Genomic DNA, 144,179 nt, shown 5'->3' on the forward strand with positions numbered 1-144,179 from the left:
TCCTGCATTTTGTCAATACCTGAACATGTACTAAACGGAAAATTTCTGCAATGTCGGTAAGAAATCGCCGATGGGTCAGTGAGAAATCATCGATTGGCAAGTGAAAAATTCCTGATCGATCAATAAGAAATCGCTGATAGGCAAAAAAGAAATCGCCGATTTGGCAGAATGAGATCGATCGCTCTTTACCAAGTAAGAGGGTGGAGAGAATAATGCGCTGTCAGCGTTACATGCTGTCCTGAACCTGCGCTCCCGCTACTCTATACATTATCTTGACCCTCCCACACACTTCTATTAATATACAAGTCAGGGAGCCACCAACGGTTATGTATAGAGTTAGGGTTAGTACGTTGGGGATCCACCCGACCCCCTGCTAACCCTCCAACAGGCAACGAGAGTAGTCTCCCTTCCATCATGGCGCACTAAGCAAGAGTAATCTCCCTTCCATCATGGCGCACTAAGCAAGAGTAATTTCCCTTCCATCATGGCGCACTAAGCAAGAGTAATCTCCCTTCCATCATGGCGCACTAAGCAAAGCTTTGCTTCAACCAGAGACGTCTATGCTTCAACCGAGAGTCTCAGTGAACAGTTCTTCACAATTTTATCACACATGAGTTGATAGACGATTGCTTCTTTAGCGCTGGATGTATAAGTGTTAATAATAAGGCCTCGAAACAAGTTCTTTATCTTTCAAAAAAATTGAGCTGCACATGGTATGTATCAAACATTTTACAGATTTATGGCCTAACGTCTATGAGCCATTTAAAGCACGGTTCCTTAGCATCAACAGCACCAGAACAATCAAAGAGCATGACCCTTACACAGGCAGAGATGAGAGGAGATGATATTAAGGATATGCAATAAAATATCATCGGCAGCAGTGCCTATTTTCTATCATGCATATGTCATTCGTGCATTGAAGCTGTAAAAGACATAGAAGAAGGCTTGGTTTTTATTCCGGTGTCGTGAGCTCCAGGAGTTGCCTTCTCACAGTGCGCAGGCGCAGGGGTCAACAGATGCGCATGCGCAGACAAGGCAATTTGTGGGTTTGATATTCCGTGAGATGAGAACGTGTTCGAGCTGAGGAATTGCCCATGTGTTAGGACAGAATATGTCTTGAATTTAACAACATTGTCAAGTGTGGTAGACTCGCGGATCGAGGACGTGTTGTGATGCAGCTCAATAACAAATCAGCCCTACAAAAATAAGAAGGTAAGTTACATTTTAATTGTTATTCGTGGCTTAGTCGATCGGTTTCTTTGTAAATGTTCGTCTGCTATTTTTTTAGGTATCATCACGAACTTGTGTCCCCGGTTTATTTTGTACTCGTCGCTTAGTCGGTTTCTTCGTAGTGTTCCGTCTGTTATTTGTTTTTCTAGGATTGTATTCGTGGCGTTATATAGTATTATAGCGTGCTAATTAATATAGTGCACACAGGCTTATTTTTAATTCATGTGAACGAAACGTGTAATGTGCTATTGACGTTTAGCGATGATGAACGACCGATCGTTTATAGAAGTCCGTGACTGAATCAAGCAAAGTGATTCAGTCGTTTTGACTACTTAGGTTTCATTCTTTATTTCCGCACTACACAGTAAGCACAGTTACAAGATGTAATAAAATACTTAAGTTTATGAACATGTACTGCATAGTTTAATATGCACACAAACCTTTCCAGATGATGACAAAATGTCACATGATTTGGGTTTTTAAAAGAATGGTTGTAAATAAGCAAAAAGTAGACATGGACAGAAAAGCATGAAGCAGGATTTTAAACTGGACATCATTACCAACTAATTCAAAGTAGTATGTTTGCAATAATTAACAAGTTGACACATTTATATTTGAAGGCATTATAATCAACCACTTTGAATGTAAAATAAAAGTGTTACAATAATAATAAAATTTAATTTTGCTACTATTACCTTGTTTTTCTTCTTATGTTGATGTCAATATTAAGATTTATGCATCAGTCAGTCAATAAGTAATGCTTTAGCATATCACGAATAAATATTTAGTGTTTTCATGCACAGTGTGATCACCACGATTTTATTTTTCAGTGCAGATCTCCAGAGATGGGAGCTAATTTCCAAAAATTGGGTGCACAAGATTTGCAATATAGTACAGTGGAGCAGAAAGAGGGATATCACAATATGGTAAACAGTGTAAAATGCGAATGATGTCAACTGCTGCATTTTTTTCTACCAGCAAATGACAATTGAGCTGATTTCACAATGAGGAATAAATATGCTGTTAGTTTAAATTGTAAATTTATGTTTTTTATCATGTATGACAGTACTGTATTTCTCTGATTGCTTCCAACCCACACAACATGGATTGCCAGCCAAACAACTGCACATAGAATAAACCCGGCCCCCCTCGCTCATGTGATACATCATCACATTAAGTCAAATGAGAATTAAGAAACATCAAGGGTTTTGCCACACATTTCTGTAAAATACACACAGGTTTCATTGTTTTCATTTAACTTCTACTGTTCATGCTGTTATATAAGTGACTTAGTACCCAGATTATGACCCTAGAGTTTTGGGTAAAGCACTGTACCAGTGTACATTCATTATTACTCAATAAATCTTAGTTGTCCTTAATGTATAAGGTGAATGTCCATGAAAAATTTGTTGTTTGCACATGCACTTAAAATGGACACTTACAACACCTACACTTGCAAATGAATATTTGCCTTACATTTACATATTTATATATAAGCACACACACATACACACACCATCCCCTTACATGTACACATGCAGGCACCCTCACAAAAAATGTTAATACCATATAATTATGAACCCTTATGCTTCATATTGAGATGGGTGTAGCTGCAAACATAAAGAACATATGGCTATTCAGATTGTTCATACCAGTGCATAGCTCCTCACTGTGTTACATTGTCCCAGTGTGCAGTGACTATTGTTATTAATAATCTATTTAACTGTAAAAAATTTGATGACCAGTGTAAAAATGATTTACCACTTTACTATATTCACAATCTAAATGCTTATAAATTCCAGCCATTATTAACTTTAAAGAAATCAAAAGACCCTCAGCATATTAGCGAAAGTTGTGAAGATATTACTAAGGATGGTGAACCAGATAAATGAATAAAATGTATATGTGAGATATTGTACATTGCAATGGATGGGAGTGTGTACCCCTTGGAGGGTGAATAAATAATAAAGAATACAGAATGTATGTGAGAGGAAGAGAGAGAGAGAGCAAAGGTGTGTTTATCCTGTTTGAGTATGCTTTTATTACATATGCAGGTATGAGGCTGGAGGAAGGAAAGAATGAGTGCTACAAAAAATTAGTTGGGATTTTTTTTATATATATAAGCTGTCTGCATGTAGGTTTGGTTAAAGCTCTGTGCTTTGAGCTAAAGATTTGCATTGTCATCAAGATCCTAGTGTGAATGACTTGGGGAAAACATGCATTTGCAAGTACTCTTGTACTAAGGCTTTATTGCATGTGCACATTACTTTCAAACATGACTGTCCACGGCAAAGGATTTTATTATAATTAGAAGTCAATGGTTTCTTGCCCTTTTATGTGGAAAGTCTTCTTTTTGTAATTTATCATTACATTGGACCATGTGTGCAATTTTACAATTCATGAATATACACCTTTCATATTATACCGATTGAAATGTTTTTGTCGTTTACGGTCAGTTTGTGGAGCACTTTTACTAAGTTAGGTTTTATTTCAACTGATAAGATAGCATAGTATTATGTGGAAATAGTAATCACGGTCTTGTAATCAGTGCGTTGAGGCGTGATGTCTCATTTGCATTGGGGCATTTTATTACATACAATCCACACATGCAGACATAATTATTAATGTATTGCATACTAATGGGGAATGAACATTCAACACTCATTGGTAAATTATTGCACTCTGTGCTACACTTGTACATGATACAAAAAACATCATTTCACTTCCATTTCTTTATTGAATAAACTCACACATCACACTGTGCTTAAATTGCCAAATAAGTCCATGTACACAGCGCAGTCCTATGCAAACAGAAGATCCATCTGAAACAATGAACCATTATGTTAACAAAACCATACCCACATCACATAAGGAAATTGTCTGACATAAATGTAGTAGAAGTACATACACCACTTACACTATTGTATTAATGAAAACAAAAAAGAAAATTTATTTACATCCACACGTGTGTGTGTGTGTGGTCATAATATTATAGTGTATGGCAACCCACACTGGAAATTCAGCACTGCATAAGCAACATGCTATAACCCACAAACAATTAGAAGTGCTTATGCAGCAAATCATTCAACTGGGAAACACAAAGAAAAGAAATGAAAAAAACAACACTTCACAAATGTATTACTTCTGAAACTTTTTGTGCAAAAAATCTTATTATGTCTACCTTTCTTTGGGGAGGAAACAACAGAATCAAGAAATCAGTAGTCTGTAAACCCTATGGGCTTAAAAATGTGTGACATTTACTCCTTTCTATAACAATGAAACCTAGAGGGTTAAAAAGAATCGAGCAAGACAACACCTCAGCAAAGATTCTCCTGACTATTCATTCCATACTTAAAAACATAACAAACATTTTGGCCAAGTATGCAAATAGTATTATGCAGAGTTCAAATCTCTTTTGGGAAGATGTGGCTAAGCAATATTAAAAAATATTTAATGTTTTTCAAAAACTAACATTTGATGTCGTGCAATGAAAAAGCAATGATGAAATATTAGACTTCCTATGCTTGGTTCGTTAAGAACTGACAAGTAATAATATTTCTTATACTATATTTGTGACAGATTAGATCATAAATAGAATACTTGCCTTCCAGCACATAGTGCAACCACTAACACAATGAGAGCTGATCCCGGCACTGCGACTTCCTCAAGGACATGACAGCCATATAGATATCAGCTTGCCCAACTGGTGATTCATCACTAGCCGCACTATTCCTGGCGTCTTTTCAAAAGATCGCCCTTCTGAAAGTCTCACGACCCTTACTATGTCGCCATCCCTGTGACTGACAACCTATGCTCATCATGCATGTGAAATGTCCACAATGATGGAGCAGAAGATAAAGCCACCCATAAAGTGGCAGTGGCATCTTATAGATGGAGAAACCATGTCCATCTCTGCTGCAGGAAGAGTGCCTTGCTTCAGCTTCAAAGCAGAAACAGCAGTTCCTTTCCACCTTTGGAAGGAACCCTAGGCTGTCTCTATCTTCAAAGACAGCAGGACAGCCCTTGAAGTACTTGACAGATCCTTGTTCTGTCATCCTAGTCTCAGAGTCTCTACAGTCAGCAACAGCAAAAACTGTTATTCAGTGGATCTTGGTAGATGTTTTCGTTACAGGCAATGAGTTTTGTACTGGACTTTGGTATTGTTAAAGAAGTGGGAAGTCTATCATAGTAATGTTTTCATAGAATTATTCACAGTTGTGTGCATTTTTATGGCATTTAGTTGGGTTTTTTATTAATAGTAAATTAAATTATTATAAATAGTATATCTGTTTCTTCAAAATGTGTATACTTAAAAATTTGTGTTAACCACAAGGAGAGTGTATCACCAGACACTGGGAAGCACCAGGAAGAAGAATCATTCAAAGAAAGTGGCAGAAGACACAGCACAAGTGATGTACCTCAAAGGGAGCATCACCACCAAAAAGAGGACCTCCACCTGGTCTTCGCATTTTCTCTCCTGTGGACAGTGATGACCTGGAAGTCGAAACAGTCCTTAGTGATGGTAAACTAGGTTATAGATTTTGTTATCAAACAGACATTATTGACAATCACCTGCATAGATCACAACATTGACCCAGCATAGATTAACATTAAATGTTAACATTAAATAATCACAACAGGAAGCCTGCATGGATTAGCATCTAACAATTTACAACATTGATACACAATACATTGCCATCTAATAATTATGACAAATCCAGCATAGATTAGTATCAAATAATCACAGCATTGATGCAAAAGAGATTACCATCAAAGAATCACAACATTGATCCAGTATAGATTAGCATCTAATAATCACAACATCAATCGAGTCTAAATAGATATGTATTCTTTATTGACTGGCTTAAAACATGACTAAATATACATGTATATTTTATTGATGGGCTTAAAACTGTCTAAATCTATATATATGCATACTTTATTGACTGGCTTGTCAAAATAATAAAGCTATTATTTGGACATAAATAAAGCTATTGATTTTGGACATCACTAGGCTGTCTACTTTCCTTGAGGGGTTTGATTATTACTCAGTAAAGGCCCACAGCTCCACCTGTTACTAAGTGCCACCTTGGAGCTGTCATTTCTGCAAAACAATACATTTTCTGCATTCCATGTGCAATGTATTTATATGCAAGAGCATACTATGCACAATAAATAAAAGATAACAAAAGAATAAATGTTGTTACATTTATAAAATAAAGGTTATTCAGTAAAATCATCTTTAGCCTTAATAATGACCTTGATGCAGTTTCCGAAGTAACTTTATGACTGAATCAGGTGGTTCTCATTCATGCTTGCATAATGTGGGTGACAGCAGCCTTCAGCAAGTCATTGATACTATTGGGCTAGGGTTGGTTTACCTTTCAACACTGTTCAAGACTAAGTAGTCCACAGGATTCAGAACTGGAACACTAGGAGGCCACATGTTAGGGGTCACATGATCATAAGTATTCTACACCAGTCACTCCTGGGCTACATGGGTTGTGTGGGAACAAGTAGTCTTACTACAATGTGTACAGCCTCCTCATAGCCTTAAAGCCATCAGGGAAGAAGTGGGATGACAGTCATTGCTCATGACTCCCATGACTATCAAATATGATTGGAACTTGGGGTGCATATCTGTAAGGACGACTGGAACTTGGGCAGACATAACTGTGGGTCTTGGTTGAAATTATTTTAATCATAGGAAAAACAAGACCTGGCCAGGCTCCTTGGGGTACTTGAGCTTATTCAGTAACTGCACTCTCAGGATCACATGGTTCTATTGAATTAAGACTGGATTGTCAGATTGGAAGTTGCCATGCTGAGGCTAGAAAAAGAGATAGATGGTTAAGTTTGGGCATTTATGGCTCATTGAAGTTGTTTTCTTAAACACCTGTGCACCCTGTATAATGGCATGTGCTTGTGTTGTTGTGCATAGATGGAGACATAATTTGTTACTTGAGAGTTCATTTTTTACAGTTGTAATTTTTGATGTTGTTTTACCTCACTTTCCTGTTCTTTGGGTTTGGTTTTGTTCAGGACGTGGTCACGCACATTACATGGGCTTTGTCTAGATCTCGTTCCACTGATCATTTGATGTGACCTCCAAAATCAACCAGTCACCTTTTTCGGTAAGAAACTTCATGCTATGTGCATGTCTATATAGTAACCAAAGACTTCATCAAAGGCTGTCTTTAGGACACAGCTTAAGTCTGACTTCTCAGCTTCTTTCTCAGGAGACTTATATTATATAAGGCCAGTTGTCAGGTTAGGTTAGGTTCTCAAAATTTTTTGCTGGTGAGAAAACAATTTTCTTAACTTATTCAGTATTTTCTATACTTAACACCACCTTCTTGTTAATTTGTATAATATAAAACACAGGTACTGTACTATATGTTCACCTTATTATACAGCTTGTTAACTTGTATCAGTAAGACATAGCAACTGAATGTACCTTATTCACTTGTGTTAGTTATTTATTGTACCTTGTTTATTTGCATTAGGACTGACTATACCTTGTCAACTTTTATTAGTCAGATACAGACTGGTTGTATCTTTTTTTTAATTTTGTATTGCAGCGCTTGCTATTCTAGCCTTTGACTGTTAACTTTTATTATTTGTAAACAGACTGGTTATATCTTCTTTTTAGTTTTATATTGTAGTGCTTGTTATTGCAGCCTTCCACCGTCATGACAAACCTGAGCAGGGGTAATGTCCAGACCACCACTCCATCCATATATCCAAGTAAGGCTGCTGCTTGTATCTTACACAGGGCTTCTGCTAAGGCTAAATTCATTGGGTCCCAGGGACCCTTCTTCAGATTTTAAGGGGTCCCTGTTCTTCGCCCAAATTGGAAGAGGACCCCATTGACGAAAATTGAAGGGGTCCTCGAACTTTTAATGCGTACTGTACGCAATTTTTGCGTAAGCAGAAGCCCTGTTACATTCAAACCTCAGTATTTGAAGCTGCAGTAACAAATTGCTGTTAGAAAAAAAATCAAGGTTTAAATATCCATCCCATTACTGGAACCACTAGATCCCACTATAAGAGAATGGTAAACAAATTGCATCTACAGAATAAAATTTTGAATAAATATGATGTTCAAGCAGATCGAAAGTCACCACAAAGGCATCATCTGCATCGCTTGCCTAAACAAAATCATGGCATTTTCCTGAATAACCAAACTTTCTTCTATTTGGTAATTAATCATAAACTAATTGCTTATTATTGTCTTTCGCTTCATGCTGGTATTGTTCATAGGTGCTGAAGTCTTAGTGAGTAAATATATATTAGAGAAAGAGGGTCTGCATGTGTCAGGTATGCTGGAACAAAGTAGGAATAATTCCCATAAAAATAATGAAATATGGCTCTTGTTATCAGTATGTTTGTTACCAAAACAGTTTCTGGAACAAGGTACATTCTGGTATTGAGTTTCAACTGTTATATATATATTCAAGACTTGGGAGAGGGGCAGGCTGCCAGCACAAACTGTACAGTGCTTGTCACCATGACGAGGTGGGGGGTGCAGGCTTTCACCTTAACTGAACAGTGTTGTCACCAAGACAAGATGATTATAGTCTGTGGGTTGAGATGTTGCTTTGTGGCATCTCACAGATTGTCTTCACACAGCTTCACTGCTGGCAGTATAAAACAACAACCGATTTTCTCTGCATTACATCATTATGGCTGATTTTATCTGCCCAAGGACCATGTTTAGTGGGATTCCTCTCAGCACAACAGATGAGAATTTCAGAGGGCGTGACTGTCAAGGTGTTTCTACTGCAAGCAAAGATAGCAGCAAAGTATTTTATGGTCTTGTTTTACCTCCTTTCAAAAAGAATAGGAACAGCGACATGATGAGAAGTGTGGGAATGTCACACATTTATGTAACTGGACACTATCTTCAATGGGAGAATGCTGGATATATTGAAATTGTTCTTACACCAGTTTACCAGTTGAATCATTTTGTATACCTGCTCAAAAGTGATTGGGGATTGCCCTGAGTCACCTTCAGACACTGTCTAACAGGCATACACTTCTGAAAGTTTCTGCAATTCTACATGACAGGCATATCCTGTCAAAAGAGTTTCATCAGCTTCCATTCATTCTGTGCACCATCCTGCAGAACCATTAAGTTGAGGCTGTCCTTCATTGTTTTGGCCATGTGAATAAAGATAGATCATATACAAGCCTCAATCATGATTGTTTGGTGTAGCAGATGTGAATGTGTTATGGTATTGATGGTTTTTAGTGTTTTGTTTTGATGGGATATTGCGACAAAGGGCATATCTTGATAAAACACAAACAGAAGAAGCTATTAATAGAAGTGTTGTACATAAATACTGCATCAGTTTACTTGATTTCTGCAAGCCTGTAAGTTTATGCAAGGAGACCACTTAAATGTTTTCAGAACGTAGATTACAATTCAGCTCTCACACACCGCTGAGAAGATTGGCAGTACCATATGAGATCAACTACCCCCTTTCATATAGTAGACAGCAGCAAGGTCAATCTCCATGTACCACTTGTCAGTGCTGACTGAAACCAACAGAAGCATATTATTTAAAATGTACAAAATTTTTCAACCTGCAACTTCTGCAAAAAAAAAACAACCCAAAAAACAAAGGCCATAGTAGAGTGCAAACTGTTGGTTCTAAAATCAGGTTGAGAGGTAGACTAGCAGACTTAGCAGAATGACATTTATGCAGCAAAACAAATCTGAAAAATTTTTGGATTGGAACTAAGAGGTTGTAGAAGGGAAGATCTTCTTGTTCCTATTCACCCCAGTGGAGCATAGAGCTGGGCATCCCTTTCCAGTTGGTACCATGTCATGCAAGCTGCCTCTGCCTCACTGTGGACTGATCTCCTGCATATCTCTCTGTCAGTTCAGTTAGGCCTTTCGCCCTTCCTGGTGCATAGGCCATCGACTACAGTCCTCCAACGCCTCCTGTCCTTGATGACAGTCTCACTCATTTAAAGGTGTACTTTTCATCATGTTTAGTTTATTTTCAGCTCTAACAATCCACCAGATGGCGGCACAAGGGGAGGTAGTCATACTGCAACAAGAATTACATGATGGTAAGATTTACAAAACATTGGATACATTTAGATCGGGTTATTAAGGTGTGGGATGGAGTGGGGGTGTAGTAGGAAATCAAAGAGGAAAGACATTTGATAGAACCACAAGTTCATCAAATTCACATCAAATTCAGTTTTGTGCAATGGTGTCACCTGCACTCTACAGTGCCTTTCAGACGAGGAATATAAATAAAATCAAAACACAGACAACAATTTAAAATTTAAAAATATAATATAATTTAAAATCAAAAGAGAAACACAACAAAACAATTCTAATATCCACCCCACAGTTCGAACACACGTTTCTTCCTAAGTTCCAAAAGTATTCAATCTTCTTGCCGACAGTACAGTTCCTCACAAAGTCTCACTTGAAACAGTACAATGTTTTCGCTTCTAGCATACACCATATATCCACGTGAAAAGTACACAAAGTTTCCACTTCTTGAAGTTATATCCAACTCAGCGCTGGTCAGGAACCCCAGGCGGATACGAAGAATAGGAACAAACAGAAAACACAAAAGAAATCCAAAAGAAAACCTGGAGAGAAAAAACAAAACCATTCTTTAGATAAATGCAGATTCAAACATATTCATAAAATATACACAAATATATCACACTCATCCAATACAGAAATACACATTCACTAAAAAATCAACAAAGATTCACACTCACCTCAACAGGTTCAATGTTAACAAAATACAAACAAATCTGGTAACTTCAAGTCGGTTCAGGACTTGTAAAATACAATACAAATCTGTTCAGGATTTGTACTCAGGTCTACAACAACACCCAGTCCGTCAAGACTGGTTACAAAAACCATCCATCCGGACGCACTGACAGAGCGACTGTTCCTTCTCCCGCCCGTCAAGGAAAAACCCCAATCACCTACACACATCCAAAACACTACCACACTCTTTCCTTTGTTCGAACTAAGAACAAAACAATCTTTCTTTTGTTCTATCAACAAAACAACCTATCAACACAAACTTAACACGCCTCAGGCTGTTGACACTAACAGCCCCAGTGATAGCTGTCTTTACCACCTCACCCAGACAATTACTTTTCCTAATTAAAAAAAAACACATTTTAAAAAAATACATCGCAGGAGGTTTGTGACAAATGGTGTCTGTGGAGTCTCCTAGGCTTCATTCTTTTACAGATGCCTAACAGTGGTAATAAAAGTATTTTAAGTGGTTGTGATTTTTCTGTTTATAGAAATGTTCTAACTGCCCATATATTGATGTGTATAGGCTTTGTTGCTGAAGGTTATGGATATACAAATGTTCTGCCAGTATATAGAGCAGTTTAGATTATTATATCGAAAGCTGTGTGACTGAAGCTAATGGCAAGCATTTTTGACAGGAATGACAGCTCCAGGAGGTAACTTTTTTTAAAACAGCTTTAAAATCAACTTGTTTCTACAGGAATTGACATCAACAGTGTTGACGAAAATGTCTCACGGCTCTGCACTGGGCCTGTGCCAATGGTCATGCTGGCCACCGTTGAATTTCTGGTGAAGAACGGTGCAGACATTTCTTTAGGAGGAAATCAGGGCGAAACACCGTTACTGCTGGCTTCATGCTATGGTTTCTGTGAAATTGTCAAGTTTCTCTTGACCATGGGAATTGATGTCAACTATGCAGATGAGGTGTTGTTTGCATGCTGCATTCAATTTTTTCTTTCACACATTTTTGGCTGAGAAATTTCTTTTGCATATTTTCTAAAACAGTCATTTCATTGTCTTCTATGATGTTTTTTATCAACTGAGCTAAGAGCTGAAGACAGTCACTTGACTAACTCAGATGGGGTGTGTTAAGAGGCCGCTTTAAAAAACCACCAAACCTTTTGGGCTGTGCTGACCACCTTGTTGGTCCTGATAGCAGTGTTAGGCTGTGCTGACCACTTTGTTGGGATGTACTGACAACTCTCAGACTGTACTGACCACTGGGTCAGGCTGTAATGACTGCAGTGACTACAGAGAAACACACGAGTGATGCAGAGACAACCTATGCACAAACAAGAGAGTGGTGTAGACTGACAACAAACAGCAGATAGAACTTACCATGTGAAATTCATAATAAGTGAATTAACTGTAGGCCATCTAGATCTTTTCTTGATGTGAAACAAGTAGTGATATTAAGTCCCTGCAAACAAAAAGTGGAGCATAGGGCCGCAACCACACCCCGCCATCGGACCCGGTTCTGGGCATCCCTTTCCAGTTGGGACGAGAAGATGGGTCGGTGAGCTTGCTTCCCGAGGGCTTTTGCCAGCACACATCATAAGCCCTTTCAAAGAGGGATCTTCCTGTCCAAGCTCTAGTTGTGCAGTTAATGTGTTTGCGTTTTCTGTGGCTTTTTTTCATTTTACAGGGTGGGGTTGCTAGCCCCATGACCAACCCTCCTTTATCCGGGCTTGGGAGTGGCAGGTTACCCGGGTGGTTTCCAGGCGGAGTTATTATACATGTATAGTTTAATATTTTGATGTTTTATACCCATCAAATGCATATCTTACAGTAAACCAGTAAAATGACATCTTTTAATAAATACCAATGTTTCATTAACTTGGATTTATATTGGAAAATACATGGGTCAATGTTCCTCTAACATTGTGTGTCCATCATAGAGTGGAGGCACAGCCCTTATTTATGCAGCCTACAACAACCATGCAGCCTGTATTACATCTTTGCTAGAGTTTGGGGCAGACCTTACAGCAACTAATGAGGATCAGCTTACGGCCTTTGATCTCTCTGTAGCCCAAGGCAACAGGGCAGGTAAGTTGTACTGTCAGATTATGGAGGTTGAGTTCCAGCCTTACCTCCAAGGATTAAGGCAAGCATTACTTTTCTTGTAGCGTAAGAAATTTCCTATTTACTGGACTTCTAATCAGGAGATTATCTTGATGTCTTCCTATATGTAGTGCATAAAGGAACATAAAGATGGACAACAATGATGAGGCATAAAAGACAGTGAAGACATAGAGGTAACATTAATGACAAAGAGTTAGAAAGTAATAAAGGGACATCAAAAGGACAGACCAGTCAAGAGAAAGAAGAGTGAGAACAGGATAGTTGCAGTAAACTGTGTTTATAACTAGTGCTTAGGTATGAGATGCGTTTTTAATTCTTATATCAAAGACTCAACTGTGAGCAAATGCTAGACATAAAAAAGAATGAGTTCCACTACTTTCAGGACCAGAGTTAACAAGATGGGGACTGTATGTTATTGTTTGAGGCAATATAACTATCAAGCTGGTGATTGTGTGTTATTGTTTTCGTTCATGCGCTAGTCAAACAAAGCCCAAAGTTATCTAGTTGGGATATAGGGGAAGAAAAGCTAGAGAAATAGGCAGAAACATGCTTTGAAAGAAATGAAAGCAGAATGCCAACAATTTGTACTGACTGCCAGCAGGAACAGGCAGTTGCAACTGAATGCAAAAACAAAAAGGGCAGTTTGCTGGCACTTGTTGAGTCTTCTTAGCTGCTGACAAGATACAAAAAGCTCAAAGTAAAAATGTTCGCGTTGTCTTTGGTAAGTGCATAGGTAACCATTATACACTAGGGCGATGCGTCATTCAATGAATTGTAACAGATCAACATGCACATTGGGGTTTTGTACTATTGGCTATGCTGTAATGAGACATGAACGGCGAGAACACAAACTCCACCAACTTACCTCTCCAGTTTTTCGAGGTGGTATTATGCCATGTGCTTTCTGTGCAAGCGATGGAGTCTCCTGCATTTTAACATGTTCGCAGCACTGACAGCCTGCAAGCAGATGGGCGAAAAACTGGAGAGATTTCAAAAACAGTTTCTCCACTTGCGATGCCACATGGGCAAACTTGGAGTAAAAGAAGAGCCCAGCAAGGCGCCTACGATGATCTGATGCGGGACTGAGTGCTGAGGATTCAGACTATTACAGCAACTTTGTGAGAATGGATCCGCAGCAATTTCAGATGCTACTTGCAAGTATAGAGCCGTACATCGCAAAGCAGACTACAAATATGCGCAATCTCACCTGGCGAAAAGCTTTGGTTTTATTTTACGCATTTCCCTTGAAAATGTGTTTTGGAGGCTGGCTACCTTTGCTTGGATATGGGCAACTACAACATATAGTAGTACAATCTTATTAAATAAATAACCAGCTGCCCAAATTAATGTTGTGCGTCTCATTTGTGATTACTGTTGAATACACGGCTCTGCATTTGATGTGTTGAATGTTGTGCTTTATGATGTACCTTTAATTTTTTTATGAAAACAATTAGATAAATTTAGTTTTCCAGTCATGTCAAAATCTGTTTATATTCAGCAGATTGTAATTTCAGTAGCTGATTTTAATTTTTTTAATAACAACAACCAAAAACAATAATAGTCACATTGTGCGCACACGGTCCATATCAGCTGATTATTTATTATAATTCCTTGCATTGACACTCATTTCACAATAAACAGTTACAGAACTAGCATGCCAAGGAAAAACTTGGAGTTAAATGATACAGCGATCATCGTTTAAAATAAGAGCATACCTGTGCACTCGATCCCTGTAGTTGACGAGAAAAACATTTGTATGAAAACCCAAAGACTCATTTTCAACTGTCTGTTGCGATATTGTGTTCTCCGAGGCTCCCACAATTCCTGATGGCTTTGAAATAGTTCAGTTAAATAGCGGGTATTTTCATTATTTAAATTTCTAAGCAAGCCTGTGGCTTTGGTGGCAATTTTAAAAAACCTTCCTCCAAAATAGCACAAACACAAGGAAGTACGGTTTGCGGAGTATGGCACATGGCAAACGCAAAAACCAAAATGTTAGTAAATCCTATTAAGATATTTAAGAAATTAGTGTTTTATGCAATGTGTAAAATTATCCAGCGTCAAAAACACTATTATCAAAAGTAGCAAAATATTTATGATGCAGTAATATATGCTCTATACTAAACTCAACAAATGTGATTGTAAAACCACTACATTAGTACACAAACAAGTATTAAAGTTAAATTAACAATTGTTCAATGAAGGATGTTGATCTGTGACATTCATTTTCTACCTTCATGTGTTGCAACAGCACAACAGGCTATTGAGCGTTTTATGCTGAGTACAATAGAAGGACCTGCTCCACAGTGAACAAGACTTCCAGCATATGATGGGCCACACAACATGTGATCCTGTCTACAACACATGGTTACATGATCAAGACTACAATGCTCAGGTCTGCCTGCATATGAGCTCCATCATATGATGCGCTGGCCATCATTTCCACAGTAAACAAGTGATCCGCAGTATATAAAACTCCTGATAACTAAGAGTACAGGCCAAGTACTACACACTGCTTGCAGAGTAACCCAACTGGCAGTCAATATGTCAAGGTCGAAACAGTGGTCCACAAAAAAAACTATTCTGTATTCACTGCATCAAGAGAGGGACGAGATTTTTTTGCAGTGTTAGAGGGTTAATTTGTAGTCAGATCTAGTGAGAAGGCAGACATCCACATGCCGGTTGTTGCCTAAAATCGATGCGATTCTAGTGATAGAGCATTAAAAATTAATACAAAACAGAACTGCAAAGAATAGCTATCAGTAGGGCCAGTTAAGTGCAAGTGGTTCACCATGTATAAAGCACAGCATGTGGAAAGCTTCAGCACCTACACCTTTTGCTCCAAGAAGGCTGGGGACTTCACGTTGGAGGGCATTGTCCTTGAACTCCGACTGGCATATTGACACACAGCCGACAGTATGTGTCATATGCTCTGCTCTATAGAGTAACAGTTTCAACTGAATGTAAAAATAACTAAAGAGGGGTAAAAAGTGCAGAAAGATGATAATAGTGATGCAGTAAATATCTGTAAACAATTTCTTTAGCAATGTCATGAATGTTTATTGCATTGTAAGAGAATACATAGAAATGTACAGATGTGTCAGAGCTATAGTCTTTTCTTCCTTTCTGAAAAATACTCAGCATCTCTAACCCATTTCGATAGAGCTGGCACAAAATTCATAGACCAATCTACATGGTAAAGGACTAGGTAGAAATATCTTGTTGCTGCTATGGGTAAATGCCTCCAGATTTGCTGCTTGTTGTCTTACATATAACTGATCACTGTCAGCATGCCATTGAGAGCAAGTTTCCACTGCAATAAACTAAAACTATTAGGAAGCACAGTTGTGTCGAGCATTGTCAGATCTGTTAAATGCACAATGAGGAGAGCATTGTGAGATCCATGCACTGTTGAAATGTAAAGTGAAATGCTAGCTGAAGGGAGAGAATCCTCTGAATGCATTTTAAGACCGAAAGGAAGAAATCATCGGTAAAATTAACATAAGTCATAGTCATAAGTAGTTTATTCAAGGGGCCATTGTCCTTTTTGGAGGGGGAGCAACAACAAAATAATACAAAACTTAACATGTAAAATTAACATGTAACTGTGTGCACATGTAATCTTTGCATTTGTGTGCTTGTGTCAATACAGTACTATTCATGTTAGCATGTAAAACACCCACCACCACCACCTCCTGAAAAAAGTTTAGCTTTAAGGGTTACCATTCAGGTTTGACCGTTTGTCAACTGTTTACTTTGAGTTTGTACATTGTCACATTGGCTTTTTTTTTAAAAATCACCATTCACTCACCTTTTACACATATGCCCAGGCACTTTTATTTTAATGAAACAGAATGGCAGATCTAGATGTACTTTATTAAGTTTGCAAAATCCTGATATATATCCCTCTTAGTTTGTGTGAGGAAAGTATATTCAGACAATGGTATTCAGTTATAATTCAGACAAGTAGCTTCCCCTATAAATTTAAAAAAAAAATCAAATAGCAAAATGTTGCAGCACGTTTTTACATTTTATACACAATGTCTTTGCGTGTAAAGTTTTTGTTTTGGGGGGGGGGGGGGGGGGCATGTCTAATTCCTTATGCTGAAAATTTTGCAAGTCTACTATAGGTCTGTCCATTATGCAAGCCAGTAATTTGGTAATTCAGTCTTTACAATTTACAAATCAACATTCTTACACGTATGCACTTATACACAGCATTAGCAGGGTCTGAACTCTCACTTTTCACATTGTATTACTATAATGTAGCCTGACTGCATTTCACAAGTAATTGGTTTAAATACAGGGTGTCCAAAAAGTCTCACCCGATTTTATAAGATAAACAAACATATGCTTTCAATGAATTTTATTGAACGATTAATGAGAACTACAAGCACAATGATAACTATGAATGAACCAAAGATGCAACAATGATAAAAATTAATACTAACGGAATGATTCAAATTGTTCTCCGTTATGTTCGATCCAAGAAACCAATCGTGATGCAACACTACGACAAACCTTTTGGCACAGTTCCACATCAATTGTGCCATATTTTTCGGCAATAACTCGGTGAATGTCAGAAAAATCTACATTCATTATCAATATAAAATCAGGCGAAACTTTTTGGACACCCTGTATTTAAAACTGCCTCAGTAATCGATGATTTTTTTTATTATTTCTATGATTAAATCTTATTTTGGAAACCGTATTTTTCTCCTATTGATAATAAAATCATGAAATAGTTTTTAAAAAGTAGCCATTTTTAAAATGGACTGTTAAAGATGGGATTTCCAATATTTTTCTTAGTAGGCTGCTCTGCCCACCCCTGTGCTAGAGGCAACATTCAATGTTGTTTGCCTGCTGCATGCAATGATTGCTCACAGCATGCATATCACATGACTCCATCATGAAAACAATCCATTTTCCCAAATCTAGGTGAAAACTGCCTTATTATCAAGATATAGGCCTACAAACATCAGAAAGGGGTAAAGAACATGGATGTCAGGATGGTGAAAGCATTGTGAACCTCGGGCAATGGGAGAACTGGGAACGTAAATTAATTCATAACATGTCATGATTTTTACCTTTCCTTGCAGTTTGATGTTTGTAGCCACAAGATAGAGGAACCAAATAAAGATCCTGTTGGAACATCTCTTCTTCATCAAAACATCACTTTTCTTGAATCTGACTTTGCAAAGGCTGTTTAGTTTTGCACCTAGTAATATTGACTCCAGTAACTTTCTTCTGAAGCTGAGTGGATGTCATGTTCTGTAACTATGCATATCTCTGTAGCGGGAGCTTGTTTAGGTCAGCGGGTACCGCTAACAGCACTTGGTCCCTCCACCCCTTCCCACCCCACGCATGGTCGCAGGAGACGGACAGCAACAGCAGGTGACATAGTGCCCAAGCTGTCCTACACAAATATTTGTTTGTTTGTTTATTGGTGTTTTATGCCATGCCAGCAACTAAGGCTATATCATGGCAATAAAAAAGTTTTTATGTTTAAAAGTTTCAGGGTAAATTTTCTCCAGTTATTTAACTTAAAATCAGACCACGGTAATAAGTTAACTAGATGTTAAAGAAACAGATATGGTGTAAAATGGGTGGTGGAGCCCAAAAAGGCCGCCAACAAAACAGAAATTACATAAGATATATTAGACTTAGATTTGGTGTAAAAGTCCTATTCTTTTTAAAAAACCAAAAATAGCTGCCGATGGGATGGACCTAAATAAAACATACAATGAATCCACTGTATAAAATTTTTGACGAATGGTCTGAAGCCCGGACAGTTCATGAGAAAGTGTACTACGTCAAGATGTCCCCCACACCAGGGGCAACCTGGTGGTTGTTCCCCTCGCAAGAGGTATCCTTGCGTGGCATATGTGTGTCCTGTCTTTAGTCTTGTTAGGACTACCTCCTCCCGCCTTGTGGTATGGCACAAAGGTGGGCGGTCAGAAAGACAGGGAAGAGTGGCGAATAATTTATTCTGACAGAGGGTGTTCCAGAGGTTTTGCCATAAAGTCAGTATGTAGGTTGTAAGTAAAGTTTTACAGTCAGATGAAATAAGGAACTGTATTTTACCAGGGGACTGACATGCAGCCTTAGCAGCCTGGTCTGCTCGACATTGCCTGGAATGCCAGAATGGCCAGGGCCCAGATAAAGACAATGTCCTTGTTTCGTTCGATAAGTGCTGCATGAATTTTATGAATCTTGACCACAAGGGGTGATCAGATTCATTTGAAATAAGAGCTTGGAGAGCAGAAAGAGAGTCTGAGATTATCAGAAAGTTGTGCTCCGAAGAGCGTGAGCATGCTGCAAGGCAAGTATGATAGCATAAAGTTCTGCTGTAAAGATAGAACTTTCGTCTGCCAATCGGACTGAAGCAGCCCGTTGTGGTTGGCAGGATGGAACTGCAGCCGCAGCGACTGGGCCACCACTTGGGATTTTGGAGCCATCTGTATAGATTGAACAGAATTGAGGATAATCAGAAATAAGTTACGAAAGTGTTGAAGATAGATGGGGGTCACTAGTGTCCCTTTTTTGAAAGTTGTAAGATCAAAGCGAATCTCAGGAACAGGGAGAATCCAAGGAGGAGTTGTTTGTAGAGGTAAAGGCTCTACCTGCTTGATATCTACTCCGGCAGCTTGAAGATGAGGTGCTACTCGGAGTGAAAGAGGCTTTTGCTCCTTGGTACGAATGGCATACAGGGCAGCACACTGAGGTCTGAAGACAGCACGATACGCAGGATTCCCAGGATGGGATTTTAAGCGACAGGCATACGATAGCATGAGTTTCAAACGACGGAGAGAAAGTGGAGGCTCACCAGCTTCTGCGTACAAACTTTGTACAGGAGTGGTGCGAAAGGCACCCAGACAGATGCGGAGCCCTTGATGATGAATTGGATCAAGAGTTTTAAGGTAGGACTCTCGAGCAGAGCCATAGATAATGGATCCGTAGTCTAGCTTTGAGCGGATCAGGGCACGGTAGAGACGTAGCAGAACCGTGCGATCCGCTCCCCAGCTGACATGGCCAACTACTCTAAGAATGTCCAAGGCTTTGATATGAGGTAGAAAAGACAGTTTACGGTCAAAGATGACCCCAAGAAATTTAACCTCTTGGACCACCTTGAGTATCGTGCCTTTGACAGTGATAGAAGGGTTTGGAAACATACCTCTCAGTTTGCAAAAGTGGATGCATACTGACTTCGTAGGAGAGAAATTGAAGCCGTTTTCTGTCACCCACTTTTGTACTGCATTTACGCACAGCTGAAGCCGGCGTTCGAGGCATGGAAGGGAGCGGCCTCGTATGCAGATAGCAAAGTCATCTACATACAAAGAGGCCTCTAAACCTGGACAGACTGATTTCAAGATTGAGTCGATTTTGATGTTGAAAAGAGTTGGAGAAAGAATGCTGCCCTGAGGGACGCCCATTTCCTGTTCTGAGGATCAGACAGTATAGACCTACTCTGACTTGAAAATGGCGGTTTGAAAGAAAATTCTCAATGAAGAGTGGCATACGACCCCGGAAGCCCAGGGCATGGAGGTCTAACAGAATACCCCGCTTCCAGGTAGTGTCGTATGCCTTCTCTAAATCAAAAAACACCCCTAGAACATGTTCTTTGCCGACAAAGCGTCCCTGACAAAGGTTTCAAAACGGACCAAATGGTCCAGGGTGCTGCGGCGTTTTCTGAAGCCACACTGCAGGTTGGAGAGGAGACTCTGAGATTCGAGGTACCAGGTAAGGCGAGCATTTACCATGCGTTCTAGAGTTTTACATAAACAACTAGTGAGAGCGATAGGGCGGTAAGAATTTGGATCAGAGGTATCCTTACCAGGTTTTGGAATGGGTATAACTACTGCCTCTCTCCACGAGGGGGGAAAACAGCCGGATACCCAAATAAAGTTGAAGATATCTAGAAGGAGAAGGAGAGAAGACTGTGGGAGATGTTTTAGTATCTGATAGGAAATATTGTCAGGACCCGGTGCAGAATCCTTGCACTTTTGAAGGGCCTGTTGTAGTTCGGAAAGAGAAAAGGTAGGTTGTACTTTTCGGAGTTGTCTGAAGAAAAGTCACAACCCGATGATTCTTGGACAGATTTTACGCGTTGAAAATCTGAAGAGTAGTGTGAAGAGGAAGAATTATGAGCAAAGGTGGATGCTAAAGAATTTGCGACATCCTGTACCTCTGTGAGAATAGAGTCTCCAACCGCAGATGGCCTATTGACTCAGCCTGAAATCTTCCCTTTATCTTCCTTATGGCCGCCCACACCGCTTGAGAAGTGGTACGGGAGGATAATGAGGACACAAATCTCTGCCACGCAAGTTTCCTTGACTGTTTAAAAATATAACGGGTATGAGCTCGGGTACGTTTAAAATTTATTACATTTTCAGGAGTGGGTTGACGAAAGGCAAGACGCTGGGCTTTTTTCCGCGCGCGCTGAGCTACCCTACACTCCTCTGAAAACCAAGGCACCCTTGGTCGGTTATTTCGGTGCCTTAGTACCGGAATCGTTTCTGATGCAATTTTATTTAAACTTGTAGTGAAAACTTTAGCAGGGTGTAACGTCGGGTCTTTTCTAATGTTTTCAATCTCAAAATTAAAAAACGGGTTTCTGGTAAGGTGGGTGGAGCAGAGGGTCTGAAATTCAAGCCAGTCTGCCTTAGTTAAATTCCACCCGCCTTTGTGAAGGTTATCGTCCCGCTCCAGACCATTTGTAAAATGTAAAACAAGGGGAAAATGATCGCTGCCGCACAGGTCATCATGTACAGCCCAGTTAAAATCTAATAAAAGTGCTGGGCTGACCACTGACAAATCAATTGCTGACTCTGTGCTGTTGTGTGGACGGCAAAAGGTGTTTGAACCGTCATTCAGTATACAGAGATCATTTTCCATAAAAATGATCCCAACAACTCTCCTCTGGTGTCAGTCGAGGCCCCGCCCCACATGGGGTGGTGTCCATTAAAGTCACCCAAAGAAGGACGGGAGTAGGAAGTTGGGTTAAAGACTCTCAAGGTCCTGTCGGGATATCCGAGCTGATGGAGGTAGATAAAGACTGCATATAGTGATAGTTTTGCCCAGAGAAACTCGGGCAGCAACAGCTTGAAGATTAGTATTTAGTGGAACCTGGCTATATAAAAGGTTTGAACGAATAAAAAGAGCAGTCCCTCCTGAAGGTACGTCATTTGGTGAGTCTTGACGTAGAACTCGATAGCCTTTGAGGGAAAAAGAGTTTGTTTGAAGAAGATGAGTCTCTTGCAGAGCTATTACATCAAGAGAAAAGCGAGATGTTAGGCATCTGAGTTCTTCAAAGTTTGCTCGGATTCCTCGACAGTTCCATTGAAGGATTATAGACATGTGTTATCTGTGAGAAAGGGACGTAGATCGCCCCAAAGTAACTGAAGGAGAAGATCCAGGAGAGGGCAGGGGACGGCGGGAAGGAGAAGGCGACATTAAGCGTCGCTCATCCATATCCATCCCCTGCTCGCCAAGAGGAGTGAAGCGATTAAGAACTGGTATAGGTGCTGCTGTGGTGGTCCCGGGTGTAGTGGATTTTTCAGGTGATTTTTGTTTTGTTTTGGTATTCTTGTCTGTCTGTGGTGTGATATTCTTGTTTTTTGGTTGTTTTGAATTGCGCGTTTGCTGTCTGACGGTGTTTCTGGTTGGTGAGGTGGAAGGCTTTGACTGTGATGCTTGTGTAGCTTGTGATGCTTGAGTTTTCTGTGTTGACTGGGCGCCACCACAGCTTGTAGGAGGAGGAGGAGGAGGAGGCAGCATAGATTGAGTTATAGTAACAGGGCCTTCTGAGGAGACCCAAGTCATGTCAGTCTGTATGGACACAGAGGTGGAAGGTCGCTTTATGACTGCTGCTGAATAAGATATGGAATTCGAAGTAGAAGGTGTTCCTGAGGAGCCACCCACTACGCGACGGCGGGCTTCAGCGTACGAGACGCCAGATTCCGCACGTACGCGCTGAATGGCTGCCTCTTCCTTCCACTTCAGGCAGTCTTTAGATGATGCGACGTGTGCTCCATCACAGTTTGCACATTTTGCGCTTGAAGAGCAATCAGCTGCCGCATGGCCGGTACCGCCGCAGCGAAAGCAGCGGGCCTGGGACCTGCAGAAGCTCGCCCCATGACCATAACGCTGGCAGTTGAAACAGCGCAAGGGAGATGGAATGAAGATTGAAACTTTTACCCGTAAGTACCCGACCTCAATGAAGTCGGGTATTTTGGGTAGACAGAAGGTTAGAAATAAGGTGTTTGTGGGAATAGATTTCCCGTCCCTCTTTAGTGTGACTCGTTGTACTGCTGAGACCCCCTGAGATGCCAATTCTGACCTGATGTCAGTCTCAGTCATCCCAGCAAGGTCCGGGCAACGAATGACCCCTTTCGAGGAGTTGAGGGATCGATGTGATGTAACTTTTATGGGGCGATCGACGAACTGTTTACCGTCCCATCGGCGAAGGGCTTCAGAAGCTTTTTGATTTGCGCACTGAACAAGGAATTGTCCAGAGCGCAAACGTTTTATAGTAGAAAAATTGTTGGAAATGTTTTTAAAACCTTTAGCTATGGCAAAAGGTGATAGAGACGAGAGAGGTCGGTCCTGCTCTGCGCCTTCTACCACCAAAAAACGGGGCCAGGCCCCCTCAATACTTTCTCTCACTTCCTCTTCACTATCAGAGGAATCATCTTCACGTATGCGTTTCCCCAGGTTAGATAATTTTTTGGCCATGATAAAAGGATTAACGTTTCGTTCCTTGTGCTCCCCACCCACCACGGAGTCCAACTAGGGGATGCGACCGAGCGGTACCACTAGGGTATTTCCAGCAGGGTCACACCAGGGCTACACAAGGAATATACTCTGGCCTTCCAGAAGCAAGACCAGATTGACCCCGGCCGCAGCCTTCTAGCAAAGCTAGGGCAATTCACGACCAGCCGCTTGATTGGTGTGGGCCACACCAACCCCCCGTCTAGGGGAAGTCCGGGCCAAAGAGGTGTGTTGGTATGATGGGCCGCAGCCCATCAGGGACCTCAACCTCCAGGATCCCATCCTCCCCCGACACGGGTCGCCCTGCACGGCAAACGCAGGGGACCTAAAGAAGGCCGCAGACAGGAAATGATGTTCGAAGAAAGATGTAATGGGAGAAGGAAAAACAGAAGAAGACCGGTGAAGTCAGAAGAAAGGAAGGGTAAAACTGTAGTATATGAGGGAGATGTTTACTTTGAAAAAGAGTAGAGATGAAAGGGCCAATGAAGCAAGAAAAAGAAAAGCCTGAGGAAAAGGGGTGGGCCAGCTTTGTCACCCAGCCAGAGAAAGGCTGGGTGTTCGCCCCCGGCACTAGAAGCCGGGCCCTTGGGGGCGTCCTGCACAAATAGCAGGTGACGTAGTGCCCAAGCTGTCCTGCACAAATAGCGGGTGACGTAGTGCCCAAGCTGTCCGGTACAAGTAGTCCATGGTGTAGTTGTGATACAGCAGCAGAGAGAGAACACATGAGAAGGTCCGGCGGAGTTGATGCACCGAAGACAAGACACTGAGAGAAAGTAAAGCAGGGTCTTTTGTAGACTCCAAGGTCGGCTGAGTTCGGGTGCGTAATGGATAAGGATAGGTAAAACAAAGAACACAACACGAGGTAAAAGACTAGACAACGCACTCGACTAACGAAAGCTAGAATTTTTAGTGGAAAATTCTCATTGGGAATTTCCGTCCTCTTCCCTGGAACAACAAAGAGGAACGGACTGATTTGGCGCTAAGCTAAGGTATAGAGTGTTAGCGAGGGGTCGGTCAGTCCGGCTACATCTCTTATTTTTTTTTTTTTTGCTTAGCTGTTCCTTACGTTACAGAGAACTACATCAAGCTTTGTGCAGTAATTAATTCACTGAGGTGGTACTGTACTAAATCAGCAAATAGTGACAACATAAACCATGGGAGACTAAGCTGCAGTTTACCTATTGCTATTACTCTGACAGAGTGATGACAAAGCTTTTCACAACTTCTGTAGGTAATACATCTTTTAATCACCATGCCATTCACACCAAACATTTCATTCACAAAAATTCACAAGGCTTCATGTGCCACAATCTTAAATGCATGACAAGATTGTGGCAACAAGTCAAAGGCATTGTGTGTCAAACTGGTCGTTAAGAAAATATCTGCAGCCCTGTCCTCATGTACATTTACCCCACTGGAAAGCGGCTCGCGTCACTCAACCATTCCCTCTAAGTAAAAGCACCCTGAGTACGCGAGCAGTACCATTTTGCCACAAGGTGCTTTGGTCCCACTGGAAAGCAGCTTGCGTCACTAAGCACCCTCTTTCCCCATCACAGGAAGCTATGTGCTAGGTTTCAGTAGACTAGGTAGGTTAGAATACAGTAGTTGCATGTTTAAATAAATCTATGTCTTTGAACTTATTTACCCGTGTGTGTCAGTCTGAACGAATGCTATCGTGTCATAGGTATGTCCTTGTCATGTGAATGAGGTAAACATGTACTACTGACCAAAAAAGATTTGTGTTGTCTGAGATTGTGACACAGCAGAGAATACACATGGGGTTGAAGGATGCACTGAAGAAAACACTTTTGTCTGGGAAAAGGCAGGGTCTATTGTGGATTCCAAGGCAGGCTGAGTGCGGGTGTGTAGTAAATGGGAAAAAAAAACACAACAGAAGGCATAGATTAGACAACGCACCAGACGAATGAGAGCCAGAAATTTTAGCAGAAAATTCTCCTCGGGAACTTCCGTCCCATTCCCTGGAACACCAAAGAGGAAGGGACTGATTTGGCGCTAGGGGCCGCAGTGTTAGCCTGAGCGAGGAACATCTTCAGTCCGGCTACAGTAGCAAGTGAGGAGAGGGGAACACACAAGATGCAATGTGGTGTTACAAATATTCAGAAACATTCTTACATAAAACATCAATGCTGCAAATAGGGCAGTTACGATGAAATGTACAATGCTGGGTCATTAGTATAGCAAAAAATATGACTTAACATTGTGCTGCCTGCAGCAACAGTCTGATCTGCAAAGGAGTTCACATTCTCAGGTAAAAGAAAAAACAACTTAATATCTCTACATAGCTGTTCTGTTTATTTTCTTTAGTCATTAAAAGCTAGACATGGTTACTGTAGGTAAAACTACTGATGGACATTGAAAGTTGTTATATTGCAGCTGATATATATACACCTGGTGCAAAAATGCATACAACCCACAAAATGATTGCCATCTTTCCAAGGCTGCATGAGATATTAAAGTCCAAATAGTGACCAAGCAGATCACATTCATGAGCACCTGTTCTTGACTTTGACATCCACTCTTGAAACAAGGTCTCCTCCCAGAACTCGGATATCATCTGCTATGGCTTCAAGGTTGAGTGTCAATGCAATGTCTGAAGACTCAGAAATTGCAGGCTTTCTGGCAGTCATATTAGGCACCTAGAGAAAAGCGACCACAGAAAACTGACATCTTAAGGAAGAATCACACTGCATGTTTCTGAACCAAAAATGATGGTCATCTAAGTGTAAGACATCAGAAAGGAATGCCACTGTCAACAAGGGCATTAACCCTGACACTTCCATTACAAAGTATTGCATATCTGCCTTCATTTATAACAGCCATGGAGCTTGAAATTCTAACTAAAGATGATTTTATTTGTTTTCCAACCAGACTGACTAGGCTGCTCGCCAGTACCTTGAATTCTTTCTCCTCCATTACTCCCGGTTTCCAGAGAATACCAATGACATCTCCCCCAAACTGATCATGAAATATCAGTCCCATCTCTCCATATGCAGACTGAAAAAATAAAGCCATGCAGTCTTTAAAACAAAAATACCACCAAACACTTTCAATAGTTGGATTACTGGGGATGAAAGCTGTAGAGACTGAAAAAGTGGCAAATTAACTGGTGCTGAGACAACTTGGACATGTTCCCTTATGTTTTCAAGATAAGCATTTCTAGAACATCAAAATTGAACCCCTTTTTTAACAGTCCATTCCAAAACCTGGCAAGGATCTTTTTGATCCAACCTCTTACCATCCTATTGCCCTCACTGGTTATTTATGCACAACTCTAGTTGCAATGCCACTGGGACACTTTAGTCCAAAGCAACCCTTCCCTGTCTTTCTGACCGCCTACCTTCGTGCCGCCCTGCGTGGCGGGAAGAGGTGGTCCTTACTAGACTAAGGTTAGGACACACCTATGCCATGCAAGGACATCTCTTATGAGGTGTACTACCACCAGTTTGTCCATAGTGTAAAGGTGTTTTTAATATGTTACATGTTTTGATTGTTTGTCCTGAGCTCTGAGTATCTGTTTCAATCATCACTTTACTTGCCTTATATCTGCTTGGCCTTTCTTATTTTATCCTGATTTTTTCTTTCTTTCTTTCTTTTTGTTTTGTTTCGGTTTTTTTTGTAATTTGAATTCACTGATAATTCCCACTCCTGACAATTCTAGACCTAGAGATTCACTCAGCTCATTAATTAAAACCTTTCTACTGTCTACTTTCTACTGTCCCTTCAGTTCAAAAATAAGAAAGAGATGTCTTCATCAAAATCTTCAGCTACTATAAAAGCTTGAATCACCCACCTTAAGCTCTTCTATCAAGAGGGATGCAGGATCAAAGTCCAGCATAGGCATGGTATCAGCATCTTGTTGCCTCTTGGACAGATATCTGTACTTCTGTTTCAGTGCTGAGATATTTTTCTCAGAATCAATAGCTTGATAATGGCGAGGCAAAAGCTCTTGACTCAAGTGTACAACAACATCATACCCTTCCAGTGGCGGCCGAAATATTACCTGGTGAACAAGACTTAGGTGAACATTCAAGCTTCTGAAACTGCTAGTCCTAGTGCCAGTGACAAAGGCAAAGTTTTCTCTACTTAGTGAAACTTGTCATGGAACTGACATAACAAAACTACTAAAATCTGACAACATTCAATGGCTCCATACAGCAGTCTTAACAACATTCAATGGCTCCATACAGCAGTCTTAACAACATGGTCATAGGCTCCTACCTTCCAGTCTGCCTGGCATTTTACCATCTGGTCCTGCAGTGTGGCCAGAGATGCTTGTGCTACCAAATGCAGACGATTGCTGATGACAGCAAGGGGAACTGGCCAGGCCTTTTCTGTAAAATTCTCCACTGAGAAACATGCAATGCCAAGTAAGATATAGCTGTATAGGCCAGATTACTTCTATTAGAAATAACACATCACTGCAGCTAGGCAAATACACTCTAATTCCAGCATGGTATGGAAACATATGTAGAAACACTTGTAGCACTCATAGAAACATAGTAACCCTTGTTGGTTTCCTAGGATAATGTTGCTTTTCTCCACCTTCCCCAACACCCCTACTGTCTCCTATGACCCAGCTAATTGTCACACAACAAAAAATAAACTCTGTATATTTTGTCACTAGACATAATACTATTGCAACAAAAATAATTGCTACACCCAAGTAGTTGTTAACCTTGACTATTGCATTTTTAAAAATCAGGCCTACTTACATCTGTAATCATCTCTGGACACAAGCCTAAGATAACGCAACAGTCCAGTAACTGGGGATCTGGAAAACAAATTATACAGACCACAATAAGACCTCTTCAAGTTTGATACTGCATTAAGGGAGAATGACAGGTAAATATCTGCCTTTCATGAAGGTACCAATGAAAAAACTGTGCATGAAGACTTCAATCTTTACACACCACTAAGGTATTGAGAGGTGCTAATGAACAAAATGGCTGGTCCTCTCCCACAGGTCTGTATTGGAGATCTTCTTGGGCCATCGGATGTTGAGGATGTGGCGCAGACATCTGTTGACGAATGTCTGTATCTTGTTGGTGATGGTGTTTGTCACCCGCCATGTCTCAGATCCATACAGAAGGACTGACTTTACATTTCTGTTAAAAATGTGGATTTTGGTGAGTAAAGATGAAGCCTTGGAGTTCCAGATAGGTTGTAGGGTGTGGAATGCAAACCTGGCTTTGTTTATTCGGCTTCTTATATCTTCATCTGTACCTTCATCTTTGTTGACTATGCTGCCAAAGTAGGTGAAACGGTCAGACTCTGTAATACATTCTCCATGTAGTTGGAGTGGGGCTTCTTGCTTGTTGTTGACCCGCATTACCTCTGTCTTCTTGATGTTGATGGTAACCCAGTCATTGCTGCTTCTTCTGCGAGCTGAGTGAGCTTTGTCTGTGCGAACTGCTGCTTGTGGGACAACAGGCTGATGTCATTCACAAAGTCGACATCCTCAAGTTGCCTGGCGAAGGTCCACTGAACGCCTGCACTGCTGTTAGAGGTTGTTCTTCTCATAATCCAGTCTATGACGATCAGGAAGATTGTCGGTGAGAGCATACAACCTTGCCTCACTGCGAAGGGGTCAGTCAGCTTTCCGTTGTGGAAGGCGAATTTCTACATGTTTTGCTTCCATAAAGCATCTTTGCACTGGTCAGCTGCTGACTCATCTTCCACAGGTCTCTCTCCTTCTAGAGATCTTTAACTTTATTTGGGTGTTCAGCTGTTTCTCTCCCTCGTGGAGAAAGGCAGTGATGGTGTCCATTCCAAAACCTGGCAAGGATCTTTTTGATCCAACCTCTTACCATCCTATTGCCCTCACTGGTTATTTATGCACAACTCTAGTTGCAATGCCACTGGGACACTTTAGTCCAAAGCAACCCTTCCCTGTCTTTCTGACCGCCTACCTTCGTGCCGCCCTGCGTGGCGGGAAGAGGTGGTCCTTACTAGACTAAGGTTAGGACACACCTATGCCATGCAAGGACATCTCTTATGAGGTGTACTACCACCAGTTTGTCCATGGTGTAAAGGTGTTTTTAATATGATACATGTTTTGATTGTTTGTCCTGAGCTCTGAGTATCTGCTGACAGTTTCTTAACTGCAAATTCTTTGTTTTCTCTGTTTAGGTCCATCCCATTGGCAGCAATCTTTACATTTTTAGTACTCTACCATAAGCTTTAAGATTTTTGTGTCCTGATAACTGTTGTCTCTTGTTTTTTTTTTTGTTTTTTTTTTGTTTGCTGGTGGCCTTTTTGGACCACAACGCCCCTTTTAACATTTTACAAATTCTTTTACATTATTGTTTACTTCTTGCATTCTTTTTTTTTTTTAAGAATGTTATGGCTATATCACTCGAGGATTTTTGTCCCTAAACATTTAAAGTAAGATTACTTTTTATCATCATGATATAGCCTAAGTTGCTGGCATGGTGCTAAATACAAACAAACAAGAGTCAAGACCTGCATAAGCTCTGAAACCTACTTAGCACATCAACAATTTTTACACAATGTGCAAAATATTACACTAAAATTGAAAGAAAGGTATAATTCTCCCCCAAACACAAACAAGAACATTATTTGCAAATATTTTGTAAAGCTTATTATTGATTTCACACCTTTTTTTATCAAATAGTGATAAAAAGGAAAACACAAGTACAATACAGACAGAATGCAATACAGTCCTTACTACATGTGCTCACTAAATAGTATTTTCTCTATAGAGAAGTAGACATGGGAGGTAAGTTTATCAACCCTGTAAGCTAGAAGTGACTAACATTGCAGAACTGCAGGTTAAGTTGAAGACCACACCAAAATTTCTCTCCAAAGAAAAAATCATGTTATTCTCATTATCATTACTAAAACAGGAGTGAGAGACAAACATAGCTTACACAGGTGGAGTGAAAGGCAGGGGCTGTGTATATAACTGTGCCACAGTCTTCTCCACAGTCAGTTCAGGTATGTGGCAAAGCAACAATTGAGCTGAGACCCACCGCTTCACCAAGCGTACAACAGCGCAGAAGGACTGGTGACTCTGCTGAATGCTATATGTAGATATAAAACAAAACGTCTGAGATGGCAAGGTGAATATTTAGGGTTGAGCTGGAACCAGGAAGAGTACATTAGAGAATGCATAAGACTGTAATGTAGTTACTATAGTTACCAACTTCCTTAACCCAATTACCTGAGGACAATATACATATACTTAAGGCCAGGTACCGGTCGAAAAAATTTTTTTGTTTCACAGAATAGCGAGGATTTTTTGTATCAGCTATTTAGCCCTTGAATGGTTTTACTGCACTCGTCACGCTATCAATTGCCATGGAAACAAGCCAAAACGGCACCCAAACAAGCATTTTAAAAAGCACAGCACTTCGTCAAATTTGTGAGTAGACTCAAAATTCTGTTTGAAATTGTTACCTAAAAGACAGATCTACATTTCCATGGGAAAAGAGTTTGCAAAATCAGCTTAGATTTTTTAATGAATTTTTTTGTAAAACACTTTTTGTAAAACATTTTATAGCCACCAAACTACTAAATATTTCTTTAAAAAGCCCCCATAGAAATGTTTAAATTTGTATGAAGAAAAACTCAACCAAATTGCAGGTCTATATCTCATGTCGATATAAAGTTTTGTCCTTTTGAAGTAAACAGTCTTTAACCAAAGCAAGAAACTGAGAAAACAAGGAAAGAAAAACTGAAAGCTTAGTACCTACTAAACTACTAAATTTTTTTAAAAAGCTCTCACTGAAATGTTTAAATATGGATAAAGAAAACTTCAACCCAATTTTAGGCCTGTATTAAATGTCAATATAAAGTTATAGGGATTTTAAGTAAACAAACTGTAACAAAAACAAGGAATGCAAAAAGCGAGAACAGAAAGTTGAAGCTTAGTGACTTTGTTTTATTTAAGCCTTTCATGTAATTTACCTGATGAATGAAAAATATAACCATCTTTCAATCTGTTACTACATATAACTTTAACATTACTAATAAAATTAATTATTTTATTCACTTTTAGAAAAGTCAACATGGTTGTGTTGTGTACCCAAATGTTGACTAGGCTTCAGAGAAGTACACAGTAATAAAAACAATGGTGTTTGCAAACATTGAGCAACACAGTTATAGGTTTAGTTAGTTATATAGAATGTTTGCAAGCATTGAGCTACACAGTTATAGGTTTAGTTAGATATACAGAAGTTCAGTGTCCACTAACTTCATGGTTTTTGCCATCTTTGGTCTTTTGCTATCTAACACTTAGTGATGCTGTCTCACATATTGCTTCCAATTTTTGTGAGCATCTACTGCAGTAGCAGCATTAGTAGGAAACACTCATCTTTCTTAGCCTTCAGTTGCAGGGTGATGGGATGAACATCAACATATGATCAACATATATATCTTTCATTAAAGAAATTATTTCAAAAGCTTATAGGGGAGTAAATGCATTCGTGAAATCTAGAGATACATCATTGAGTGCACCAGAATTTGTGCAGCTGCTCATGTCCTGTTCCTCTGTAAGCTAGGATTATTTTATGAATCACCTCTGTAGTCACATGGATTAAAGATGTTTCATTTTTGTGGCTAGGTGGTTCTTATTTTCTGTCAAAGATTTCTGGGAAAAGCACCAGCTGTCTGGCCTTTTAGGGAGCTGACAATGATGTGCTCTCTAGACACTGAATGGGTACAAACTTGACTAGATAGCAGTTTTCATTCTGTTTGTTAGGAGTGTTGCACATAATTGTCTTCACATTCTGTTTGTGACATTCGGTTTGAGTAGGACAATCCAGCCCCCACCCAACCTTTGTTATCTGTGCAAATGATGTAAAGCTCTGATTCCTTACATTGCAGACAAAGTACATAAATAACTAGCATTGCAAGTTCACTCAAATGTGTAAATGTTCACATCTTGTTGTGATTACTACCGAGATTTGCAGCAGAAATTAAAACTTCGCTTTATTTTCAGCTCGCTTACCACATGACTGATGGGGATTTCGACAGCAGAATTTAGTTCACTAACTTACTTTTTTTAGCTGCTACAACAATCCAAGAACGTCCACGTGGTTTTTATTGTTTCGCACGTGGTATTTTGAGAAGAAATGAGCGTCTGATAGGCACAATGAACATTTAATATTAACGTTAATGTCTCAGAAAGAAAATATCCCAGAACTAGCTTTGAGTTACTGTCGACATTTGTTTACATCCGGAAGCCATGACAGTTGCATTGTGGGATACCCGAACACTTCTGAAGCGTGTTTGTCTGACCTATAACCCTGTCTAGGTCGGCGTTGATGAATTCTGATTGGCTATATGCAAAGTATGTTTACGCATGCATCCATATAAGGAAATTTTCGACCCTTTGTGTCACCTAGAAAAGAGCTCAAATCGTAGCGTGGGACCTTCTATCAGCCTTGACCTAGCCTTTGTTTGAAAGGCAACTCAAAGAGCTTTCCAGCGGTATGCGATGTGACCCAGTTTCTCACTGTGTGGAGTGTGTTGCTATCTCCCAAACATTCTCTATTCTCACTAATTCTGCACCTTCAGGAAAAGTAAATAGGATAGAAGTAGGTGTTTTTATTGACGAAACAGACATATTTCTAGATTGTTTTAAGAAAAACTTCTTGATGAGTGAATAGAACAGACTTCGAACTTTCACAATATGCTATAATCTCAAAATGGCTAAAAAGTAAAATTTTATGACAATTTTATGGCTGGTGTTGTGGCCATAAAAACATAAATAATCTTAACACAGCAATGATAATGACAGGTTTGACACAAATGAAAAACAGCAGACAAATGAAGGTGGTCATAATATAGATGGCATGTACAAACATTACATACTCGCTAATTCTCTTCTTTCTCCCACTAACTCCACCGACCCGCTCTGTTCTCTCTTTCAATGTGTAGTAATGCTCACCCTTGAAGCCACCCTGTGAGATGAGGTAGTGTTGTAATTTCAGCCTCCAATGCTAGCGCTTCAGGTGTGTCTTCCATCCGTGACATGCCATCATGATTCTGCATTAGGCGTAGCACTCCAATTTCTCGTGTGAGTCCCAATTTCAAACGAAACACAAAGCCATCCTGAACGAAATAGTGGGTATACTTGGGATTAATTTTGGATCTTTTACAAGTGTAACTCATCTAAAAACATACAAGTAATAATAAAAGTATTTTGCTCCTGTTGTTTATGCATACATCATAAATAAAATCATCCCGCAAATTAACTCTGGAGATGCTGCAAGACCCAAATGTTGCAGATATCTTCAAGGATAACCTGAAGGCAAATTCACCAAACTGAACTTGGATCACTGTGATGTTGACACACTTGTTGGAGACATCAAAGAGACCAATAGCCCAATAACCAATAGCCTAAGAAGTATTAGGATGTCAAAGAAAAAACAACCCTGGGTCATGAAAAACATCCTAGATTTCTGTGACCAAAGGAGGGCCGTGAAGAGAGGAAAAGAAACCCAAAGAAGTTTTCAAATACAAAGAAGTAAATTGTGCCACTGGGAAAAGTATTAAGGCAGCCAGGGAAAATCAAATCAAAGGCCAAGTCCACACCATAGAGGGAAAGGCTCAGGGTGACAGCAACTACTAAAGCCCCTCACTAAGACAGGTCAACACAAGACCTCAGTGCCAAAGACTGTAATGGCTGCCTTGTCACAGAAAGCACATCTGTACTCAACCAATGGATTGAATGTTGTAAAGAACTGAAGAAAGATGCTGACATCCTTCAAAACAACCTACCAGTCCTGCAGTAAGAGATCAAAACAGCAGTATGCAGTCTGAAAGGAGGAGAGTCACCTGGAGCCAGCGATGTCTCAGCTAAGCTGAACAAGCAGGGTGGAAATAAAGCAACAAAATCCCTGACTGCTCTGTTCCAAAGAGTATGGGAATGCACAAAATGGTAAAAAAACAATAGATGCAGTGACTAGTTGTACCTTTTTCCATAAAAAAACAAAAACACACAAAAAACCCCGAAAAGCCAGTACTACAGAACAATAAGCCTAATTAGCCACCCAAGCAAAGTATGGCATGTGATGCAAAAATTATATATCAAAGAGGGTCTTCATTAGCTTTGCTCAATAAGCTGGATAACCAAACGGGAGCTTTCTTTTTACATGAGAGTTGAGATCCATCAGGGATGTCCTCATCACCTGTGCTATTTAATATCTTCGAGAATATCATGCACGAAACCCTAAATGACCACCACACTTCTGTTTCCATCAGTGAAAAGCAGTTTGTAACTTACACTTTGCAGACAACACTGATCTGATTACAGGCAATAATAATGAACTGCAAGACCTAACCAACAGACTTACAGTTCAAGTGCATTGACAAGAGTAAAGTTAAGGCCACTGGTGATGGCAGTATCTATGTAAATAGGTAACAGCTCAAAAAGGTAAGCAGCTTTAAAGGCCGATGTCTCGGTGGGCAATTTTTAAAATGGTTTCGTCCGTGCGAGGGAAGCTAGGAGTACACGTGGTGCTGACTTATACCAGCGGTCAATTTTCCCTTAATTGCTACCCTGGCCCCAAGGCAGGGTGGAGATCACAAGCAATAATCCGAGCAATAAAGCGTCTTTCTCAGCCGAGTACTTGGTGTTGGCTTTCAGAAAGCTGAAGTGAAACGGTTTGCAACTGAACATACTGTCAGGGTTAGGACCGACAATTGAATGTATTCTCTATAATTAAAATACAGAGAAAAATAAGGGAGAAAAAGATGAACAGCGGAAATGATGATGATGATGTCGATTTGTAATGCGCAGGTATCCATTCCGAAGAATGCTCATTGCGCAGAAAAAAAGAACAAATGAAGAACAAAAAAGTGAACAAATATATAAAACACCAGGAAAAGTAAAAAATGGACAGAAGTGTTTCCTGGTAGTTTAAGACTGGCTTGAAAGAAACAGATGGGTTTTCAGTTTCTTGCGGAACGTGGTTGGTGAGGTGATGGTGGAGAGTGACAATGGCAGAGCATTCCACAGCTTAGGTGCCGCGTGTGTGAAGGCCCTGACTCCAGTGCGCTTCTTGTTGGTGTCTTCCACTGCAGGGAGACAGAAGCGTGACTGGGAGCCTGAGCGCAGGCTACGTGACGGCTGGTACGGAGGAACTATTTCCTGCAAATAGTCAGGAGCAGTTTTAGACATGCAGGACTGAGCAATGGAAAGTACTTTGTGATCAATGCGCTTGTTCATTGAGAGCCAATGAAGGCTCTGTAGGATCGGGGTGATGTGCTCAGTGGACGACTTTGCACGGGTGACAATCCTGGCAGCTGTGTTTTGAACTCTTTGAAATGACACAAACACTAAGACAACTGAATTTTAAAACTTTATTTTTATTGCTTTCATCTGTCTTTATATCTTTGTTTACTCATATGGGATGATAATATAATATTCAATATTTTCAGTTTACTCCCCTGGTGACTAACAAAAAGTACATCTGTTTGGGTGCAATGTCTGTACCTTTACAAATGGGCAACAATTCACTCCTGTAACACGGAGGCTATTCACCATCTACAATAGCGGCCCCGCGGTCCATGTTTGTCTGTTGGTGAGTACGACAAGGTGAAGGACATTGTAGGTCACGTTCATGCACATTCAGTCTCGTGCACCTCTTGGCTCCAAGTGAAGATTTCAAAAATGAGTGGACATGTGCTGATCATCTTTGGTTGTCCTACCGGACATAATATCGTGTGTATTCTGTAACTAGTCTTCGCTAGGTCACAGTTATTCTGTAAGTGAAAGAATGTACCTTGCAGTACATCGGGGATTATCCGTATTCAACATACAAAATTTGCTTATTGTGCCAATTTGGGACGTGATTTTTGAGAAAACGGCTGCCACGGATCTGCAGTTGTTGACTTCTTGAAGCGCCAGTCTGTCGCATTCACTTCAAGCAGAACAGTTTCCTCTGACCAACAGGATCAGAGTGATGACAGATGCAAGGCACGCAGGTCGAAAAACTTCACATCACACTGATGATGTTACTCTGGTAGTATCGACCCTCAAGGTTCTAGATCTTCAGCACATCACCAAAGAGGATGATGCGTGCACCTAGCAGCACCAGGTAGTGGGTGCGAGAGGATGTATGAAAGTATGAATGCCTTAGATGCCATCACTCAAGAGGATGTTTTCAACCGTAACAAGGCAATTAAAAAGTTAGTGGAGGTACAGATGAAGATGTAAGAAGCCGAATAAACAAAGCCAGGCTTGCATTCCACACCTTACGACCTATCTAGAACTCAAAGGCTTTATCTTTACACACCAAGATCCGCGTCTTTAACAGAAATGTAAAGTCAGTCTTTCTGTATGGATCTGAGACAAGGCGAGTGACAAATGCCATCACCAACAAGATTCAGACATTCGTCAACAGATGTCTGTGCCACATCCTCAACATCAGATGGCCTGAGAAGATCTCCAATACAGACCTGTGACAGAGAACCAACCAAAAACCTGCCAGCCAAGACATCAAGATGCGGAAGTGAGGCTGAATCGGTCACACCTTGCGAAAGCCAGCCGACAGTTTAACAAGACAAGCTCTGAGCTGGAACCCACAGGGGAGGCGCAAGGTTGGGAGACCCAGACAGACGTGGAGGAGATCAGTCCACAGAGAGGCAGAGACAGCTGGCATGAAATGGTCCCAACTGGAAAGGGACGCCCAGAACCGGGTCTGACGGCGGGTGTGGTTGTCTAAACTGAAACAAACCAAACCAGAGCCAAACAAATAGCGATGTATATACAAGCTCTACCCTCTTGCTTCCAGCCTCGGATTTTATGATTAGTAGCTGCCACAGAAGTGCAGAGTGTGATAAGAAAATGGTGTAGAAAGGGCATCGAATTCATGAGATGGACATGACTGTCATTTTCCAGTTTGTTTTTTGGTATTTTATGCCATGCCAGCAACTAAGGCTACATCACGTTTCCAGATTCAGATTGCAAGAAACAAAGTATACATAACAACTAGAAAATAAAATAATAATACTTCAGTGTGAACACTAGCGTACATGCACGCCACACTCAAAACTTGGGTGGAATGCACACAAAGACCGGATGGACTGAGGGGAAAAAAATTGATTTTTGCTAATTTTGTACATTTAAGTTTTTGTAAAACTATCTCTTAATTTTTTTTGTTTAGTAATATTCTTTTTGAAAATAAATTCCTCCACTGGTAACTTGCTCCATCTGATTTCTTCACTGAAATGCATTAATTTATGAGCATATAGCAAAGGCAGCAAGACCTACCTTTAAAACATCAAGGTGTGTCGGAGAAACATCTACCATCAATTGATGACAAGCAGCAAGTATCTGCCCCAACTTCACATAGTACGCAGCTTTCAGCCGGCAAATGGCCTCTAAGTCCTCTGGCCATTTGCCACTTCCCTCCAACTTGCAGATCACTAAATTAAAAAAATAAGAATGTTTGTACAGCATGTGGCCAGGCCATCCAAGCTTCACATTAACAGGTTATGCTCATAGAATACAAGTGGTAAGGACAGTATGATCTCTCTCTATTGCTGAAAAAACACACACAAAAAGATGGTATGCACATCTAAATCGTGGAAAACACAGGAATTTGGCAGTGCTCTCTCTCTCTCTTTTATTGAAAACACACACACACATGGCATTCACATCTTAACCATAAACACCACAGGAATGTGACAAAAACAGAATTACTACAAGAGGTATTTCTAAAACAAGAACGTTTTTAATGCCCTCTTGAAATCTGAACAGGCTGAATGTTTATAAACAAGAACGGCAGAAAGTTGCGTAGTTTAGATCCAACATAAAAGAAGTGTCACTCGCCAAACTTTCTGGAGCAATTTTTGACAATAAGATAGAGCAGTCTGCCTCACAACGATTAAGTGTATGGATGGAGAGTAGACAATGAGTGTACTACACAAAATGGTAGGGACAAATGAGCACAGATGAAGTTTTGACATATTTAAGACAAGAAAAGATAATAAATAAAATAGATACAATATTACTATAAAAAAAGTGTATGTAAATATAAATATAGACTCATAGTAAGGCTAGAAGATAATAAACAAAAAATGAAAAACATTAAGACTCATCTGAAAGCCTATTCACTTATTTAAAAAAAAAAAAAAGCACAAAATAGTTCAAGGAATTGGAAAGAAAAGAAAGTAACCTGTCACTGAAGGAGTATACCAGGGAACCCATCTTGGATCTGAGGATTGTAATGACAGGCGTGTAAGGTCAGGAGGTGCTGGACAAGGTGGAAAGACCTGGAACACCAGGATATACACCTATGTACATTGCATGTGATGTGACAGCTATTCCTGGCCAGACAAGGCCACTCTAAAATCATACTTAATGCTACACACAATATGCTCACTGTAGTATATGTACACTGAATTTATTCAGGCAAGTTAGCAAAATGCACAAAGCATGGATGATGTGAAAAGTATACACTGCTTTTCAGTTTACCAACCTCAGTAAAGCGACACACAGGAGAAATGCCGGATACTGCATTGATTGACAAGGGGAGATTAGGCAATGTTCTCAACATCTGACCCAGCTCCTCTAAAGATTTGCGTAGATGATAATGCCATTCCTCCCCTGTCCCATAGTTGAAGTCAAATGTTGAAAGTTTTTTTTTCTCTGGCTCTGTGCTGCCTTGTCCTCTCTTAATAATGGCTACAACACAACGTGGGATGTACAGCACCCGCTCCACTTGATGTCCTACATGGTGGATCCATTTGGGGTTAATATCTGCATGCCTTTAGCACAAATAACAGCAGAGAATTATTAAAGGATCATGTTAGAAGATAATAACATCTAAGATAAAGCTAAGGAGTTATATGTAAAAATAAAATTAAAATGTTATCATCAATTCTCTTTCTTTTAGTCTTAGCCATTGTTTAATCATCAAAAGCTGACTCCATGACAGTAAGCTTATGCCTGGCATGCAAGGCACTCTAGTCGTCAGGTGAGCAATGGTTCTCAGACATCTGTAAAGGCGACAACAGGTCAGGGTTAGGACATGAAAGACATCAGACACTGCAGGTCCTATGTAGATTTAGATGAGCTGTGGATCAAGGAAGTGGGGGCTGCCATGGCCTGAGCCTGGACATTCTTGGTGTAAGACAGTAAGTGCACTCTCTGTGTAAAAGCCCTTGTGACTAAGTGCACTATCAGTGTACAAACTCTTGTAACAAAGTCAAGTGCATCAGAAGGGCCAACATGTGGGCAGTTATGACTGGCCATACTTCAGACTGTGTGAAGTATACGGTGGAACCTTGGTTAGAGAACGCTTTGGATAGCGAATATTTCGGATAACGAACTAAAATTTCGTTACAAATTTGTCTCGGATAGCGAACAAAATTTCGGATAACGAACAGCCATGTGAACCACGTGACCGACCAGCATGTCATCATTCGCGCTCGAGACACAGTTACGATCGGTCGTTCCTTATCTGTGAGCATCCTTCTTATTTAGTGATTTTTATGCTTTATTTTAATAAGATAATCCTCAATCATGGCTCCAAAGAAGATTAAGAGCAATAGTAGTGAGGTAATGACAAGGAAGCGGCCAACAATCGGCGTAATGAATCATACCAACTTAACTCTCAAGGACTTCTGGAAGAATCATTTCAACGCGAAATGGAGGGAATTGCAAATGTTTGTAGGAAATTCTTTCCCTAACAGTGCGATAAGCAATAGGAGCCTAAACATGTTCAATGATAATGTGATGTCGCATTACCCAAGAGATTTACAAAAAGGCAGAAGCAGCAGCACTGGACAAGTTTTTTTTTCAATCTCAAAGCGACAGAAAAAGGAAGTCACCCCTGATTTTACAAAGTCACGTGCTCATGGAGGGGGAATCCAAGTGGAAATTCCACCCCTTCCTCCCCACACCTCCATCCACACACACTGTCAAAACGGCAAGTTTTCTTATGTTTAAATGATTTTGTTAATGTTTTTATGTTATTTAACTCTATTTATATTGTATTATAACTGTTCTCATTAAAAACATACCTCCATAGCCTGTAACTTTCAAATATTAGCAAGTCAACAGGGGCTGGGAACCAATTAAATTTATTTCCTTTATTTATGGGAAAAATTGTTTCGGATAACAAACAACTTTCCAGAATGGATTGTGCTCGTTAACCGAGGTTCCTCTGTATTATACAAATAAAAGCGCAAGAAGGCCATGACAGGGGCAGTTATAACTGGCTATACTGCAGACATCATGAAGTATATTATACAAATACATCTTTAATGTATACTTCTGTTTACAAGAGAAAGTGTTTTTTGTTGGTAGCTCACGTAAGTTAAACAACATGCAGTCGCATCCCATACACCCATATAATTACTACTCTTAACCTCTCAGAGTACCCTACTGCAATCCGTACCAATTTCAGACGCTGTTTTGATACTGCTTCCCCGTCATAACCCCATCGTGTTATACCTTGCCAGAAAGCCCAGAGTCTGTATGTTCAACTTCTTTAAAGAACGAGTCAAATATTAAACAATCAAAAGATTTGTCTGCAAAAGTTTAGGAGTAAACAGACACGGTCGGCCATCTTGACGCTAATCTTTGAACCCGCTTTTCTCAAAATGGCTGCCATCGTAGTTTCACACTTCAAACATTTATAACTCACTCAATGTTAGGACTAGAACAACAACTTTTGTATGAAAAGAAAGTTCATAGCCTGTACTTTTTAAAAATATGCAAATTGGCAAATCTCAAATTTCCGACTTTAGACTCATTTCGTTGTGGAGGGTCACATATAGTGATGAAGGAATGTCTGTGAAGCAACACGGGAACCGTGTCTGCAAAGTGTTGGTTCTTTTCTTAGCAATGCACCAAGTCTTTCTGAAGCTCCTTTTACTTTCTACTGAAAGAAGTTTATGTTACGGCTTCTTAGTTTCAGTTTTTCAATGCCAAAGTCAGTGACAGCAATCTGCAACTACCAGAGAGAATTTAACATTATGTAGCAAATGGTAAGTGCTACTGGCAGTGTGTGTAGCACATTGCTAAAGAGAGCATAGCAAACTTCACTATCAGTGTCAATGTGAAAAAAGATCAGAAAAAATGGTGGAACTGGGTTATTAATGAAGCCTTTAGAGGCAGGCAAGTACTAACCCCGACTTCTATGAAAACACTGCTAGGGTACCAGGATGGAGGACGGTGCCTTGTTGATAATATATAATTATATATGGTTGAAAACAATGGATTCTAGTCTACTATCTTCTTCTTATGGTCACATCAACTGGTAAAATCCAAGGAGAAAAGGTTCAGCACACTAAGTCAAACCTAATATTAAGCAATTTATCTAAAAATCTTACTTTATTTCATTTCAGGACCTTGAGATTTGCTTGACAAAAATAAATCTAATTAAACAAAAAACAATGAATGGAAAATGTTATCGCTACTGACAGAGCTTAGCTAAATTGAATTAGAGAAAAAGAGTTAGTGCTCACTTGTGGAGAACATATGATACAATATGGTTACAGACAGCTCTCCTCTTCTTTAAAGATGTAGATGTAGCCCATTTTACTGCCTCTATGATGGAACTTCCATCTTTAAAACGTCGCAGTTCAGATTTTTCACCCCAAAACTGACGAAACTTGACAGCCTGAAACAACCAGAGAAAAATAAAATTAAAAACACAACTGAGGAAAATGGCGCTTGCAAAACTCAATGTGTTTTTTCTCTTGATGCGTTGGGTGAACTGGTAAAATAGGATTAAACGTTCTCCCTTTCTTTTTTTCATGCTCCCCAAAATATAGAAATATGACCCTAACCATCCATTTGGTGAGGGATGTAACAGTTTGGTTTACAAAAGTTAATTGACTGAAAATATAAGTATTCCTGACAAACTCAGAGATTTTAATAGTGAGAATGCTATGGACTACAATATTATGACCACAATCTGCGCCACCGCTTTCGTAAAAGCAAAGACATCATCAGGTAAAGACCACAAAGATGAAGACATCAGTTTTGTTTTAAAGGTCAAACTTGTAGCTCAGGACAGGATAGAATGGCTTGCCCCAAGGGAGCAAGGTGAGAAGTACATGCAGTGCTGGCTACCACTGTGGTCATTGCTCACTAACTGCTTCCATCTGGCCCAACAAGTACCCTCTCCTCCCTATGCCAGGTGAAATCCATTCTTTCCTGAAAGTTTGGCCTTTAAGTATTTCCTGTGCTTGCATCAGTTTTACATCACCTTTAGAAACCTTTGTCTTCATTATTTCAAGTGACCTAAACATGGTTTATGCTTATTTAGAAAAAGATTTAATTTTAAAACTTAGGTGAGCAAAAGTCTTTTGTTGTTTTCTTGTAATAAATCTTTATAAAACAGCTCAACTGAGTCAATTGATAAAGCAGAAAATCTTAGAAAACTTAAAATCTCCAAAATATGAACACTTTCCTAACGGTCCCTCTTAACCATACAAGTCGAGGAAAGTTTTCTATAAATGTCTTGTAAAAACTCTACCCAAATGGATGAAATGTTCTTTTATATCTGCCTGGTAAAACACCCATCCTCCTTCCCCACCCTGTTCATGCTCTTTTGTTGACTAGTCAACAACGCATTCAAAAATTTTATTACGATTAATATAGCCAAGAAGAAAGTATAAGAAAATTTTCTCCTTTGTCTCCCTTAATAAGCCAACAACAATGGCTATGATGCATGAGGCATAATTAGAATGTAACTTGATATATTTAGAACATAGCAAGCATATAGTGATAATGCATGAAAAATGTATTACAAGAAATGATTTTGTAAGTGCTGCAAGTGTCCTAAATGTGTACACTGTATGAACATGTACAATGCCCTGAATGTGCCCAATGTTCTGAATATGTACAACATACTCACAGTCTGGTTCCTTATTTTTAAGCAAGACTTTCTCCCCAAGCATTCAGAGGTCATAACAGCGTGGTGATGAAGCTAACCACAACAATAATGGAATCATAATGGAACAATAATAAAAAAGACAAAGATTATCCAGGTACAGAAGATGCTAAAGCTGCAATATCTCCTGACCTCTTCAGAACTGGCATTAGGCCCTCTGTCCACAATGTTCAGGGCCTTAGCCTCTCTCAGCAGGAGACCAAAGGTCAAGATAGAATCAGTAACAGCAGTGGGTGGGTCTTCAAACACAGACCACTGAAATAACAGGGGGAACTATTATTGCACATCATATAACAGATTAATAAAACAGCATGAAGACATCGGTAGTTTGAAAGACAGCTTAGTGTTTAAAAAAAAACCTAAGGAAACTTAGATAGCGAAGTTGAGCTATATACCTTTTATGCTTTGTAAATAAATTAGACCCCTCCCAGAAACATAACTAAAACTTGATTTAATCATATTCATCAAATGCACATTGAAATACAGCATCTGAGCTACCAATAATTTTCTCAACCCTATTCGGTCCTTATGCCACTAGAAACTGTCACAACTTCAGATGCACAACTGACAAAACACTTCATGAAACTTTAAGTCCTAGACTTTACTATTTAAATACTCACACATCACACAATAGGGGGGAGGAGACTTCAATAATTAAGCTTTCTAATATGGATTGTTGGTAAGCATGTGATATTTTGACATCTTTGGTTGTCAACTGTACATGGACACCCACCCTATGGTATACATAAATCACTGCATATCTGAAATATTGGCAGAATCAAATAGACTCAATACAGAAAGGATTTGATGACATTTTATCACACACACAAAGTAATAAGAGTGATGACACCAACCTCTGGTGGTGAGTGGGGCTGCACTTGCACTAACTCAACTCGCTCACCCAGACCCTTGGTCATGAGCTGAAGCAAAGTTGGGATGACTGCTAAGATCACATGATCGCCAAGATCAAGCATATGCTGGGAAAGTTGACACTTTTTGATAACAGCAGCCACAACTTCCTTGTTGCACTCCATGCTGTGGACAGTCACCAGGAACTTCTTAACAGCACAATGGTAAAACTGATTTGAGGATGTTGGTTGGTTTATTAACATCTGATAAATTGGTTGAACTTTATTATCTTGATGACATTTGTTCACCTGAACCACTGAGCTTTTGCCTAGGTCAAATTTTGATAATGTATCCAGGGAATATAACTGTGTATTAAGCGTTCAGGTTCTATCACCTTTTTGGCGAAATCTTATAGTTTATTGATATTCTCTTGTACTTTTTGTGACAGTTTACAATGGTTGCTTACTCCATTTTCTTGAAAATAAAAACACTAAGAAGAAATTTACAAGTAGCACCAGGCTGAAACATGGAATCCCACCGGCGATTCTTTGTGCTTTGTCGAGAGAAAGAAAACGTGCTGTCACATATTATCTGCACGTAGCAGAGAATGAGAAGCGACAAAGTTTTCTGAAACTTAGTTAAAAATAACTTCAGATTTACAACCTATCATGACATTATCAAACTAAACATATGTACATTATCATGATGATATTCCTTTAAAAATGGCAAAAAGGGGTTTTTAAAAAACAAAACCGCCATTTAAAAAATTTAAACAGATAAATATACTCAGAAACATTAAACGTAGCAATGAAGATTCCACATAGACGTGATGTGATAATATACTGCACTATATTAATTTCTGCACATTAAAGAAATAACGTAACTCAATAAAGCTGTTGTTTCAATGATTTTTTTTTTTTGGAAGGGGGGGGGGAGAGATTTTTGGAAAAATTATTGACTGTTGACTGTGGTTTAAAATAGATTTAAAAGAAAGTGTTGCAAAAGATTCAAATGCAGTCCACGGCATGTTTAAACGGTAACAGGTTACAGCCTATTTAGAACTGATTTAGAATGAAGTGCATGTTAGCAACCTAAAAAAAAAGATTCTTAAGTCTACAAAGTAAAAAATCCCAAACAAACTTGACTATGACGGGAAATTATGTTGGTGGATGCCAAGGCTTGCATGTGTGTAGGGAGCAAGAGTAATGGTATCCGCATCGTGCATCCAGTAACCTAAAAGTCTATGGATGTTGCTGTATATCATTGAGAAATTCTGGAAATACTATTCTGTCATGAACTCTAGGGGTAGGAGCAAGTGGAGATGGACTTGTTGAACTCCCAGCATGCATCACCCCAATAAACAACTTGAGGCAATTTGGTATATTAAAGAAAGTTATTAATCATCGAGAGGATTATGCAAACTATAAAATGATAGAGGAATAACAAAAGAACAGGTAAGTTTGCAAATGATCTAATTCCCTATCTTGCCCAGTTTCCTAGGGTGTTCCGTTAACACTAACTATACTCCTTACTACTAATCCAGATATCTAGTGAGTCAAATCTATTCTTAACTACCACACTCACAACACTGCAACAAACACTCACTCTGTACCATTCTCATACACATGCCACTTAGCTTGACCCAAGTGCCTTCGCTGTGTGAGGTGTTAGTCTTTGATGGACACACACAACTGTCACTTGTGATTTTGCACAATGGTTTTTCGCTGTGTGGAGGCCTCTCGACACACCGCAGAAGAACTGGTGTTCGTTGACCTTGGTCTTCTGTTGTCGGCTCTTCGAAGAGAGACATGTACGATGAAGAAGGTTGGGACAGATTCTCATACGAATCATCCCCATGCACCTTGTGCACCCTGGTTTCGTCACCAACAGGCCTCAAGTTTCTCCAAGTAGAAATCAGCACCGACTCTTGTGACCAGAGAAACTTTTTGCACTACACTGCCAGGAGTTGGTCGTAGTTCACAGGGACAAAAGTTACTCTTCTTTTAAGCTCAAGTTGAATGAGCGGGCTATCACTTTCTTGATCTATCCCTGCTCCATGTCTCATCTGACTGGAGTAGCTGACACACTTGGTGGCAAAGACTTGATTTGCAAAGTCCTTCCTACGCACACCCTTAAAGAATCTCTAGCGAAAAGCCCCAAAGTTGAATCCAGACCAAACATCAAAACTCCAGCACATGGCCTACATGTATTCAAATGGTCAGCCACACCACATGACACACCACTACAGCCAATCACACATCACAGCTAGTGTATGACACAGTTCCCAGCCTTCTCGTAATACGTCATGCAATCTGATGTCTAATTGTCTGGGTTATTCTTTTCTAGCTCACGTTGTGTCAACATTACCCTTTCTCTAACATAATCAAAGCAGGTATGTTTCGCTCTAAGGCTTGTCTGTTACTTGTTACTTGTCACAAGCGCCCTGCGGTCACATCTGGTCATACATTATGTGACCGTCATGACGTGAATGGTCTTTTAATTCGCGAACTTACGCTTGGAGCGATGACTGCTCTTACGTAACTGGCCGTAACGTCCTCTGTCAGTCGGTCAGTTTGCCTACGTGTCCGCTTGTCTTGTGAATAGAACAGACGTGCACACCCACACTATAGCTCTATCACCACTCTTTCGTGACATACTCTTTTTTAACAACTTCAAGTCGCAGTGATCTCCATTTACCAACTTGCTTCTGGACTCAATGTTCACACATTGAACACATTTCCAGTCATTTTTTTAAAGCTGGTCAGAGAAAGAAAATGATTTTTTTCATGTGTTGACGAAAGGGTGGGGGTGGGGTGGATAACAGGACCTAAATTATTCGCAAGATTTAGCGTTAGATGTTGATATTTTTTTTCTATTTGGGAATGGGAGAGGGAAGCAGAAGAGTTCATGGTTTTGGTGGAAAATCTCCAATCGACAGACAATTCTCAGGTCTGAGTAAATCCTACATTTTTCCACTCAGCGAAGACTCAGCGCGTCAACAATGGAGAACTAAGATATTACCAACAGTTGTTAAAAAGCTTATAAAACACTGCAATTGGTCATTGTGTGAGGTATTACCAGGTCTTACCACACACCATGCAAAATACTGTGATGAACATTTATCATAGATCCAAAAATCACATAAACTGGCGAGGACATCATGCTTCTCACAATAGCAATCAGCTAACAGTTGAGGACAAGATACACAGCAGCTAGCAATACCAACTAGCTACAATCAACTAATAATTTTGCTACAAAAAACACCTTAACTGGACTTATCACTTTTTGTTCAATTAAGATGACATTAACATGTTGACATTAACATTAACATGCAATCAAACCATCTTAACAAGCATCTAGCCACTACATAGCATGGCAGCTCCAAGATGACTTGTCAATAAAAACATAAATTGTTCTACCAATAAATGGAAATGAGAAATTGTACAAAGAGTCTTACTGGAAGATGGAGTCAAACTTTTGTACAAATGTGATGGGAGACATCAATAGAAGGTCAAAGGTATTGGTAAATTCACTGCTAAAACACTGGACAGCAATGACTGCTTCATGGCGTACCTGAGAACAGTACAAGCAAGTGAAAAGACAAAGCCTGCATTGTAAGTAACTGCTTCTTCCTCAAAATATAAATGTTTATTTTTAAGGGAAGCTTGACTAGTCTGAATGATTCAGGGTTACTGTGGCTGAGAAATTCTTTTTCCTGTCTTGTATGGAAACGAAAATAAACATTTCTAAATTATGGCATTTATCATCATTATCCTTACCACAAGCAACACTATCCTAACATATTTGTAGGGAAGACAACCTACCCTTTTATAGAAAGAACTGGTCATTCCCAGGCAGATGTTTGTGAATCCTGTTACATCCACAAAGACAATGTCAAATGTCTGCTGAAACTCTTCCATGGAAGGCTGTCCAGCTAGGCCTGTTTCTGAACACAGTGTCATGGGAATGTCTTCCCATGTGGACATACCTAGCAACAAATATTGCTGGTATCGATTACCTCATAGCAACAGACTGTAGGAGAAATATCTTGCATTCTATACCTAACACCACTGTGGATGTTGCTGCTGTCACGATTACCTAATAGCAACAGACTGTAGGACAACTGTAGTTGTATCTTGTATCTGGCACAAAAGGTTATGACATGTGATGCAAAAATTCAGCAATGAAGAAGCAACAGACTGTAGGAGAAATATCCTGCACCCTAACTCTTAACACTACTGTGGATGTCATCTAATAGACTGTAGGGCAAACTGTAGTACACTTGAACTTCTATGTCAAAGCTTCAAGGGAAAGATAAAAAAAAAAAAAATCAAGCCATGGAAGGTTTGAGTCAAAGAAGTTTGTCAAAAAACAAAAAACAAAACAAAAACAAAAAAGCAACAACAGTTTTTCACTGTGGACCTTTAATTTTAATCAAATGATTGTACCCAAGCACCCTACAGAAATGAGAACATGGAAGCACAGGGTCAATGGGGGAGGAATACACAATTTTACACTTTCCGACATATTTTCAAATGATTTCAACATGCTGACCGGCTAAAATAATTCAAGTTGTGGAAGTTTTTGGCTAGGCCGATTTGAGCTACGGAAGTTAAATATGCATTGCTTTAATGGGAAACCAACCAACTGTTGTTTTAACGACTTTTGTGCCCCCTTTCCCAGGAAGTTAAAGTCACTGCAAGTTCTATTTTCCCATTTATCACAAAATGGCACTCGCCTTAATGCATTTGTTGGCAACCATAATCAATCGCTAGATGACTTTTTTACTTTGACAGGGTACATTTTCCGCATGGTCAAAGTAAGGACAAATTTCAGTCACCACACATCCAAAGTCAAAGGCCTTTAACAACTAGGCCTGTTTTTTTTTTTTTATTAATCATCATAAAGCCCCAGAAGGTTGGTTATCAATATATATATATACAAACTGTATTTACATTTTAAAATCTTGTTAAAGCTCATGTTAAAACTTTTTTAAACTGACGAACCTGCTGGCTGTTCAGCAAATGTGAATTGTTTCCATTTTTATTTTCTGATATACTCGTGATGTACAGTATTTCTCTCTCTCTAAACCAGGTAGATTTGAACAAAAGTGTTGAGAATTCTTTACATAATCACTCAGGTCTGCATCTGTTATGTTGCATTGACTATGGCCTTCGGCACAGTTATGCTTTTGACCAAAATTGAAGATTTATTTATTTTTAAAAAGGATGATATTTAAATGTCATTAATTTCAGTACAGAACTATGAATAAAATTAACATTACAAAATAAAAATGATTTTTGTGTACTGTGTAGATATCCAGTCATGCTCTGTGTTTATAAGTGCATTAACAATTTATGATTTATCTGATCTGTTAGCAACATTAAGGTCTGTCTTCAATAAATCACTGTCAATGAAAGAAAACACAGGCAGTACTCACTGAGACTAGTAAGTGTGTGACGCAGGACCTGATAGCTGTTCATGCTGTGGTTAAGCACCTTCTGAGACAGCAGGTAACAGACGTACATAGTTGCTACAAAACCATTGAAGGAACCAAAACCCTGAAAGAAGCATAGGTAACTGTAGAAACGCTTAGCACTTTTTCTTCCAGTGGAACATTCGCAGTTACAAAAAACACTAATATGGAGCAGAGTTGTTGTAGGTTTGAGTTTTGTGGTAATACACACCAAAAACAGACACAGCTGTAACACTAGAGATGTTTGTGAAAAATCATGGCTCTTTTTGCCAAAGCTGCCTCAAGTGACAGTGTTGGGGCTAGACACAGACTTAAAAAAAAAAATTAACAGTACCGATTCAAACAGTACTGAAGCAAGAGTAATTAGTAACATTACTAATACCAATAGATCTGATTCCTATTTAGTTTTGCAAGAAGTACAAACATTTTACAGGATGGGTTTATGTCAGGGACTTCATTATTTATTTCTGTCCATAACAAAGATAGAAATTTTGGCTTGTTGGGAGATTGGGGGGATTAATGTTTTACACTGAGCCAGCAACTAAGGCTGGTATCATGGTAAGACAGCCAGCCCTATAAATAGACACTACATACAGAGAAAAAACAGTGTGCTTGAGATGAGAGCTGAACCCAGGACAGCCAACCCTCCTCACTGGTGACAGGCACAAACTCTTGCGCCACCAGACTGCCCTTGTTTGTTGGGAGTTTCCATAAGTAATAAACTACAACAAAAATAGCCACCCTCAATTACCTACACAGTTATACTCAAATTCAAACACCGAGTGACACTGACACCCACACTCAACCCACTCAGTTATGCTCACACTCAACCCCTCTGTGACACACTCACCCACTCAGTTATACTCGCGCTCTACTCCTCAGTGAGAACTGACAGGCACACCAAAAGTGTTACATAATATAGATAATTTGCCAGCTGAGTGCTTGGTAAGGAAATGGTGATGTGGCATGTGAGAGGGGTCTGTGGTGATGATGACATCTTTCAACCTCAACTCTGATGTATAGACCCCACGAATGGACTTTGTGGACAGATAAGGATCTTGCTAGTAATTTTGACTGCCTTTATCGAGCAAGTTTTGTCTTCGATAGGCAGAATGTCAAATCAGACAGAAACCGACGGAATGTTAAAATGCACTCGAACATGCTGCTTTATGTTGACTTTACAGTAACATTATCAATTAAGTACAAACTTAAGATGCATCTTTTCAGCATGATGACTTCACTGTGACCCTGAGTGTGTATAACGAGTGTCTGTAATTTACTTTGTGTATGAGTGGGTGTATGTTGTAGAAGTGCACGAGTCTGGTATATGCAAATATGGGTGCGTGGTTGTTAAAGATTTAGTCGTGCTATGAGCAAATCTTTGGAAATTTACTATATAAATCCTCATGATTATTATTAGCAATTACAGCACAAGTTCTGTCATGTTAGAGATTTCAATCTATTTAAATGTGTCATCATTCAGAATTAAGCAATGTTATTAAACTCCTACCTTATCCAGCTGTCTCTGGTACAGCCACATCTTAAACAGTGCAAGACCATCCTGAAGTGATGATGAATCACTAAGCTGTTGCGTTATGTATTCAGCATTAGTCTTGAAACATACATCCTGTAGGATGCTGGTGTTGTAATAAGGTGTAGGAGGCAGAGTATCCCCATAATCTGCTTACAAAATAATTTTTTAAAAAAAGAAAAATTATGAACTACATAATAAATATGTTCCTAAGGCACAATATTATAATCATTGAAAGCCTGTCAAATAGTACATAATAGGGTTTTCTCCTTTCTAAAAAAAAAAAAAAAAAAAAAATGCACACAGCTGTTATATTAGCAAAAAGGCCCGATCTTATTTTTCTGTCAATATCAGTGGTAAGGAAATAATGTAAAATAAATGACTAAGGGGAAAAAAACCAGACATTCTAATTCATTTTGTATAAATAAAACTCACTCTAGCAAAAGTAAGTCCTAATGTATTAGAGCAAGAGTCCTTTAGAACAACGAGAGCAAGCTGCAAGTTGAGTTTTGCCAGCGCTGACTATCAAAAACTCAACCAGCAGCCTCTTCACCATGGTGCACAACCTCACGCTAAAGCTTGACTCTCTTTGAGGCACTCCGAGCGATGGCCACCATGGACAACCTCACCCAAAGTCTGAGTCCCTTTAAGGAATGACAAGGAGCGCTGGCAGATTTTTATGTCTACCCACCAAACAGCAGGATGGAAAGGATGTTGTGGCTTGAAACTGCCAGCTCCAAGACCTGCGGGCCAAAATGGTAGATCAAGAAAGATACTACGGGGCACTGCAGTGGACTTGGCAGGAGAGAAACAGCTCAGTCACTGACCAAATACATGGACTCTCTGAAGGCAAAGTTACACAATTCATTTGCCCTCACAACCAAAGTGCCAGAGGGAAGCCAGAGAAAACAAAAGAAGGCTAATGACAGCAAGACCTGCAGAGCCATCCTTGAAGGCAGCAACTAGGTGCCCATATAGAGGCTGGCCTTTGATTGAAAACAAAAATTGACAGATAAATGGAAACAGCATGAGCATGTGTCTGTCATGGACAAGTCTGCAGAGTATGTGGTTTTAACCATTTAACATGTGAATTCAGACACTAGAGACTATGTCAGAAGGCTAAAGATTAAGGAAGGTATGAGAATTGTGTTCATCCAAGAGCCCTGGAGAACGGTAGGCTAGCTAATCAATCGGAGTTCCAATCATTGAGAAAGGAGACAACCATGATGATCAGTGGAGTTATTTTCCATGTCAACGCAACTCAAGTTTTCCCCTGATAGTCTTCATTACTATGGAAACTGTCAACAAAGGTATTCAATGTTAGATCAGTATGATATACATTATATTTTAAGTTAAATTTAGCTGCTACTAATTGCCCTCAGTGATAAATAAATTTATATCTTAATTTTAATGCCCTTAGCCACTCTGACAGAGATAATAAATAATAATGATAAAGGTATCATATTCAGTCAAATCTCGCTACTATGCCACCTACCGGGACCGAGCAAAAGTGGCATAGTAGCGAGAGTGGCATAATACCGAGGGTTCATAAAAACGGCTTTATTTGCTCAAGTTACCCGTCAGTCCAAAGCTCTCAAGAATAGTCTGCTGGCACTAGCTGTCTCCTCTCATTCTCCCCCTCGCCTCTTCTTCGTCCACCCCTCCCAACCACATCCACGCACCTGCATCTTGTCGCTAGTTGAACCCCTTTCGCTCTCCCTCTGTCATGGGGCTGTCACCCGGCCAGCGACCACCCTCCCATCGCCAGCCTCCACCCTCCCTATGTGTGTGTGCTATGTTCCATCCCACCTAACTGTGATGTCCCACACTATCGTATACATGTAATAATCGAACACTGCGCAGAATTTCACAACTCGTGCCTTTACAATAGTGGCATAGTAGCGAGAGGAGGTGGTGGCATAGTAAATTTATTTTGCATTGAATTTATAGTCGAGACTGAACAAAAGTGGTATAATACCGAGAGTGGCATAGTAGCGGGGTGGCATAGTAGCGAGGTTTGACTGTACAAGAGTCTATGAGACACACTTCCCACAAGAGTGTGTAATACAACAAGAAAAAAAAATCTATATTAAACCAGTAGCAATTTATTTAGAAAATCCTCACCTGCAAATAAACTTGACTCCTTAAGACCACTAGAAAACCAGCAAGGACGGATGTTGTTTTTGGACAGGTGAAATCGACCAGGTTTAAATGCCCCTTGCTCAGGAATTACATGAAGATGAATGACCACCAGGGCCTTGCTCCCTGAGACTGAATAAAAAAAATTTTTTTTTAATGCAAAACTCCTTACCAAAAAATTTCAAAAACTTATGACAAACATCAAGAAAACAGAAAAATTTGAAGTACGGTAATAAAACAGCAGCTTGCCAAGCCTGCTTACCAACCGCTAGTCACAGAGCCAAACTTCAAGTATGTCGTTTGAGATACTCAGTGAGTGACAGTAGCGGACGATAGAGTGCATGGATGCTGATCTGCTCATGTTAATATACAGATATATATATATAGGTCTCTCAAGGCAATGAAATAAAGCAAATATCTGGTACATAATTGTTTTCAACAATGGACTTAATTTGGCCAGATCTTCTAGTAAGATTGTAAAGTCCACATGCTACTCTCTGACAAAAACACCCTACCTGGCACATTGACCACAAGGATGGGATGAAAAGGATTTCCTGCTCTATAAGTCAGCTTGATGTCTGCTGCAACCTCTTTCAGATGTCCTGCCACAGCAGTTAAATACTGCAGTCGTTTATGAAGATATTGATGGTTCCGGTAGTCTTTGTTATAAATGTGCTTCTGTGAAGAAATCCACCACATAAAATAATCAAAAAGAACCAAATTTCAATCTCTCTAGCCAAAAAGTAAAGCAATTTTATCAGTTTATTTGGGTGTTCACATCGACAGCAACTTCAAATAATTTTGTCAAAGTAGGCATAGTAAGCAGAACTCTATGATGTGCAATGAACAGATTTTGTGTGTGTTTTGCTTGATTGCTAATTATTAGCTTATGTTAATGACCCCTTTGTGACATTTCATTAAAAAAAATTTCAACAGCACACTTGCAATATTGTTGAGCTCATCCTTTGGCATTCCTAAGTGACAACGATTAAAGTTACAATATGTTCACCTTGGGCATCACAAGAACCACATCTGCAGCCTTTGTAGGTTGAACACAGGCGTTGAGGGGAATGCTGCCACTTTGAAAAACATCTACTGGCAAAGGAAACTGAAAAATATTATATACAGTGGGGACTGCACTATGTGACCAAGAAAGAATTCAAGAACACACACTTTGTCTTTAGAATATATACACCACAGCAACTTTAAATAAATAGTATCCATTACAGGAAATGTTTCTGGGTAATAACACAAGTTAAGGGATCTGTAATTTTGTAAGAAACCAAAAAGAAAAATTCATAGCACTAACACTGCACAATATAAAGATTCAATCCAAGAATAGTGCACAGTTGCATCCATTTATCAATTCAGAGGAAGCTCATCTTTCCCTAAAATCCATCTATAAAGCATAAATAATAATATTACTAATAATACAATCGGTTAAAAAAAACTTGTACTATTTCAATTCTGCAGGACAATGTAAATAATTCAATTTTTATAAAAATACAAATATAACCTAACCCAATATGGCATTTAAGAGCTTAAAACAAAACCCTTCGATTACATAGGTCATATGTATGGCTGACCAGCATTCTGCTTTTCTTAACCTATTCTGAACACTCAAATAACATAATTTTTCCTTTCCACTACATTGACAAACAAACCTGCCTTATTAGCTTTCTTTTGTTTAGTTTATCATCTTTAATGTCTTATACTTAAGAAAAAAAACTCATAAAAAAATAGAAAGAATGCCTTTCTTAAAGTGATGTTTTTTATAGAGCACCTTATCCCACCAGCAAATGTAGATTCAAGGCACTTACACACGCTTAGCAGTAGGCATCAAATGCATTTCATAAAAAAATTCATTCACCATAATTTTAATAATAACTACTCAGTCTCACTTATGCATGCATATGCATGCCTGCGCACACACACAGAGTGGAGGAAACCTGGGTACCCACAGAAAACCACTGATGGTTAGCCCTGTAACCAGGTGTCATTCACAGTTGAGATACAAACCAACAACACCCAATTTTCACTGCTGTGGTGATGACAGGCTCTTGAGCTACTGTGCCACCAGTCACAGTTTCCTTGGAAGAAGATGATGATGATGATGATGATGATGATGATGATGATGATGATGATGATGATGATTTGAATTGTAATTGCATTTCCCTATGGATGTGGATGTGAGCTCAGTGAGCTGCAGACGAAAGACTACAAAAACCAGTACTCAACCATACAATAAACATAAGAGTCAGCAAACAGATTACACACTGACCACCAAAAAGTCATATAAATAAGAATAATAATAAAGTGTTGTGTTGATGAATTCAAGACATCTAAACTTCAAAAAAAAAAAGTAAAACAAAATTTAATTTATTCACTTGAAAAATTATGATATCAAAGTTATTTAAAACTGCAAGACAGTTCAAGCAAAAATAGCACAGCTACCTCAGTATCCTCAGCGGAAAGCTGTAGAAAAATGTTCTTGATTTTTTCAACAGCCTCCATCATCTGTGCATGTTGCTTCTTTTTCATGCGAACTTCAGCAAGTAATGCAGCCATCTGAGCTCAAACAAGAGTGAACAATAATCGTGTTTAAAGAACAGTGAAGTCTGGCAATAGGTCTCTTTATAAATGTTTATTTGAATTGCAGCAGTCAATTATGAAAAAAAGGCTTTGTGACAAATTTATCAAAGTGATTTTATTCAGTTAGCCAGACAAGCGATGGCATAGTTTTCTTTCTTCTTTTTTTAATTACAAAATACAGATGTAGGCTCTTTCAGAAGAATCAATCTTCTACAAGAGCACAAGCAGAAAAGCATGTTGCTTCCTTCTAATTAATGTATTCAGATGTGTTTCTCATAGTGCCTGAGATGGCTGTTTGCAGCTTCGCCAGTCAGTTCTCAAAGCAACAGTAAACAAGAAAGACACAAAATCATTTGGTCATCTATCACTATTTAAGTTAAAGGAAATTCACTCCACTGGCTTTATCGGAGGGTGCAAAATGGGGAATTAACAATCCAATATGAAATGGACTACAGTAGCAATCAACTTCTTTAAGCTGCAGCAGAATGCCATGGTTACCTGCATTTGACAGAGGTTTGTATGAGCATTTCTCCCAGCATTCTTTAACTCCCTCATTTCTTCAGCTGTTGGAACTTCTTTCTCATTTCCTTGCATCTTCTGAAAATAAAATAAAAAGAGCCCATTAGTTTTGGGGCTTGACAGACACGGCATAAAGAAAACAATGGCTATTAGCTTTCTAGAAAATTTTAAAAGAATGGTGACGGTAATCATCGATTGCTTTGAGGTGAGAGCAGAAATATCATCAAATTTTCAAACACACATTTTTTTACTACAAACATGAAAACACTATGAAATTTCTCATTGGTATGGCACAATAGTGCATGGTCACTTTCATTTTCAAGGCACGTGGAGGCAGGACCAGTGACAGACATAGAACAGAATAGTTTGCATGTTGGTGACTTTGTTTTGGTGGATTTAAGAAAGTGCAGGACTTAGGTGTGCAAAGGTTAAAACCCCAGCCTTTACAAGGGGCAAGAAACAACTGTTGGAATTTGAAGTGGAATCAAAAAGAATGCTAATGTTTGTATCATGATTCTGTATCCTCTGGATGACTCGCAGACGATTTTTTTCAATTAATTCTTAGAACAAGGCTATTTACAGAACAGCTTCCAGTTTTGCCATGTTTCAGTTTAATTATTAGAACGAGGCTGGTATGTACAAATCTTCCAGTTTAGTCACATTCATGGTTTAGGCTCACCGAGACTAGCAGCAGAGAAATTCGCAAGAGGCCGAGCATTGTCTTGGTATACAGTCAGCCATCCACCTATACACATCCATGGTTTGTATTCATGAGGAGCATGTGATTGGTACTACTACTAATCCTCTTCGTGCATCAGGTTGCACAAAAGGCCTCGACCAGAGTCCGCCACCAATGTCAATCGGCTGAAACCCGCTCTAGGTGACCCCATGTCCAGCCCTTTCCTTTCATCTGCCTTTCCACTGTTCTTATCCAAGTTTCCATTGGGCGGCCTCGTTTTCTTTAACCGTCTGGAGTCCATCATAGGGCGACTCTAGAGAGGTCTGCTGTCTGCTGGCGGAGCACATGTCCAATCCATCGCCAATGCCTTCGTTGAACCTGCGTGGTGATGGACTTGGTTTCAGGTTTTTGGTGGAGTTCTTCGTTGGTGATGGTATTTGGCCAAAAGATTTTAAGTATGCGCCTGAGCCATCTGTTTTGGAAGACTTCAAGCTTGTTACTGATGGTTTTGGTCATCTTCCAAGATTCTGATCCATAAAGGAGGGTGCTGATCACATTTGACTTGAAGATTCTCAGCTTGATCTTCTGGCTGATGTTTTTTGCCTTCCATGTGCTCCTGAGTGAGGCGAAGGCCAAATCTCCACCTCTGCATCCCTGGTGTTTGCTATTTTGGACCCAAGATAGGTGAAACTGTCAACTTCCTCAATCTCTTCTCCATTTAGTTTGATGCTGTCTTGGACTCTGGCGTTCACTCTCATACTTTTCGTTTTCCTTGCACTGACCTTCAAGCCAAGGTTTCCAGCTGTTTCTGAGAAGGCATTTGTTTTTTCCTGCATGTCTTGGTGGCGGTGTGACAACAGGGTAATGTTATCAGCAAAGTCCAAGTCTTCCAGCGTTGTTGTTGTTGTCATGTGATTGGTACAGTGAGGAAGAAATAAGCTATTTTGGATTCCACATTGTCATTAGCAAGTCTTGATGAAAATAATATGACAGCTTTAGACAAGGTGATGTTTGTCTACTGTGATCTAGTTAATTTGTGTCCTTCTGTTGTTTTGTCAGGTGAAGAAGCCAAGGTTGAAGTAACTGCAGTTCCTGTCTAATAGCAATGATCTCGAGAAAGAATTAAATATAGGAGGGGAAGACTCGTAATAAGGATGTGCTGTGCAATTTGCAGTTCGGAATAGTGCCCTGTTACAACGCCATTTGAATTTAAGTTATGATTTGACATTTGTTACTTTAATGGAGGTGATGTTTGTGCAATGTTTCACTCTTGTTTTTCATCCTGTTTTCACACATCTTTTAAACAGCAACCACGTTCACATCTTAATTTGTCATTTTAATGTAATAAATTTGCCTTAAGTCTTTAAGGTTTATGAGGTACGTTAACGTATTGTTGAAACAATTCTTGCATGTTATGCTAAGGAAACATGAAAAATGCATATATGCACACACTGCCAATGTGTACTAATAAAATAAATACAGCAAAACACCAAATCACCAAAACCCCCATTCTTATGTGCTTGTAACACAATAATAGCAGTACAAAATTCACAAGTGGATTGTTGATGTGGCACTGCAAAACAAAGCCAAAAACTATTTTTTACTTAAACATTTTTTAAACAGGTGAAAACTAGGAAAACAACTGTAATTGCACCAAAAAAACTTACAAAATAGGAAAAGTAAAGTAAAAAGATTAAAATGTTTTGAGTCAAGATATAACTATCGCTTTGGCTTAACCTTTTCTTGGTTTCTAAATTGAGGCCGTTTCTGCAGTCGGGACAAATTAAACCACTGGCCTTTAGGAACAGATCTGAGTCTTAGAAACTTGAAATGAAACCCTTAAATTCTTTCATAGTGTGGCTACTTTTGGCAAAAACAAGTTACTCCAAAATATCTTCATTTCTGATGCACAGCAAGTTGTTGTAGTCGATGGAAAATATAGGTGCTTCGGCAGTTAATGTGGGTCAGCACCGTCAATTGCAATTATTTAAGCTTTGTATCTATACAAATTTCGCTTGTACAGACTTTGTCTATATGACACTGATTGTTGTGGTACAGTTAAAGTGAATTTCTTGTCCCTACTGTCGAGAAAATAGTGCAAACACCTAGATTTATCAATGCTTAAAGCAATGGCGTGGAAGAATGTTTGCCCGCCAGCTAAGCCATGTCCCCTTATATTGTGTACCACGTGATATGCATCCTGCCGGAGCCTAATAGGAGCATTCTTGTTTTATTACAGATAATTAAAGAAAGAAATAGACTTACTAACTGCTTTAAGTAACCTTTATTTCTTACTGTAAACTCCACAAACAACAGATGGTGGGGATTACAAGCTGCATACGATAAAATATTTTTATTATCAAGCCTTTCAATGTTCTAGAATTTTAGAGTTAACAATGATTTGCATTTGATTAACTCACTGTAAATTATCACGTAATAATTCTGTATTATCTGTTACTGGAATAATATATTAGAGTATAATTTGCATAGACATGTCTCAAGAAGCAAACTGTTAAGCCACTATGTTCGTTATTTAACCAATTTGTAATATCCGTAAACCCACATCAAGCGTTGTAACATTCACTGAAGTTGATTTCGATGATAAAACGTGTATATTTGTAGTCTTTCATCTTCACAATATTGCTTTGATTTGTCGTCTAATCTCTCGTTTCACTATTTCGTTTAAATCATTTCATTTGCCTTAGTTGTGAGTTTAAATCTGCAGATTGCACTTCATCAAATATTAAATAAATCTTAATAATAATAATATTAATAAAGTTGATTTACAAAGCGCTTTTCCCCCACCAGCAACGCTCAAACAGATGTACAAAAAGAAAAAGAAAAGAAATGTAAATTATTATTACCTAAAGTTGTCTGACAGAACCTTTGCATTCCCTTCTCAGAAAGCCAGTGGTGTATGTATATAAATATGTGACATACTCGCCATTTCAATATAAACTCTGCTACGGTTGATAATAAGGTATGCATCATTACAGAATGTTTATATATCAAAAGATACCTGTCTAAATGCCATACTATAATAAGTCTTTTTAGATTCGTATACGTACCTTCTTTTTTCTTTTTTGTGATATCTCGTCATTCTTTTCAGTTGCTTTTCTTTTCTGAACAAATTTTGTCTCTGTTTTCTCACCCATGCTGTGTAAATGCTGTAATGGTAAATAAATTCAACATGTGCGTCGACCACGAGGCTCCCCAGACACGGGACACTACTCTTTCGTCTTTTCTAACTTCTCTCCCCTACGCCCATGCGGGTCGCTGGTCGAGCCGACCACGTCGTCTCTGCATGGTCTCTGGTGTAGCCACTTCGTCCACAACCCACACCTCTGCTGCATGTGTGTGCGGACGTTTCGCCGACGGACGTTTCGGAGCCGGACGTTTTGTCGACTGGACGTTTCGCCGCATTATGTCAGAGAGAGAGAGAGCTTACTTACTTCTCAAAGAATGAAAGTAACTACAGTGATACCTCGGTTCTCGAACATAATTCGTTCCGGGAGGACGGTCGAGAACCAATTAATTAATTGTTCGAGAACCGAAGCAATGAAACCCATAGGAAATAATGGAAACTGGATTAATTCGTTCCAAGCCCCAGAAAATGCCTATTTACTGGCCTAATTTGTATATAATATGTAGAAAACATGAGTCTCAACAAGAAATAAGAAATAAAAGTGTATTTATTAAAACAAACAAAAAAAATGTACTGTACAGTACAGTAAATTGTGTTTCATTTACTGTACCTGTACCAAACTTTATGGCAGGAGGGAATGAATGTGGAGGGAGGAGAGAAGAGGGATGGTTATTGTTTTGAAGGGGAGTCCTCTTCAATAAAAACAGAGGGTAACTGCTCTTCGGGTGTTTCTGTTCTCTGTATCTTTTGCTGAGGAGAATCAGAATCTTGCTCTGCAGTTGCTTGTCTGATTTCTTTACGGAAGAATTTGTCAATATTTTTCTGTTTTTTTCTCCTTTGCAAAATTTTGCGGAAAGTGGACATAACATTATCATTAAAAATGTTAACTGCTCTATTTGCTACCACTTTATCAGGGTGATGTTGTTCAACAAAATTTGCGATTTCTGCCCATTTTGCACACATTTCATGACTCTCTCTCTCTGCACTCATACTGATGACGCAAGCAAGGTGCGCTGGGCCGAATGAACGCCATTCGGCTCAACTCGGCTCATCTCGGACTTTCGGATGTTCGAGTTCCAAATATTTGTTCGGATTCCAAGACAAAATTTTCTCGAGAGAAATGTGTGAGCTAACGGTTCACATGAGGAGGGATAGTGAGAGAGAGTTCACTGATACATTGATACAATGGCGAGAGAAATGTGTGAGCTAAGGGGCGTCCCACACTTGACTTCGGCTAAAGGTCCCGTGTGAAATGCCGAAATGAAGTGCCCCGCGCCGAAACGTCCGGCGGCGAAACGTCCGTGTACCGCTGCATGTGGCATTGTGTTTACAGGGCTAAGGGCTGGCGGATTCGGCCGTGATGCAGATTTAGCTGCTGGCTCGGCGTCAAACACTCCCTTCCTTAGAGATTGTATATATCTCACTCCAGTGTTATAGCAATGTTACATCTTGCTCTAAGCTTATAGAGATTGTATATATCTCACTCCAGTGTTATAACAATGCTACAGCTCGCTCTAAGCTTATAGAGATTGTATATATATATCTCACTCCAGTGTTATAGCAAGGAGTGAGATATATACAATCTCTTTAAGCTTAGAGCGAGATGTAGCATTGTTATAACACTGGAGTGAGATATATACAATCTCTATAAGCTTAGAGCGAGATGTAGCATTGTTATAACACTGCAGTGAGATATATACAGTCTCTATAAGCTTAGAGTGAGATGTAACACTGGAGTGAGATATATACAATCTCTTTAAGCTTATACAATAAGCTTATACTCTAAGCTTATACAATCTCTATAAGCTTAGAGTGAGCTGTTATAACACTGGAGTGAGATATATACAATCTCTATAAGCTTAGAGTGAGAGGTAACATTGTTATAACACTGGAGTGAGATATATACAATCTCTATAAGCTTAGAGTGAGATGTAACACTGGGATCTCTCTGAAACTAGTTGTGACCGTTAGTGTCATGCTGTCTGTCGTCATCATGGAACCATGTTTCTGTCTGCAGAAGTTCAGTCACTCCACCAAAGACTGACAGCTGAGTTTCCATAACAACAGGGCACTACCTGTCGGCTACCTGTTAAAAGCAGAACTGCATTCACTCACAGATTTCATGCCATGTCCTGGCTGCAGACCGCATGTGTCCTGATGGTGTTAACACGAGTGGCCACACCACGTGGACACGCAGTAACATTATTGTTTTGGAAGCATTATTAGTATGTATATGTGTTGTTGTTGTTTTTTTTTTCTTTGCTAAGCACTTTCAGCCTGCCTTTGATGAAGGTGTAAACCGCTATGTAGATAAACTTTCTCATTATTTGACAGTTGACGGCTGTAGTTTCATTATATACAAAATCCTTTGTGTTTTGTAGGGGTGAATATGTGTATACACATGTGTTGTATGGAGGAATATGTAGCTCTGTGTACACATGTGTTGTATGGAGCAAGATATAGCTCTGTGTACACATGTGTTGTATGGAGCAAGATATAGCTCTGTGTACACATGTGTTGTATGGAGCAAGATATAGCTCTGTGTATACATTGTGTTGTATGGAGCAAGATATAGCTCTGTGTACACATGTGTTGTATGGAGGAATATGTAGCTCTGTGTATACATTGTGTTGTATGGAGGAATATGTAGCTCTGTGTACACATGTGTTGTATGGAGCAAGATATAGCTCTGTGTATACATTGTATTGTATATGTGATGTAGTACTGTGTGTATACATGTCTCGTATGATGTGCACGCTTGTCAAGCGTTTTCCCTTTCCGCTAAATACCGCACACGAGTGAGCTAACATGGTGAGCTAACGTGGTGAGCTAACATGGTGAGCTAACATGGTGAGCTAACATCGTGAGCAGGCTTGTATCGTGCTGCGAGCTCTCAGCCGACCAACACTAGACACTGTTGATTTGATGACAAACGAGCTTTAATCAACTGAAGACAATATGGCTGCTCGCCAACCTTGACACTACTAATATCTAACTTAAAGCCCCGGATGTCCCCCCGGGATAACTCTTATCATGACATCTCCCCTCCCTTGAGATACTTCACTTGAGGGGAGAATGTTTATTCTCTAATCACTGTTCAATACATAATCAGTCTTTATAACGTGCGGGCAGGGTGATTATTCTGCCGCTACGAGTCATTCTAGGTGTAGAGCTGCTACAGGGATGGGAATCTCCTGGATCTGGATTAGCACTATGTCTGGCTTCTGTAGCAGGACCACCTTTACTAGACGACGATTCTGGACACTGAATCGGATCGCTGACATGAAGCGCTGTCTCTGGTTCACCTGTCACTGGGACTTGGGAAGTATACAGGGAAAAGTCATTTTGGACAGGACTGGGTCTGGAACTGGACTGCTCCGGCTCGAAGTTTCTTGATCTTCTGAGATGACGTCTGTTGCGTCGAAAACTACCTCTTGGAGTTTGTACAATGTATGACCTTGGAGCACACTGCTGCAGAATGACTGCTGGACTTCTCCAGTGCTTCTCACCATCTAGCTTCTGCAATACAGTGTCGCCTGGAAGCAGTTCGTTAAGCGGTCGCGCTCCATGACGCTTGTCAAAACAGTTCTTGTAAGACTGCTTTGCTTTTGCATCGCTCGCTGTTACAGCTGTTTTATCAAATGTCTTTGACTCAAGGTTCTCAGGCAATGTAGGTAATGTAGTTCTCAGTTTTCTTCCACAGGCTAATTCTGCTGGACTATATCCTGTAGCAGAAATAGTAGTGTCTCTGTATATCAATAGAGCTAATTCAGGTTCATCTTGCTGCAGAATCTTTTTGGCAATTTGAACTGCTCTTTCAGCCTCTCCATTAGCTTGTGGATAGTGTGGACTTGTTGTAACATGTTGAAATCCCCACTTTACTGCAAATTCCTGGAACTCCCTAGATGCGAATTGCCTTCCATTGTCTGTAACAAGAATCTCTGGGATTCCTTGGCGTGCAAACATGCTCTTCAGAAGTTTGATAACTTCTGCTGATGTACTAATCTTGATGTGCGCAAGATCAATAAAGCGCGAATAATAATCTACAAACACAAGGTATGATTGTCCTTTGAATTCCAGCAAATCTGCTGCACACTTCTGGAATACACGCTGTGGTAATTCTGTCGGTATCAAAGGTTCCTTGCTCTGTGTTGGTTTCTTCTCCTGGCAATGTCTGCATTCTTCAACAATTCTTTTAATCCTGCCATTAATACCTGGCCACCAAACTGCTGCCTTTGCTCTATCTCTGCACTTGGTGATTCCTAAATGACCTTCATGTATCCTCTTCAGGATATCATCATGAAGTGGTGCTGGCACAACAATGCGTGTTCCTCTGGTAAGGAGACCATTGTGCACACTAAGTTCCATGCGCACTGCATAATAGTCACGAAGATTATCTTCTACATCTGTAATGTATTTTGGCCAGCCTTCATTAGTGTAGCGAATTGCTGCTTGAATCAGTCTGTCTTTTCTTGTCTCTTCTGCAATCTCTTTCAGACGCTTGTCTGAAGCTGCACATGACCACGAAATGTCTACACTACTCAAATATGCCTCAACATCTTCTGAAAGTGTTATAACTTCAGATTCAGCAGTGGTTAACTGAGGACTTCGGGATAGAGCATCTGCAATGACAAGCTTCTTCCCTGGCACATACTCTGCTGTGATGCTGAATCTCATGAGGCGCATCAACATGCGTTGGCATCTGATAGGAGTATCTTGCAAGTCACGATTGTTGATTAGTGGCACAATAGGTTTGTGATCAGTCTCTAATCGAACATTGTCAAGACCAATCAGGTATCTGCTGAACTTTTCACAAGCCCAGACTGCTGCAAGTGTTTCTTTCTCTATCTGTGCATATCTGCATTCACTAGCAGTCAATGTTCTTGAACAATATGCCACAGCTTTGAGACCTTCAGGATGCTGCTGTAGCAACACACCACCAATGCCATAACTACTAGCATCTGAGCTGACAATTGTAAGCTTTGCCGGATCGTAGAATGCTAGCGTTGGTGCTAAAGTAAGCAGTTTCTTCACATCTGCCATTGCTTTGACTTGCATTGAGCCCCAACTCCACTCTCGATCCTTCCCCAGCAGTTGCGTCAATGGCTGAAGTACTGTAGACAGACTTGGCAAATACCGCCCTAAGAAGTTGCACATGCCCAGCATCCTCCTCAACTCGGGTACATTAGTTGGATCTGGCATGGCAATTATTGCTTCAACCTTTCCTGGGTCTGGTGAAATTCCATTCTTGCTGATTCTATGACCCAAAAATTCAATCTCATGCTTCCTGAGCTCACATTTCTCATAGTTGAGTTTCAGGTTAGCACTGGCAAGTGTTTTCATGACTCTCTCAAGATGCTTCTCGTGAGCTTGTTCATTCTCACTATAAACAAGGATATCATCAAAATAGCAGATTATGTTGGGTACATCCTTTAGGATAGTCTCCATGGTCCTCTGAAAAATCTCTGGAGCTGATGAAATACCAAATGGTAATCTCTTGAAGAAATATCTCCCACATGGAGCGATGAATGTAGTAAGTTTTGCAGAATCTGGATCAAGGGGAATCTGATAGAAACCTGATGTTGCATCCAGCTTGCTGTAAACTGCTGATCCAGAAAGCTTATGTAAAATATCTTCCAGTGTTGGCAAGGTATACCGCTCCCGCTTCACTGCGGTATTGAGCTTCTTGTAATCAACACAAATACGTATGCTACCTGATTTCTTCATTACTGGCACAATGGGAGAGCACCAATCTGTTGGCTCTGTTATTTCCTCTATAATCCCTGTTTCCTGCATTCTTTTTAATTCTTCCTTGACCTTGTCCAGCAATGGTATTGGTATTCTCCTTGCTGCATGAACACTGTATGGCTCAATGTTTTCTTTCAAGATGATTTTGACTGGAGGACACTGCACAGGTGTCTTGTCAAGTTTTCCAAATAAGGCATTGACAGCCTCTATCCTCTTCACTAAACCTAATCTGGATGCTGCTTCTCTACTAAGCAGATTTTCAGTGATTGCTTGCACAACAAACACTTTCAGTACATGAAGCTGGTCATGAATTCTTGTTGTAGTAATGAACTGTCCATCACACTTCAGGACTCCTCCTACACTCTTTAACACTACATTGGTCTTCAATAGCTTGGACATGGTGACAACTTTTTGTACTGTGTAGATGAAATGACAGAAACATCTGCCCCTGTGTCAATTTTGAACTTGACATCACAACCGCCAAACTGTAATACAGTTGTCCACGGTGGTTCTCTACTGTCACTGCACAAAGTCCCTACAAAATGTTCCTTTACTTGTTTTTCTTCAAGTGCCTGCACTAACTTTGTTCTGCACACTGTAGCAAAGTGTCCAAGCTACCACACTTGTTACACTTCCTTCCCTGAGCTGGGCACACACATGTGCTAGCGTGCCGTCTGCCACAACGAGTACAGCTTGACACGTTAACTGCTGACGATGCAAAGTCACTCTTTTCTGCTCTACCGCGACGACGACCACTGAAGCCGCGCGAACTGCCAGTTGCACCTTTGCACTGACTATGTAGTTGCTAAGCACCACCAGAGGCACTTTTCTTGAATTGCACTGCGTCCACATTTGTGCGACGCTGGTCAGAAAGCTGTGCTTTCACTTGCTCATATTGCCTTGCCTGCAAGATGGCGTCTTGCAGTGTTAAGTCTGCCTTTAGTTGTAATCTTTCGGACAAGTCTCTGTCGAGGATCCCTAACACGAGGCGATCTCTGATAGCTTCATCTTTGTCTCTTACGTCTGCCTTTGCAGCGAGCTCGTATAAATCTCTGATGTATTCTTCGATACTTTCGTCCGGTTTCTGATTTCTGGCGTGAAATCGTGCACGCTCATGGATGATATTGCGTTTTGGCACAAAGTACTCATCACATTTTTCAAGAACAGTGTCGTATTCTTGCCGCTGTCGTGCATCCAGACCAAACGACGTGAGAATGCGTTCTGCGTCGTTGCCCATAGTGTAGATCAAGGCACTGACCTGAACTGCTTCATCGTCTTTGTCTAGTTTTGATGCACATCTGAAACGCTGAAATCGTTGTTTCCACTCAGGCCACAAGTTTGGCTGGGAAAAATTGAATTGTTCTGGCGCTCTAAACGGACCCATATTCAGCAGCTTGCTTGATTCTCTGTGATTGTGACAATCCCAGTTCTGACACCATGTATCGTGCTGCGAGCTCTCAGCCGACCAACACCAGACACTGTTGATTTGATGACAAACGAGCTTTAATCAACTAAAGACAATATGGCTGCTCGCCAACCTTGACACTACTAATATCTAACTTAAAGCCCCGGATGTCCCCCCGGGATAACTCTTATCATGACAAGGCTGACATGGCCGCTTGTCGCCAGATGTCGCTGTGTGACAGCATGCTGCATCATCGTCACGCACGCACGACATGGCGACTCCTCCCTGCCCCTCCAGCCCCTCCGGCCACGCGCCTCCACCGGTCTTTCTCCTTGCCTCTCACCGTAAGACAGACGCCTTTATTTTTCTTTGGGAGAGGAGAGATGCTTCAAGCACGACTCTCATTTGTCTTCGGTTGAGACAGTTTCAATGTCTCTGCTCTGAAAACAGGTCTGTCTTCTGACCCAACTTTAATGATGTTAACCGAACCTTTTTTGAACATTTGCTGAAGTATTTTTAATTCTTCCTCAACCCTGACCCTTTCCTCGTCCCACCATCCTGCCTTTGCTCTAAAGTAAAGCAGACGTAGATGTTTGTCGTGTACAACGTGTTGAAACTTATAAAAGCAAACATGACCTGTTGTCCTCCACGACATTTTGCAATAGATAAAAACGACAGATGTCTGTTATCTGCATTTACCTGCTCCTCCCTTTGACCATGCATCGTTGTCTTCTTGTGTTTGAATCACTGGGGTTTGACAAAGTGTGCGAGACCTGGTCATGGCAGTGACATCAGCCCCAGTGACCAGTAGGCACTTCCATCAGGTCCTCCGTGGACAACAGGCTATTCAGTACACACGCGGATGTTCTGTCGGTGGCGAAATCCATCTCTAAATCTTGCTCCACGCCCTTTTGATGGAACGTTCTCGACTAAACGAGGGTCTGTGTCTGACGCCGGTTTTCATTTCGACGGAAGTGAATGTCTGTGGGAGGGGGAAGAAGAAGGAGGTGGCGCCCTTCATGCTGGTGATGACGCCGAGTGTCTTGATGTTAATGGCGCGAGGTGGAGCGGCGACATGACAGACATCAGCCACCTCCACTCGCCCACTTTCACTGATGAGTGTCTCACCCTGCATTCATTACAGGCGACCATGACAGAGGACCTACACGCTACTCTCAATATGCAACTAGTTTTCGTAGGAGTCGTCACAGGGAAACACGAGGAGGACTTTGCTGGTCAGCTCACCGCCATATAGGGTCTGCTTGTCCGCGGAGAGCTGATGGCATGGTCAGGGCAACGGCAATGGTCACAACAAAGTCTGCCCTTGTCCGACAACACACCGATGTAGTGTGAAGGTGGCGGCCGTAGATACCAGCCGGACATACCAGGCTACAGACTTGCTGTTCACATCATCAGAAGTCTAAAAGCTTGCTGTTCACAGGATCAGCTTACTATACTTGGTGACTTTTTCCCATTGCCTCTTGCATCTCGGTTCATAAGCTTGTCTCTGAAGGCCACAGCAGCCGACTAGGCGATATTTTTTGTGTGCACGAACTACTGGGTATTCGGCTATCCTTCGCCCCCCACCCTCGAAATTTGAAAAGAGTAGAATGGCTTGTGTGGCAGGAGATGATGCTAGGCATGGACTTTGTGAATGTTCTCACCTGACAGAACTGTCTCACCTGGTACAGGGCTGTTTATGGACTTTGTGAATGTTCTCACCCGACAGAACTGTCTCACCTGGTACAGGGCATCAGACATCACACACGTGTTTCGGTGACGTGCCACACAATGGGAGGGTTCGGTTCTTCTGACCGTATACTCAGGTGTGCACCACAACATTCATTCGCTAATTCAGGAAGCGTGCGACAAAACGAGAAGGCAGTTAGAAGGAAAAAAAACAGGACAAACCGGCGAAACTAGATGAAGAAAAGGGAGTGCCAACATTCAAATAGGTGTTGATTCTTCACAGCATCGCTGGTCTGCTCAGGAGACTTGTAGTGGTGGTCAGCTGACAGCCGGACGATGGCGTGTGTCCAGTGCCTGGCCATTCGCACGGCGGACCCGCGCTCTGTATGCTGGGCAGGAGGGACGCTCGTTGGTGACGTCACACTTGTACTGTCCGACCCCACGCTTGTTCGAGGTTAGTTGTGTCACTGTTCTCACTTCTTCCCATTGTGTACTCTAATATATCCGATGTCTTGCACACACACGTGTGTGTGTGTGTGCGTGCGCGCGTGTGAAAGAGAGACAGAGACAGAGAGAGAGAGTGTGTGTGCACTGTCCTGTGATAATCATACAAACAACACCTACACCTAACATCATTCCCCATGGTCATTGATGCCCTATCATCCCATGGATCACTATGACACACATGCAACTATATAACCTATTGTCACCATGACCCATGTTGTCAGTCAGTCAGTCCCTTGGCCGGCACCTGTCGCATGGATAGACTAGCAGCTGACAGGCCGCCACACTTGTCTACTTTGGACGACAGTCAGCAGATCCTGTACACGACGACCTGTCCAGTCGTTGACCTTCGTAAGTCAGTTCTTCCTCTCACCACCGCGGCGTCGACCACCTTCCACGGTGCCTGGAGTCCTCCGAGTGAGGCCATCTTGTTTTGTCATTGCTTCTGTGTATGAGATCCGGAGCAGCATCCACAGGCACTATGCCTGGATTCTCCTCTCCATCTCAGCGAGTCCACGTGTCACATCCGTAGAGCAGGGTGGACACTACCAGGGGTTTGTACAGCTTGTACTTGGTAGTGAACCTCATCTGATGGCTATGCCAGATCCTATCCAGTCTAGCCATTGCCGCTGTTGCTGTTGCGACCCTGGTGTGGATATCTGGCGTGGAGCTGCCGTCCTTGGAGATGTTGGCTCCCAAGTACGTGAAGCTGCTGACCTCTTGGAGCCTGTACCCCGCTCATAGAGACCTGTGCTTTGTCACTGCAATCGACCATAATTTTTCTCTTTTCAGTGCTGGTCTCCATTCCATATGTATTTGAACTGTCTGTCAGTCTGTTGGTGAGGTCTTGCAGTTCTTTGTTAGTGCTTGCTAACAGGTCTCTGCCTTCTGCAAAGCTATGTTGCTTATCGGCGTTCCACCAATGGGGATAGAGTTTGATGGTCGTGGAGAGCTTCCAGCATTGTGTTCTCCAAGAAGTAGTATCTGAGAGACGCATGGAGATCAGCCTGCTGAATACGCGTGTCCAGCTGATGGCGGCTCCGTCCACCTTCGTGTGCACGAGGAAGCCCACGCACTCATGTCTGGCATCCTCCCCAGTGTACCACAGTGTGTGGCCGTCGTCCGTTGTTTCCCTAAATCCTGTTCATCTGACCTCCACCATGTGGTACCCTATTGTCCATATCATCTATACCGTATCCTCCACATGACTACTTTAATACAGTATCATCGCCATGATCACTGATACTGTATCCTCCTCCTGGTCACTGTGATAATGCATCACCCATAATCTTCATGCCCTAGAGTCCCCATGTGACACATGTATCGTCCACATGTGTGTATCGTCCTTATGCGATACGTGTATGTCTATGATCGTCGACAGTATCATCAAGGATGTGTATAGGTGGACTGCTGTCTGTCTGCCGAGACCAACGCTTAGCCTCTTCCCAAGTTCTCCGCTGTTAGTCTCGGCGAGCCGTAACAAAGAATGTGACTAAACCGGAAGCTTTGTAGTAGCATGCCTCGTTTTAATAGTTAATCTGAAATGTGAATAAACCGGAAGCTTTGTAGCAGCATAACACTGGGGAGGATGCCAGACCCCAACTGCACTATGTTTTAGTAGAAATCGTCTGCCAGCAGTCCAGTCATACAAGCTGGTGGTTTCATTGCAATGGTCACTGTCATAGCGTATCCTGAAGACACTTTGACCACCCTGACAACTATTCCTTCTGTCGAACCTTAACCTTCGAAATGACTTTCATGCTTGCTTCCTGCTACTATGAGGTGAGCTGCTGTCCATCACTAACATTATAGTTGGGGGCATGGAACCAGCGCTTTAGTCATTATTGCTGGATTATTGAATTGCTATTTGAGTCAAGTCATCAGTAGATTAGTCGTCGTCATGTACTCCTTTCCGCTGCTGATGTTGTGGTTGTCATGTCTTGTCACTTGGCACTTGGCTGTATACGATACTGTATGTCACAACAGGGCAGAAAAGTATAGTGGTTATCATTAAAGGGTTCAGGTTAAAGGAGATACCGTCCCTTCTCGCCTTAGCTACCAAAATTATCGTGCTCTTGTTTTTGTTATTATTTTTTGTAAGACACAGCTCTGGACACATTCATGAGAAAAAAACTATGTTAATGAGACTGTATGTAATTATGTGAGCCATCATATGGTGCTCGTCATTATCACTATGGCTTGTTCCACACCACTTGCTGTTGTCAACTTCTTAACCAGCTAGAAAGAAATTCGCTGCTGTTTGTTGCCATCTTGACATCAAAAAATATCTTTATATATTCGTTGCAATCTCCTTGTTCTCAGGTGCCCCAGCATCTCAGGTCCTCAGCACTTTACACAACTACCTACAGACCACACGCATCCACTTCAATGGCACTGTGTCATCTATTAATCTCCACAAACAAAATGAGACAAATCACATGGGGAAACTTGTCAAAATTTCAGAAAATAAGCTGTTAGGAACACCCCACGATGCACACAAGCAAACACAGTGTCCACCCGCGTTCTTTCTCGCAACAAATCACGAGACCTGTCCATGGGCTTCACGTTTCTATTTTAGAGAGAGTTCAACTATCTTCGTTAGCGAATCAAAGAACTTCACAATCATACAAGATATTTGTATAAATTCAATTCCCAATAATCATATAGATTCTTAAAGAAATAGATACTTAAACACTTAAGTATATGAGTCTATAGAAATTTGTAAACGAAACAGTCACTCTTTGGAGAAACACCAGCTAGTGTCTTTTCCTTATATGTCTATGGATCGTATGTCAATGTTTACTTGTAAGACCTAAATTAAATACACGTACGTTCGAAGAGACCCCTCTCCCCGTCCACACACACACACAAGCACTTCCTCGAATTCTCCTCCTCGCTGACATATTTAACGGTACACACTATAGTCCTATGGGTGGTACACGGCGCGATTACTTCCAGTACTCGACACCTGGTTGTACAGACACGACACAGAGAGGAGAGGACCATAATACTTCTCTACTTCAGTGGCCAACGCCAGTCACTGGGGTGGAAACACTCAGGTCTCATCAGTTGACAGGGCGATCGTCACTCTGTGATCGCTTTACGTCCACCTCCGTTAACTCCTGAAAAGCAAATGCCTCGGTGAGCACACCAGTCGGACACTAGAATGTCACCTCTACTATTTGTTGAAACAAAAACACAGTTTTTCCAATAACAAAAAGGTAAACAAAATGTAAGAGTCCAAATTATTCTTTCACTGACTGTTACAAAGATGATAACAACAACAACTACTACTACTACTCCCATACCTTGTCTCGGCAAGGAATCACTCTCATTCCCGGTCTCTTTCACCCACAGAACCTCTCCAGCGTCTTTTTAGCACGATGGCTTATTTGCGAATAACATCGAGTTCACCAAAAATGCAGGAGCTCCTGTGAACACTTCGTTCACTCATACTCTCTTCCGTGACTGATACTCCCACACAGACGGCCAAGGGCGACAGCTCGTGCTTACTACAACACAGTCAGGGGGAATAACCCTCGTTCCTGACACAAACACTCATCAGCGATTTGTACTGTACTCTGGACTTATGTCACAATGAGTAGGCAACTATCATGCAGAGTTCGTGTAGAGGTAACCACAATTAAATCTCTAAAACTGTCAAAGGCCGCGTTTATTGACGGCAACCCTTGAGACTGGACGACAAAGACATCAGCAGTACTCTTCCAACATATGTCACCGAGAGGTCACGAAGTGCAACTAGTCCCACCACAAACTTCACTGGACTGCTGGCAGACGATTTTTTTTTTCCAGTTAAATATTAAAACGAGGCAGGTGTGTACAAAGCTTCCGGTTTCGTCACATTCTTTAATTAGGCTCGCCGAGACTAACAGCGGAGAACTTGGCAAGAGGCTGAGCGTTGGTCTCGGCAGACAGACAGCCGTCCACCTACACGCGTCTGTAGTCCAGCAGCTGTCCAAGTCACCAACAGATGTTGTTTAAACTCGGAAACACCTCAAGCTGCTAGGCAGGTGTCGGAACTGCTGTAGAGAGCCAGCGGGCAGATGTGTTGTTGCTCAGTGGTAGTGTGGATCAAATGATCAACCAAAAAGACAAGTCTTAAGAATGGTCAGCCATGTCTCCTTTCGTCAGACACTTGAAGAGGAGTTGGAAACAGGATGGATTTCTTTTTTAAAATATAGTGGTTATTCTGATAAGAAAAAAGCTAAAAATTGGGTCGATGTGAGACTATTTCAGATTGTATACAACGCTCAATAAACATTAATTACTGCTGCTTTATTCTGCTTTATTCTGTCTTCATTGTCCCTACCACTTGTGACTCAGTCACGCGATCCCTACCCCAACTGTACCCTTTGATAGAGAGCTTTGTTTACTGACCTACGAAATAACGACACTTTTGTGTTCCTCTTTGACAAAACTCTTTGACAAAAGTAGTAGATATTGTTCGACTCATGCTACTGTATAACTGCACCATAATTAGAGATGTATTTTATGTCAGTGCCATGAGATGAATCACTCATAAATTGTGCTACACACGATGGTACAAATATCTTTCACAATTAGAAGGACTGGGTCGAACTTGACAACTGTCTCCTGTACAGGTATCATTTGGGAACTGTAATCACAAAGGACAGGTATCACCCGAGAACTGTCTTCTGTACAGGTATCAGTGTATCACCTTAGAACTGTCTCCTGTACAGGTATCATTTGGGAACTGTAATCATAAAGTACAGGTATCACCCGAGAACTGTCTTCTGTACAGGTATCACTTGAAAACTGTCTTCTGTACAGGTATCACTTGAAAACTGTCTTCTGTACAGGTATCACTTGAAAACTGTCTTCTGTACAGGTATCACTTGAAAACTGTCTTCTGTACAGGTATCATTTGGGAACTGTAATCACAAAAGACAGGTATCACTTGAAAACTTTCTTCTGTACAGGTATCACTTGAAAACTTTCTTCTGTAAGGATCTAACTCGAGAACTGTCTTTGAACAGGTATCCGTTTGAGCTACAAGTGTGAGGCCTGGGTGGATATTTTTGATGACCGAGAAGAGTGGGAAGACGATTTGGATGATGGGAAGAGGCAAGGAGGGGGTTGCTTCCTGTGTGACGGTGTGGTCCCACCTCGCCACCGAACGGCCATGGAGAAATTCCTGGAGACGACCACTATTCTGTGGGGCACAGGTGAGTCATATTGCCTGTCTTATCTCTGGTCATCAGGTCAGTCGTCTTACGATCTCATCTCCTGTCGTCAGGTGAGTCGTGTTATTTCATCTCTGGCCGTCAGGTGAGTCGTGTCACCACAACAAACATGGTGTCCCACACAAGTTCTTTGTCACGACAAATCACCACGACTCGTACATGGGCTTTATGTTTTCTGCTCATCGGCAGCTTTGGTAATCACTGAGGGGAAGACTGCAAACTATTGCAAGAACACACACGAAAGTCAATGTCTGTGTAATAAGAGCAGATCATGTATAGCACATCAGTAACATCAGCTACTCTCAGCCTTCCAGTCATAGAACCTCTACATACAAGTTCATTCTCCAAGTCCATACGAGGTCCAACCTCCAAAGTCTACAGTTTCTTGAATAGTGAAAGATCACACTTACGTACAAGCGAACTTCACGTCCGATCACTCACGTGCGCGCACGCTCACAAACACACATTTCCTGGAATAATACTCTGTAGAGGTAGAGCTTGCTGGGCAGACAGCAGACTGACGACGGCGACCTCTTGTAGTCCTCTCTGTGCCCCCAAGTGATTCCGGAAATTCGTCCTGTCTCTAACACAAAACATTTCGCCGCGTCTTCGTTCTTGGACGACTTGTTTGAGAATGACAAAACTGAGTTGACAGGAACATTTTGTTCAGTCGTGCGCTCCTGACAATGTCTGGTTGTCAGGGAGGTGGTGTTACTGGCTCATGTCTGGTCGCCAGGGGAGTCTGTTAGTCTCTCTGGGGGAAAGACTGCGCTCCAGAACTATAGACACATCGGCAGCAACCGATCTGTCCTCGGATTTCAGTCAAGGTCTGTCACCGCAACATCTTCCTTCCATGTTCTCGCCAAAGTATTTACACACGCACTCGCACTTCAACTATAATTCACAATTCACCTGTCATGATCTCTAGGTAAAGGGCTATTGAGTTAGTCAACGTGCGCGTACATATATAATATAATTGCTTCTGCCTCTGTCTGTCTGTCTGTCTGTCTGTCTGTCTGTCTGTCTGTCTGTCTGTCTGTCTGTCTGTCTGTCTGTCTGTCTGTCTGTCTGTCTGTCTGTCTGTCTGTGTGTTCACGCGTGCTTCTTTCGCTCTCTCTGTGCCTGTATGTGTGTGTGGAAGTGTTTTGTTGTTTTGTGTGTGTGAGAGAGAGAGTGTGTGTGAGAGTGTGTGTGAAAGAGTGTGTGTGTGTGAGAGAGAGTGTGTGTGAAAGAGAGAGAGAGAGAGTGTGTGTGTGTGAGAGAGAGTGTGTGTGTGAAAGAGTGTGTGTGAGAGAGAGTGTGTGTGTGAGAGTGTGTGTGAGAGAGTGTGTGTGTGAGAGTGTGTGTGAAAGAGTGTGTGTGAAAGAGTGTGTGTGAGAGTGTGTGTGTGTGTGAGAGTGTGTGTGAAAGAGTGTGTGTGAGAGAGTGTGTGTGAGAGAGAGTGTGTGTGTGTGTTCCTTAATTCTTATCTGTTAGCACTCTATTCGTCCCTGTGCTTCATCTATACTGAAACTTTTGTTTCCAAACGACGATGATGAGGCTGATTGATGCCGATTGATGATGATTGATAATGATGATGATGAGGAGGAGGAGGACGACGACGACGATGACGATGACGATGACGACAACGACATGAGCTATGTGATTACATCTTAAAAGTTTCAATGTCCTTATCTGTGTGATCACGTGGATAAAATGGTATCGTTATTTTTTTTTCTCTACAAAGACGTTGTTCTCGGAACAGTTGTTAAGCTGTTACCCTGTGTTTTGCAAATGATGGTTTTATACCTTCTTGCAAACATTAGTTTGGGGTTGTGTATCACACCATTCACCGGTTCTCTGATCTCGCTTATCCCTTTCGCTCTCCAGTATATTCTCTTATCTCGTGTATTTCTATTTTTCTTGTGCATAACCGACCCTCACTTTAATCCCTATATATTTTTTCTCAAATATCATTGATCACTATTTCTCTCTAGATATATATATTCTCTTCTCTCATGTATCCCTATTTTTCCCGTTCATAACTCACCCTGACGTTTATCCCTATATATATATTCCCTAATATCATTCATCACCATTTCTAGCTACATTTTTTCTGTAATCTCGTGTATTCTCCGTTTTTCTCGTGCACAACTCTCCGTGACGTCAGAGCCCACCACCTCATACGGGGAGGTAATGCCTGCTGGCTGCCACTCCCTGGAGTTCGAGATCACCATACCAGACACCCTGCCTGGCTCTTTTGAGGGTCGTTACGGCTTTGTCCGCCACTGGCTGGACTGTGTGGTGGACAGGCCCGGTGCTGCAGAACTGAGGACGTCGCGGGCCCTCTCCGTCATCTGCGACAGCGACCTCAACAGACATCCGGCGGTCATGGTAACACCTTCACAGTGCACAACTCTTTATTGTCAACATCAACCTTCCCCCTACTAACATATGACCTGAGCGTGCACGTGACAGACAACACAAGGTGCATGTCTACAGTAAAAGGTTCCACGCCTTCAAACCCGAAGGACAATAATATTTCCGCAGATTTACTAGGGAATACTTACGTGTCTGCACGTCTGCAGTTTATCTTTCATTTATCATTATTGGTCAGCGCAGAGTGCGATCTGTCTTGGTCGTGATGCTGCGCGTTATAAGTTCCCCTTGTTGTTGTTGTTGTTGTTGTTGTTGTTGTTGTTGTTGTTGTTGCACACCACCACAGTACACCCCCACAGCACACCCCCACAGTACACCCCCACAGTACACCCCCACAGCACACCATCACAGCACACGCCCACAGCACACCACCACAGCACACCCCCACAGCACACCACCACAGCACACCCCCACAGCACACCACCACAGCACACCACCACAGCACACCCCCACAGCACACCCCCACAGTACACCCCCACAGTACACCCCCACAGCACACCCCCACAGCACCCCCACAGTACACCCCCACAGCACACCACCCCACAGCACACCCCCACAGCACACCCCCACAGCACACCATCACAGCACACCCCACAGCACACACACCACACCACAGCACACCCCACAGCACACACACCACAGCACACCCCCACAGAACAGCACACCACAGCACACCACCACAGCACACCACCACAGCACACCCCACAGTGCACCCCCACAGCACACCTCAACAGCACACCACCCACAGCACCACCACAGCACACCCCACAGCACACCCCCACAGCACACCACCACAGCACACCACCACAGCACACCACCACAGCACCACAGCACACCACCACAGCACACCACCACAGCACACCCCCACAGCACACCACCACAGCACACCACCACAGCACACCCCCACAGTGCACCCCCACAGCACACCACCACAGCACACACCACAGCACACCCCCACAGCACACCCCCACAGCACACCCACAGTTGCACACAGCACACCCCACAGCACCACCACAGCACACCCCCACAGCACACCACCACAGTGCACCCCCACAGCACACAGCACACCACCACAGCACACCCCACAGCACACCCCACAGCACACCCCCACAGCACACCACACACACCCCACAGCACACCCCACAGCACACCCCCACAGCACCCCCACAGCACACCCCACAGCACACCCCACAGCACACCACCACAGCACACCCCCACAGCACACCCACAGCACACCCCACAGCACACCACCACAGCACACCCCCACAGCACACCACCACAGCACACCCCACAGCACACCACAGCACACCCCCACAGCACCACCACAGCACACCCCACAGCACACCCCCACAGCACCACCACACACCACCCACAGCACACCAGCCACAGCACACCCCCACAGCACCACCACACAGCACACCCCCACAGCACACCACCCACAGCACACCCCCACAGCACACCCCACAGCACACCCCACAGTGCACCCCACAGCACACCCCCACAGCACAGCACACCACCACAGCACCCCACAGCACACACACCCCCACAGTGCACCCCCACAGCCACAGCACACCCCACAGCACACCCCACAGTGCACCCCCACAGGACACCACCCAAACAGACGGCAAACCTATTCACCAACAGAAAAAGAGAGCACAAACAAAATAGACGATACATGCGGCGGCACAAGACAGTGACCCCACCCCTACATCAACACCCACCAAACCCACCCACCCCCAAAAGATCCTCACTCCCCACAATGCGAAATCACCGCGAGGTGGAAGCACTTTCCATGAAAATCAACAGCAACAACAAGTGCTTGCACCTGTTTACCGAAAGGTGTCTTGGTCTCTCTGGAAACCGGCCCACGTCACTCACTCCCCTCTTTCCCTACCCCAGTGAGTTAGTTGCTGTGTTTTAGTAGCTAGTGGGTAGGTTAGAATAGATACATGTACAGTAGTTGTATGTGTAGATTATGTAAATAAATCTTACAACTTATATTTACCTGTGTGAGCGTGTCAGTCCCAACGAATGCTAGCGTGTCGTGCTATGTCCTCGTCGTGTGGAATAGATGAATTTAACGTGTCTCACTAGAGAGAGATTTGTGTTGTCCGTGTAGTTGTCACACAGCAGAGAACACACGTGAAGAAGTGTCTCACTAGAGAGAGAAGCTTAATTTGTGTTGTCCGTGTAGTTGTCACACAGCAGAGAGAACACACGTGAAGAAGTGTCTCACTAGAGAGAGAGAGAGCTTAATTTGTGTTGTCCGTGTAGTTGTCACACAGCAGAGAACACACGTGAAGATCCGTGGAGTTGAACGACGCACCAAAGAAAAGACACTTTTGTCTGAGAAAGGAAAGCAGATCTTTTGTGGATTCCAAGGTCGGCTGAGTGCGGGTGTGTAGCGGATTGGGAAAAAAGAACACAACGGGTGGATTAGATAAGACCACGCACCCGACGAACGAGAGCTAGAATTATTACCGAGTTAACATTCGTAGTTCAAGTACTTAAGCCGACACCTTTATTAATCCAAAAGGGGTAGTTACAGGACACCTTAGGGTTAGCTGGCTTGCTAGCAATATACAGGGTTAGGGTTAGCTGGCTTACTAGTTAGGATTAGCTGGCGTACTAGCAATATACAGGGTTAGGGTTAGCTGGCTTGCTAGTTAGGGTTAGCTGGCTTGCTAGCAATATACAGGGTTAGGGTTAGCTGGCTTGCTAGTTAGGGTTAGCTGGCTTGCTAGCAATTTACAGGGTTAGGGTTAGCTGGCTTGCTAGTTAGGGTTAGCTGGCTTGCTAGCAATTTACAGGGTTAGGGTTAGCTGGCTTGCTAGTTAGGGTTAGCTGGCTTGCTAGCAATATACAGGCTAGTTAGGTTAGCTGGCTTGCTAGTTAGGGTTAGCTGGCTTGCTAGCAATATACAGGGTTAGGGTTAGCTGGCTTACTAGTTAGGATTAGCTGGCGTACTAGCAATATACAGGACAGGTAACGATTAGCTGGCCAGGAGGATTATCGTGAATAAATTCGGTCTTGGCTAAGTATTTCGAGGACAGTGTTTGTGTTATCTTGAAAGCAGATCGCAGCTTTCTTTGACAGTTCTATGGCGTTTTTGAAGAGAGCAGAATGTGTGCTGTATATCATTCATACCCTGATGTACCCTCTAAATATTTAGTGTTTCTGTTCTTTCTGCTTCTTGTTACCTTGTGCTGTGAAGGGTTATGTTGAGCGCAGCACATCATTTCTCTCGACAGACAATAAAGTTTTTGTCATCGTTAGTAGTACCAATATAACACCATGCTTCGTTACTAATATTTAGCAATTAACCCTACTGTTGAGATTATCCATCTGTTTTGGTTTTGGGGCCGTCAGTCAAGGATCGACGAAAGGTGTGGGAAACTTGTTTACCATCCTGAGCCTGTAGTTGGCGACCTTTATTCGAACTGGGGTTGGGAGCGGGGATTTTAATAATCAAACATGGAGCGATGATGACCACCTGGTGCTCTTTTTTCAAGCCTGAAATTGCGAAGGATGAAGAATCAACCGCTTGAGACACTGCTTTAGACTTTCAGGAGAAGTTACTGACCACCGCCATCTACGGTCGAGTGGTAGTCATGCATTAATGGGGGAGTGCTGGTAGAGGTGGAGGTAACATGAATAACCCTCACTCGGACTTTTTGTGATTTAATAGTTATGACATTTATACACAGATAAAGAGGCAGGCAATCGCTTTTCCCAGAAATACTTGCAGTACAACTTGATTTGTTTGTCAGAAATCAGTCCGCCACCACGAGCATGTCGTTCTTTGCTGCGGCTGCTTCCGACCTGACCAGTATGACGTCAGCTGCCAGCTGCCCTACACAGGCTACGTGCCCGGGGAGACAATCTTTCCAGACGTCAGGGTCCGCAACTTCACGCGGACTACGATCCTGCTGACAGTCAGACTTGTGATGGTTAGTCTGGTCTGCTCATTGTATCGATGGTTAGTCAGGGTTAAGGTTAGTATCGATGATTAGTCTGGTCTGCTCATTGTATCGATGGTTAGTCAGGTCTGCTCATTGTATCGATGGTTAGTCTGGTCTGCTCATTGTATCGATGGTTAGTCTGGTCTGCTCATTGTATCGATGGTTAGTCTGGTCTGCTCATTGTATCGATGGTTAGTCTGGTCTGCTCATTGTATCGATGGTTAGTCTGTCTGCTCATTGCTCATTGTTATCGTATCAGTCTGCTCCGTTAGTCATTGTATCGAGGTCAGGTCTGCTCATTGTATCGATGGTTAGTCTGGTCTGCTCATTGTATCGATGGTTAGTCTGGTCTGCTCATTGTATCGATGGTTAGTCTGGTCTGCTCATTGCATCGATGGTTAGTCTGGTCTGCTCATGGTATCGATGGTTAGTCTGGTCTGCTCATTGTATCGATGGTTAGTCTGGTCTGCTCATTGTATCGATGGTTAGTCAGGTCTGCTCATTGTATCGATGGTTAGTCAGGTCTGCTCATTGTATCGATGGTTAGTCTGGTCTGCTCATTGTATCGATGATTAGTCAGGTCTGCTCATGGTATCACCCATCTTTCCTCCCATGACTCCTAACCTTTCCCATAATATCGTCCTTTGTCACACCATTCCTTTTGCAATATCATGTTACTCTCAGCTCTTGTTCTTGTTATTCGCTTCCTCTTTGTGTTTTCTGTATTTGATTTTATTCTTTGTTTCGTACGGTTGTTGATTCTTGTATAGCTCATATGTTATTTGTTTTCCTGTTCATTGCATGCTGTCCATGTTTATTTCTTTCTTGCTGAGAGCTTGCTCCTTGAGTGTAAGTATGCTCTTTACACATTTTGCATTTATTATTTCCTGACTCGCATTGCATCATCCTTCTCTGTATCCCACTTCTTTTTCATCATCATTGTCATCATCGTGGATAGTGAAATCGTTGTTTTGTTCTTGTAATTATTCACTGCAGTAGTAAAGGCATCAGTATGTTTGTGGCTATACACGGTAGTACAGGGCATTCTAGCATACGACATTCTGCCATGCAATATATAGAACAATCCAGTTGATTTTAAGATCTCGTTATCCTTAAAAAAATGTAGAACACTTGTTCTAGAGTAGCACTCATCTATCTCCCCTAGTCCCGCCTATCTTTCACATACAGAATTTATTTTTAAATATTATTTTACTGATTGTGGAGTGCTGGAAATGATTTAATATTGCACTGGCACCAGAAATGAGTAACGTGAAAATTTCAGACTTCTAAAACGACGGGAAGTGTGTGAAAGTCGACTATAACATTCTACACACATAGTGAGCTAATAATGAAAAAGTGTGTAAAAACAAAAACAATATCTTTATGTTATTATATTTGTTTATGGTTAAGTTCATGAAATCGTGTACAATGAATAACAAAGGGCTGATTTTTTAAATAACCAGTTTTGACCAAAATACCTAAAATGTGGATAGTGTAGTAAACAACAAAACATAAAATAGGGGGCGAATCTGTAACAGGCAGCAACAGAGCTGTAGGGTACGAAATAGTGATTGATGTATGACAAATGATATAGTTACAGATTTGTAACATATAAATAGTAAAAATAGTCTATAAATAGTATCAACATATAATAGTGACAGACGTATGAAAGATCTGTATGGAGCACAAATGTGCTAACAATAATAATAATAATAAAAAGTGCCTTATTAGTCCTGAATTCATCAGCAGGTAAAACATCCGCACTTTCCTTTCGAAATTTTGCTAACTGACCTGCCCCCTGCTTCCCATCAGGTGACCACGTATAGGGCAAAGAACAGGGTCAAGGTTACGAAGAACGTGGTGGTCGAAGAGCAAAAGGACGTGCTCAGGACAGAGGTCACCAGGTGGGAGCCGGCCCTTCAGGTTCCAGCCCTGCCACCTACTGGCTTAGGAGGCTGCCATGTTATCGATGTCCGATATTTTCTCCAGGTGAGTCTTATCTATAGGACTATGTTTATGTTCGACCTGGCGGGCTGCCGTGTTTTCACAGTTACACTAGTCGCGTGAGCATAACCCTTGTGATGACTGACTCAGAAGATGAAGTTTTCGCCACAAGGGATGTGCATTTTTACAGCTGTTTCTACACTTTTCTCTAGTTTTTCTTGCTACACACGTTTTGTTGAAAAATGTGTCATTCATTTGGTTTCCTTTTATTGTCACTAGACAACTTTCGCAACTTAACCATTTTCCTCAACCACTGAGATCTCTCGCGCTCACCCACATGTCATCACACTGATGAACGTGCACCTGCTCTAAAATCGAAAAGCTCGTGCTGTCATTGAAAATCACTGGAGAAGTCCTGCTAGAAATGTAAGTTTGCGACTCTCTCTGCTAAGCAGGACTCCACCCAGAACTGGGAGTGAGGTGAGGGACGTGTAGCTCGTTCAGATTCATCAGAAAAGAAAGTGACATCAGAGAGGCGGAACTGAGGGGTGTATACTAGCTCTCGATATTATTAGGAAGTCTGCATTGTGCACAGTATACATAATGCACACACACACACACACAGGTGTTCAATGTGGGTGTGTGTGTGTGGGGGGGGGTGTTGTTTACTCTGTTGTTTGTTGACTTCCTGTGCTGTCTTCTTGACTTCCTGAAATACTTATTTCTCAGGTGGATGTGTCGTCACGTGGCTGGGGGTGGCAAGGTGTGGCCTTTCAAGACGAGATTAAAATCGGAACAATCCCCCTCCGTCATGTGGCCAACGTGCGCCATGCAGAAGTGCGCTTGCCCCTGCAGCTCATGGCGTCCCACAAGGCCTTGCTTGTCGACCAGCCCGCTTTACGCATGCTTGCGCATGCTCCAGTCGGAAACGGAAGTTGCTTGTTATCAGCAAAGGCTCCGTCTAGTAAGTGTAACACAGGTCTTACTGTTGTTGATGCTACAAATAATACCACCGCTTTCTCTTTTCTTCCACCCTTCTAGGAGCTCTACTTTCAAACGCTCTGACTTTATTATGAACTAAATTTCTACTACTTTGCGCATGCGTTAACGAGAGAGTTTTTATTATCGCTCGCCAAGCACTTACATATTTTGATTACAGCGAGTGGAGTCAACAGTCCATTTATGTGTTTCTATTTATACTCGTGCATGCATGCGTGGTTGCGTGTGTGTGTGTGTGTGATTCTAGGTGACGGCAAAGTCACCAGCGACGTTGAGTCCGGCTCACCACTGGCTCACGAGCCTCCACGTGACGTCATGCTTGTAGATCCGGGGAGTCGGACGAGGGCTACGTCCATCATTTCTACCTCTTCCCACTGGTCTTTCCATCCCCACACCCCCATGGGCGTTCCCCGTCTCCATCCAGGCTTTCTGAAGAAGTTGGCAGGCAAGCGGAATGGTAAACGTGGCTCCAAAGGCTTTGTACCGAAACTACCAACTATCTACTCCGTGTGACGCCAGGCCTCGGGCTACACCACGTCCATACAAGTCGCTTTTATCTCATGCTTTGATGACAGTCCTTCGTTCTACATTTTGATGACAAGGCTTCACCTCACTTTAAATAAACTCCTACGGGAAAATCATTGGTTAGCCCTACGTTAGGTACGGGTGATGCTAGCTGTGTGATGTAAGCAGGAATGTACAAACTTGCCAACATGTACCCGAGTGGCTATCAGAGACACATGAGACACACGCGACGAGAACAACAGAACACTGACACGACTTCCATAATCTGTGACACGCCATTAAGCAACAGAGCTCCCCAAGGGAAAGAAGTCTTCAAATAATTGGAATACCAGAACACAAAAAGCTTTAGAACGTAATTCAGATTCAGCATAGCACCTTAAATGTAACTCACCGATCCTCCCAATGTGTGATGTTGGTGTGGGCAGGACACACATCAGGGTAGTCTACCACTCGAATGATGGCTACCCCAGACCTCATCAGGATTTTCTTATTAAGAGGTGTATGTGGAATATTGGGGGTTTTTTTTCCCACATTTCGTAATATTGTATTTTATTAGATTACATAAATGCTTTCTGTACACATACTGTTACAATATTAAATTATTATCTCTTTCAGTGTTAATTTCCTTACTACTGATCCCACATACATAAGCCCAGTGAGGCAAAGGACAGTATATAGCACTTACTACCAAAGCCACAGACATTATTAACATTATTAACACCCACAGAGCTCTGACCAGTCTAAATGTGCACAGCTCGCCGCTAAACTGCTTCAGTCAGGAAATTTAAAGAGTTTCATTGCCTGTAGTCATGGAGCTTGTGCCTTAGCAACAAGTTGCGCCTGCTACTTGGATCATGTATATTGTATATCATGTCGAGCCCCTGCATGCCTCACAGGTTTCCGTGATGAATAGGCTGTACCTGTGTATGGAGACCCTGACAATGACCAACTTTATTGGTCCCAGTGGCCAATTTGAACATGGGAAGTCACAAAAGTAGAAGTTAGAAATAAAAATAGAAATAAAGTTCATTGCAAGTTCACACACTTTGGGCTTTGACGGGCACACACCTTGCAGAATGGAGAGGTGATGAAGGCATTGGAGAGGTGATGAAGTCGATGATAGGATGAGCAAATCTTTGGAGGGAAAGCAATGGAAGTAATCCTATAGGTGGCACTGAGTCACTAAGAGGACAAGAAGTTGTGGTCGCTCACCGTAACTAAGAGGATAGACTAAGATTACATCTGAATGTAACAATGAGTTGCTTATTTATCCCAACAACACTTTTTCCTGATTTAAAACTTCGGCTTAACCTGTCATCAGTTTTAGGCCTTGGGCTATTTTGCCTGTCGCCATTAACTTGATGCTGCCCTTCATAGTGTTTAAAAGTTGTAGAATTAGCCCCAGAAACAAGTTTCATAGCTGGCAAAGAGTGAAGCGGAGGGTTGGCTTAGCACGGAAGTGTGAAAGGTCGCTGATGTCACGCTTCCGAAGGCTTCCGAAGTTTTTCCCTTCACTGGGACGTTGACGAAAAAAAAAAATTAGCAGGCGGGACACCACGTACCTGTTGAACCCTTGATGAACGTAAACTACAACAAAGGCGAAATGAGTGAAACAAATAAGAAGTTTAATCACATGTAGATGAAAATGATAAAAATAATGATTGGAGAGTTACAATGCACGTACACGTGCATACGCAAGGTAAGATGAGACTACCCCACGCCCAAAAAAGTGGCAATGAGAGATGTTAGTAAGGGAGATAATAACAAAACACCAGCACACACTACGGCACAGTACTGTCAGAGTTCTTGCCCCTGATGCCTTCAGGCCTGACGTAAGATGTAGACACTGTGTACTTTGTTGACACTTTCTCCTTCACTTTGTGTGTTGAAATTTGGAGATGTAGCCAACAGCAGACCTACAGCAATGGGCGTTTGTTTGTTTGTTTGTTTGTTTGTTTGTTTGTTTGTTGTTTGTTTGTTTGTTTTATGTCGTGCCATTAACTAGGGCTATATCACGGCAAAGGTTTAGGGATAAGTCTTCCCAAGTCATATAAATATGATATTTTGTAAAAAAGCCAAAATAGTAAGTAAAAGATGTAAAGATATGGATAAAGTATAAAAAGGGTTGGTGAAACCCAAAAAAGGTTACCAGCAGGGATGGGGAGTAGCTGTAGCCTAGCTACAGCTACTGTAGCCGGCTACAAATTTTGTAGCTTGTAGCTTAGCCGGCTACAAATTAAAAAAAGTAGCTTGTAGCCGTAGCTACATTTTAGAAAGTAGCTGTAGCTTGGCTACATGTTGGCTACTTTCACGACTGTAGCACTCTAGTAGTGTACAAAGTATAATGTCTTTGGGTTGTAGATTTGCATCTATATTCCAGAATGTTCAGCACGGCAGCAATGTAAAAGATAGAATGTCTTTGTGCGAGGGCGGAAATGATGTTCAACAATGTAGCAATGTTCAAAGTTAAAAATGTCTTGTCTTTGCGCGAGGGAGGAAATGATGTTCAACAATGTAGCGATGTTCAAAAATGTCTTTATTGCAACGAAATAGAATGTCTGTGCTAGAATGTTCGAGGGGAGGGAGAATAAATAGTAGGGCTGACAGTGGTGGAGATATAAAAAATCAGACATGGTACCCCCGACTCAGTGTGAATGTGGCAATTAAATATTTAGAAAATATTTAGAAAAATGTTCATTTTATCAAAAGTAATGTTTATACCATATTCTCAAATGCATCACTTTGTAGCTTATGCATTTCTAAAAAAAAATTGCAAAATTTTACTGCTGTAGCACAAGCCAATCTTGAGAAATATGTTTTTATAGTTTAGGACTGGATGTCAAAAACGACAAACAGAGAAATTCAAGCTTAAAGATTTAAAATAAATATATCTTGTATCAGATCATTTTTGAAAAATATATTTCAGTGTTTACAGTCAAATCTCCCTACTATGCCACCTACCGGGACCGAGCAAAAGTGGCATAGTAGCGAGAGTGGCATAATACCGAGGGTTCGTAAAAACAGCTTTATTTGCTCAAGTTACCCGTCAGTCCAAAGCTCTCAAGGATCGTCGGCTGGCACTAGCTGTCTCCTCTCTCCCCCTCACCTCTTCATCCTCCACCCCTCCCAACCACATCCGCTCACCTGCATCCTGTCGCTAGTCGACCCCCTCCCGCTCTCCCTCTGTCACGTGACTGTCACCCGGCCAGCGACCTACCCCTATCGCCAGCCTCCACCCTCCCTGTGTGCGTGCTATGTTCCATCCACCTAACTGCGATGTCCCACACTGCCATACAGTATAATAGTCAAGCTCTGCGCGGAATTTTACAACTTGTGTCTTTTAACAGTCACACACAAGTGGCATAGTAGCGAGAGTAGGGGTGGCATAGTAAATTTTTTTTTACATTGAATTTATAGTCGGGACCGAGCAAAAGTGGCATAATACCGAGAGTGGCATAGTAGAGGGGTGGCATAGTAGGGAGATTTGACTGTATATGCTACATTTGACATCCTACTATATAATTAAAGTCTATTCTAGTATGCCAGGACTATACTTTTCACCCTATCAGCTTTTGGAAACAATTAGTTTGTGTTCCTTTCTTTGTTTTCAGTGTCAGTGTTAGAAAAAAAAATGCCTTATGATCTGCTTGCCTAAATTAGATTAAGCAGTGTTTTACTTATATTCCATGCAAACTCATTTATTTCAATGGTCTGTTGTTCATTGTCACAGTATTGATAAGAGGTTGACATTTTTCATCACCACATAACCTAACTTATTGAAAATTCCACCAGGTACCTGATACTTAAGCATCTGTTTAGTTTTCATTTCTAAGTAATAGGGAACAAATAGTTATAGAAAACAAATGTTTATCGGAAAACTTATATATAATTTCTTTTGTCACTAAAACAGGATGAGGAAAAAGATCCAGAAATGTTTAATATAATCGTAAAATACGTGTACTTATTGTGTGAAAAAGGCCGGGGGAGGAAGGGTGCAAGGAATGAATGAAAGCATTTATGGATTCACTAAATAAAATTGTCGGTATATCGCAGTTCTCCGTTTCATTATTATAATAAAAACTTTGTAAAGCAAGTAATAGTGTTTTGTGTGTATGTTTGATGTTGTGTATGTTGCTACAGCCAGCTGGCTACAGCTAACTTGTTATAACATCACGCTTTTAAAAGTAGCCAAAAGAAGCTGGCTACATTTTAAAAGTAGCCCAAAGTAGCTGGCTACTTTTTGCAAAATTGTAGCTGTAGTGTAGCCGGCTACATTTTGAAAAAAAGTAGCTGTAGCCTAGCCGGCTACAAATTAAAAGTAGCTTGCCCATCCCTGGTTACCAGCATACTAAAAACAGAAGAAAAACTATCAGAACATACAAATTGTTTATATTTCATGGTAAATTCATATCTTCTTTAAAAATGAAAAGATTGCTGCAGATGGGACGGATTTAAATAAGGAAAAAAAAGAGAATTCTCTGTAAAAAAAAAAAAAAACTGATAACGGGTAGTCTGAAGCTTCGGACAGATAATCCGAAAGTGTAAAACATTAAAATTTCCTCTACACCAGGGACAAACAGGTGGACCGAGGTGGTGGTTCACCTCGCAAGAGGTGTCCTTGCGTGGCATATGTGTGTCCTGTCTTTAATCTTGTAAGGACCACCTCCTCCCGCCTCGAAGGGTGGCAAGAAGGTATAGGCGGTCGGAAAGGCATGGAAGAGTGGCATATAACTTGTTTTGGCACATAGTGTCCCAGTTGCGTTGCCACAAGGACTGAATGTAACCTGAGAATAAAGGTTTGCAGTCTAATGAGATAATTGACTGTAGTTTACCAGGGGACTGACATGCAGCCTTGGCAGCCTGGTCTGCTAGAACATTGCCAGAACCCTAATCTCCTTTCTTAAAAGCTGTGAGATCAAAACGAATCTCTGGAACAGGAAGGGTCCAAGGAGGTGCTGTTAGTGGAGAAAGAGGCTCTACCTGTTGAATATCTACTCCGGCAGCTTGTAGGTGAGGTGCTACTCGGAGTGATAATGGCTTTTGTTCCTAGGTACGAATGGCATACAGCTAGGGCAGCACGTTGAGGTCGGAAAACAGCACGGTACGAAGTTTCCAGAATGAGCTTTTAAACGACAGACATGGGATAGCATGAGTTTCAGACGACGGAGAGAAAGTGGGGGCTCACCAGCTTCTGCATACAAACTTTGTACAGGAGTGGTGCGGAAGGCACCTAAACAAATGCGGAGCCCTTGGTGATGAATATGATCTAGAATTTTGAGGTAGGACTCTGGAGCAGGGCCATAGATGGGTAGCAATTAATGGGCCACAAAATAGCCACAGCAATGGGCGGCAGAGTACGCTGCAACCAGGGACGTAGTGGAAACTGCGCCGTTGAATGCCATCGGACCGCAGACAGCGCGACTGCCGCCATTTTCCGGGGGCAAGAATGACACAGCGATGGACCTGTACTGGAGGTATCAACCGGTATGTTTGCGGGGGCGGTAAACAAGTTACAGCTGTCAGTCAGTCTTTCTATTATGATAGACAAGTTACAGCTGTCTTTTAGTCTGTCTATTATGAGCTACACAAGATCAAAGTCAACCGTCACATTCTGTCTTTGCGCTACCAACACTCTGATCGTGTCTGTGTGTTTGTTTTATCCAGACTTGATTATTACAACTCCTAATTGTGTAGCACTCTAGAAGTGTACTGAGTATGTAATTGTTGTTGTAAGGTCAGCGTCGAGTGACGCTGTCCTATTTCCCACGCTGGCTGCGTCCGTAGGTAGCCAACCTTGAACTGTCCACCCGCGACCACTGGCCCTTTCCCACGCTGGTTGAGCTCAGGGTAGCCGACCTTGAACTGCCCACCCCCCGGCCACTGGTCTATTGTTACACCCGCCTGAGAACTTGGGTGGAAACAATGACCAGACAGGGCGAGGGGGGGGCAGGGGATGGAGGGATCGACATTCTAGAATGTTCCGAGGGTAGGGAAATATAAGTAGCGGGGCGGACAGTGGTTGGCATGCTGTTGAGATTTTTGAGAGAGAGAGAGAGGAGGCAGGCCAGCAATCGAGAAAAGAGTTGAATAAAGAAACTTCAACGTGAGAAATCCATCTTGTGTTTTCCTGTACAACGTAGTCCAACCCTACGTAGCCATTGACGTATTGGTTACAATTGCTTGCTGTATATGTATGAGCCAGGACGCGGGGCCACGCCACCCATCTTCTTCGCTTTCTGTACTGGCTTCCCATCTGTTCTGACATCCAGTACAAAGTGTCCGTGCTGTGTTTTAAGTTGTTTGCTGGCACCTGTACACCTGTCCTGATTATTTTTCTCAACTGCTAGGCAACATACACTGTATGCTACTCACTCATGTGGTGAGCGCCTTCAAGGGACGCCACTCCAGCACAGCAAATTGGTTACTTAGGTAATCAATGGGCAGCCATCTCGCCAGTGTTTTTCACCATTTTTTTCTCCCCGATTGCGCGGAAACCTGCCAGCTATTAGAGATTTCTGGAGTGTTTTCCCCATTTTGTCCCCCCGACTGTAAGCTTACCTGCAAGCTGCGAGCTTTTCTACAGACCTATTCTCATTGCCGCTGGGATATATCTTGCTGCTACCAGTAATTATAATCAGTAATATTCATTCCTCTAGCGGTCACATATATCTTGTGCACAGAGCTAGCGGTCACATATCTTGCGGGGTGTACTGCATGCTCTGGAATACTTGCATGTACACAGAAGTGTGAAGGCTAGCCATGTTTTAATATCAGGTAGCTTAGTTTCCCGTCAAATCCCCGTTTGTAGGACGCAACCAACGCTTCAAACCCCTGCTTGCAACCTCTGAGCAACTAAGACGTTAAAACATTCCCCTGTAACTAGAGAATAATAAAAGTAATAATAATAATGATAAATGTAACTATGATACTCTTCAAATTTCTTTGTTGTAAAAGATGAATGTGGTGTTTTTAACGGTTTGGTCGTTAGGACCATGTTAGAGGCCACCCAGCAAACACGAAAGATTCGGCCAAGTTTGGACCAATGTTACAAGCTTGGCCGAATCTTGCGTGTTTGCTGGGGACTGATCTAGATTTCCTTCTCTCTCCCGCTGAGACGTAAGCTGGTCATGTGACTTGGCACTACACTCTTCCTACAACGGTCCTTCAGGCTATACCTCGACAGTAAAAGAACTGGCTTGTAAGTATAAGGGAGACATCCATGCAGGACCTGTTTCCCACCGCTCAAAACAGGTCTAAGTAGCCAGCCTTATTTGTCAGCCACTGTTTTGTTTCCATCTGACAACCTGTTCAGCAGACCAGCGTAGTCTTTAACTGGTGCCAGTCAAGAAAGGAAGGAATGCATACTTTATGGCCCATGAAATGATGAAAAAATAAAGAATGTTTGGAAATGGTTTGTATTCAGTTTTTATAACTCTTCCCAGTAAAAAAAAATTTATCACATTTTTGATACATATAATTAGAGGACAAAGTTTTAGAGGCTAGCTTAGTTAACTCACAATGCTGAATGTTTACAACACCAGAATAAATAAATTTCGTTTACTTCTTGAGGATATGATGGTTACTGATGTTTTTCTTTGCAAGCTATAAAATATCTGAAGGAATGCTACATTTACTATGGATGGTTTGGAAATTCCAACTATGATTATATGTCATCAGCTGTCATGATACATTATTGATTTTCTTTTATTTATTTTAGTATTAGCTTCTAAAGGAGCAAAGTCAGTGTATAACTATAAGAATTCATTATTTGTGAGAACTAAATTATGTCTACAAAACATAAGCTTTACAATAATATCTGGACCTTTTTTTCTGCTGGTGTAAGGGGCTACTAAACTCTTTTCTAAAATCTTTGTGCAGATGGAGAGGGAAATTAAACAATCCGCAAATCTTTTGAACCAGCAGGCAGTAGGGGATTTACCTAAAGAAGTGCTCATGCATATCATTAGCTATCTTCCAACAGAAACTTTAGCCGCCTGCGTGGCAGCACATGTCTTCAACAACATTATTCTTGATGAAAAGTTCCTCGACATGCATACCAGAAATGTTCTTGGGTTTCCAAGCAACTACACCCAGATCACACATAGCATCATACCACCTGCTGTGCTCCCAGTGCAAGAATTATGGTTCCAAACTTATCTTGCTAAAGCTCTACCTAACATGGTCAGCTCGATCCGATCTGGTTGTGTATTCTACGATCTCCTGTGCTTCAAGCACTTGTTGGAATCATGGCTTCTGCAGGCAGTGGGATTCAAATTCACCAACTTTGCTTATCATGTTGCAGGCGACAAGTTACCTCCATTACCTATAAGCAAACTTCAAGCTGTTCCCCTGGACATTCATATCCGACAGTATGTGACTAAGATGGCATTGTGCTGTCCAGAAATTCTCTTGAAGACTATAAATAACTTTGAGGTTATGTCCATTACCATGTCAAGTCCATCTGATCTGGATGATCCTTGGACTGTTGGAATTCCTCTGGCTTTAAAAACCAGCTTCACTCCTCATGTCAGTATTGAAGTGGTGCTTCAGCAAAAAGGTCTCCTTCTAACTTCCTTCCTGCTAGTTTTGGATGCAAATGAGTGGATTGGATGGACAGGCTTAATTGACTACTCCACTTTTCGATGCCTTGATACATGGCAAACATGTAAGTTTGGGTTTAACATAGACCTGGCTGATATGAAGGTTGCATTTCACAGCTTATTCCAACAACTGTTAGATTATGTAGGCACAGAATATGTATCTGTTCATTGTAGCAGTGCTTTTTTTTTCCGAGGCATACACAGGCTTATGCAGCCCCGACAAATACTGCGTCAACAAATGCAAGCTGTCTTAGAGAGGGAAGCAGCTCGCATCACCAAAAAGATATCTACAAAGATAGGATCTGAGCAGCGCAAGGAACTAATAACATTCCTTGATGCACTGCATTTTATGCCACAGGTTGTGAGAAAACAGGGTGAGATGACAAGACACTTGCACTTGCCTTCTAGAACCCTTGAAGTTGCCATTCAGCGCTACACCCACCGCGTGTTAAACAACCTCTTTGGAGCGGAGGTGCTAAATCTGTACTCTGACCCAGCTTGTCATGTTGTCCTATGCAACGCCTGCAGCAGCACCCAGCTTCTCAGTAGCAGTCCTGCTCGCAGTTGTCTGAAGCGCGTTAGCCCTCAGAATTTACCCTTGAGGATCTGGCCATTGCACATTATTCAAGTGTCGGTGGTCATACTTCCAGCACTGAGCAAACTAGTCGGGCTTGACATGGAACGATGGAGGCGAGGACTTCACAACCAGCCACTAACAAAGAAGATAAAGACTTTTGCCAGGCAGGTTCTTCAAGCAGTTGACCTTGACTTTGACACCGAGCTCAGTGACTGTGGGCCTGTTGTGAAAGGAATTAAGTTTTAATAATGCTCCCAGACATGCAGATTTACAGAACTGTATTTACCCAGCTTGAATCCACACAAAAATCACACAGTAAATGCTTAGTGGCCAAGAGTGAGGCGTTGTGTGAAAAGGCTGTCAGATAATCTTTCACACTTACAAAAATCAAACTAAGTAAATCCTGCAAGAAATGTATTTTTTTTCAAAAATGTGAAACATGATATGCTTTACAAGGTGTGAACATTGGATTGAACTGGTTGATGAAAGGAAGAGCCCATCATCAATGGTTGTAGCTGACACCACAAGCCTCTATTTTAACAGTCAAGCAACATCAGCTGGTCTTCTATGACCACGTGACCCGGCACGACACCCTGTCAAAGACTGTCCTTCAAGGCACCTTGGAGGGTAGTGGACGCCGCGGTAACCAGAGAAAGAACTGACTTATGAAGTTCAAAGACTGGACTGGTCGTCCTGTACAGGACCATGCAGACTATCGCCCACAATAGACGAGAGTGGCGGCCTGTCAGCTGCTAGTCTATCCATGTGATCCCCCCAACTACAGATGGCGGTCAAGGGACGACTGGTTATAGCCTGCATACAATTGAGTTCTCTCCCAATATAGACATTATTATTCTCTTGCTACTGTGTGCATGTCTTAAGCATGCTCTAGTGAGACATTAAAGACAGCTACTTACATGATGCATGCAGTATACAGCTACTCGTTTACACAATGCATGCAGTATACAGCTACTTACATGATGCATGCAGAATACAGTTACATGATGCATGCAGTATACAGCTACTCATTTACACAATGCATGCAGTATACAGCTACTTACATGATGCATGCAGAATACAGTTACATGATGCATGCAGTATACAGCTACTCATTTACACAATACATGCAGTATACAGCTACTCATTTACACAATACATGCAGTATACAGCTACTCGTTTACACAATGCATGCAGTATACAGCTACTTACATGATGCATGCAGTATACAGCTACTCATTTACACAATACATGCAGTATACAGCTACTCATTTACACAATACATGCAGTATACAGCTACTCATTTACACAATACATGCAGTATACAGCTACTCATTTACACAATGCATGCAGTATACAGCTACTTACATGATGCATGCAGAATACAGTTACATGATGCATGCAGTATACAGCTACTCATTTACACAATACATGCAGTATACAAAACTCATTTACACAATACATGCAGTATACAGCTACTCATTTACACAATACATGCAGTATACAGCTACTCGTTTACACAATGCATGCAGTATACAGCTACTCATTTACACAATGCATGCAGCATACAGTTGGCATACAGATTTATACTATGAGAAATAGCAAGCCCTTCTCTATTTACATTAACTCCTCGACTGCTACCTGTTGTCGAAAGATGATGGTGATCCACTGGTATTGGCTGTTGCGGTTGTAGGCATGAGACAAATGGATAAACTAAGCAGTTGACAAGACTATCGCCACTTAGGCCTGTCTTGAGCGGCAGTTAGCAGGTCATGCATGGGATGACCAGTACACTCCTTACTGTCTGCAAGTAGTTCTTCATTTCATGTCAACCTTCCTCCAAATAACTCTGATGGAGGGTTTTAGACAGTGTCATGCTGGGTCACATGACCTAACCACATCAGCTTACGCTGCTCAAGTGTCATGAGAAGGGCTTATGGGTGTCCTACAAGTGTGGCGACCATGCTCCACACAGTCACTGGTTTTGTGTGCCACTGTTGCTGTCATGATCCCAATGCAGATGTCTAACAATGGAGCTGCCATGATCCTGATGCAGATGTCTGCCATCTTTGGAAGATGCAGATCCTAAACAGAGCTGTACACCTCCATGAGCTGTACTCTGTACATATCTGCCATTGCCAATGACTATGTCTTAACTCTTGTCAGTGCAGGTCTGCATTCAAGCTGTCAGTCTGTTGGCGAGCTCCTGTAGGTCACCGCTGATGTCTGCTATCAGTTCAATGTTGTCTACAAAGCATAGGAAATGGTATGAAGGTTTTCTCACACGATATTCTCCATGTGTAGATTGTATAATTTACTCCATGAATTCCTCAACAACAAAAATGAGCAGGCATGTAGACAATTCTCTGAGTAGGCATATAGATTGCCACTTAAAGTAGTATTCAGTAGGGAAAGCATGTCTCTCTCTACCATACAAAAGTCCACTACCCAGATGCCTTTGGAATTCCCAGAAATAGTACCCAAGAACTACAGTGTATATTCTCTGCTTCATATCTGCTAATACCCAGTGAGCATATCTAACCTTTGATTACAGAGAACAGACAATCTCGTTTTACAAAGGGAAGATAACCACAATCCTCAAAAACCTATAGGATGAAGCAGCAGCTATAGTCTATGACTACACATAAAGTCATAGAGGTATAGGAGCAAGCATGAGAGAACAGTCAATTTTAGTTTGATACTGCATGCAGCTCCAGACCTGCAATGGAAAGATAACATTTAGGAAGTGGGATATTCTGCAGTCCAGGAACTTATGGCCCTAAAATTAAGGACTTTGTTCTCTGAAATTGTCTCGAACTGGATGTAAGTTTACTCAAATCCTGAAGCACACATTCTTGTCTTTGTCAGAACTTCTTGCTTTGTCCTGTGTTCATTCAGCAGCTACTTCTTCTTCTTGTTCCTATTTGCCACTTGGCTACACAATAATGAAATAAACTTTTGGTCACACAGACCACCTAATCCTTAAAAGCTTTAAAATGTTGCATTTAAAGAAAAGTTTCAACTGGTAATGTGTGATAGCATATAGTAGCAAATGTCAATAGAGGTAATCATTAAAAAAGCAAGCATGAACTGCAGAGCACAAACTTTCCGGGACTTTGTTTTTAAAAGTTACTACACCTCCACTAGGTGTATACTACCTCATACTCTTACACTCCTTCATCATACACAAGTTACTACCTCCACTAGCTGGTACTTATACTCTCGCACTTCATCACAAGTTACTACCCCCACTAGCTGGTATACCACCTCATACTCTTACACTCCTTCATACACAAGTTGGAATACCACCTCATACTCTTACACTCCATTTACAAGTACCTTCAGTAACTGGTATACCACCTCACTAACCTACTTGGCATATTGCTTCACCATTCAGAATTTGAGATCCACACCTCTCAGGACACCAGAGTACTTATCACTCACAGAAAAACATCTCCAGTCACACTGACAACAAAGCCACCAGAAACAAAATATTTCAGGTGCAAACTGCACTACTCTCTTTTTAACATTTCAAAGTATTAATAGCTAACATTTCACAGTAGCTAAGAGGCAAGCTGTATAGGAATACTGGGATACTTGAAACACATATATAGAGGTCGACTCAGCAATATGTAATGCATGTAAACAAAAAGCAGCAACCTGCTTCACTCCTAGGTGTGGAAGTCTGTCAGCAACATGCTTCATTCTGAAGTGTGGAAGTATGTCAGCAATGTGCCTTATTTATAATGTGAAGGTTTATCTTCTTCAAAATGAACATGATGCTATTGTCAACACCTTTTCATCAGCTTTCCTCTTTCAGTATACAAACCCACTGGTACATTTATGCAGGCCAATTTTGTTGAGGTTATCTACAAGAAAATATTATCATTTTAAACAGCTTCCAAAGAGCAGAATCACAAGATCGTTTGTCATTTCAGGTAAGACAAAGCTCCACAGCTAAACAAAACTTATTGGCAAGCACTCTCTCTAATGCAGAGCACATTCTAAGGCTACTGGTGGCTATAGGCTACTTGTGACCGCCTGTCACTCTCATTAATAATAAGTGATCAATGTGTTAAGACTAAAGATGTATTTTTTGTTTAACTTATGGCAGCATTTTAGAAAGGTTACCTCTTCACACTACAAAAAGGAAAAGTATGCTTAGTGAAGACGGTCTTTCCACGTCAGTTTTAAGAAGAAATTAAGGCAGTATTGTTCTGGTTTCAGTTACAGACACAACCATCTTTAGTGCTGACAGATGTCTCACATTTCTTAACTCACAGAACACTTGACATCAAGAACTGTTGTAAAGTAAATAAGCCTCAACTAATTACTGTCTCTCACCTTCTGCCACCTGTCAGCTTATGCTAACATGCTTACTACCAACCCCCTGATATTTGTCAAGTGCCTAAGACTAGAAACACTTCATCACTTCAGTCACCAAAACCTGACAAAATTTCAAGGTCTCTAGAAGAAGGAAGAGCCTCATGAGGTAGGATTCAGTCCTCTTAACTAATATCAGCCAGGCACTATGAATACTGATAAAGAACTTGAACAGCCTAGGAAGTAAACACCTTTATCAAAACAAATATATCTAGCATCATAAGCAAAGAAGGCATACAAACCAAGGCAACCTTTCAGTCATCACCTCACTAAAGCTATGTCCTACAGTTAAGGCCTTTTGACATTACCACCATAACTTCAGTCTGTTCCAGTTTGCACCAGCAGTGTCAAGTGTACTGTTTTCCATATTCTTCAGCTAATCCTTATACAATTGGATTCTGCCTGTTTTAAGGGAGAAAACTTCTACATGAACAACGGTTTTTGAATGCAACTATTCACGTACAGAAAACTTGCTTTCATCTCTTTTTACAAGTCCTCCAAGTTTGCAAAATAAAAAACACGTATTCATGACCCACATTATACATGGATAATGAAACACTCTTCTGAACCTTATCTTTATACATACTGGGTTGATGCATGCAATAACAATAGTTATCTCTGGTCATCATTCCTTCTTTCATGCTCCTGTTCTCAGGCACTTGTCCACCCTCTCTATGCATGATGAAGGCCTGCATCTTCCTCAACTGTACCAATTATACCATACAGCTCTGCTTGCTTACAAACACATTATTGGGCAGCCAAATGTTGCCAGGCTGCTATTCCTTTATATGTTATTCTTTACCCATCAAGCCTGAACCTACTGTTGATTTTCATTCTGCTGTTCTTCAAAAAGAGGGTCTGGCGCAGAATCACCAGATGGTTGATCCTTATTGGACCTCTTAGTGCTGCTTTCTGACCAAGCAGTTTGTGTTTGCTGATACTCCACAACATGTAACTGGATCAGTCCACTCATGAATGCATAGCCCAGCATGGCTGTGATGGCAAATATTGCAGCCAAAATCATATTTCGACGTTTGTGAGGAAACTCTGCATCATCTGTGCTGATATCTGTTCGTCGACCTTCGTCCTCTTTCTGGTGTCTTGCTTCAGTCTCTGCCAACAATCATTTGAAGAGAATCTTGATGTTTGCATGAACAGTTTATAATATTTCTCAATAATCTACCACAAGCAAGAAAACAGAGCAGAATGAAAAATCTTTCACAGCTCTTAAATGATACAATACATACCCCGATTTACATCAAGCAATTTATGCAAATAATATTTATTTATTCTGTGACAATAGAGTGGCACATCCTACATAAACCTGGAACCCACCTGGTCTATTTGGTGGAAAGTAGCGCTGTAGTATTTCGTTAATGAAGTTCACCAAGTTGTCACACTGCTTTAGATGTGTTTGTAACTGGTTACTGGGCAATGGTGCTTTTAGAATTGGAGCAAGGTATCCAAACATAATAGCATCTAAAGATGAAGGTCTGAAAAAAAAAGGGGAAAAAAAATCAATTTGCCAAAGGGAAAGCAAGGAAAAGCTCTGGCTAAATGTAGATACAGCATGTCATTTTTTGCACAAATATGCAAGAAACTTATGCATACCTGTGTGCACACACATATATAGACACTTATTTTCCTTCGTATCTTCTCATTTTTCTACTGGTCTCTGACCAGGTGTCAATATTTGACGTTTATTTTCACATTCCAACTATTTTTTTTTTTTATGCTACAAAACATCATTAATGTTGCAGATTCTAAGAATACTAGTCGTGTTATACAGTATTACAAAACATACATCAAATATTCTGTCAAGCATTATTAATGTTGCAGATTCTAAGAATACACACTGAAACCACTGTTATACGGTAAAACCTCCCTACTGAGACTTGCTAAAATAAAAAAATCCACTAACATCAGGTCATAACTTGTCACAGATTTAGCTGTAGTTGTAGGCCTAAACCACAACAAAAGTGTGCAAATGACGGAAGTTTATCTGAATGCATATGATGTCAAAAGATGCGTGATGTGAGAGAGCAGTTGGCAGGTTGTTAGAAGAATGTTAGTTTGAAGGACATGAACAAAAAAAAAGTACGGGAAGAATATGAGAATATGGATTTGGATGTCCCAAGAGATGATGTTTCGAGAGTTCATTTTGTTCTTTGGAATTTTTTACTGTCCCCAAGACATCAAACAGTGATTTTATTTTTAGAAAAAATTAACTGTTTCCAGAAATGATATAGATCACAGTTGGGACTTATATATATGTTTTATTGAGTAAAGTAGGCAAGTCATTTTTTTATTTGTGTGAAAGAACATGCAATTGTTCTGCCCTGTGAGTGTGTTTGAAAAGATTTATTTGGTACAATATACATGTACCTTGCTAGACAAAGATGCTCTTTTAAAATGCAATATTTATATTTGTTAACCTGATTTCCTGCAAAAAAAATACAACAGAGCACAAACAGTTGGTCACAAGAATTTAACTGTTTTAAACACATGACTCCTGCAACAAAAAGTCATTAATGAAGTACAATCGACTTATATGCACTGTCCCAACACTGAAAGTCAGATCAGATCGACAAAACAAGGTCAGGCTAAGTGAATGCCCAACCAGAGGCACAATCATATTAACCAAATGTTGCATATACATTTCATATGAACTTCCAAACTAAAGAATAATGACAAAGACTTGAAAAAAAAATCATTTAAGAGTAAATCATATTCATGCACCCTTTTAGGTTTTTAACCTAAAGCTTGCATAAACAGTACATTTAGGCCTGGATCGATTCGACTTTAGGTGTCAGGATGATATGCTCATTATGGCATTGATTCGACTCAGGAGGGTGGTATGACTGGACCAATAAGGCTTGGGTCACAATGTCCAGTAACCTAATGAACAAGTAGCCTCTTTGAAAATGTACTTTATTTATTTTATGTGAGTTCTGTAGAAGTTCATAATATAGGGTAATCAGTAGGCCATGAGCAATCTAATTTCAATAGGTGACTTCTGCTAAAAGGCCATTAAAAGAGCAAAAGCTAAGTTGGGTTATTATTAAGTCATAATAGAGGTGAGGTTCATATATCAACATTACATCCGTGAAAGATTTTTGGGTCATAACATGAGTTGTAACTGAAAAGAATACTAGTAGCTCAGTATATTAAATATCATTAGACTAGGATATTAAATACTATTAGATTAAGATATTAGATGTTTTGTTTCATTTACGTATCTACTGTTTTACATGTCTACTCATTTTTTTTAAAATGGGTTGCTTTCAACACTGGCAGGACAAAGTACAGCACCCACTGTTAGAGCAGCACCCAGTGTTAGTACAGTAGCCACTGTTAGAGCAGCACCCAGTGTTAGTACAGTACCCACTGTTAGAGTAGCATCCAGTGTTAATACAGTACCCACTGTTAGAGCAGCACCAGTGTTAATATAGTACCCACTGTTAGAGCAGCATCCAGTGTTAGTACAGTACCCACTGTTAGAGCAGCACCAGTGTTAATATAGTACCCACTGTTAGAGTAGCATCCAGTGTTAATACAGTACCCACTGTTAAAGCAGCACCCAGTGTTAGTACAGTACCCCCTGTTAAAGCAGCACCCAGTGTTAGTACAGTACCCCCTGTTAAAGCAGCACCCAGTGTTAGTACAGTACCCACTGTTAGAGCAGCACCCAGTGTTAGTACAGTACCCACTGTTAGAGCAGCACCCAGTGTTAGTACAGTACCCACTGTTAAAGCAGCACCCAGTGTTAGTACAGTACCCACTGTTAAAGCAGCACCAGTGTTAGTACAGTACCCACTGTTAAAGCAGCATCCAGTGTTAGTACAGTACCCACTGTTAAAGCAGCACCCAGTGTTAGTACAGTACCCACTGTTAAAGCAGCACCCAGTGTTAGTACAGTACCCACTGTTAAAGCAGCACCCAGTGTTAGTACAGTACCCACTGTTAAAGCAGCACCCAGTGTTAGTACAGTACCCACTGTTAAAGCAGCACCCAGTGTTAGTACAGTACCCACTGTTAGAGCAGCACCCAGTGTTAGTACAGTACCCACTGTTAGAGCAGCACCCAGTGTTAATACAGTACCCACTGTTAGAGCAGCACCCAGTGTTAGTACAGTACCCACTGTTTGCCAAACATGTACTCCTGGCTTCCCAGCTTGTAGGACAGCAAATTCAGACACTCCTTGGCTTCTTTGTAGATCTAAACACAAGGCAAACATGTGCATCACTAAAAGCACAGAAAATGAAGAAAACTGTGTTTGATGTTTATGTACCAATCTAGCTTTATTATTCTTAAAGGAGTTTACTGAATATCAAGCTAATAAACACATCAACTGAACCACTTGTGGTGATTCCTCCTTACAATGAACATCTAGCTCATGAACACATCAAATGAACTGTTTCTAGTGATTCCCCTTACACTGAATAAAAAGCTAATGAACACATCTATCAAACCACTTGTGATGATTCCCCATTACACAAAGTATTTTTTCAGTGTAATACAGAGGCACGGTTCATCTAGCCACCTCAGACCTCTCATCTTCTGCAACAAGACCTCCTAAACTTACCATAAGTGTACACTCTTGCACAATTTAAATGATTACAGAACACAGTGTTTTTGATGACGTCAGAAAAGCCCATAAAATGGAGCACAATTAAATGCTCTGGGCAGGGCTGAACAAGTCATCATAGATGCTTCTGCTACTACACTCATCGAGTAATGGCAGAGCAGACAGAAAACTTAATGAAATTCAGTCCTTATTCCAAATTATATGGTGCAGGCACCTTGAGTTATGCCAAAGGAAATACAAAGCCTCCAGCTACTCTGGTCCGTTGGTTTACATAATGCCAGCAACTAAGGCTATATCACATCGAGAGAATTTCCTTTAAATGAAAGGGTAAAAATGAAGACCCTCAGGTGATATAATAACACCACCACTTACAACATAAACCAACAAAAAAGTAAAAAGGACAACATAAAAGCAGTAACACATTTAAGATGGTGTGATGTGGCCTAAACCAAAGCAGGCACAGAGGACTTAAGAAAAACAGAGTCAGCTGTAAAATCTTGCTGGCAAACATTCTGGGTGCCAGGACAAGTAAATAAAACATTCAAACAAGAGACATAAGACAATATAAGTTCCAGATGGCCAAGAGAAAGTGGAGGTTTACCAGCATCTTCATATAACTGTGTACAGGAGTGGTGGGAAAATTATTACCCTGCTTAATAAAAATTTTAAACATTTATAACTATAGGAAAGTGATCATTACCACATAGGATGTCATGTGCAATCAAGCTGAAATAGAGTAATAATATTGGGCTGATGACTGACAAATCTAGAGCTAAAACTGTGCTGCTGTATGATCGCCAAAAGGTGTTTGAACAGTAATTCAAAAGTCAGAAATCATTTTCTACTAAAACTGATCCCAACAACTCCCCTCTGGTGTCACCCAAAACCCTACATCATACGGAGTGGTTCCTACTGAAGTCCCCCAAAAGGAGGATGGGAGAAGGAAGTTGTGTCAGGAGGCTTTGTCAGGTTTTGTCAGGACATCCAAATAGAAGGTGAGACACAACAGATAGTGATAGTCTTGCCCATAGTAACCCAGGAAGCAATAGCTTGAAGAGGAATGGAATTGGCTAAACAAAAGGTGGGAGCAGAGAAGAGCAACCCCACCTGAGTGACTTCAGTTGGCGAGTTCTGATGCAAAATATTCTTATATATTCTTAAAAGTGAAAGAGGTGGAAGGTAAGAGATCTATAAAGCTATGACAGAGGGAAAAAAACAAGATGCTAGACAACAAAGTTCTTCAAAGTTAGCTCAGATCCCTTGACAGCTCCACTGAAAGATAGAAGACATATGTTACTTATTCGAGGAAGATGCAGAGCTTCTCACTGAAGTAGAAGAAGGCAGGGGAAGAGAAGGCGAAGAGACACATCACTTACCTACATCCATCCCCTGCTTACCAAGGGAGGCAAAACAATTAGAAACAGAGCAGAATCAGCTATGGCAGTCTCAGACGTGATATTGAGTAGTGGATTTTGGGCATGTTTTTCTTTTTGGTTGTGTGCATTTCTTGTCTGTCTGGGGTGTAGTATGTTTGCATTGTGGAGATTTTGTACTACATGTCTTTGGGTGTTTAGGGTTTCTGAGGTGCAGGTTGTGTTGCTTGTGTTGACTGTAAGGAGTGGGTACCACCACAGGCCGTTGGTGAGAAGTGGCATAGTGTGAGAGTGTGATGAGGCCCTCAGAGGAGATCCATGTCATCTCTGCTTGGATAGAGATAGAAATGGACAGCCATTTTGCAACAACTGCCATATAGGAGGTGGAGCATGGTGTTGAGGTTGCTCCTAAGACTACATTCATATAATGTTTTGCACAATGTTATTCCATCACAACTTCCAAAAATAGTTATAGAAATTATACAAGTGTCAACTTAGTAATTCAAGATGGGAAATAGGAACTAGATAAGTTAAAATGTTCCTAATATATGACTACATTTATACAATGTTTTGTACAATCACCTTTACTTCAACATCACTGTCAGATATATTTTCTCCACCTTTGGTAAGAAAAACCCTCAGTGATGCTGCTTTCTGTTTCTGGCTAGGCAAGAAGAAGTTTAATGGAAAAGGAACGACTTTCGCATACCAGGGTCTGGTGAAGTCCACAAAAGTTTTCCCATCAACCCACCACAAGTGTAGCTGAAAACAAAAAATATAAACAGATTAAGTTGACATATCACTGTCTACAAGGATGCTTAAAGACCAAAATTTCATTGTTCAGCAGGAAAGAATGGATTGGAATGGATTGGATGTGAGGGTACTTGTTGGGGCAGATGAAAGCAAGTAGTGAAGAATGGATGTGTGTGCTCATCTCCCTCTCTCTTTCCTGCAACGACCTAAAACTTATGCCTTTGTCCTTCTCAACCTCTCACAATGAACACGTGAGCTAAAACTGGGGCTTTCAAGTCATTCTCAACCTCTCACAATGAACACAGGAAGGTGAGCTGTTGTCATGATCAAGGAAGGTCAATGTTTTAACATCAGAGGAAAAACCTCCCAGAATATTCATTAACATGGTGTTAAATTGAACCCGGATCCGGCAGAATTGTTGATCCTCATGGTTGCTGATGATCTAGTTCTATTATCAAGTACACCAACGTGCCGTCAAAATCAGATAAATTCTGCCTTGTGACATGTCAACAGCTTGAACTAGAAATTAATTGATAAAACTAAAGCGATGGTCTTTAGAAAATGTGGTTTTTTAGATGAAGGGGAAAATGGTCTACTGGGAAGAAACTGCTGGAGATGGTTAATATGTGTATTTGAAATTCACCTTCATTACAACGAGCTCCTATCAAGAAGTGCAACATTTAGCAATCAAAGGGAAAAGAACTACAATGGATATAATAAAAGCACTGAAAAGGATCAATAATATAACAAGACAAACCTTTTTTAAATTATTTGACTCCACTGTTCAACCTGCCCCTATGGGACCTTGGGATATGCTTGCCTAGCGAGCATTGTAAGAATAGGGTCCCTGCCATCCAGCTAGGCATGTTGTAAGAGGCGACTAAGGTGGACACCTCACCTAGAGGTAAAGTAGGTTGTGGTGGGGCTAACAACTCCACCATGTTAAAAAAAAGCCTCTTATAGAAACTACAATCAGAAAATTATCACGGATGGCAAAGGTAATGAACCACACCAGGAGACTGGATTTACGATGGACAGCCAAACCCGAGAGGGAGCTGGGGCCCCGACAGTGGATTTACTCAAGCTAAGGTAAAAGTTGAGGGTGGGGTGCTGGAACGTCCAGACCTTGTACCAGACTGGCAGGATGCACCAATTAGTCAAGGAATTTGACAACTACAACTTGGACATCCTGGGAGTCAGTGAGGTCAGATGGACCGGCATGGGAAAGAGGAGACTAGCGTCAGGACATACCATCTTGTTCTCAGGAAGATCAGATGCTCAGCACTCTGAAGGAGTGGCACTACTCCTCAACAAGAAAACTGAAAAGGCACTGCTGGAATGGAAGCCTTATGGACCCAGGCTTTTGAGAGCAAGATTCCATTAAAAGTACACCAAGATGACAGTGCTAGCTTGCTTGCTATACACCAACAGAAGACTCCGAGGCAGAAGACCAGGATGCTTTTTACGATCAGCTCTAGGCAGCCTCGGAGAGCGTTCGAGCCCATGATATGCTGCTCATCATCGGCAACCTCAATGCCAAGGTGGGAAGTGACAACACCTGCAGGGAGCATGTCATGGGCAAGCATGGAATTGGTACCATCAATGACAACGGAGAGAGACTGGCAGACTTTTGTGAAGAAAACAACCTACTGATTGGAGGCACACACCTCCAACAAAGACATCCACAAGCAATGTGGACATCACCAGATGGGATCCAACAGATAGTCAACCGAAGATGAAGGAGTTCACTTCTCAGAGCCGACATTGCAGTGACCAACTTGTGATAGCCGCAGTTTCTCTGAAGCTACGTCGATGCACGTCAGCAGAGAGTGGACTCAGGCAAACTGAAAGATCAGCCACCAAACGGGCCTTTTGCTATTGAAGTAAAGAACAGGATCCAGACACTAGACCAACAAGAGATGACCTTAGACGACTTCAATCGAGTCTTTGGCTTACAGTTCAGAGAGAAACATTAGACGAGAGAAAGTCAGCCAAACAAAAAAATCAACAGCACTAGATCTGAACGCCTGAAGGAACAACACAGACAAAGAACTAAACAAAGAGGTGACAAAAACTGTAGAGACATTGGCAGCTGAAGCTGAAAAAGCAGCAAGAAAAAATGGTACAAGATAAACAAACAGCTAAACAACGGATTTAGAACAGTGAGTGCCAGTTGAACTAGAGGGGAGGAAGGAAAACTACAGCGCTGGACATCCAGCAGCTATAGACCTTGGAAGAGCAGCAAAGAGGGCAGATGGAATTTGAAAGCAGATGTGAATGTGACAGCTCCCAAGCTGACTGAAATCTTCAGGCAAGTTTGGGAATCAGGCAGCTTGATTTCAGCAGCTTTTCAGCAAGATTGTTTTGTCAAGACTAACTGCAACTCTTGAGAAAGACCTTTTCGCCCTGGGCGATCCTGCTCTGCTGTGACAGATTCTTTGAGCAGAGCAATGAGTGGAACACACCTCTGCTATTTGCCTACTGGGTGAAACAATTCCCCTTGGTGATTTTTGGCCAAACGAAAGGCACCAATTAGTCAAGGAGTTTGACAACTACAACTTGGACATCCTGGGAGTCAGTGAGGTCAGATGGACGGCGGAAAGAGGAGACTAGCGTCAGACATACCATCTTGTTCTCAGGAAGATCAGACGCTCAGCACTCTGAAGGAGTAGCTCTACTCCTCAACAAGAAACGGAAAAGGCACTGCTGGAATGGAAGCCTTATGGACCCAGGCTTTTGAGAGCAAGATTCCATTAAAAGTACACCAAGCTGACAGTGCTAGCTTGCTATGCACAACAAATGACTCGAGGCAGAAGACAAGGATGCTTTTTACGATCAGCTCTAGGCAGCCTCAGAAAGCGTTCCAGCCCATGACATGTTGCTCATTATCGGCAATCTCAATGCCAAGGTGGGAAGTGACAACACCTGCAGGGAGCGTGTCATGGGCAAACATGGAATCGGAACATCAATGACAACGGAGAGAGACTGGCAGACTTTTGTGAAGAAAACAACCTACTGATTGGAGGCACACTCTTCCCACACAAAGACATCCACAAGGCAACATGGACATCACCAGATGGGATCACAAAGAACCAGATAGACCATATCATCATCAACCGAAGATGGAGGAGCTCACTTCAAGATGTTAGAGCCTACAGAGGAGCAGACATTGCCAGTGACCACACTCTTGTGATAGCCACAGTTTCTCTGAAGCTGCGTCGATCACGAGGAAAACAGGCACGTCAGCAGAGAGTGGACTCCGGCAAACTGAAAAATCCAGCCACCGAAAGGGCCTTTGCTATGGAAGTAAAGAACAGGTTCCAGGCACTAGGAGACCAACAAGAGATGACCTTAGACGACTTCAATCGAGTCTTACAGGAATCAGGAGAGAAAATACTGGGCTTCCAACGGAAAAAGAAAGAACAGTGGATCAGAGAAGAGACATGGAAGAAGATAGAAGAGAGGAAGTCAGCCAAACAAAGAATCAACAGCACCAGATCGGAATGCCTGAAGGAACAACTCAGACAAAGATATACAAAACTTAACAAAGAAGTAAAGAGGATGGCAAGAACCGACAAAAGAGACTACATAGAGAAACTGGCAGATGAAGCAGAAAATGCAGCAAGTAAAAATGACCTGAAGACACTGTACAAGATAAACAAACAGCTAAACAACGGGTTTAAGAACAGTGATGTGCCAGTGAAAGACGTGAACGGTAATGTCATCGAGGGAGAGGCAGGAAAACTACAGCGCTGGAGAGAGCATTTTGAGTCGGTTCTGAACAGACCAGATCCCCCTCAGCTTGCAGACATCCAGCCAGCAGCTATAGACCTTGACATCTGCACAGACCCACCAAGCCTGGAAGAAGTGACAGCAGCAGTCAAGACAATGAAGAGCGGCAAAGCACCAGAGGCAGATGGAATAACAGCAGAGATGTTGAAAGCAGATGTGAATGTGACAGCTCCCAAGCTGACTGAAATCTTCAGGCAAATTTGGGAATCAGGGCAGGTCCCTGTTGCGTGGAAGACAGGGCTCATCTTCAAGTTACCCAAGAAAGGAGATCTTGGAGACTGCAATAATTGGAGGGGCATAACACTTCTTTCCCTCACCAGCAAGGTCTTCAGCAAGATTGTTTTGTCAAGACTGACGGCAACTCTTGAGAAAGACCTCCGACCACAGCAAGCAGGATTTCGCCCTGGGCGATCCTGCTCCGAACACATCTTCATTCTGCGACAGATTCTGGAGCAGAGCAACGAATGGAACACACCGCTGTACATCAATTTCATCGACCTGGAGAAGGCTTTTGACAGCATCCACCGCGAGTCCTTATGGAAGATCCTGAGGCATTACGGAGTCCCTGCAAAACTTGTTCAGGTCATTGCAATGCTGTACAGCGATTTCAAATCCCAGGTTGTCTGTGACACGGAGCTCACAGACCCCTTCAACGTCAGTACCGGGGTGAAGCAGGGCTGCATTCTGTCGCCGTTCCTCTTCATCTTGGACTGTTCATCAATGGACTGGATCATGAAGACTTCCACCGACAGTGAGAGGAGAGGGATCAGATGGACCATGACTATGACAGCAACAACAGCGCTGGAAGACTTAGACTTTGCTGATGACATTGCTCTGCTGTCACACCGCCACCAAGACATGCAGGAAAAAACAAAGGCCTTCTCAGAAACAGCTGGAAACCTTGGCTTGAAGGTCAGCACAAAGAAAACTAACAGTATGAGAGTGAACGCCAGAGTCCAAGACAGCATCAAACTAAATGGAGAAGAGATTGAGGAAGTTGACAGTTTCTCCTATCTTGGGTCCAAAATGTCAGACACCGGGGATGCGGAGGTGGAGATTCGAGCCCGACTGGCGAAAGCCAGCCAGGCCTTCGCCTCACTCAGGAGCACATGGAAGGCAAAAAACATCAGCCAGAAGATCAAGCTGAGAATCTTCAAGTCAAATGTGATCAGCACCCTCCTTTACGGATCAGAATCTTGGAAGATGACCAAAACCATCAGTAACAAGCTTGACGTCTTCCAAAACAGATGCCTCAGGCGCATACTTAACATCTTTTGGCCAAACACCATCACCAACGAAGAACTCCACCGAAGAACTGAAACCGAGTCCATCACCATGCAGGTTCAACGAAGGTGTTGGCGATGGATTGGACATGTGCTCCGCCAGCAGACAGCAGACCTTTCCAGAGTCGCCCTACGATGGACTCCAGACGGCCGAAGAAAACGAGGCCGCCCAAAGGAAACTTGGAGAAGAACAGTGGAAAGGGAGATGAAGGGAAAGGGCTGGACATGGGGTCACCTACAGCGGGTTTCAGCCGATTGACAGCGGTGGCGGACTCTGGTTGAGGCCTTATGTGCAACCTGACGCACGAAGAGGAATAGATATTGTTCAACCTGAGCCTTTATATGCAGCTGAAATATGGGGGCTCATACAGAATGATAGCTCAGTTAAAAAAAGTGCACTTTTCGCTTGTAAAAAGTTTTTAAATGTCCCAGTCCGCACACCATCATTTATAGTGCATGGAGAACTCGTGTGCTACCAATCTTTGGTTAAATTCTGCATAAAAACTATTAAACTTTGGCTTCGCCTTATGCTGATGAACACAGATTATGTACCCAAACAAGCATATAAGCTACTGTACAGCCTTGACTCCCAAGGTAAAAAGAAATGGGTTACAAAAGTTCAAGTAATGCTGGGATATACGGGCTTCAACCATGTATGGTTAAACTAGGGTGAGGGTAATCATAAAATGATTTTGCTAGCTATAAACACATTAGCTACAACTTACCACAAAATACTGTTATCACATGTTCTACTCCCACTAATTTCAATTTAATAATGTACCTATTTTGGCAACAGTTATTCCTTCTAGCATTTCTCATAATGAACACACATGAATGTTTAAACATACCTACACATAACCCCCACAAACTATTTTTAGGCTGACAAGCAAATACTAACAATGGCAGGTAGAAGTTTTTCTTCTAACATTGAAGAGAAGGCAACCACATCAGCACTCTGCTTTGTTGAAAGCTCAAAGTCAGATCCCCAATTCTGCACAACAATCATTTGAAACAGAAAGAGATGAAAAACAATGCCCTTTGAACATTCTTAAAATTATCACACATGCATTTAGGTTGTTCTCCTAGGCTGTAAAATTTCATAACATTTTCAGAAATCAGTCAATGTCATTCAACAGTTAACACACACATAAAATCATCCTATAGTTTTGTTTTAATCTATGAGAAACAATTAATAAATTAATGTCTCAGCACTACTGACCCTACCAGAGCACAAAGGGTTATGTCTGTTATAAGATCAGGCAACTAAGTGGCTGTGCATCAAATATTCCAGACAGAAAAAACAACAATTTTTTTTCAAATATGCTGCGCTTGGTGACAAACTTAATTTTTTATTTAATCTTTGATTTAAAAGACAATTTTGCTATTAAAACCTTGCCTGACAGCTTGCTCTTTAAAAACATATTTTGAGATTTCGGCAAAGCTCTTTTAGTACCGCAATGTAAAGAGTTATATAAATGTCAGCAGCAGTTTGCTGTACAAACTTCAAACGTCACTGATGTTTAAACACTATTATTTTGTGATATTATCAGAAAGTTTATTTTAAACAACAAAAATACAAAGTAACCTGGTAGGAGAGAACAAAATCCATACATGCAATTGCCAGCTTTTTCATATCTGAAGCTACTTTTCTTGTGATATTCTTTTGTGCACAAGTCAGAGGTCAGAGGGTCATGGACTCCATGTGCAGTGGCCTCCCCGCCCAAGTTAAATCAGCTCAGCTAAACTAAGGGCAAGAAATAATTCTCACAGAATGTTTTCCTGTTTCACAACAGAAACAGTTATTTTGAGTATCAACTGTAATAGTTTTGATCCTTTGTAATCTATGTAATAAGGATGGTGTCAAAGTTTTAAGTGTTCTGTGATTTCTGTATTTGCTTTGTTCGCTCTAGGGCACGTGGGAAGGGGGATAACCTTTTTCACTCCGAGCCATTTAGCTATTTACATCATTTGAGGGCGATACAAAATTATCTACCTAAAATTTAGCCTGCTCTATTTGGTCAAGAGTTAGTTTCACTACAATGTGCTCCATTATTGCAATGTATGCAAGCCCAGCCTGTCTGCCACTGCTGTCCTCCGAGTCACCACAATCCATCTTTTCGTAATTAAGTGCAGGGAAAATATGCTCTGCTCCTATAAAAAGCATAGTGAAACAACTGTCTGGAGTCTGTAAAATATATGTTTGCAATTAGAAAATTCCTAGAGGTGACAAAATATAGAGTAACAAAGCCTTTTTTCCTAATGAACAATTTTCTGTTTGTAGTTGTGCAGTAGTACAATAATAACAACATGTTATTTACAAAGTATCTGCATACATGCTACACATCCAGACATGCTTGCATATGCACAAATAAACTCAAAAGACCAAACAAATTGTTCGATACCCTAGCTGACTTGATTTCTTTAGACTGGAATAAGAAAAAATTGAATCCAAAACCGAAGTTTTAAAAAATGCATCTCCAGTACCTGCTTTCTCAAGTATGCGAAAATGTCTTGAACGTTGGTCTCAGTAGTCTCCACATGCCGTAAGCTAGGCAGCTCTCCTGATGATAGACATATAAGATTTTCACAAGCTTAAATCAATCCGCAAAACAACAAAGCACAACCAAAGAAAGCTTTTTGGACAAGAGCTTTACTGTGTACACTCACTCAGTTATAAAATGAGCATGGTGACATTTGTCAGCAGTGGCAGCTTGTAATTATGCAAAATTACATTTGTCCAACCTTCACCAGGATGTCAGCCAATGCTTACTGTCTGCTACAAACCTACTGTATATATTTTCATTATTTTTGTTGAATGAGAATGAAAACCGTGGGCAGATCGTGAATATTTTGTGTGTGTGTGGCTGGGCACAAACTTGGGTATGAATGTCACATGCGGCCGTTTTTTTCTTTGATTAATATGTAATGGTCAGGGCAGGTAGAATTGCCCCTGTAAAGAAAAATGCCACCAAGCAACCATCCAACAAGCAGAGCTTGAGTTACCGACCAGGAAAACAGCATAGTGTGAGCACACCTCGGTCAAAGTCAGAACAAATTTGTTTCACATGAAGAGACAGGCGGTCATTTCACAAAAACTCAGGCCATTGGTTTTGTGTGCAGCAGTTCCTAAGACATGTAGTTGGTGAAGGACATCTACGACCCAGTTCTGAGAAAAGAGAAAAAAATTCTACGAATTTCTAAGCAGGGTACTAAGAAACAACTCAGAACACTCCTAGGTCTAATTGTCTAATATCGCTGCTATGTAGCCAATTTTGTGTCAGAGCTGTTCAATGGACAGTCGAAAGTGCACAGGCACTAACTGAAATACAAAAGGTTTTGTCCTCTCAGCCGATACTGGCTCTACATCAAAGAGGCAAGCGCAGTTGGATTAGGAGCAGTACTGTTGCAAGAACATGGAGACCATCTCCTCCCGGTTGCTTATGTCAGCCGGAAGTTGACAAGCACAGAAACAAGATAGAGTACAATAGAATGAGAGTGCCTCACTACTCTCTGGGAGATTCTAAAGCTATCGTGACATCTATAGGGTAGGGAATTTACCATGCAAACATATCAAAACTCCCAAATCATACGATGGACATAAGTGCTAAAAAAGTTCAGTTTTCGGTGAAAACTATTAAAAGGACAGCAAATATCCTATCCAATTTTCTGTCGAGAGTGGAATACAACCAATCAAATTTTCGGGCCTCACGTGCAGTTTGGGCTATGCTCCCCTCTCATCCAGGTGGACAGGCGTGGATATTTAAGTCCGACTAAGAACAGCCAGGGGGCTGGAATGTTAATGAAACTAGGCAGTTACCGCAAGACCTCTGCTGCATGTGCGAAGAGTGGAACACTGTGCTCAAGTGAGCTTGAGGTACAGGACAGCTGGAGCAGGCGTGAGGAAGGTGTACGGGACCAGTAAGATGTGTGTTGAACAAAAGTAATCCACCGCCAACTTGAGGTTACGGACGAGTACCTTGGAACAGCCACCTACCTATTCAGGGGAGGGACCATCCTGGGAGGACTAATGCACAGTCGGAGTGGTTTTCACTTTTTCAGCCAGAGCCATTAACCCTTCCTTCCACTGACAAGGGGCAGAAACGTGAGCTGTCATGGGACTAACTACATAGGACAAAATTGTACAGTAAGACTTTTCCACCTTGGCAGATAAGCGAGGAAGGGGGATGATTTGGTCCTTCTCTATTTAGGTACGATTAGTTTCTTCAGCCAGGAGAACAGTGAAGTGTTTGTGGTTTTTCTTCTCCCCTCCCAACCCTTACCTGTGCATGTTAGGGAGAAACATTGAGCAGTGCTCTCAGTACATAACAATGACAATGATCAACTTTATTTGTCCCAGTGGGCAATTTAAACATGGGAAGGAGCTCTAGTTACAGTAAGTTAAAAATAAAAGTAGAACAAGTTCGCTGCAAGGTGCGGCTTTACGATGTACATAGGTGTCATATGGAGTTGTAACTGTTTATGTTCTGGTTAAGTCAACATGGGTGCTTAGTGCACCTTTGAGAAAAGTGACGTTTTACTACATTTATTTTGGTGCATTTTTAACAGCACTTCATATTAATATTTGGAAAGATTGATTGGGTGCTTGATTGCGGTGCTGGAATTGGTACTTGAGCCTTTTGAAAACATATTTTTATGAAGTGTCATAAGATTGTTGCTGCAGTTGATTTCTTAAATAATTATTTGTGCGACTGGGAAGGGATGCCCTAAGCTGAAGTGATCTCATGTTTTGTTTCTGGAAAGAATGTGAATGTTCACATGTGGTGTGCAACATGATGGCATCATTGAGGGGCTCCACTCATATAAATGGCAAGAGTGATGTTGAGAGAAAAAGGGTGATTTTTGGTGCATGTTGCGTGTCCTTCTATCTAATGAGGCTGCGCCAAACTGGCTTGACAGCTTTCGTACTCCACAATTGTTTATATACTTGGTTGTAACTGCAGTGGATATGCAGTTTGTGCTTGTGTTCATCACTGACTGAACTTTACTTTCTGCTGTATTTCTGTGACCAACTATAAGAATTATGTCAAGTTTTGTTCTTTAGCCATTCTTCTGATTGTTGCCAGCATCAGCTATTACTTTTTCGGCTTCAGCGTTCTGTAAGTACGGAAACATTAACCTCTCATAGGAGTATTTAGCTAGCATCGAGTTATTTTAATTATGAATTGCTTTGCTGCGCGAAAATTATTCAGCAACAAAGACTCCCATGGAGAGCTTACAAAATGTTAGAACGATTAGACAATAATGGAAAGCAAAACTGGGTATCTGAGATCAGGTTACTTCTTTTTAGATATGGTTTTGGACATGTTTGGCTAAATCAAGGAGTGGAATCAGTAAGCAATTTTATAAAATGTTTTAAACAAAGATTGATTGATTGCCACTGGCAAGAATGGGATTTTATAATCAATGGCAGTGAAAGGTATAGTTTCTATAAGTCAATTAAATCTGCGACTCACAGAGAGATGTATTTGAGTTTAGATGTTAATAGCTTCATCAGAAATGCATTAGTGAGAATTCGATTTGGTATTTCAGATATAATGACACATACTTTAAGATATTCTGTCAATAATATAAGTAAATATGCCTATGTGTCAAATTGTTGAAGAGGATGAGTTCCATTTTATACTATGTTGTCCATGCTTGAAAGATCTGAGAAAAAATTTCATTCACCAATGTACTACACTAGACCAAATAATTCCAAACTGCAGATGCTTATGTCAACAAGTAATGAAACAATACTGTCCAATCTTGCCAAGTTTTTATATTTAGCGACAAAGAAAAGATATGCTATTCCATGATAATAACACTATGTATTTTTTGTAACATGTTGAATCCTTTTGAATGGGCCCAAAGGCCTAACAAATAAACTATTCGTATTCGTATTCGTAGATCAACTGTTTAATCTACAACTATAGACTTTGCATTTGCAGATCTTAAGTTATTGACGATGATTTGCTCTGTGGACAAGAACTAATTCTAGTTATATATTACACATTGCTCTACTTTTATACGAACATAATAATGCTTTGTGAATCTGAACTATGAGCTTTAGATCTATACCTCGATCTTGCACATCCTAATCTGTGAAAAATGACGAACAGTTGAAACCCTTAACACTGCACACTATTTTATTGATGGAATTCTCTTCTGACAGCTTGTGACCTCATTTTTAGTTTTCAAATAGGCATTTTGCAGGAAGACCGATGAGCAGCCAAAAGAAACAAAAGAAGACCAAGACCTATTAGATCCATTATATGACTGAATGTGGTGGGGACAGGATCATTTGCAGCCTGGATCAGTTTTTCAAATGATTTGCGCACGCTGGAGCATCTTGTTGCTAAATATCTTTAATCTCATCTGCCATTCTCCAGTTAACGATTTTGTATATTATGTTGTGTTCGTCCATGTCTATTTTGTGTTTTTTGTTGGTTCTTTTTATAAAGCGCCATGAGCCTGTCCACGGGACCAGAATATGGCACTATACGAGTTCACTACAATAATAATAATTCATGTGAAACCTGCTGACTTAAGTCTACCTCGGTTTTGATTTTTTAATTTTTTTAATTAAATTTTTGTGTTGCATTTTTAATTAGTGTATTTAAATAATTGTTGGATTTTTAAGGGGTGTACTTTTCTGTCCAGGTTTTTCTTTTATTCTGTTATCTTTCTGTGTTTGTCGTTGGCTGCACCAGCACTGGATCTAACTGAATTTCAAGAGGGGCGGCAACTGTGAAAAGACTATGTGTATTGTGGTTCTTTGGTGGAGCTCTGGACCTGACGGCAGAGGCTTAAAAAGCAGACATGCATATAAGTGAGGTTTAATCAAACACTTTTACCGTAAAAGCGTAGGTGGTATGTGAGATTAACTATGTGTTTTCATGTATAGTTAAGCATTTTTATTTGTTATTTTTTTAATATTATATTCATTTCTTAAATTCAGAATTTTTTTGGCGGTGTTTTAGTCTAGACATACATGGCTATAGAGCCTTAAGTGACAGTGTCATTTTTGTTTGACCATCAAGCAAATCAAATTCATTATCTCTATAGGAAGGTCAAAGGCTATATTTAATTGGTCTACAATATTCTACAGCATGTTCAATTTTTTTAATGTTTATTCTCTGCACTATAAGATGATGTCAGTGGCTCTAAATAATAAAAAAAACTATTTTCTCTTACACAAAAATTACATAATTCCTACAAAGACAAATGCGTAAAATGTTGGGCTCCCTCTCCCACATTTAACCTCTCCATTTCTACATCCTTAATCAGTTGTCAACCACATCAAATGCATGTGTCTAATTACTCAATGAATTAATCTTGACTCAAATAAAAAAGGTGGCAGAAAGTTAATACAAAATCACAGTTGGAAAATACCCAATGATGATGGGTACACCAACCAGTTTTTATATCTCTATATACACCTGTGTATGCGTAAATAATATATACAAATAATAAATGCAGTCTTAAATATATTGTACCTGATGGTGATTTCCATGGATTTCCAGTGATCTTTACATCAACTGGCACACCAGAAAATTTGCAGTAAGCCTGGAACAAATTTTTTTTTAAAAACCTGTTTGTTGTCTTTCAGCATTAGTTAACTCTTTAATGTAATCAACATTTTTATATAATAATAAATCACTAATTTTTTTTAAAAAACTCTTTTTTACTGGTTAAGGATTTGTGTTCTTGCGGCTTACCCATTAATGCACCGCATTTGACCATCCATGGCTTTGTATTTAATTTCTTCTGATATCTTTTCAATATTGCCTAAGACGTTGCTTTGCTGTTTGAAGCATTGCGTCTCATGACAAAAACACCGTCAGTGTTATAAGTTACCTCGTCCAAGTCAGATGGTACACTTTTTATTTACATTTCTCCCTGTGTCACTGGGAAATGAAAGTTGAACGTTGTTTACTTTAATTGCGTCTGCTCAAGATACCAGAAAGAGACATGTTCGATATCTCAGTGTATTTTGTTTAAAACGTTTCAAATAATTTCGTCAAACGTTACCAAAACGGCAAGGCAGTTAGGGTCTATGGATGGTAATCCCCAATCTCCCTTCCAAACTTGAAGCTCCATTCTGTCATCGCCGGCCGCCATCACGTCCTGACCTTGACTTTCACTACACTCGGCTACAACTTTGTAAAACAAATAGCATAAAGACCATGCATTTAAAATGTCAGAAATATACAGTTGTCTATATTTTATTATAATGATGACAAGAATATTATTTTTTTTAATTATGTTGTTCAGAGAAGATTGGTTTTTCTGCTGGCCATGATTTGCCCCGTGCCACAAGCTGAGCGACTGCACAACACGTCAACAGTGAGGTGTGTGTCGTGCTGTGGCTCTCCTCCACTGTCAGCGATCTCTAACGATGACAGGCTTGCCGAAAGGTGTTGTTCTTGCAACAGTGGTGATGGTGACTTCATACCTGTACTTACAATGGATTCCTGCAACATTTGATGTGGAGAATTTGGATTTGATTGAATCGAAAGTTTTGAAGTTCTGGTCAGAAAACATAAGATGGCCTTCCAAGAACTTCACGCGACTTGCTGTCGGGTAAGATTGTTGGATGAAGCTCTATTTGCGAGGACAGAATTCCAGCTAGGAGTCACAAGACTATTGATTGCTGTCAACTTAGACTGTCTCCTATGCTTTTCAAGATGGATAGGTAAATTACTATAGGCCTTTACGCATGTGAATAAAAGTGCATTGCCTTGGAGTGGACTTTCCCAGCGTTACAATTCAGTTGTAATTTGTATGTATTGATGATTACCTAACGGACAAATGTCTTCTTCTACAGAAGACAATAACAATTAAAATGTTAATCACAAATAAAAAATGGTAAAACATTACATTGTAATTTACTGTGGCCTATTCGCATTTGATGATCAGGGATGTCATTACCACATTATTAGTAGTCACGAGCGGCGTTACTATTAAGCAGCATTTTTCATGCAGATCTTATTCATCAAAACACTACAGGTACATTTACAAGTTTATTATTATGGGTAGTCACAGTTTCTTGTTTACGCCTATTAAATATATAGACAGTTTTCAACAAAACAGTAGAGTTACGTTTACAAAGCTAATATATTTAGTCATGGTTTCCTATTCATATGTGTAGGTCCCATAAGATATGCATGTGTCCTAGAATTGCTCTTACAAAAAGATAGAGAACTAGAAGTGGTAAAGCAAGAGCTGGATTCCAGCAGCATGGGCATTTAAGAATTATCATAGCGAACTATGATCAGGCTGTTAACTACCAATGTAAAAATCAGTCCTTCTTTAAGGGTCAGAGAAGTGGCAGATGAGAGCAAGAACATCATCAAGGCAAATCTGCTGGCCAAGGACCATCAGTAATAAAGACTTTTGGAAGAAGACAAGTCAAGACCTCGTGAACTTAGGAATACAGAAACAGTGCTGGGGCTGATTGGCCCCATTTTACAAAAGTCTGCATCCAGCAACAATAGACAGGCCTTCAAGAAACCCATAAGGCAAATTGAAAAGATTAAGGGCAAGAAACATCTTATGCCATGACATGAACCAGATAGCACCCTTTGTCTCAGAACGCATGGTTGGCAAAATAGGAAATAAAAGGCACCTGTTTAGTGTGTGTCCACATCTAAAAAGATATCATTTTGTCCATATACAGATAAGTATGTATTACTAGTATGCAGAGATGAGCATTCAACTAATGGCATAGGCGGCAAACATTCAGCTAGTTGTTACAGTCATCTTGGCACATTGTATCCATGTATACAGACTTGTGCAGCCCTATGCTCCTCAGAGAAGCATAAAGGAATAAACTAAACTAAAACTATACAGACTCGTATCTTTAAAAGCTGGAAGGTGCTAAAAGAACATTTCCTAGCATTATTAGCAAGCAACATATAAGCAACGGCAAAATTTTGCTGGTTCTTATAAACCATTGCCTTTTGCAGACAGTGAAATTCTGATCTCGATCTTCGTATGTGCTAGAATAGTGTTTTATAAGCAGAAGAAATCTCAGCACTGTGTCATCCATAAACATGCATGTCTGGTGTGTCTCAAATGTACTGTTTTAGATAAAATAGCATGTTTGGCATGAACAGTGAGGTTTGATTATTGCTGCTGGGGCTATTTTAGTTCCATCAGCTGCATTGTTTGGCCTGTTATCCAATACATTTTTTTATGCTTGTGCATTCAGTTTTTTACTCGGTACTAGTGGTGCTTATTGTATAGTACTAGATGTATAGTTTCATAATTTGTAATGGACATTCTGTAGTTTTTGTTTTATTTTATATTGTGACTTGTAGAATAACCAGTGCTTTGGCCATGCTGCTGGGTTGACTGATATGAGATATTTTTCCCAAGTTACTTACCCCTATTACCCAGTCACTAAAAATAATTTAGACTATTTTAAAGGATATGCAAGATAGATGGACATGAATCTTTTGTTCAGAATTATCTATTAAGCCTAATGCTGTATATCAGCAGTATCATGCTATATTATGTACAAATGATTAGACATATGTATTATACACTTAAATCACTATAATCTTATCAGCAGAGCTGCGTGATGTGGCATTTGATTAAACAGTAAAACATTTACACTTTGTTTTGATTCAGACACTATAACTTTGTCTTATACACTTAATCAGTAAAGTGACATCATAAGACCTGCCTAATATGCCATTTGATTAAACATAGTAGTATATTTACACATTTTTTGGGTTCAGACACTAGAACTTTGTATTATGTCAGATGTGAAATATAGTTTTGTGTGAGAAATTCGAAATCTAATCATAATGTTTATGAACACTTTTTTTTTAATTTTGGAAGCATCAATGCAGATGTAGATCTGATCGTGTCTGGTGTGGATCTGCTGACAAAGCTTGGTCAAGTGCCAGGAAAGGAGAGGAACCATAATGCACTGCGCAGTGTCTCTGATCTTCAAGAAACGTTTACCTACTTTTTCACTAGAGGTTGTGCTGCAGAACGCATCTTTGCAGACTCACAGGCTTACAGGGACATTGTCAAGGCAGCTATTTCTCTAGATAAAGTTGAAGTGAGTAAGCGTTCATAATTTCTTAGTTTCATTTCTTCCTGTGGGATTTTATGAAAAAAGATGCTGAAACATTTTATATGAATTTCTTTTCTTTTTTCTCTTTTTTTTCCATCATCTTGGTTTCGTTTCTAGAATTGGTTATAGTGCTCAGTTTATGTATTGATATTTATACTGTTTGTTTTTGCTGGTCTATGCTACATTGTGGGAATGCATTGTCTGTTGTATTTTTATAGAAATATATTGGTGGTAATGCAGCCCTGATGGCCAAGATAACAGCCAGTCTGTTTCCTGAAGTGAAGGTTGGTTTCCTTTGATGCTTTCTTTATCTCTTTCAGGTCTTCTTGATAGCAGTTAGTAGCATATCAGTGTTTCATGCTTTAAATTTCTGGTGTCCTACACAGAGACCTAGCGTCTGTCAAGGAGGTGATACACACAGCACCAATACTCAAATGATGTCCACATGCGTTCTTTCAACAACGACCTGTCAATGGGCTTTTCGTTTGTTTACTATTAACTCCCATGTGTTCCTGTTTTTCTTCTTTTTTCAAACCTGACCTTTTTCATCTGCAGGTCACAGGATAAAAAAAATGGCCATAATACACAATATAACAACTATTCTCTTGCTTAGCCAAACAAGGAATAAACAAAATAATTGAGGCATACTCTGACACTCTTCTAGTTTCACTCTTTTACACCTTTAATACTCCATGTCAAGAGAAAACACAGTTTACAGGTACAGATCTGGTCTGTTAACCAGTTACCGTGAGTAAAGGTGTGTAGTAGGTTATAAAATGCACTTATGTTGCACAGTTAGGGCACTAACACTAACCCTACTCCCATTCTGACATGTTCAACATACACAGCGTCAGGAATCGCACAAATCACCCAAAGAGGAAGGCACTCTTACTTCCAAATATACAAAAAAACATGCTGGCACTTATTCCACTTGAAAACTGGGGCCAGTATTCCGACACCCAGCCACTGGACACATGTTAATTCCTGGCTGAAGAAATTGACTCAGGCAGATAGAAAACTCCTCGTTGTACACCCATCCATGGAAAGTGCTAGGACAGTGGTTCTCAAAGACATAAAGACTTAGTTGGTAAGCAAGCATTTTGTGCGAACGAGCAGTTCGGCATTAATAAAATTAAAACTCATAAAAAATTAATCCTGGACTAATTAGTCTATCTGGTGATTTAAACATCCTTTTGCTGACATATGATGACTGTCAGCTGTGGATCACCTGACATGCGTGCGGACCACACTTTGAGAACCACTGCACTAGGGTCTTCCCAGCCATTGATGCCATTCACACCAACTCAGCACCCTTTGAACGGCCAATACCCTTGGGTGGGTCAGAAGGAAATGGACAACACTCGGGCTCCCGACAGTTATGGATACTCCACAATAGTTCCTATAAACTTATTTCTTAATAAATATCTTTCCCTATTAAATTTTTTGTATTAAACTTCTAGTGCCATAACCAAAAATTCAATTTCTGGAAAGTTTAAATGTTAGACGGAAAACTTGTTATTAATCCATTAACTGTTCAACTTGCAATGTCTACGCTGCAGTGAATTAAATATAAAAGTTTACCTTGTCTAGGTAAGGAAAACATTTTTTTACATTATTCCCAGGATTGTACACCAACACCCTGTATTATGTCCTGCCTGCTGTCAATTGCTTGAGTACAGCATTGCTTTCTATGAGAAGATGGCCATTGCTGTCTTTGATGACTGAGGTCATGTGCTGATCTGAGGGTCCTTAGTAGTTGGTAGGCCTTTTTGTGTCACCTTGTTCCATTCCATCCTCTGTGTCTCGGCATTGGCTCTCTATCCAGTTCTCTCTAGCTGCCTTCATCTTCTCGATGGCACTGTGTAAAGGGGAGAAGCATTAATCATCACTTATTGGGAAGATTCCATGAACTATATGTGGCTAGAAATAGTTGCCACAAGATATTTCTCAGCACATTTTTCTGAATTCTCACCTTCACACTCACATATATCATCTCGATTATGGGTAGCTGTTAGAGTTAAACTGTTTCCAGAACTGAAAGGCATCCTTCGTTTCTGTGATTCAGTTTCAAGAAAAACATTGAAACCCTTAGGTAAACAATAAGAAGTCATTTGGATCCATAGGTTAAGCCATGTAAATAAACGATGAGAGGTTTCTTGAAGATGCTTACAGCTAGTCAATGAGGAGTATATTAAATATACTGACCTAATTTTAAAACACTTAGTAAATTAGGTTCATTTGAATATTGGGAATCGGCTTATGTATTTGCCTTTTTTTTTTTAAGAACATTTATTTTCCATAAACACCTTAACCAAATCTTACTCATTGTAATATAAAAAAAATACATAACAATATCACTAACATGCATTTGCCTTCTTCTTATAATCTTTAGCCTGCTTTGCTGGCAGTCAGACTTAGCCACATCATATTGATCTAGTTCTTTTCCCTAGTGGATAACTTAGTGGTTAGAGCAGTGGCACAGTAGCAGGTTCAGTAGTGACTTGCAGTGTCTATACTCTCAGGGGAAAGGGTACTTAACTCCATAAAGGGTTTAGGAGGATAAGGGTAATGGAAGCAAAGAATGGGGGGAAAAATACTGGCTCCGAGATAAGCCAGGGCTCACTCCTCACTCCCCTATAACTATATGATGTGAGGGCTCTTTATCCACCTTATTTTTCTATAACCATACAATAAGCGAGGTCTCTGTCACCTCACTCCCCATAACTATGCGATATTAAGTGAGGCTCTGAAATATGAGATCTGTGCACCAGTAATGACAGCATGGAGAAGGTTCACACTTTCACGATAAAAAAATAAAAGATTTTTAGGAGTCACAACAAGGACACCTAACTCGCTGACAGACAGGGAATGTTGTAGATTCCCTTTGTCTATCACTGCATCTATGCGATATGTTGGATATTGGCTCCATCTGCTGAGACTGCCACAAACTAGATTTCAGAAGAAAGCCTATTTAAATGTTAACACTACTGCATGAACAAAACAAGAAAGCATGGCTACACTTAATGATATTTTTGTATAAATACGGTTTTAGCCTGGTGTGGGAAAGTCAAGTACTGGAAACAATAAATTCTTTTTACAGAGACTGGTAGACTGCCATCATCAGCAGTGGCATGATACAATTCAAAGCAGTTCAAAATATTTCCCATACAATACATTCAAGACTCATATTATTTTAAGCAACTATCTTGTCCGCTTTAAACACAGAAGCATAAGAGATACTTTCATAAAATTTAGAATGGGTATAACTGTACGTAAATGCCACCAGCAGCATTATTTCTTAACTCACTCAGAGTGTTTGAACTTCCCCATAGTTGAAACTGAACAGTGATTTATCTTTGTATGCCTTAAATATATGAACCTTCGTAAAGTGTTCATCCCTAAAATATGCTCTAAGTACCCTTCTCTTTTCCATTTCACACTCTTGACGTCAGATAATAGAATGCTAATTACAGTACATCTTACCTCTTTTGTTTACAATGCATTGGAGATAAGAAAAGCTGTGGCATAAATTGAAGCCCATTACATTCAGGATGGCTCTCTCCTTTAAGTTTTGTTTTGACAGCCAGTGGATGTGAGAATGTGTTCTCCTTTATGGTGTAATTATTTTCCATATAAGGTTTTCATATTTAGGATAATGGTGTAAGAGCAGTGTATGTGTGAGAGAGTAGTTATATTCACAAATGCTGCATGAAGTGCATGTATATGTATGTGTGTATAGAATTTGAAAATAACTGGTCTTGACATTTTATTTTTTTTTTTGAATTTCTTTTTTTTTTTCAAGTTTTTATTTTCTCCACCAATAATGTATCTTATAATATGAAACACAAAACATTACACAAAAGTTGCTTTGTATCAGAAATTCACAGGCAAAAATTGACCTATAAATGTTGTTAAAAAAAAAAACAAAAAAAAAAAAAAGGGTACTGCAAAAATTTGTTTAGGACTGAACAATGTGCATCTATACAGCATTCAAAAAGAAGGGTGAGCATGCACACACAAAAGAGCATAGACAGAGACTGAGAAACATGCAAAAGGAGTAAACTGTACTAAACTTTTCAGCAGCCCACAGACATAAGCACTCCCGTTTGAAGTATCAACTGACCAGTAGGAGAGATTAAATGTTTCACCAAAAAAGCAAAATGCCAATACTGTCCAATAACATGTGGCAACCACATGATTACAAGTGGCAAAATTTGGGCAGTATCATAGGTTTCATTCACAATTTGACCATTTCCCAAACTCAGAAAATATCCACATAAAAAATATTCACACAAGAAAAACTCTGGAAAATGACATATTAAATGACCCATCTTAGTTAACACCAAAAATAACTTAAACAAAATGTTAGTCACTGAACTTTGACATGAAATCATTATTTTCATTCCAAAAGTTGCATATGTAGCATCACTACTAAACAGACTTCTTAGTCCTGTTTGCCCCCACTGGAGCATAGGACTGCAAGCAAATCAATAAACAGTACCCACATAAATAACATATCAATAAAAACAATTAGAAGTTGCACAGTAGTTGACGTGATCATTGGTAGAATATGGAGGAAATAATGTCTTTAACATTTAATTATTTTTCTCTGAACCTCCCAGATGTTTGTTTGTTGAGAGACAATAGGACTTTTAAAACTAAATGCAGAACAAATTAAATATATTTTACTTTTCTTGCTTTACCTCTCCCCCCACCAGGCAGTCACATTGATTTTTTTTTTTTTTTTGTTTGTTTGGTTTTTTTTTTAATACAAAGTCTTGAAATTATATATTTTCAGATAAACTCATAAAATTCATAATCAGCCCAGCTTATTATAAATTCTGCATTTCATATTAACAAGTGCGCTAAATTCCTGAACCTTGGAAAATATTATCTTGCCCTATTTTATTTTCCACTTTTCACAACATTTCTGATTTCGCAGATGTTCTTGTGCAGTGTTGTTCCTATTGTAATGCCCAACTGAACAAATTTTTTAAGTCTGGCTGTTTCTTGTTATTTTACATGTTTATAGATAATCTCCCTTTTCCAAAACTTTGTTTTCTTCTAGTAGTATATTCTCTAACGTCTTATCTATTGGACAGTTTTGCTTCATATCCAAATAGTATCTACAGATTTCTTAAGTGCTAATTTATTCCATTTTGAGTAGGCTGAGCAGTCGGGCTCGAATTTTCCCATTTTTATGAAACTGCCTTTCTAGGCTTGTCCAAAATAGTTTTGGTTGCTGTTTTACAGCGCCAAATAGGATTCAATTGTCTCCCATGATTCATTGCCACAGAAAGTCACAGCTGGGATTTGAAATCGCTTAACAGCATTGCAATTAACAAGTTTCTATCCCCCATATACTCGCGGTTCTGCCAGGGAGTTTGTACCTAGAATTCTGTGGAAATTCTGCACTGAATCTTGCTGAAAGACCATCTCATTAATATCCTTTCTTATATTCCTGAAGATTTGTCAGCCTTGGGACCTTGGCTTTCAAAAATATTATTTTCCAGGTAATTGCTGGCCCCTATTTATTTTCCCACTTTTCACAACTTTTGGGCTGTTTGTTTTATCTGAGTGTGTTTTCTGTCAATATTTCGTAATAATATTTGGAACCTTTCTTTATAGAATTAATTAGTTTAATAGTTTTTGATGTTTCTTGTGCAGTGTTGTTCCTAATTGTAATGCCCATTGACTGAACAAATTTTTAATTATTTTTGCACAGCCCATGTACATAACTATATCTATTGTTGTTCCATACTTGCATTAATTTCACCCAGGACAAAAGTACACCAGATTCATTATAGAAATGTTGAATTCTATATAACCCCTTACTAACCCAGTTTTTGAAGAAAATAGCCTTCTGGCCAAGCTGAAATCTACTGTTTAAGTGTATTGGTTCTGCCATCACCTCCTCTGATGTCTCTGGCTTGACATAATAATAGAATTCCTTATAAGCATTTAATACATCTTTCCAAAATTTTTTTTTTATGTTGTGTGTCACAGTACACATTTGTCCATATTTATCTATATCTACGAGTTTTGGGTATATCTTTATCACTACATCTTTCCATTTGTGTTCAGTGACATTTAGCTTTTTAATCCATATTAGCTTTAGCGCTTTTATATATTGATAAATGTTGGGTATATTTAAGCCACCATTACGAACAGTTTTCACTGCAACTTTCCTGTTTATTCTATCAGGTTTTCCATCCCACACAAAGTTAAAGCATTGCTTTTGGAGTTCTTGTATATCTTGGATAGGGGGATTAGGTATCCATAAATAAGCCCTGTGGGACCCCGAGGTATGCTGGCCTAGCAAGCATTGTAAGAATAGGGTCCCTGCCATCCAGCCAGGCATGTCGTAAGAGGCGACTAAGGTGGACACCTCACCTAGAGGTAAAATAGGTTGTGGTAGGGCTAACAACCCCACCATGTAAAAAAAATCATGTTACAGAAACTAAAACCAGAGAACTCGTCACAGATGGCGAAGGTAATGAAGCACACCAGGAGACTGGACTAATGACGGACGACAGCCAAAACCCGAAAGGGAGCTGGCGCCCCGACAGCGGATTTACTGAAGCCGAGGCAAAAGTTGAGGGTGGGGTGCTGGAACGTCCAGACCTTGTACCAGACTGCAGGATGCTCCAATTAGTCAAGGAATTTGACAACTACAACTTGACATCCTGGGAGTCAGTGAGGTCAGATGGACCGGCATGGGAAAGAGGAGACTAGCGTCAGGACATACCATCTTGTTCTCAGGAAGATCAGATGCTCAGCACTCTGAAGGAGTGGCACTACTCCTCAACAAGAAAACTGAAAAGGCACTGCTGGAATAGAAGCCTTATGGACCCAGGCTTTTGAGAGCAAGATTCCATTCAAAGTACACCAAGCTGACAGTGCTAGCTTGCTATGCACCAACAAATGACTCTGAGCAGAAGACAAGGATGCTTTTTACGATCAGCTCAGGCAGCCTCAGAAAGCGTTCCAGCCCACGACATGTGCTCATCATCGGCGATCTCAATGCCAAGGTGGGAAGTGACAACACCTGCAGGGAGCAATGTCATGTGCAAACATGGAATCAGAACCATCAATGACAACGGAGAGAGACTGGCAGACTTTTGTGAAAAACAACCTACTGATTGAGGCACACTCTTCCCACACAAAGACATCCACAAGGCAACATGGACATCACCAGATGGGATCACAAAGAACCAGATAGACCATGTCATCATCAACTGAAAATGGAGGAGCTCACTTCAAGATGTTAGAGCCTACAGAGGAGCAGACATTGCCAGTGACCACACTCTTGTGATAGCCACAGTTTCTCTGAAGCTGCGTCGATCACGAGGAAAACAGGCATGTCAGCAGAGAGTGGACTCCGGCAAACTAAAAAATCCAGCCACCGAAAGGCCTTTGCTATGGAAGTAAAGAACAGGTTCCAGGCACTAGGAGACCAACAAGAGATGACCTTAGACGACTTCAATCGAGTCTTACAGGAATCAGGAGAGAAAATACTGGGCTTCCAACGGAAAAAGAAAGAACAGTGGATCAGAGAAGAGACATGGAAGAAGATAGAAGAGAGAAAGTCAGTCAAACAAAGAATCAACAGCACCAGATCTGAATGCTGAAGAACAACTCAGACAAAGATATACAAAACTAAACAAAGAAGGTAAAGAGGATGGCAAGAACGACAAAAGAGACCATATAGAGAAACTGCAGATGAAGCAGAAAATGCAGCAAGTAAAAATGACCTGAAGACACTGTACAAGATAAACAAACAGCTAAACAACGGGTTTAAGAACAGTGATGTGGCAGTGAAAGACGTGAACGGTAATGTCATCGAGGGAGAGGCAGGAAAACTACAGTGCTGGAGGGAACATTTTGAGTCGGTTCTGAACAGACCAGATCCCCCTCAGCTTGTAGACATCCAGCCAGCAGCTATAGACCTTGACATCTGCACAGACCCACCAAGCCTGGAAGAAGTGACAGCAGCAGTCAAGACAATGAAGAGCGGCTAAGCACCAGGGGCAGATGGAATAACAGCAGAGATGTTGAAAGCAGATATAAATGTGACAGCTCCCAAGCTGACTGAAATCTTCAGGCAAATTTGGGAATCAGGGCAGGTCCCTGTTGCGTGGAAGACAGGGCTCATCTTCAAGTTACCCAAGAAAGGAATCTTGGAGACTGCAACAATTGGAGGGGCATAACACTTCTTTCCCTCACCAGCAAGGTCTTCAGCAAGATTGTTTTTCAAGACTGACGGCAACTCTTGAGAAAGACCTCCGACCACACAGCAAGCAGATTTCGCCCTGGGCGATCCTGCTCTGAACACATTTTCATTCTGCGACAGATTCTGGAGCAGAGCAACGAATGGAACACACCGCTGTACATCAATTTCATCGACCTGGAGAAGGCTTTTGACAGCATCCACCGCAAATCCTTATGGAAGATCCTGAAGGCATTACGGAGTCCTGCAAAACCTTCAGGTCATTGCAATGCTGTACAGCAATTTCAAATCCCCAGGTTGTCTGTGACACGGAGCTCACAGACCACTTCAACGTCAGTACCGGGGTGAAGCAGGGCTGCATTCTGTCGCCCGTTCCTCTTCATCCTGGCCATGGACTGGATCATGAAGACTTCCACCGACAGTGAGAGGAGAGGATCAGATGGACCATGACTATGACAGCAACAACAGCGCTGAAGACTTAGACTTTGCTGATGACATTGCCCTGCTGTCACACCCCACCAAGACATGCAGGAAAAAACAAAGGCCTTCTCAGAAACAGCTGGAAACCTTGCTTGAAGTCAGCACAAAGAAAACGAAAAGTATGAGAGTGAACGCCAGAGTCCAAGACAGCATCAAACTAAATGGAGAAGAGATTGAGGAAGTTGACAGTTTCACCTATCTTGGGTCAAAATGTCAAACACCGGGATGCGGAGGTGGAGATTCGAGCCCGACTGGCGAAAAGCCAGCCAGGCCTTCGCCTCACTCAGGAGCACATGGAAGGCAAAAAAACATCAGCCAGAAGATCAAGCTGAGAATCTTCCAGTCAAATGTGATCAGCACCCTCCTTTACGGATCAGAATCTTGGAAGATGACCAAAACCATCAGTAACAAGCTTGACGTCTTCCAAAACAGATGCCTCAGGCGCATACTTAACATCTTTTGGCCAAACACCATCACCAACGAAGAACTCCACCGAAGAACTGAAACCGAGTCCATCACCACGCAGGTTCAACGAAGGCATTGGCGATGGATTGGACATGTGCTCCGCCAGCAGACAGCAGACCTCTCCAGAGTCGCCCTACGATGGACTCCAGACGGCCGAAGAAAACGAGGCCGTCCAAAGGAAACTTGGAGAAGAACAGTGGAAAGGGAGATGAAGGGAAAGGGCTGGACATGAGGTCACCTAGAGCGGGTTTCATCTGATCGACATCGGTGGCGGACTCTGGTTGAGGCCTTATGTGCAACCTGATGCACGAAGAGGAATAGATAGATAGATCCATAAATAAATTAATTTTGATAGTATTAATGATTTTAGCACAGCCACTCTTCCCATTGGTGTAATAACTCGTTTAAGCCAAGATTTCATTTAATTCCTCGTTTCAACATATTTTTCCTTAAAGTTTAGAGTGTAACATGTTTCTAACTTAGTGCTTAGCCATATCCCTAATATTTTAAATTCTGATGGGTTCCATTGAAACTTCAGGTGTGGGGAATATTTTATGGTGAATTTTTTCTATTTCCTAACCAGATAGCTTCTGTTTTTCCGAAATTTATCTGCAGTCCTGACATTCTAGTGAATTTATTTAATGTAATAAAAGCGTTATTAAAAGATAATTCGTCGCCTTCCATAAAGATTTGTGTGTCATCAGCAAACTGTAATATTTTGTGTTCTTTTTCATTTATTCTAATACCCCTTATGCTAGCATTTTTCCTTATCATTACTGCTAGGACTTCAGCACAAAGTATGAATAGGTACGGTGATATTGGATCCTTGCCTACATCCACGTTTTATTTCGAACCAATCTGATAGTCTTCCATTAAGCATAACGCTGATTTAATGTTTGGTAGAATGTTTATCCAGTTACAGATATCATCCCAATCCAAGTGTCCTAATACTTTGTGCATAAAGGACCAGTCTATGGTATCGAACGCTTTCTCATAATCCAAACTAAGCAATAAACCCGGTAGATTTTTGTGGTCAAGTATACTATCAGGTCATATATAAATCTTAATATTGTCCCCAATGTATCTATTGCCATAAATCCTGTTTGTCATCTGCACCAGTAATGGAAGTACTTTTTTAATACGCGTGGCTATACACTTTGAACCTATTTTATAGACCACATTTAAGAGATATCGGCCTCCAGTTTTAATAAATTCTCTAGACTTATCACCCTTAGTATACAAGTAATGAGTCCTTCCTTCTGAGGATGTGAAAGTTCCCATCTCTGAAAGCCTCGTTGAGTGATCTTATGATAAATGACCCTAATTTCTTCCAGAAAAACTAAAAAATTCTGCTTGTAAACCCATCGGTTCCTGACTTTTCCCATTTTTCATACTCTTAAGGACATTTCCTGCTTCTTCTATGGTGATTTCTCCTTCCAGAGCTTCTGCCACCATGACGGGCAATTTAGGAATACCATTAATTATCTCATCTAATTCACACTGTTCTACTTCTCCCTTTTGATATAGCCTTTCAAAAAATAATTTAGTTTCAGTCCTTATTTCCTCTGCATCTGTAATACAACTTCCATCATCTTTAATGAGTTTCATAATTCTTTTATTGACATAGTTTCTGTTCTCTAGGCTACAAAAATATTTACTAATTTTTTCTCCCTCTGCCAACCATTTTGCCTTTGCCCGTACTATGATCCCTTCCATTTTCTTTTCTCTAAGGGATGTTAATTCTATTTCTTTTTCCTCCAACATTTTCAAAATTGAGTTATTTTTATTTTGTTCATTTTCTAGCACTTTAATTTCCTTTTCTTAATTTCTTTCTAACTCAGATGCTTTTTTTTTTCATTGTTGAGTAGGCTATACTCTTTCCTCTAATTTCCATAAGTAGTACATCGAGAAACAATTTTTCTGATATTGTTAATTGTAGGTCTTGGTCTGTAACTTTAGATAAGCTGTCTCTATTATAAGGGAGTGCAGCATATTGTTCTACAACTCTGTCAATGGTCTCATGTACTTCCTTTACATAGTAAGTTTCCTTTAGGAGAGAGGAATTAAATTTCCATAAAGTGCGAGGTATTATTTTATCCCCAAACTGAAGATTAAGAGTAATCATTGAGTGGTCTGATCTATATCCAAATTCAATATCTGCCTCAGCTACATGTTGAAGTAAAGATTCTGAAATAAGAAAAAAGTCCAGCCTACTTTGTTGTAAAGGGTTGGATCTTCTCCAGGTGTATCGATTTATTTCTGGGTTCAGATATCTCCATATATCTATTAGTTCTAAATTGTCTATTAATGTTTCTACGCTTACGCAGGCTTTAGGATTATTTATATGCGTATAATTATGGTAATCTTTGTTAGGGTCCATAACTAGATTCCAGTCTCCCCCATTATTACTTTACTAATCTGCGTATCTTGAATTAAGCGTTCTAGTTTCACATAAAATTCTGGGTTATCTTTATTTGGTCCATAAATGTTGACTAATAAGAGGTTCTCGCCCATAATTTCTATTACTGCCAAAATATAATCTCCTTTCTCATCTTTATACACTTTATTAACTTTAAATTCAAAATTATTTTTAAATAAAATTCCAACACCTCTAGAGGAGGTATTATTGGATGCAAAAAGGCAGGTGTACCCCCATTCAGATCTAATATACCTTTCTTGCTTAGGGTCAAAGTGTGTATCTTGTAGGAAATATATTGAATAATTTTTTGGTCTAATATAGTTAAATACATCTTTCCTTTTCTGTAAGTTACCCAGTCCCTGACAATTAACTGAACAAATCTTAATGCTAGTCATGTTTGGCCCTCTAAATTAAAGTCAACAAAGTCAAGCGCCTTGCCTGACGGCCAGTCTTTTCTTACTTCCACTTCGGTTGCGATCTTGTTGCACTATCTTCCCTTATGTAACTGTCCATAGAGCCTTGTTTTTTCCCCTTTCTGCTTGCACCTCCGTTCTTGCTCTTACGCCGTTTGGGTGTGCATGTGCTGTCGTCTGTCATCGGCAGTTGTGTCCCTTTGACCTTTTCAGCATATCCGGCCGTCGTGCTCCTTGTCTCTACCCGGCTAGTCTGCACGGGTACCCTGTGCGTGGTTTCAGGGTCACAACTAGATGGGGCCACCGATGCGGGGTGTGGGGACGATACTAGTACATTGCTGTTAGGTGGACACTCGCTGACATCGGCTGTCTGGCTGTTGTTGGCCTCTGTTACACTGGTGTATGGAAGTGTGTCCTTCCCCTTTGTATTATCGCCGGTAGATGTCTTGGTAGTGCTGGATTCAGCAGGGCATTTAGTAGGCAAGATAGCAGTTGGAATCATCTGTAGGTGATAATGCTACCTCTGCGAGTAGCCTCGTTCGTGTCTATTTGCTCCCCATGCTTATCGGCCCGTAATATGGTGTTATCCTCTTCCTCATCTGTTTGTAGAGGTAGATAGCAGTTCCGCAGAGGAAGAGGTAAGTAAGACTGACTGCTCCGGTGCTGTCGGACTCCTTTGTTCCGCTGCGCTGTTGTTAGTGTGTATTCATCAGTCTGCTAGCCACAGATACACCTTTTGCTCTCAGTTTCTCTCATGCTTTGGTAAGTATATCCAACTTGTCAGACCATCGAGTGAACTTAGCGATTATGGGGCGTGGTTTGATTTCCCTGTTTCGGGTATGTCCTGCTGGCACAATTTTCTTACCGACTCTGTGCGCTCGCACGATGTCAGTAGTTTGCCACACTTTCCCTGGAATTGTTTCTTGCAGGAGGTTTATTATCGTAGCAGCACAGGTTTCGTATGAATCCTCTCCAGTTTCTGGTATCCCGAAGAACTTCAGGTTGTCTCTGCGTGAGAAACCTTCGAGCTTGTCGTCAAAGACCTGGAGAGACTGATCTACATGATCTTTTAGTCTCTCAGTGTTTTGCTCGAGCGACTCTTGCCTTTGTTTAACTTGCTGTAACTCCATAAACAGTTTATCAATGGCCGATTTGAAAAGTCTCAACTCATCTCTAACTTCGTCTATGTGGTGTTTAATGTTTTCCTCTTGTTTGTTGAGTAATGTCTGGATATCAGTTAAGACATCACGCTCGTTGGAGCGGGCCATAGGACATCACCTCGCTCACCCCTTCGTACTTCAGCAGATCTTCTTTCCTATCTCTCGTAACTGTCGATAAGTCCTGGCTTGAGTCCGTGCTTGACTCAACTACATGCGCTTCGTTGAACAAGAGTCAGACGACACATCAAAGTGGTTTTAAGGACGGTTCAGTAGTTGTTTTTCGACATATTCTTGATTTTTCCGATGTGAATGGCAGTGGAGTTGAGTTAACCTACTCCATTACTGATTTTGTAGCTCAAAACGTTTTGAAAAGAGACGAAGTTTTGTTGAAAAGTAGGAGCACAAAATTATGCTGCCATCTTGGCTGCCTGAGCAGTGTTCACCATCTTGACATTACTTATTACTGGATTGTATGCACAGCAGTTTTAAGATGAGTAGTTATTTTCTTAAATGCCAACACCCTTGATGATGCTATGCTCTTAAAATAATAAATAATCAATCAGATTCACTCTGATGCATACTGAAACGCCTACTTTCTTCATCTGAAATCTTACATTGTAGATTTTCATTTTCATTTTTTTCATTTAGTTTTTTTGGCTGTGTACATAATCTCAATTATTGGCCATGTTTGGATGTAAAAGAATGATGTTGCTGTATATCTTACATAATTGTACTATCAAAATTTAATTGTGTTTATTTTCCACACTTCAATTTATGAAAAGTTAGTGATGATGGCTGCTTTTGTCCCCCTTGAAATGGGCTCAGACCTACTCGATAAGAATTGAAATCGTGAATCTCTACGATAAATGAGGGCTTTGTCACCTCACTCAGCTATAACCATACAATAAGTGAGGTCTCCTTCACATTACTCCCCTATAACCATATGATTTAGTTTAACAGAACCAAAAAATGTATTATTTTAACCTGAGCTATAATTCTGGCAATTTTCTATGGTGATTAAGTAAAATCCCAAAAGAGTGAACAAGTCTAATGTTGAAAATTTGAGTTACTTAAAAAATGTTAAGTAGTTATATGGTTTTAAAATGGTATTTTAAAATTGTTCTTTTACTTTATGTAAAATAAACTATCCAAGTTGTATAATCTCAGCTCCAAACACTTAAATGAAGATTATTCTGTCAGAAAATAAAAGCCGAATATATATATATTCTTTGCAGGAAAGATTTAAACTTATCATTTAATTAGTTTTCATGACCAGTGGATTATGCAGTGTGACTTTTAGTCAATTGAATTACAGATAACATTGAAACATAATTATATCATGCAAATATTCTACTCTCTTGCCTTAATATTCTGATGATTAACATCACATTAAAACAAATAATCATGGTTGCATTCAATCTAAGTAAAATTACTTGAAGCCCTTAAGCATGATTAACTTAATGTGGGTTTTTTTCAGATTCAGTTTGTAGGGCCTGTGGGACCACGTCTTCAGCGACTGATGCCAAAGAATGTTGAAATTCCCTCTTCTAGTCTCGTCTCTGACGATGAGTACCATCTCATCATGGAATACAAGGTGCATAATTCTGTCTCTTTGGTTGTCAGTGTGTTTGTGAAGGCAATGGATGCTGGCCTGAGAGAACATTTTCTTGGTTGTCAACCTGGTTCACATCAGACTACAGACAGTTCCACTGCTCTGCAGAAACATTTAAACAGTATTAACACTCTAAACCCACCTGCCCTTTCTGGCCCCCACAAGATCACTGCCCATTGTGACATGACTGGCCTTTCTAGTCAACGTAAGATCACTTCCCACTGTTACAGAACTGCTCTTCTTTCTTTCTAACATAAGATCATTGCCCACTGTGACAGGACTGACTATTCTTGCTGGCATAAAATCACTGCCCACTGGAACAGGGGTATCCTTTTATTACGCAGTTATCTTAGGTGCAGAGCAGATTTTTTTCCCAAAATATACTATTTCTAAAAATAAAAAAATGTTGGTATACATGTAACAACCAATTTCGAATAATATATTTTTTAACATCATGACCAGAGGATGATTGTATAATAACATTTCAACATATCCTTATATGTAGGGCATATGAATAATATGTATGCAGCATAATGTAAAATGTTTCCAGTTTATTAATATCCTAATATGATTCACAATGAAATGTTTGCTTTAGGAGTTTGTGCAGTCATACAACCACATTAGATATACTTCTTTTCCCTGGAACACATAGTCGGGTGTAAAATTTTTCATTTTGTCTGTTATATTCTAGCAAGGACAGACATGGGGTGCATCAACAGCTCCAGTTGCTACTCGCTTCATCTGTAGTTACGATGCTTCCAACTCCCAAATGACAATGCTGGAGACTTTCTTTGCAAGTCTTCCACAGTTTCAACCAGACATCATTATTCTGTCTGGTCTGCACATGCTAGATGGACAAAATGAAGATTTCTTTGCATCACGCTTGGATGTGTTGGTGTCGGGGCTACAGCAAGTTGATTCAGCTGTACCTGTTCACCTAGAATTTGCCAGCATGGCCACCCAAGATTTCATTAAAGCCATCCTAGAAAAGGTAAATTAAAAGTCTCTGATTGATCACTGAACCAAAGCTTCAGTTAAGACCCTTTTACACTGTCTTATAGGCTTACCACTTATGTAATAGAGTTAGGTACAACAAATTTCACTATGAAATGACAGGGTAGGGCATTCCAGGGAAACCAGACTTCCAGATTTGTCTGATCTGATAAGTAGATCATGAGTAGATCAGAGCAGTAAGATGGCAGCCTTGGATGCATCCTTATGCCAGACCTTGAAGGTAGCATATTAGCATAACTAAAATGAGAAGGAGTGCTATTGATGGTGGGAGGGTGGGGATATAAAACAGGCACTTTTGTGCTTATAAAAGATAATGTTATTTCCAGCCTTTATGTAGCATTTCAAACAGGCCACAAATAAGAGGTTCATCCTATATTCTTTGACTTCATAGTTTGTTGAAGTTTAGACAATTCTGAAGCCTTTGCCTTTCTTACATACACTATTTTTGAGAGGTGTAATCAATTACCCTTACCCTTGAGTACAACTCTTTCAACTGGAAAAATGGTTAAATTTGAGATAACACCAATACTGTGATGTATGATACACAAGGTTAAGATGTAATTTTGTTGAAGAATAAGCATTTACATGCTACATGAATTCCTTTTTCACACTGTCCCTCACAGATTTTCTTGTGATAGTATCAAAAATGGCGCTCGCTTCAGCCTCAGTCATGCACACAATGATCATGCAAAGCTTGACGTGTTATGTGTCAATACACATACATACATATCAAAATACTTGAAGCGTATTCACTTGTTTGACTGGACTGAAAAATCAAAATAAAAGTTTTAGAACTATTGTTTTTGGCCAAAAAAAATATCAGTCATTTTCTTGGGGTAGTCATTGCAGTTAAGAAAGATAAACCAAACTTTGTAATAACATCCTTGGGGTAGTCGTTGCAGTTGAGAAAGATAAACCAAACTTTGTAATAACATCCTTGACCGCTGTACTTATATTCTGACTTGTATCTTGATCATCATTCCAAATCCTGAAAAAATGTGGCTTGGAGTTCTAAAACACTGCTTTCCTTTTCTTTCTTTTTTTTTTTAATAAAATTTATTTCAAGCGATACACTTATGCTCATGTTTTACATGAATTATACAGGGTTCCCAGGTCCTTGCAAGGTCCTTTTAAGTCCTTTTATATTGAATTTTCACCAAAAGGCCTTTTAAGTCCTTTTATTTGCCATGCGGTCCTTTCAAATTCTCACACAGGTCCTTACATTTTCTCTGTGACCCTTTTAAGTCCTTTTATCGATAAAATATTACAACAAATTTATTTCCGGAGTAGACTTTGCGCAAAATACCGACGATTTTTCGCTGCATTGCTATTTTAATCACATGACTACCCAGTCTCGCTCGCGGCGGAACGTCCGTTTCGGCCTTTCGCGAGTTCACTCTCGTCGTGTCGACCACATTTCTTTGTCTGCTTAACAATTTGAAAGATGCCGGGGAAGTGCTCTTTTCAGGAGAAGTGGCTAAAGGAAGACAAGTATAAAGATTGGTTAATAAAAGACTCGAGCAATAAACATTTGCACGATGTGCTGCCTGCAAAATATCTCTGAATCTTTCATCAATGGCGAAAGTGTTCTGAAACAGCACATGGTTACCGAAAGACACCAAAGGCAAATAAAAGTATTTCTGAAAGATGCGCGCTTTTGTGTAACTGATTACTTTCGTCATCGAGAACATCCACAGCCCGCTCAAAATCAGACGGCACCGACCAGCTCTGCAAGTGTGTCCAGTAAGTTGACAATTATTTATCTTTAGCGATTCATTTAGTTAACGATGTGGGTACTTAGAAAAACACATTAAATTAAAGCGTGCATAACATTTTGCGGTTTTTTTCCACTCTTTATTAAGCCTATCGTCTAATTTACGGTGAAGCCAATAGCTTAAAGATCAGTAAATAGCAAAGAATTATTTAAATTAAAAAGTTGAGATTTCATTTCTCATGATTCGAACTACAAATAGAGTTTTATACAATCACGAATCTTACTACAGCTTTGCTGCAGAAAATTGATCTGAATTTTTGCATCTGATCAGGAAAGATTAAAAAGAAAGTATAATTAATAATGTATGCTTATTATCCTATTTTACCAGCAAATACATTATTTTTTGGATTTTTAAAATCAAACAATTTAACATTAAAGCTAAATCAGTTAGCTGAAAATAACTTTCATTTTCAACTATGCTGCCATCTTTATACTTTAACTTAGTTTAGTATTATTTTATATTATCATGTCATTAATTATTGCTTTTGAAACCTGTCTTTTATTCAGACAGAACATAATGTTTACAGACATAATGGTAACTTAAATGTTTCTTTGAATAGGTTTCGTGATGAGCAATGAACGATTGAAGGCAGAGATCCTGTGGACTCTCAAGATTGTGGAATCACACTACAGTTTCAGATCTGCTGAAAAGTCTGCTGAACTGTTTCGACTTATGTTCCCAGACAGCCAAGTAGCTGCAGAATTTAAGTGCGGTCAAACAAAAGCCAGTTATCTAACTTCATTTGGGCTTGCTCCTCACTTTTCGAAATTGCTTCTGGACTGTGTAAATTCGTCGCCTGAGTATGTTCTTTTGTTTGATGAATCTTCTAACCATAAGACTCAAACTAAACAGCTGGATTTCCATGTTCGTTACTGAGTGACAATGCTGTAAGGACTCATTACCTGACCTCGGAATTTTTGGGTCATTCCGCGGCCATAGACCTTCAACAAAAGTTCAGTAAGGTAATTAGCGAATCAAACTTCAAGCAAGCTAATTTACTTCAAATTTCTATGGATGGACCTTCTGTAAACCTAAACCTTCTTGAGAAAATTAATAACGACATGATTACCAATCACAATGTTGGTTTGTTAAATGTGGGCAGCTGTGGACTCCATGTTATGCACAATGCATTTAGGCGTGGGTGCGAGGCTTCTCAATGGGAGCTTGAGTCATTTCTTACATCTGCTTATATTTTGTTCAGAGACAGCCCAGCCAGAAGAGAAGATTATATAAAAGTAACTGGTTCCACATCTTTTCCAGCCAAGTTTCTGTGCTCACCGATGGCTTGAAAACAATTCTGTTGCTGAAAAAGCAATTGTTATGCTTCCATACTTGGAAAAATTTGTCAAAGCTGCAATGGAGAAAAAAATAACATTGCCAAAGAACAAATCTTTTGATATTGTAAAAGCTGGAGTCTTATCTACCCCTTTGCTTTCATGTCGTCTGGCTTTCTTTAGTTTAATTGCCAGTATACTTGAACCTTTTTGAGAAAATACCAAGCTGATCAGCCTCTTCTTCCTTTCCTTTGTTTAGACTTACATGACATATGAAAAATCTGATGCACAAATTTATCAAGTCAAATGTACTTAATAAATGTGAAACTGCCCTCCAACTTTGTGCAGGTTGATATATGCAACATTCTAACCATGTCAATCTGAGCATGATCGAACTTGGCTTCAGGGTTGATAGACTACTGGCTGTAGCTAAGAAACAGTCATCAGTAAACGATGGAACTCTCATGGCCTTCAGAGCTGAATGCAGAGATTTTTTGAAAGCAGTTGTTCTAAAATTGCAGATAAATCTCCACTGAAGTACACCCTAGTGAGAAACATAACTTTCTTAAACCCAAAGACCATGGGGGAAAAAGACAAATCAATACAAAAAATGAAAAAGGTTTTGTTGTATTGCCAAGGTGTGAAAAGGTTTGATGATGTGACTTGTGACAAGGTATTGTCAGAGTTCCGTAATTTTCTTGACAGTTCTGCAGGTGAGTGTGGTAGTAAGGCTTTTGACCCTATGACACAAAGACTGGATAGTTGGTTTTATGATGCCCTTGCTGGAAAAGCAGAGTTTCAGGTGTTGTGGTCTGTTGTCAGACAGTTACTCCTACTCTCTCATGGTCAAGCTACAGTGGAAAGAGGATTTTCATTCAACAAAGAAACAGTAGCTGACAATCTTAGTCAGACTGCACTAAAAAGCACGCAGAGTAATTCTTGATCATATTCACAGTGTGGGAGGGGTGGAAATGTTTGAGATCTCCAAACCACTGATGATATCCGCTTCTAGTGCCATATGGCAGGTATGAACGTTACCTCTCTGAGCAGAAGCAGCAGAAGGAAACAGAAGAAAAGCAGGTCCACAGAAAGAGATTAGGAGATGAGCTGGTAATACTCACAAAAAGGCTAAAGACCACCAGTGCCGAAGAACGACACCTGCTGGAACTGGCTGACAGACATAGTTTCCAGGCTGAAGAGCAAAAAAGTTTTTCACTTATTGAAAGATCTAACAACATGCGTTTGTTAGCCAAAGACAAGAAGAAGGAGATAACAAAGATTCAGTCAGACATTGATAGATTACAGGAAGAAATTAAAAGGTGTTGAATTGTGACATTCAGAATTAATGTTTATTTCAGTTTAAATAAGCCTGCACAATTCTGTACATGTATGCTATGGAACATGTTAAAAAACCAGAACTATTTAGAGGAAATTAGGTTGTGTAAAGAAATTGTATTGTTTAGTATTGGTAAAGCTGTAGGGGTGACAAAGAATGAATTTCATCAATGAAACTTTTGCTTATAGTAGATGGATTGCTTTGTCATTTTGTAATCTTAATCTTATGTGTATTAGTATATCATGCTGTTTATGTATATGTTTGCATGTGTTACATGTATGTGTAATAAGAATGCTTAAATAATATCTCAAGGTTAAAAATAAATGGGCTGTAATGCTTGACAGTTTCGACTCATTCCATCTTTGGTTTAGCATTAGGATCAAACTCTTTTCATTCCTCATCTGATCCTCAATCCTTGGCATTCCTTGTAGTCACAAGAAAATGTTTGGTCTACACATCTGTACAACACTAGTTGCCCTTCCGTATTCGCAAAAAACGCTCTTTTTTTCAAAAGTTCTTTAGAAACTTACTCTTTCTTGAACTTTGATCTTCTAGTACTACTGTGCATAGCTCTATTTCTATCTCTCTCTTCCCATTAGAGTGTGTGTGCGAGAGAGAGACACGTGAACTGACTTTTGTATTACACCAAAGAATGGCTTTCAGGTTTTGCAATTATTATTACTTAGATTTCTAGAAAACTTGGAACATTAACGGTGTATGTTATCAGCGCGCTAAGGACACTTTTTAAGTTATCTAATCTAAATATGGCAGACAGGCATCAAAATTAACTCTTTGATTATTTATTACTAGAAATACATGTATTTGAGAACATAGAGAAGACCACAGATTCATAAATAATACATCTTTCCGACCACACAAGAGAAAAACTTAAGCATTGATGACTGTCACTTAGGTCCTTTCGAATGCATGAAAGGTCCTTTTAAGGTCCTTTTAAGGTCCTTTTTTGGCACCATCCCTGATCCCTGGGAACCCTGATTATAGCATACCAATAGAAATGTATCTTGCAGACAACTTGCCTCTCTATATTATGCTTGGTTGTAGTTGTTCCAACTCAAATAACATTTTTAAACAGGTAAAATTTGCTGCAAAGGTAAGAAATGTTTATCTGTTCTTTATTAAAGTGGTGTGGACTTGGTTTCAGGTTTTACCAGAAATTACATCCCTTGGCCTTAACGAGCAGGAGCTAGCATTTGCTGCTGAGGTAGCAGGTGGTCCCTATGGTAACCAGGCAGAGCACAAGGGCCAGCCTCTGATTCATGAAATGTCTGACATTATCTTGTGGCTTCTTGGCAAATATGGTAAATCATCCAAAAATCCTACCTCAAGACTGACTCGTGTGCACTTCCACTCATTGACTTACCACATTGTTGGGGCACACAGATCTCACTGGAGCAATATCATGTCAGCAACAATGGCTGGAACTCGCATTGCTGGCATGCAGGCATGTGATGTGCAAGATCCTGATCCTGATATTGTGGATTTGAGAATTCCCTTGGAGTTTCAGTTGTTTTCTGGTGATAACAAGCGCAGATTTGATCCAGAAACATCCACATACACTTGGACAATTGGTGATTACAACTTTGTGTTCAGCCCAGTATTAGTATGTAAGCAGCCGGTTAAAACTGTGGGTCTTGGGGATGCCATTTCAGCCACTGGTTTAATGTTTTCACAGTTTATCCCTTAATGACAGTAGATGTTAGAGAGACATTTGCACAAAACTAATGAGTGCAGTAAATGAATAAATGGATGAGCAAATGGTGCATTTGGATGTTAAACATCAAAAAGAAATTTTCTGCTTGAACTTGAGTAAACAAACTCTTTGCATTTTCTGTATTTGTCTTAAGTTACCATCGGTACTGTTATCCGTTATTCGTGGTTATTCGTGGTGCATATGTTGTTTGTTCTTCTGTCCCTCATATGTTGTTCGTGTTCTTAAGTGCTAAGAGCATGCTCCTTAAGAGGATGAGTATGTACTATACAAATTTTGCATTTATTATTATTAACTCATTTTTGGGTTAGTGTTGATAGTGAATTCAAAATTTCTACAGCAAACAGAGGGCTGAGGGTGAATCAGGCAAACATGCTATACTATATAGTATACATTTGTATATTGGTGGGCAGAGGGATGGATATTAAATAAAAACATGTAGGACCCAATCTCCTCTGGCCATATTTTAAATTGAATATTGTGGGTTTCACTATCTCATAAAATTGAAAAGAAGTGTTATGCAGTTTTCTAGTCAATTGTTCTTATAGAATATAAATTGTTCTGTTAGCATGCATGCTCTATGCATTCATTGCATACATTGTTGTTAATCAACTGAGCACAGTCAGCAGTGAAATATGCTGAAACTACTCTAGCAACAACTCCTGCTGAACAAACGGCAACACACACCTCGCAACTTTGG

General features: G+C 40.6%; 7 protein-coding genes and 1 long non-coding RNA gene across 15 annotated transcripts; 5 read left to right on the top strand and 3 right to left on the bottom strand.

Moving 5' to 3' along the window:
* The first annotated feature begins 7,542 nt into the window (after positions 1–7,542).
* On the top strand, positions 7,543–11,789 carry LOC112554726. The gene is made up of 3 exons (XR_003097300.1): positions 7,543–7,977; positions 10,246–10,311; positions 11,736–11,789. It is a non-coding gene; the product is annotated as an uncharacterized LOC112554726 (long non-coding RNA).
* Positions 11,790–11,794: 5 nt separating this feature from the next.
* LOC112553604 (ankyrin repeat family A protein 2-like) lies at positions 11,795–18,272 on the top strand. The gene is made up of 3 exons (XM_025220945.1): positions 11,795–11,959; positions 12,934–13,081; positions 15,369–18,272. The coding sequence occupies exons 1-3, from the start codon at positions 11,795–11,797 to the stop codon at positions 15,425–15,427; spliced, it is 372 nt and encodes a 123-aa protein (XP_025076730.1). The 3' UTR covers positions 15,428–18,272.
* A 6,838-nt stretch (positions 18,273–25,110) lies between these two features.
* Positions 25,111–60,835, bottom strand: LOC112554724 (nucleolar protein 6-like). Of its 2 annotated transcripts, none has more exons than XM_025222705.1 (23): positions 60,642–60,835; positions 56,874–56,972; positions 56,238–56,351; positions 54,793–54,891; positions 54,299–54,461; positions 53,769–53,915; positions 51,624–51,796; positions 50,078–50,198; positions 48,462–48,625; positions 48,095–48,210; positions 44,643–44,823; positions 43,921–44,043; positions 42,356–42,510; positions 39,361–39,649; positions 39,058–39,154; positions 38,151–38,305; positions 33,822–33,985; positions 30,799–30,951; positions 28,621–28,679; positions 28,127–28,254; positions 27,699–27,908; positions 26,801–26,902; positions 25,111–26,544 (listed from the first exon to the last, which is right to left on the bottom strand). In XM_025222705.1, exons 1-23 carry the CDS (start codon positions 60,726–60,728, stop codon positions 26,392–26,394), a joined length of 3,252 nt encoding a protein of 1,083 aa, XP_025078490.1. In that variant the 5' UTR covers positions 60,729–60,835; the 3' UTR covers positions 25,111–26,391. The 2 variants fall into 2 exon arrangements, with proteins under 2 accessions (XP_025078490.1, XP_025078491.1); XM_025222706.1 differs by having other exon boundaries at positions 51,624–51,793; positions 60,642–60,831.
* Positions 60,836–60,968: 133 nt separating this feature from the next.
* LOC112554725 (arrestin domain-containing protein 2-like) lies at positions 60,969–85,250 on the top strand. The gene is made up of 9 exons (XM_025222707.1): positions 60,969–61,041; positions 62,736–62,943; positions 68,635–70,014; positions 75,083–75,271; positions 77,439–77,662; positions 81,478–81,657; positions 83,482–83,658; positions 84,343–84,577; positions 84,860–85,250. Exons 3-9 carry the CDS (start codon positions 69,897–69,899, stop codon positions 85,123–85,125), a joined length of 1,389 nt encoding a protein of 462 aa, XP_025078492.1. The 5' UTR covers positions 60,969–61,041; positions 62,736–62,943; positions 68,635–69,896; the 3' UTR covers positions 85,126–85,250.
* On the bottom strand, positions 63,827–66,865 carry LOC112553605 (uncharacterized protein K02A2.6-like). The gene has a single exon (XM_025220946.1). The coding sequence runs from the start codon at positions 66,863–66,865 to the stop codon at positions 63,827–63,829; it is 3,039 nt and encodes a 1,012-aa protein (XP_025076731.1).
* Positions 85,251–90,829: 5,579 nt separating the features above from the next.
* LOC112553587 lies at positions 90,830–97,161 on the top strand. 6 transcript variants are annotated; one of them, XM_025220922.1, is made up of 4 exons: positions 90,830–91,761; positions 92,252–92,335; positions 92,453–92,548; positions 93,016–97,161. In XM_025220922.1, exons 3-4 carry the CDS (start codon positions 92,546–92,548, stop codon positions 94,558–94,560), a joined length of 1,548 nt encoding a protein of 515 aa, XP_025076707.1. In that variant the 5' UTR covers positions 90,830–91,761; positions 92,252–92,335; positions 92,453–92,545; the 3' UTR covers positions 94,561–97,161. The 6 variants fall into 6 exon arrangements, with proteins under 6 accessions (XP_025076707.1, XP_025076705.1, XP_025076706.1 ...); XM_025220920.1 differs by having other exon boundaries at positions 90,830–92,335; positions 92,450–92,548; XM_025220921.1 differs by having other exon boundaries at positions 90,830–92,335.
* Positions 97,162–98,870: 1,709 nt separating this feature from the next.
* LOC112553589 (metaxin-1-like) lies at positions 98,871–118,664 on the bottom strand. The gene is made up of 8 exons (XM_025220926.1): positions 118,515–118,664; positions 117,980–118,049; positions 112,968–113,044; positions 111,382–111,474; positions 105,238–105,417; positions 102,836–102,912; positions 100,030–100,187; positions 98,871–99,807 (listed from the first exon to the last, which is right to left on the bottom strand). Exons 1-8 carry the CDS (start codon positions 118,602–118,604, stop codon positions 99,512–99,514), a joined length of 1,041 nt encoding a protein of 346 aa, XP_025076711.1. The 5' UTR covers positions 118,605–118,664; the 3' UTR covers positions 98,871–99,511.
* A 99-nt stretch (positions 118,665–118,763) lies between these two features.
* LOC112553588 (ADP-dependent glucokinase-like) lies at positions 118,764–143,595 on the top strand. Of its 2 annotated transcripts, none has more exons than XM_025220923.1 (6): positions 118,764–119,066; positions 121,332–121,557; positions 121,791–121,856; positions 136,217–136,333; positions 137,043–137,342; positions 142,913–143,595. In XM_025220923.1, exons 1-6 carry the CDS (start codon positions 118,882–118,884, stop codon positions 143,453–143,455), a joined length of 1,437 nt encoding a protein of 478 aa, XP_025076708.1. In that variant the 5' UTR covers positions 118,764–118,881; the 3' UTR covers positions 143,456–143,595. The 2 variants fall into 2 exon arrangements, with proteins under 2 accessions (XP_025076708.1, XP_025076709.1); XM_025220924.1 differs by having other exon boundaries at positions 118,924–119,178.
* The last annotated feature ends 584 nt before the right edge of the window (positions 143,596–144,179 follow it).

Source organism: Pomacea canaliculata, linkage group LG13 (assembly GCF_003073045.1).
Source record: "Pomacea canaliculata isolate SZHN2017 linkage group LG13, ASM307304v1, whole genome shotgun sequence".
NCBI classification, from domain to species: Eukaryota; Metazoa; Mollusca; class Gastropoda; order Architaenioglossa; family Ampullariidae; genus Pomacea; species Pomacea canaliculata.

Bases quoted from the DNA above. Each gene is read 5' to 3' on its own strand.
- LOC112554725 (XM_025222707.1), top strand. From the start codon at position 69,897: ATGGCGTGTGTCCAGTGCCTGGCCATTCGCACGGCGGACCCGCGCTCT. The intron at 75,272-77,438 runs GTGAGTCATATT...CCGTGACGTCAG, and splicing joins CACTATTCTGTGGGGCACAG to AGCCCACCACCTCATACGGG. The intron at 77,663-81,477 runs GTAACACCTTCA...TTTGTTTGTCAG, and splicing joins ACAGACATCCGGCGGTCATG to AAATCAGTCCGCCACCACGA.
- LOC112553605 (XM_025220946.1), bottom strand. From the start codon at position 66,865: ATGTCCAAGCTATTGAAGACCAATGTAGTGTTAAAGAGTGTAGGAGGA.
- LOC112553588 (XM_025220923.1), top strand. From the start codon at position 118,882: ATGACAGGCTTGCCGAAAGGTGTTGTTCTTGCAACAGTGGTGATGGTG. The intron at 119,067-121,331 runs GTAAGATTGTTG...TAATTTTGGAAG, and splicing joins TTCACGCGACTTGCTGTCGG to CATCAATGCAGATGTAGATC. The intron at 136,334-137,042 runs GTGCATAATTCT...GTTATATTCTAG, and splicing joins ATCTCATCATGGAATACAAG to CAAGGACAGACATGGGGTGC.
- LOC112553589 (XM_025220926.1), bottom strand. From the start codon at position 118,604: ATGGCGGCCGGCGATGACAGAATGGAGCTTCAAGTTTGGAAGGGAGAT. The intron at 118,050-118,514 runs GTAACGTTTGAC...AATTTGTTCCAG, and splicing joins CTAACTGCCTTGCCGTTTTG to GCTTACTGCAAATTTTCTGG. The intron at 111,475-112,967 runs GTACTGGAGATG...ATTGTTGTGCAG, and splicing joins TCGCATACTTGAGAAAGCAG to AATTGGGGATCTGACTTTGA.
- LOC112554724 (XM_025222705.1), bottom strand. From the start codon at position 60,728: ATGGGTGAGAAAACAGAGACAAAATTTGTTCAGAAAAGAAAAGCAACT. The intron at 39,650-42,355 runs GTGAGCACTAAC...TTTGTGCTAAAG, and splicing joins GTATCATATGTTCTCCACAA to GCATGCAGATATTAACCCCA. The intron at 30,952-33,821 runs GTGAGCATTACT...ATCTACATATAG, and splicing joins CTCACAGGGTGGCTTCAAGG to CATTCAGCAGAGTCACCAGT.
- LOC112553604 (XM_025220945.1), top strand. From the start codon at position 11,795: ATGGTCATGCTGGCCACCGTTGAATTTCTGGTGAAGAACGGTGCAGAC. The intron at 11,960-12,933 runs GTGTTGTTTGCA...TGTCCATCATAG, and splicing joins ATGTCAACTATGCAGATGAG to AGTGGAGGCACAGCCCTTAT. The intron at 13,082-15,368 runs GTAAGTTGTACT...GTGTTGCAACAG, and splicing joins AGCCCAAGGCAACAGGGCAG to CACAACAGGCTATTGAGCGT.